The 118,129-nt window shown below is 38.0% G+C and overlaps 2 protein-coding genes and 1 non-coding gene across 10 annotated transcripts; 2 read left to right on the top strand and 1 right to left on the bottom strand.

The window, feature by feature from the left end:
• Window positions 1-8,390: 8,390 nt before the first annotated feature.
• DDX46 (DEAD-box helicase 46) lies at window positions 8,391-85,591 on the top strand. 6 transcript variants are annotated; one of them, XR_011646584.1, is made up of 23 exons: window positions 8,391-8,600; window positions 16,048-16,236; window positions 17,622-17,765; window positions 26,280-26,376; window positions 28,631-28,796; window positions 29,685-29,836; window positions 31,893-32,006; window positions 33,006-33,171; window positions 34,068-34,188; window positions 34,925-35,100; window positions 36,031-36,152; window positions 37,663-37,741; window positions 39,484-39,566; window positions 58,950-59,114; window positions 59,594-59,756; window positions 67,409-67,602; window positions 69,178-69,315; window positions 69,818-69,967; window positions 74,150-74,330; window positions 78,213-78,431; window positions 78,764-78,908; window positions 81,985-82,058; window positions 83,639-85,591. XR_011646584.1 is itself a non-coding variant. In XM_058279032.1 (23 exons), exons 1-23 carry the CDS (start codon window positions 8,584-8,586, stop codon window positions 83,684-83,686), a joined length of 3,099 nt encoding a protein of 1,032 aa, XP_058135015.1. In that variant the 5' UTR covers window positions 8,412-8,583; the 3' UTR covers window positions 83,687-85,591. The 6 variants fall into 6 exon arrangements, 4 of the variants coding, with proteins under 4 accessions (XP_058135015.1, XP_023439685.2, XP_058135026.1 ...); XR_011646585.1 differs by having other exon boundaries at window positions 26,280-26,370; XM_058279032.1 differs by having other exon boundaries at window positions 8,412-8,600; window positions 74,150-74,326.
• On the bottom strand, window positions 81,109-81,212 carry LOC111759820 (small nucleolar RNA U13). Its single transcript, XR_002793695.2, has one exon. It is a non-coding gene; the product is annotated as a small nucleolar RNA U13 (small nucleolar RNA).
• Window positions 85,592-93,453: 7,862 nt separating the features above from the next.
• Window positions 93,454-104,351, top strand: C2H5orf24 (chromosome 2 C5orf24 homolog). 3 transcript variants are annotated; one of them, XM_023583912.3, is made up of 3 exons: window positions 93,454-93,801; window positions 99,953-100,382; window positions 102,019-104,351. In XM_023583912.3, exons 1-3 carry the CDS (start codon window positions 93,712-93,714, stop codon window positions 102,057-102,059), a joined length of 561 nt encoding a protein of 186 aa, XP_023439680.2. In that variant the 5' UTR covers window positions 93,454-93,711; the 3' UTR covers window positions 102,060-104,351. The 3 variants fall into 3 exon arrangements, with proteins under 3 accessions (XP_023439680.2, XP_071066130.1, XP_023439679.2); XM_071210029.1 differs by lacking the exon at window positions 102,019-104,351 and having other exon boundaries at window positions 93,457-93,695; window positions 99,953-100,651; XM_023583911.3 differs by lacking the exon at window positions 102,019-104,351 and having other exon boundaries at window positions 93,704-93,801; window positions 99,953-100,651.
• The last annotated feature ends 13,778 nt before the right edge of the window (window positions 104,352-118,129 follow it).

Here is a 118,129-nt window from a genome sequence, read left to right on the forward strand (position 1 = left end):
AGTTAGACTAACAAAGAAAAAAGAGAGAAGATGCAAATAAATTACAATCAGAAATGAAAGGGGGAAGTTACAACTGGTGCCACAGGAAAAAAATAATCATAAAAGAATATTATGAGACACTGTATGCCAACAAACTAGACAACCTATGAAATGGACAAATTCCTAGAAACACACAACCCACACTGATGCTACAAGAAATACAAGAACATAACAAACCAATCACATTTAAAGAGATTGACTCTGTCATCAAAAATCTCCCAACAAAGAGTCCAGGACCAGATGGTTTCACAGGTGAATTCTACCAAGCATTTCTAAAAGAATTAACACCAATCCTGCTTTAATTCTCCCTAAAAATTGAAGAGAAAATTACCCAACACATTTTATGAAGCCAACATCACCCTAATACCAAAGCCAGATAAAGATACCACAAGAAAATAAAATTACAGACCAATCTCTTAATGAACATAGACGCAACAATTCTCAAAAAACCCCACAAACTTGCAAATCAAATCCAACAGCATATCAAAAGACCTATATATATATCACAACCAAGTGGGTTTTATTCCTGGTATGCAAGACTGGTTCAGCATGAGAAAATCAATCAGTATAATATACCACATTAATAAATTGAAGGAGAAAACCCCATGATCATTTCAATCAATGCAGAAAAGGCATTTGACCAAATCCAGCATCCTTTTATGATACAAACACTTCAAAAGATAGGAATAGAAGGAAAATTCCTTAATATAATAAAGGCATATATGAAAAACTCACAGTCAACATTGTACTCAATGGGTAAATGTAGAAAGCTTTCCCTCTAATATTTGGAACAAGGCAAGAATTCCCACTGTCACTATTGTTATTCAGTGTTGTACTAGAAGTTCTAGCTAGGGATATTAGACAAGAAAAAAAATTAAGGGAAGTGGATGTGACGCAACAGATAGAGGATCCACCTACCATATAGGAGGTCCAAGGGTTCGATACCCAGGACCTCCTGGCTCATGTGGTGAACTGGCCCACATGTACTGCTGCTGTGTACAAGGAGTGCTGGCCCACGCAGGGATGCCCCCGTGTAAGGGTGCCCCCCGAGCAAGGAGTTGCCCCGGTGCAAGGAGAGCCACCCCGTGCAAAACTGTGCCCAGGAGTGGTGCCACACAAAAGTAGAGCTGATAACAGCAAGATTGTGGGAGGAGGGGCACCCGGCTTGCCTCAGTGGCAAACAGTGCAGCAAGAGGTGACACCGCCTCTGCCCACTGGGCCTAGACAAGGTGACCACGCCTGACTAGGCCTTTGCTGCTAACGGCTAGCTGGCACGGCCCTCCCCCTTCCTATCTCCCGCCTAGCCCAGCTCTCACTTCCCCTCCCCCCTCCCTTAAACCTAATCTCTTAGTACGCTGTTTGCCCAGCAACAGCTTACAACCACCTATCAGCTTAGTAACAGTGTCAGCCTATCAAGAGTTAGCACATACGCTACTGGCCAATCACTAGCTCAATGCCAGAACATTGCCTTATATGGAAACAGCATTTGCCCTAACCAATCAGAACCCGCCACACCACTCCCCAATCCTATAAATCTGCATCCCCTTCCGCAATAAACCAGACTTGTGCCATCAGCCTGTCTCCGCGACTCCTTCCTGGGTCGTGTGCCCTCCACGCCTTCGGAGCCCCCGAGGGAAGCCTCAGCAGCCATACGAGGCTTTCTTCCCCATGCCAGGGACCCCTCTCGTCCCACAACGGGACCCCACTCGTCCCTTAACAGGGACCCCGCTCATCCCACAACGGGACCCCACTCGTCCCGCAACAGGGACCCCGCTCGTCCCGCAACAGGGACCCCGTTTCGTCCCTCACAAGATGACACAACAAAAAGAGACACAGATCCCCAGTACCACCTGATGAGAATACAAGCAGACACAGAAGAACACACAGCGAATGGACACAGAGAAGAGACAATGGGCGGGGGGGGGGGGGTGCGTGTAAGGGAGGAGAGAGAAAAAATAAATAAATCTTAAAAAAATATATTAAAGGCATCCCAAAAGGAAAAGAGGAAATAAAACTCTCACTCTTTGTTTATGACATGATCCTGTACTTAGAAAATTCTGAAATATCCACAACAAAGCTACTTGAGTTAACAAAGTAGTTCAGCAAAGTGGCAGGATATAAGATCAAAATGGAAAAATCAGTAATGTTTTTGTACACTAGTACTGAGCAATCTGAGGAGAAAATCAGGGGAAAAATTCCATTTACAATAGCAACAAAAAGACTCAACTACCTAGGTATTAACTTAATGAAAGAAGTACAAGACCTATACACAGAAAACTACAAAACAATGCTAAAAGAAAATTTAAAAGACCTAAGCAAATGGAAAACATTCCATGTTCATGGATTGGAAGAATAAATATAGTGAAGATGTCAATCTTAACCAAACTGATTAATAAATTTAATGCAATAACAATAAAAATTCCAACAGCCTCCTTTACAGAATTAGAAAATGCAATTAACAAATTCATTTGGAAGGGAAAGTGCACCTAAATAGCCAAAACATTCTAAAAAAGAAGAGCGATATGGGAGGAATTTCACTGCCTGAACTTGAAACACAATACAAAGGTACAGTGGTCAAAACAGCATGGTACTGGCATAAAGATAGACACACCAATCAGTGGAACAGAATTGAGAATCCAGGGAAACGGACTTGGCCCAGTGGTTAGGGCGTCCGTCTACCACATGGGAGGTCCGTGGTTCAAACCCCGGGCTTCCTTGACCCATGTGGAGCTGGCCCATGCCCAGTGCTGATGCGTGCAAGGAGTGCCCTGCCACGCAGGGGTGTCCCCCACGTAGGGGAGCCCCACGAGCAAGGAGTGCGCCCCGTAAGGAGAGCTGCCCAGTGCGAAAGAAAGTGCAGCCTGCCCAGGAATGACGCCGCCCACACTTCCTGTGCCGCTGACGACAGCAGAAGCGGACAAAGAAACAAGACGCAGCAAATGGACACAGAGAACAGACAACCGGGGGGTAGGGGGGATTAAATAAATAAATAAATCTTTAAAAAAAAAAAAGAAAAAGGCTTGAGAATCCAGAAATAAACTCTCATCTATACAGTCAATTGTTATTTTTTTTTAAAGATTTTCTTTTTTATTTATTTCTCTCCCCTTCCCCCGCCCAAGTTGTCTGCTCTCTGTGTCCATTTGCTGGGTGTTCTTCTGTGTCTGCTTGCATTCTTGTCAACGGCACTGGGAATCTCTGTCTCTTTTTGTTGTGTCACCTTGGTGTGTTAGCTCTCCATGTGTGCAGCGCCATTCCTGGTGGGCTGCACTTTTTTTGTGCGGGGCGGCTTCCCTTAGGGGGCGCATTCCTTGCATGTGGGGCTCCCCTACGCGGGGGGCACCCATGCATGGCACAGCACTCCTTGCGCGCATTAGCCCTGCACATGGGCCAGCTCACCACATGGGTCAGGAGGTCCTGGGTTTGAACTCTGGGCCTCCCATATGGTAGGTGAATGCTCTATCAGTTGAGCCAAATATGCTTTCCCTCAATTGGTTTCTGACAAACCTAGGAAGTCCATGTTAACAGGACAAAACTGTCTCTTCTACAAATGGTGCTGGGAGAACTGGATATCTATAACCCAAAGAATGAAAGAGGACCCCTATCTCATTCTCTATACAAGAATCAATTCAAAAAGGATCAAAGACCTAAATATAAAAGCCAAGACCATAAAACCACTAGAAGAAAATATACAGAAACATCTTTAAGACCTTGTAGTGGGTGGTGGTTTCTTGGAGCTTATACTCAAAGCACACACAACAAAAGAAAAAATAGATAAATGGGACCTTTTTAAAATTAAACATCTTTGCACCTCACAGGACTTTCATAAAAAGATGAAAAGGTAGATGTCTCAATGGGAGAAAATTTTTAGGAATCACATGTCTGATAAGTGTTTAATATCCAGGATATATAAAGAGATGTTGTACCTCAACAATAAAAAGACAAGGAAGCGGACTTGGCCCAGGGGTTAGGGCATCCGTCTAACATATGGGAGGTCCGCGGTTCAAACCCTGGGCCTCCTTGACCCGTGTGGAGCTGGCCCACACGCAGTGCTGATGCACGCAAGGAGTGCCGTGCCACGCAGGGGTGTCCCCGCATAGGGGGGCCCCATGCGCAAGGAGTGCATCCCGTAAGGAGAGCCGCCCAGTGCGAAAGAAAGTGCAGCCTGCCCAGGAATGGTGCTGCACACACGGAGAGCTGACAGCAACAAGATGACGCAACAAAAAGAAACAAAGATTCCCGTGCCGCTGATGACAACAGAAGCGGACAAAGAAGAACACGCAGCAAATAGACACAGAGAATAGACAACTGGAGTGGGGGGGTGGGGAGAGGAGAGAAATAAAAATAAATAAATTAATTTTAAAAAAAAGAAAAGAAAAAAAACAATAAAAAGACAGAAAAAGACAAATGACCCTATTAAAAAATGAGGAAAAGACTTGAACAGACTTTTGTCCAAAGAAGAAATATAAATAGCAAAAAACAAAACAAAACAAAAAACACATGAAGACATGCTCAACATCTCTACTAATTAGGGAAATGCAAATCAAAACTACGAGATGTCATTTCACACTTATTGGAATGGCCACTATTAAAAAGATACAGAACTACAAGTGTTGGAGAGGATGTGGAGAGATAGAAACACTTATTCACTGTCAGTGGGAATGCAGTATGATACTGTTCGGCAGTTCCTAAAGAAGCTTGACATAGACTTGCCACGTGACCCTGAAATACCACTTCTGGGTATATACCCAGAAGAACTGAGAGCAGTGACACGAACAGACATCTGCACACTGATGTTCATAGTGGCATTATTCACAATTGCCAGAAACTGGAAACAACCTAGGTATCCATCAACCAATGAATGTATAAACAAATTGTGGTGTATTCACATAATGGAATATTATGTAGCTGTAAGAAGAAATGAAGTTGTGAAGCATATGACAACATGGATGAACCTGGAGGATATTACGTTAAGCAAAGCAAGCCAGACACAAAAGGACAAATACTATATGATTGCGTTACTGTGAACCAAATACATTTTGTAACATATTGTATGATTAAAAAAATATATATATGTATCCAGTACATTTAATTAAGAAATGTATGTTTTTATTCAACTGTATTTTCTTTTTCTTTTTAATTATTGTTTATACTTTCAATTATTAAATGTACAAAATAAAGTTTAAAAAAAAAGATAATCAAGGACTAAATATGTTTCCTGAATCTCAGTGTTTTTACTTTTAAAAAATTTTGTTATTTTATTTTTTGGAGGTACCAGGGATTGAACCTTGGACCTTGTATGTGCAAAGCAGGCATTCAACCACTGAGCTACACTTGCTCTGCTATGTTCTCACTTTTAAAATAATCAGGTTCCAGTTGTAACCTTAATTCTGTGATTCTAAGCCATATTCTAACAATAATCAAATTGTGTTAAATTCAAAAATTAAAGACCTTATTTCCATTTACTCTCCATGGTCCCATCCAGTTTCATAACTATAAATAACTACGTATTATCCATCCTATAACATGCCTATGATCCTTTATTTCTCCTGAGAACCTCAGATTCATATTCCTTTATGTAGCCATTATCTTCTTGATATCTAAAAGGCATCTCAAATGCCTCATGGACTGAAACAGAACCACAAGTTTTCTTTCCTTACTCCCTCAGATCTGCTCCCATACCTTTCAGCTCCATAAATTTAACCACAGTCCACATTATCTCAGCTCAAAACCTGGAAAACACTTTTTCCCTTTATTTCTCTCACAGCTCACATCAAATTTATCAGCTTGTTTTGAGAACTGCCTCTATAATATATTCAAATCTGATCACTTCTTACTGTCTCCACTGTATATAAACTATTGTTGGTTTCCTATTTCTCTTAGACTAAAATTCACCCTTCTTACCTTCAGCCCATATTCAAGCAATTGTCAATTGCTTTCACTTTACAGTGGCTCTGATACCTGACCCTCTTTAGTGTCTGTCCTTTCACACATTAGTTCAGGCCTTCCTTACTCTTGGCATGGACTATCAGACCCACTAGTCTCTACCCCTCTTTAGTACTATTGACTACTGCCAGAGGTGGGCAGTATGCCACAGAGAAATGGTGGAGGGTAGTCTTGGAGTCTCACTTGTTTCATTTCTTTTTTAAATCAACTTTATGAAAGTAAAATGTACATAAAAATGAGTTGCATCAATTTAAAGTGCAGTTTAATAAATTTTAAAAAATCATGTGTACATGATTTCCTATTTTAATCTTCCTATTTTAATCCCTTTCAAGAGTTCAGTGGAATTTGACAAATGCATACTTTCATGCAACTGTTAGCAGAAAGCTCTGGGCTGTAGGCTTCTAGGTTCTTGGCTTATGTAGCAGAAAAGAATTTAAGGACACACCATAGGGTAGGCACGGGAGTAAAGTTTATTAAGAAACAAGAAAATAAGAAAATTTTATAGTAAGAGGCATAGACTGCAGTGATGTTGCAGAGTAAACATGAGCCTGTGCCCCCGGTCAGGCCTTTTTAGTCTTTTTTATTACCCTTCATAATGTTGGGGGAGGGGCCCCAGCTATTTGCTGTTCTGATCGGTAGCCCCACCTGTCAGTTTTCAGGGGGCAATGATGAGGCCTTTTGAGGGATCTGGGGCTTTACTTTGACCCCAAATGGGACTTTTGTTTTAAACGAGATTCTCCTGGTGAGAGTCTCAAGGCCATGTTGTCTGCTGGGCCTGAGCTGCTTTCCCCCTTTCACTATAGTAACCTATCTCATAACTAATCCAATTAAGATATGGAATGTTTATATCACCCTTAGGTGTAAGAAAGTAAAATAGTACAGAGGAATGTAAAGTAAAAGTGAGAACCTCCCTGCAACTCCATTACAGTATTCTGCAAAATAACTGTTAATTTGTTGTGTGCTTGACTAGGCTGGTCGTTCCCAACCTTGATTGTACTTTATTTATTTTTATTTTTATTATTTTTATATTTTTTTTAAGATTTATTTATTTATTTAATTCCCCCCCCCCCCCCTGGTTGTCTGTTCTTGGTGTCTATTTGCTGCGTCTTGTTTCTTTGTCCGCTTCTGTTGTCGTCAGCGGCACGGGAAGTGTGGGCGGCGCCATTCCTGGGCAGGCTGCTCTTTCTTTTCACGCTGAGCGGCTCTCCTCACGGGCGCACTCCTTGCGCGTGGGGCTGCCCCACGCGGGGGACACCCTTGCCTGGCACGACACTCCTTGCGTGCATCAGCGCTGCGCATGGCCAGCTCCACATGGGTCCGGGAGGCCCGGGGCTTGAACCGCGGACCTCCCATGTGGTAGACGGACGCCCTAACCACTGGGCCAAAGTCCGTTTCCCTATTTATTTTTAAAGATTAAAAAAAAAAATTATTCCCCCCCTTTCCCCTTTGTCTGGTCTCTGTGTCCATTGTATTTTCACCAGCTGGCTGTGGGACCCCATCCTGGAACCTTCCGGAGTGGGAAGCGACCACTCTCTTGCACCACCTCAGCAACCCCTGCTACTTCTTCTTATTTTCCCTCCTCTGTGTCTCCCTCTGCATCATCCTGCTGCGCCAGCTCTCTGCATCAGTTGGCACTCCCTGAGGGCCAGCATGCCCTCCTACATGGTAGACGGGAGCCCAATTGGTTGAGCCACATCTGCTTCCCCTTTGATTGTACTTTAGAACACTAAAGGTTAGACATTCCCATTGCTGAAGAAGCACTCTAGACCGATTAAATCAGAATATCTGGACAGAACCCAAATGACTACACATTTTTAAAAAAAGCCTCCCAGTGCCAGCCAATGTTGAAAACTACTACAATTTTTTGCTAGTGTAGTTTTAGCTCTTCCTTCTCTTCTCCACAAAGGCAACTCTTAGTCTTCAAATCTCACCTCAGAGATCACTTCCTCTGGGAACCTTTTTTTTTCCTGAACGCTTCTCTTATGGCTGGCCTCTGCTTGCGGTATTACACCCATTTGTATTTTCATTAATGTCTATTTCCCCCACTAGACCATAAGTTCCCCAGCATCTTACAAAGCCTGACACATAATTACATGTAAATCAATGAATGAATGGATAAATTAATGAGTAAAGTGAATGGAGATGTTTGGTAGAGTTATTTAGTGCCAAATAGGATGTATATTCTGTGCAGGTCCTGGCACAGCACTGGGCGGCTTACGGTACGGCTGCCATCCTTGGAGGAAGGAGTCTTCCAGATCAGGCAAGCCGGAGACACCACATAGCGTCGCCCGCAAGAGTCCTGGGTTTCTTCGGTGAGAACCCAGTCACTGACTTTTCTTTAGGCAAGGCCGGCGCTACCCGGCCTCCAGCCGAGGGGCGGCGCTGTGGGGAGGCATCAGTTTCCGGCCGGCTTTTCCCTTCCGTCTGCCGTCGGCGCAGGCTCTTCCTGTTTTCGTTGGCCGCCCTGGGATGGCTGCTGCTGCTGTAGCTGCTGCTATCCCTTAGTGCGGGTCCTCACCTCGCACACCAAGGGCAACAGAGCTTTGTCCCGTTTTTCTGCGCGGCGTCCCGAAGGGCGCCGGCTTTCCTGCGACCCGCAGCATGGGCCGGGAGTCACGGTGAGGCAGCGCGCCGAGCTGGGGAGAGGCTTCTATTCGGGTCGGGGAAGAGGCGGGAGTTGAGGTGGCGCAGGCCCCACGTGCGGCCAGCGCCGTCCTGCGGCTTGTGGAAGGGGTTCGGGGGCCTAGGCTGAAGGAATGGTTGTACTTGGGCCGGCGACGGTTACAGGGGTTTTCTGCCTTACTGTCGGATGACTCGAGCCCCTGGAGTCGGAACAACCCTCCCGGAACATCAGTGATTGGCCACCACATCCCGCCACTTCCAGACATCTTACTTTGATCACCACAGTCAGTAGTGATCCCAGTAGAATTTATTTTTGCCTCCCGTTTGCAACATTTCCTTGGCGCCGTCATTTTAGATCTGTGTGGTATTTTCCCACATCAGTTGAAAAGGAATCTGCGACAGACATTTTTACATCACCTACAACACTGTACGTGACAAGGCCCTTATTGGGCTGCGATAAATTCTTATTGCATGGTCACTTATTTTGTAAATAGATTTTAAATTTATTTTTACCAGCTTTCTGTCTTTTTGAAATTGGATTGAGAGAGCTTATTAAAACCGTGAGATCGCTTAAAAACTTTAGATTGCTGATAAATCATTGGGGACCTTGCAGTTTTTATATTTAGATGACTATTTGCAGTGTATTTAGCAGTGACTGAAAGAATCTTTGTATCTATGATAAGTGAGGGCTTTTTCTTTAATGCTTACAGTACAATACTGAGGTATAATTAATATTCAGGGAAATGTACGAAGCTTAAGGGTATAGGGTGATGAAATTTAGCAACATATAAACCAGGAACCATCACCTGGATAAAGATAAAGAGTATTTCCATAACCACATAAAATTGCTGTAAAGGTCTTTCAAATCTCAGTGAAGGAATAACCATTCTTTTGACCACCCAGACCAGAAACTTGGAACTGATATTTGACTCATCTTTCACACGACATATATCCATTTAATTCTGTACCCTTTCTCCATTCCTCCTGACCCTGATTTAATTCAGACCCTAGTCATTTATTGCTGGGACTACTACACCTGGTTCAAATGATTTCTATAGCTTTCTACCTAGTTTCCCTGCTTTTGCCTTGCTTCTCTTAGGTTTATTTTCAGCTCAGCAACCAGAATAATACTTTAAAAACATTAATGCAGTTATGTCACTCCTCTACTTAAAATCGTCCAATTAATTCTTATCTCAGGTTTCTCCCTGAATTGATTATATTCTCTGATTTTTTTGTAGCTTTTTAAAAATTTTTTCTTTTTAAAAACTTGTTGAAGTGAAATTCACATAAGATAAAATTAACCATTTTAAATTGAACAATCCAGTGGCATTTAGTATATTCACAGTATTGTGCAACCACATCTGTCTAATTCCAAAACATTTCCATCACTCCAAAATAAAACCCTATACCCATTAAGCAGTTTCTCCCCATTCCCTCTTCCCTTCCCCCAGCCCCTAGCAACTATCAATCTTTGTTTTGTCTCTCGATTTACCTATTGTGGATATTTCATATAGATGGAATTATGTGGAAGCGGACTTGGCCCAATGGATAGGGTGTCCGCCTACCACATGGGAGGTCCGCGGTTCAAACCCCAGGCCTCCTTGACCCATGTGGAGCTGGCCTGCACACAGCGCTGATGTGCACAAGGAGTGCCGTGTCATGCTGGGGTGTCCCCGGCGTAGGGGAGCCCCACGTGCAAGGAGTGTACCCTGTAAGGAGAGTTGCCCAGCCAGAAAGAAAGTGCAGCCTACCCAAGAATGGCACCACACACGCGGAGAACTGTCGCAGCAAGATGACTCAACAAAAAGAAACAGATTCCCGTGCCGCTGATAACAGCAGAAGCGGACAAAGAGCACACAGCAAAATGGACACAGGAAACAGACAACTGGGGGAGGGTGAAGGGGAGAGAAATAAATTTTAAAAAATTAATCTTTAAATGGAATTATACAGTATATGAACTTCTTTGTCTTTGGCCTCTTTCAGTTAACATAATGTTTTGGAGGATCATTTACCTCATAGTATGTATCAATACTCCATTCTTTTTTGTGACTGAGTAATTCATTGTATATATGTACATTGTATATTACATGGTTTGCCCATTGTGTTTGTGGATAGACATTGGGCTGTTTCCACCTTTGTTTGAGTATCTGTTTTAATTTCTTTGGGGTATATTCAAAGGAGTGGAATTGCTGGGTCATATGTTAATTCTGTTTAATATTTTAAACAGATGTAGGTTTCATGAAGGGTTGAAGAGAAGTAGTAGGAGATAGGTCCTATATGGGATTTGGGCCCAGACTATGGATAATGTGGTTAGATTGCAGGTTTAGTTTTTTTTTTTTTTAAATATATTTTTATTATAGAAGTTGTGAACTTACTAAACAATCATGCACATGTGTAGAATTCCCATATAACATCCTTTCACCAACACACCACACCATTTTGGAACATTTGTTACAGATTGTAAGATAGTGTTAACAGACTATTACCACTAACTATGGTCCATAGCATATATGTGGCATATTTTTTCCATATCCCCTCTTATTAACATAGCATCTTTGGCTTTGATGCAAGAATATTGTACTATTGCTAACTATTGTTAGCTACAGCCCATAGGTTACATTAATTTTATTTTCCCCATGCTTCTCCACATTCCCACCACTCTGCAATAGCGACCAACATGTGTTCTATTACATAGAAGGACATTTTTACATTTGTACCATTTTTAAAAAAATTTTATTTTATTTATTTATTTCTTTCCCCTTTCCCTCTTCCCTCTCCCGCCCTGGTTGTCTGTTCTCTGAGTCTATTGCTGAATTGTCACCTTCTGTTGTTGTCAGCACAGGAATCTGTGTTTCTTTTTTTCTTGTGTCATCTTGCTGTGTCAGCTCTCCATGTGGGCGGCGCCACTCTTAGGCAGGCTGCACTTTCTGTCACGCTAGGCGGCTCTCCTTATGGGGCGCACTCCTTGCCCCACGCGGGTGATATCCCTGCGCAGCACGGCATTCCTTGCGCGCATCAACACTGTGCATGGGCCAGCTCCACACGGGTCATTGAGGCCTGGGGTTTGAACTGCGGGCCTCCCATGTGGTAGACGGACGCCCTAACCACTGGGCCCAGTCCGCTTCCCATACATTTGTACCATTAACTAAAATCTTATCCACCTCCGAGTTCACTGTGTTATTCAGTCCCTAGATTATTCTCTAGCTTTCTTTCGTTTGACATTTACATCTGTAGACTACTCTTTTCAACCACAATCCCATTTATAAACCAGTTGCTACTCACTATAATGTGTTACCATCAACTCTATCCATTTCCACACTGGTACAGTCAAGTTAATTAAAACTTCTACATACATAAAGCATCAGTATGCCTTTGCGGCCCTCCTCTTGTCTCCTGATAACCTATACTCTAGGTTTTAATTCCATGCGTTTATTCTTCCTATTAAGTTCAAATTAGTGAGACTGCAATATTTGTCCTTTTGTATCTGGCCTATTTCACTTAACATAATGCCTTCAGGACTCATCCATGTTATCAAATGTGTTCCAATTTCATTTCTTCTTACTGCAGCATATACCACATTTTGTTTATCCATTCATTGGTTGCTGGACACCTGGAGTATTTCCATCTTTTTGCAGTCATTAATAATGTCGCTAAGAATATTGGTATGCAAATGTCTGTTTGCCTCACAGTTTTCAGTCCTTCTGGGTATATTTCTAGTAGAGGGATTGCTGGATCATATGGCAGTTCTATATTTAGCTTCCTGAGAAACTGCCAAACTGTCTTCCACAGAGGCTGCACCATTTTACAGTCCCACCAACAGTGAAGGAGTGTTCCTATTTCTCCACATCCTCTCCAGCACTTATTGTTTTCTTTTTTTAAAATAATGGTCATTCTATGTGTTGAGATGATATCTCATTGTTGTTTTGATTTGCATTTCCGTAAGAGCTGGTAATGAACATTTTTTCATGTGCTTTTTAGCCCTTTGTGTTTATTTTTTAGAGAAATGTTTAAGTCTTTTGCCCACTTTTAAATTGGATTGCTTGCTCTTCTATTGTTGAGTTGTATGAACTCTTTTATAGAGAATGGAGATCAAATCTGTATTGGATATGTGGTTTCCAAGTATTTTCTCCCATTTAAATGGGCTGCCTTTTCACCTGCTTGATGAAGTCCTTTGAATCACAGAAGTGTTAAGTTTGCAGAGTTCCCATTTATTCAGGTTTTCTTTCATTGCTTGTGCTTTTCATGTAATGTTTAAGAATCCATCACCTACCACCAGGTCTTTTTTTTTTTTTTAAGATTTATTTTTTATTTTGTTTCTCTCCCCTTCCCTCTCCCCCCCCCCCCGCCCCGACCTCCCACCATTGTCTGCTCTCTATGTCCATCCGTTGCGTGTTCTTCCCTGTCCTCTTCTGTTGTTGTCAGCGGCACGGGAATCTGTGTTTCTTTCTGTTGCGTCATCTTGTGTGTCAGCTCTGCGTGTGTGCGGTGCTACTCGTGGGCAGGCTGAGCCTTTTTTCGCTCTGGGCGGCTCTCCTTACAGGGAGCACTTCCTACGTGGGGGGCTCCCCTACGTGGGGACACCCCTGCGTGGCAGGGCACTCCCTGTGCTGCGCGTGGGCCAGCTCCACACGGGTCAAGGAGGCCTGGGGTTTGAACCGCGGACCTCCTATGTGGTAGGCAGATGCCCTATCCACTGGGCTAAGTCCGCTTCCCTACCACCAGGTCTTAAAGATGCTTTCCTACATTTTCTTCTTGGAACTTTATGGTTGTAAGCTTTTATATTTAGGTCTTTGATCCATTTTGAGTTAATTTTTGTATAAAATGTGAGATAGGGGTCCTCATTCTTTCTTTTTATATGGATATCCAGTTTTCCCAGCACCATTTGTTGAACAGACTGTTCTATTCCAGCTTGTATGGTTAGTTTGGAAGGTAAGACTATTTGGGGCCTTTGTTTTTTTTTTTTTTTTAAAGATTTATTTTTATTTTTTATTTAATTCCCCTCCCCTCCCCCGGTTGTCTGTTCTCTGTGTCCATTTGCTGGGTCTTGTTTCTTTGTCCACTTCTGTTGTCGTCAGCGGCACGGGAAGTGTGGGCGGCGCCATTCCTCGGCAGGCTGCTCCCTCCTTCGCGCTGGGCGGCTCTCCTTACGGGTGCACTCCTTGCGCGTGGGGCTCCCCTACGCGGGGGACACCGCTGCGTGGCACGGCACTCCTTGCGCGCATCAGCACTGCGCATGGGCCAGCTCCACACGGGTCAAGGAGGCCCGGGACTTGAACCGGGGACCTCCCATGTGGTAGACGGACGCCCCAACCCTTGGGCCAAAGTCCGTCTCCCCTATTTGGGGCCTTTGAAGATTTTGAATAGGAAGAGAGTGTGTGTGTGTGTGTGTGTGTGTGTGTGTGTGTGTGTGTGTGTGTGTGTGTGTTTGACAAGATCAGAACTCTGCTTTAGGAAGATTACCCTAGCCAACAATGAGTAAGATAGAGTCAAGGAAAAAGGGAATAGAAGCAGAAAGACCAGGAGGCATTTAAAATGTCCAAGTTGACAGGTATGATATGGACTAGTTACAGTGGGAACTCTGAGGAGGTGAAATAATGTGAAAGGAATTGTAGAGGTGAAACTGGTTGTACTTGGCATTTTATTGGTTGTATAAAATGAAAGAAAAATATTGTAGATCTGTTTTGAGCCTATGTGGCTGGAAGTTGGAATGATAAATGATTTGGAGAAGGAAAATTAACAAGTTTGGGTTTCTACACATTGAATTTGAGGTGCTTGGGGGATAATCACATGTGCTTATTCCCTAGTGTTCTTATCTAAGTTTATAGCTTTACAGAGCTTTTGTACTCTGATAACTTCGTGGTTTGTATCTGTAGCTCAAACCTCTTTTCTAAACTCCGGACTCATTTCAGCTACCCACTATACATCTCCACCTGAATGCTTAACATCTTGATTTCCCACCATCCAAATCTACACCTCCCTCACTCTTCCCATCATAGTAAATGGCAGTTTCATCTTTGCGATTGCTCTAGTCAGGTATCTTGGTGACACCCGTGACTTCTCTCTTGCTATCATACTTGACATTTAATTCATCATTAAATTGAATCAGTTCCAACTTCAGAGTATGTAGATTTTGATACTTCTCAACATCCATCTCTACACTTGCCATTCTGATCTAACCTACCATCTCTCTCTTTTTTTTTTTAAAGATTTATTTTTATTTATCCTCCCCCCCGCCCCCACACCCCGGTTTTCTGTTCTCTGTGTCCATTTGCTTCATTGTTATTTGTCGGCTTCTGTTGTTGTCCGCGGCATGGGAATCTGTGTTTCTTTCTGTTGCATCATCTTACTCCGTGTGTGCGGCACCATTCCTGGGCAGGCTGCACTTATCATTCGCGCTGGGTGGCTCTCCCTATGGGGCGCACTCCTGGCGCGTGGGGCTCCCCTACGCGGGGGACACCCCTGTGTAGCAGGGCACTCCTTGTGCACATCAGCACTGCGCATGGGCCAGTTCCACACGGGTTAAGGAGGCCCGGGGTTTGAACCGCGGACCTCCCATGTGGTAAACGGACGCCCTATCCACTGCGCCAAGTCCGCTTCCCAACTGTCTCTTATCTAGAAGATTGCTACAGCATTCTACCTAGTTTCTACTTTTCTGCCCTTGCTTCTCTTAGGTTTATGCTCAGCAGCCAGAATAATACTTTAAAAACATTAGTGAGGTTATGACACTTCTGTGCTTAAAATTTTGCAATTACTTCTCATCTCATACAGAGTAAAAGACAAAGTCCTTGTCATGGCTTATAAAGCCCTCATGCTGTGATTGCCTTGCTAGTCTCTGACCTTGTCTCAAAGCACTCTCTTCACTCTGCTTCGGCTGTCCTTGCTGTTCCTTGAGCACACCAAGCAAGCTTCCTCCTCAGGGACTTTACACTTGTGTGCTTTGCCTGGGAAGTTCTTCCCGTATATATCGGCATGATTCCTTCCTTTACTTCTTCAAGCTTCTGTAACAAACATTACTTTATTAGCGAGACCTTCTGTAATTGCCTAATATATAATAAAATAGCACATCTCCCCCTCCCATTCTCTTTTTTCCTTTACTCTGATCTATTTTTCTCCATTGTACTACTTCACATGTTGTATATCTGTTTCTTCACTTGCCTGTCATCTCTTCTACCAGATTGTCAGCTAGCTGCCTGGGATCCAAAGGCAGGGGATTGGTCTCTTTTATTCACTGTCCTTGCTTCCCTTTCAAGACAGTTTCCCCCCCCATATGTGCTGTAGCAGAAGGATTCATTCTTTCTCTCAATTTTTAAGAAGGTTTACATAAAGAATCCTTTTAGTTTTTAATTTGTCTGCTAAGGTTTTTTTTTTTTGGAAAATGTAATAAAAGAAATAAAATATAATAGGATCTGTGTGCCAAACTTAAGTTTTGAATTAATATTTTAGCCACTATCGGAAGCGATCAGCATCACGGGGACGCTCTGGAAGTCGATCTAGAAGTCGCTCTCCCTCAGACAAAAGAAGTAAACGTGGAGATGACAGACGGTCTAGAAGCAGAGATAGAGATAGAAGGAGAGAGAGATCTCGCAGCAGGGATAAAAGAAGATCTCGGTCAAGAGACAGGAAACGTCTAAGGTAAGACCTAACCCTTCAAAGGAATGCTGATAAATTTGGCCTTGCTAGATGAATCAGGCTTCTTCACAAGTGAGTTTTGGACTAGAATTTAATGACCCTTTTAGAGGCTGTCTGCTTTAACTCCAGTTTGTTTGATTAGATCCAGAAGTGATTTGGCTAGAACAAATTTTCTCAGTTGGTGTTTTAAGTTTGGAAACTTCAGACTATAATTCCTTAGACCCAAAGAATCCTTAAAGCTCCCCCTGAGAAGGTTAAAAAAAAAAAAAAGGACAATGTAAAGTAATTTGATAGACTGTTAAGAGGGTTCTACTCTGATTCTTCTCGAAGAGAGCTGACCACTCTGCTCAGAGAGCTGACCACTCTGCTAAGAGCAGCCGCTAAAGTGAACAAGAGGAGGGAACACACAGCAGAGCTATCTTGAAGCCTGATTTGCGGTTTTAAACTATTTTAAAAGAACTTTCATAGATTTATACCAAAGAATACTCTAGTTTCTATCTTAACTTTTACTTGATTACATATTCCTTGGCACAAGTCAAGTAGCCTTAACTTTTTTGAAACTAAAAAACAGTCTGTAAATAAAAATAGCCTCCCCCAAACCAAAAAGTTGTTTTTTCTAATTAAAATGGGAAAAAAGGACACAATTGTACAGATGTTAAGAACTAATTACATGAAGAACTTTGACTTTCTCTTTTTCAAACATGGAAAAGAGAGATTACAAAGATGTTATGGAGTACTCAGGGAAAATATTTACCATGACAATGCTAAGAATTCAGTTCTATATTATGTAGTCCCAAGAACAGTTTTGTACAATTCATTCAAGTACTTGTTAAGTGAAATTGGTCATTTACAATTTATTTTATGACTTTTTGGTGTGAAGGTAGAATCAGAAGACTTTAAAGGAAGAAGGATTTTGAGATTATCTGTTGAAGTCTCCATATTTTATAGATGTGGAAAGCTGAGACCTAGAGAGTTAAGCATGATCTATCCTGTCACATGTCACTAGTTTAATAGCAGTACCAGGATAGATATTTATGTCTTCTAATCAACAACTACTGATCTTTTTGCAGCCCTGTTCTCTTTCATTTTAATACTTTGATTTAGGCTATCTTAGAAACCTAGATTTTCTCCTATAGGAATAGATTTTAAGTTGTTATTATTACCAAGTTGTTGTGTTTTTCAAAAAGCATCATTATAAAATTAGTATTCTCATTTTTTCATTGACAACTTTAAGAATTGGCTTTATTTGTTCCTTCCTTGACAATTAATTGAAACCTCTGTATTAAATGGTAGTAATTAAGAAGCTTATTTCAACATGGGACAGAATCAAGATCTCAAATAGCAGCTCCATTTGGTGATAGAATAAATGAGAAGTGTCACCATTTCAGGCGTTCCAGAAGTAGAGAGAGAGACAGAAGCCGGGAGCGAAGAAGGTCTCGGAGTCGAGATAGGAGACGCTCAAGGAGCAGAAGCCGTGGCCGGCGATCCCGATCCTCCAGTCCAGGCAATAAAAGCAAGAAAGCAGAGAATAGGTAATGTTATCATTGGGCTGTATCTATCATACAGTAGAGAACTTGTTCTTTTTCTTATAATTTAATTTCCTTATGATCCTTGACATTTCTTTATAAATAATTGGTGAATTTAGTTCCCACCATGACATGTTGGCTGAATTTGATTTTAATAGGTTATGAAGTTTATAATTCTATTGGAATATACTAGATTCTATCAGTTTTAATGCTCGTAATGCATTGTTCCTTTATTTAATACATACTTTTAAAGGTCAGAAATATATTTTATAAACATCTTTATAGCAACTATATTTTTTGCTTTAAAAATTCCTTTCTTTAGTATTTTGGATGGCAGATAATTTTTTTTCCTCATTGCTAAATTGCTAATTGGTGTGGGTACATTTTACTTTGTAAGTTAAATGCATGTTTCCTTAAGATGCCAGTAGCATTCAATTTTGAGATATTATTGTTTCCTAGACATAAATATGTTGACTCTTTATATTTCCCTTGTCAATTTTTTTCATTTTAAAAACAGTTTATTGAAATAACATATATAAACATACATAAACAATAAGTGTATAGTAAATGTTGTGAACTTAAAAAAATAGATCTATTTCTCACTTCCTTAGAAACTGCCAGACTTCCACACTGTCTGTACCATTCTGCATTCCCATCAGCAGTGAATAAATGTTCCTTTCTCTCCACATCCTCTTCAACACTTGTAGTTTTCTTTTGTTTGTTTTTTAATACTGGCGTTTTTAGTAGGTGTGAAATGATACCTCATTGTAACTTTGATTACCTAATAGCCAGTGATGTTGAATGTTTTTTCATGTGTTTCTATGCCATTTGTATTTCTTCTTTAGAAAAATGTATATTCAGGTCTTTTGCCCATTTTTAATTGGGTAAGTTTTTCTTTTTATTATTGAATTGTAGAACTTCTTTATATATCACGGATATTAGACCGTTGTTGGATATGTGATTTCCAAATATTTTTACCCATTGAGTAGGTTGCCTTTTTACCCTCTTCACAAAGTCCTTTGAGGGGCAGAAGTATTTACTTTTGAGGAGGTCCCATTTATCTATTTTTTTCTTTAGTTTGCTTATGCTTTGGATGTAAGGTTAAAGAGAATCCCACCTACTACAGGGTCTTATAGAAGTTTCCCTACATTATCTTCTAGGAGTTTTATGGCCCTGGCTTTTATGTTTAGGTCTTTGATCCATTTTGAGTTGATTTTTGTTTAGGGAGTGAGATAGAGGTCCACTTTCATTCTTTTGATTATGGATATCCTGTTCTCCCAGCACTATGTTGAATAGACTGTTCTGTCCCGGAAAAGTGGACTTATAGGCTTATCAAAAATCAGTTGACTGTAGAGTTGTGAGGGTCTATTTCTGAACGCTCAGTTCAATTCTGTTGATCAATATTTCTGTGTTTAAGCCAATACCATGCTGTTTTGACCACTGTGGCTTTAGAATACATTTCAGAGTCAGGTAGCATGAGTCCTCTGACTCCCCTCTTCTTTTTTAGGATGCTTTTGGCTATTTAGGACCCCTTTCCTTTCCAAATAAATTTGGCAATTGACTTTTCCATTTCTTTCAAGTCGACTATTGGAATTTTGATTGGCATTATGTTGAATCTATAAATCAGTGTATTAGTCAGCCAAAGGAGTGCTGATGCAAAATACCAGAAATTGGTTAGTTTTTATAAAGGGTATTTATTTGGGGTAGGAGCTTAGATACCAGGCCATAAGCATAAGTTACTTCCTTCACCAAAATCTATTTTCATGTGTTGGAGCAAGATGGCTGCTGATATCTGCGCGGGTGCAGGCTTCCTGAGTTCCTCGTCCAGAATCTTATTTCTCTCTGGGTTCAGGGTTCCTCTCTAACTGGGGCTTGCTTCTGTTTCCTCTGTGAGCTTGCTTCCTGGGGTTCCAGCTTAAGGGGTCAGCATCAAACTCCAACACCAAAACCCTCCAACTCTGTCTTTTGCCATGCGAGTCCCCATCCACCAAGGGGTGAGGACACAACACCCTAATGACGTGGCCCAATCACAACCCTAATCATAACTTAATCACGCCCCAGGTACAGACCAGATTACAAACATAATCCAATATCTATTTTTGGAAATCATAGCCATATCAAACTGCTACAATCAGTTTGGGTAGAATTGATATCTTTATGATGATAAACATGAAAACAAATGTCCTTCCATTTGTTTAGGTCTTTGATTTCTTTAAGACAGTGTTTTGTAGTTTGTTGAATATAGATCCTTTACATTCCTGGCTAAATTAATTCCTAGATATTTGAATCTTTTTGTTGCTATAGTAAATAGGAATTTTTTTCTTGATTTCTTCCTCAGTTTTGCTCATTACTAGTGTATAGAAACATTATTGATTTTTAAGAATATATATATATATTTTATTAGAGAAGTTGTGAATTTTAACAATCATGTGCAATGTACAGAGTTCCGTACAGCACATCTTGAACAGAACTTTGCATCTTTGTGGAACATTTATTATAGATTATGAGAGAACATCATTAGACTTTTTTTTTTAAGATCTATTTTTTTATTTCTCTCCCCTTAACCCACAATCCCGCCCCCACTCCCTGTTTTCTGTTCTTCTGTCCATTTGCTGTGTGTTCTTCTGTGTCCGCTTGTATTCTTGTCAGCAGCACCGGGAATCTGTGTCTTTTTGTTGCATCATCTTGCTGCGTCAGCTTTCCGTGAGTACGGTGCCACTCCTGGGCAGGCTGTACTTTTTTTCATGCAGGGTGGCTCTCCTTATAAGGCGCACTCCTTGTGCATTAGGCTCCCCTACATGGGGGACACCCTGCGTGGCATGACACCCTTGCGTGCATCAGCACTGCGCGTAGGCCAGCTTCACCACACGGGTGAAGAGGCCCTGGGTTTGAACCTTGGACCTCCCATGTGGTAGGCGGATGCTCTATCCATTGAGCCAAATCTGCTTCCCTCATTAGACTCTTACCACTAAATATAGTCTACAGCATACATTTGGTGTATTTTTTCCATATACCCCTATTATTAATGCAGTACCTTCTTTGACACTAATACAAGAATATTATAATATTGCTGTTAATTATAGTCCATAAGTTATATTAATTGTGTTTTTCCCATTTATCTCCATATTCTTTGTAATAGTGATATATATTTGTTCTAGTTCATAGACTCTAATCCTCCCTCTTTCAGATAGTCAAGTCATGTATTTTTTTTTTTCAACACTGTTTGAGATTCATCTGTGTTACTGCTTGTAGCAGTAGTTCATTTCATTGTTGAATAGTGTTCTTTGCTACAAATATACCTTTATTTATATATCCTACTGAGGTAGATGTTTGGATTGTTTTAACTTCTGAGCTATTACAAGTATTCTTGTATATATATCCTAGATTACATGTTTGTGAGTTTCTTTAGGTATGTATCTGGGAATGAAATTGTTGAGTCACAGAATAAATACAGCTTTCTTTATACTAAGTAATCCCCAATAGTTTTCCAAAGAGCTTTTACTAATTTATACTCTCAACAGCACTAAATAAAAACTCATTTGCCTTGTACCCTTGCTAATATTTGGTATTGTCAGTTTTGTTTTTTTTTAAATCGGTGAGTGGAATCATACAATATGTAGTACTTTGTGTCTAGTTTCTTTCACTTAGCATAATGTATTTTTTGTGTCAACAGTTCTTTTATTTTTGCCTACGGGTGGATGTGTAATACCAGTATCATTGTGGCTTTAATTTGCATTTCCCTGATTACTAATGAGGTTGAGTACCTTTGTATGATTATTGGCTATTTGGATTTCTTCTTTTTTTACAAATCAATCTTTTTTTTTTTTTTTAAAGATTTATTTATTTAATTTCCCCCCTCCCCTGGTTGTCTGTTCTTGGTGTCTATTTGCTGCGTCTTGTTTCTTTGTCCGCTTCTGTTGTCGTCAGCGGCACGGGAAGTGTGGGCAGCGCCATTCCTGGGCAGGCTGCTCTTTCTTTTCACGCTGGGCGGCTTTCCTCACGGGCGCACTCCTTGCGCGTGGGGCTCCCCCACGCGGGGGACACCCTTGCGTGGCAGGGCACTCCTTGCGCGCATCAGCACTGCGCATGGCCAGCTCCACACGGGTCAAGGAGGCCCGGGGTTTGAACCGCGGACCTCCCATGTGGTAGACGGACGCCCTAACTACTGGGCCAAAGTCCGTTTCCCCAAATCAATCTTATTGATATATATTAATAAAGCATACAGTTCATCTGTGTGATCAGTGGTATTTGGTATAATTACATAATTGTTCATTTATTGCTTCAATAATTATTAGAGCATTTTCATTATTTCAATAATAATAAATGAAAAACAGAATTCTTCACCATGAATTTTCATGAAGTACATGGTCAGGTCTTTTGCTCATGTTTCTCTATCCTTAAAAAATTGATTTATCGGGAAACGGACTTTGGCCCAGTGGTTAGGGCGTCCGTCTACCATATGGGAGGTCCGCGGTTCAAACCCCGGGCCTCCTTGACCCGTGTGGAGCTGGCCATGCGCAGTGCTGATGCGCGCAAGGAGTGCCGTGCCACGCAAGGGTGTCCCCCGCGTGGGGGAGCCCCACGTGCAAGGAGTGCGCCCGTGAGGAAAGCCGCCCAGCGTGAAAAGAAAGAGCAGCCTGCCCAGGAATGGCGCCGCCCACACTTCCCGTGCCGCTGAGGACAACAGAAACGGACAAAGAAACAAGACGCAGCAAACAGACACAGAGAACAGACAACCGGGGGAGGGGGGGAAATTAAATAAATAAATAAATCTTTAAAACAAAAAATTGATTTATAGGAACTTTTAAGAAAATCTTTAATATTCTGTATGTTTATCTTTGTCAGTTATATGTGGCAACTATATTCTACTCTAGTTTGTCTTTTCACTCTCTGTAATCGTCTTTTTTTTTTTTAACGTGAAGTTGTGAATTTATAAAACAATCATGCATGATATACACGACTCTCATATACCACCCCACCATCAACACTTACATTGGTGTGGAATATTTGTTACTATTGATAGCTATTTTTTCATAATTGAATTTTTAAAAAACTAGTTACCTTTATTAAAATTGATGAAAGATTATGAGAATAGTTCTATCTGTTGTCCATTATTTATATTTGGTATATTTTTCCCTGTATACCACTGTATTATCATTACCACCTTGTATTAGTATAGTACATTTGCTATATAATTCATAAAAAACATTATTTTGCTTGTATTATTAACTAAAGTCTATTGGTTACTCTGGGGTTTACTATGTTGTACAGTCCTTTTTAACTTTTAATTCTTATTCTAGTAATGTATACATTCTAAAATTTTCTCTTTTAACCACATTCACCTATACAGTTCAGTGCTGTTGATTACTTTATACTCACAATAATGTGTTACCATCAGCACCATCCATTTCTAAACCTGTACCATTAGCCTAAATAGCAGAGATTTGAACAGATACTTGCAAACTGGTGTTCATAGCAGCGTTTTTCAGAATTGCCAAAAAGTGGAAGCACCCCTAGTGTCCATCAGTTGATGAATGGATAAACAAGATGTGGTATATACATACATTGGAATATTATTCAACCATAAGAAGGAATTAAGTCGTGATGCATGTGACAACAGGGATGAGCACTGAGGACATTATGTTGTGTGAAATAAGCAAGACACAAAAGGACAAATATTTTATTTTACTGTTATAATTAATTATAATAGGCAAACTCATAGAGTTACAATCTAGAATATAGGATACTAGGCAATAAATTGGGGTTAGTAAATGGGGAGTTGATGTTTAACTTTGTAGGGAATTTCTATTTAGGCTATAATATACTTTTGAACAAAAAAAGAATTTAAAAGGAAGGAACATTTTTCAATTCTTTTTATAAATTGAGAATAAAATAGTGAAACTTGACAAGGGCAGTATGAGAGAAGGAAATTATTGCCTGTACTCACCGTGTTATAAAGATAAGCATACAGAATCCAACAATATTTAAAAAAGATAATATACTATGAATAAATTCCATTTGTTCCAGAAATGGAAGGTTGATTTAACATTAGGAATTCATTCAATGTAATACTCCATATTGGTAAGATTCAAGAAGAAAAGTTATATAGTTATCTAAATTGGGTGTTCTTAACAAGGGGTCCACGAACTTGAATTGAAATTCAGAAAAACATTATTCTTGTGGGGACATGTTGGTGCGGATATGATATATTTATTAAATAATATACTATATAGTATAGACTTAGTAAGGAGTCCAAGGTTTTCACCTGACTGGCAAAAAGGGGTACGTGGAACAAAAATGGTTAACCCCTGCAGATAGATTCAGGGAAAGTGTTTTATTAAATTCAGCACACATTCAAGTGCTTAGTAGACATGAATAGAAGGCTATGTGACAAACATTGTAAACTTAAAAATGCTAAAGGACATGAGCAATCTTGAAGAACAAGGTTGGAGGACTTACTGTACCAAATATCAAGACTTGGCATAAAGTTAAGGAATTTAAGACAGTGTGGTATTAATGTGGAGATGGGCAAATACATCAGTGGAACCATATAAAGAGCCCAGAAACAGATACACATATATGGTCCTTTAATAAATAGCAGAGGTGACACTGCAGTCAGTGGGGAAAAGTTTTTTCAATAAATGGTGCTGGGGAAATTTGCTGTCCTAAAATGAAATAAGATCTTCTAACTCATTCTGTATATAAAAAGCAATTCTAGGTGGGTTAAAAACAAAATTAAATGGTAAAACTGTAAAATTCTTAAAAGCGAATATTGCAGAATATCTTCTTTACCTGGGTGTTTTCCTCTTAAATTTATTTATCTCTCTCCTCTTTCCCCGCCTCCTCCCCCTCCCCCAGTCTGCTCTCTGTGTCCATTCCATGTGTGTTCTTCTGCATCCGATTGCATTCTTGTCACCGGTACTGGGAATCTGTGTCTCTTTGTTGTGTCATCTTGCTGTGTCAGTTCTCCATGTGTGTGGCACCACTCTTGAGCAGGCTGCACTTTTTTTGCGTGGGCGGGCTCTTCTTGCGGGGCACACTCCTTGTGTGTGGGGCTCCCCTACGCAGGGGACACCCCTGTGTGGCATGGCATTCCTTGTGTGCATCAGCACTGCACATGAGCCAGCTCACAAGGGTCAGGAGGCCATATGGGAGTTTGAACCCCGGACCTCCCATATGGTAGGCGGATGTTCTATCAGTTGAGCCAAATCTGCTTCCCACCTGGGTATTTTCATTAACTCTGGAAAGATTTCTCTATTGTTCAAAAAACTAGTGACCATAAAAGGGGGAAAAAAGCTTGATTAATTTGATTATGTTGAAATTAGGAAGTTTTATTCCCTATATGAAATAGAGTGAAAATACAAGCCCATTGGGATTTTAAATATTACCTAATATAATTATCTTGTGGAATATAAATATCTTTGTGTATTTCTCTATCTCTTAGCCTATTACCTATCCTATTTAAAATTTGTGATATTTTTATATGGTATGGTCAGTTTTTCTCTTGTGTGCATTTCCAAGTATTTCATAATGTTTGCTGTTAGTGTCATTGGGGTTAATTTTTTCATTATATATTCATGTAGTTGATTTTTTTTAAAGACTTATTTTTTTAATTTTTAACTATTTATTTATTTATTTATTTCTCTCCCCTTCCCTGCCCCAGTTGTCTGCTCTCTTTGTCCATTCACTGTGTGTTCTTCTGTGTCCCCTTATATTCTTGTCAGTGGCACTGGGAATCTGTGTCTCTTTTTTTTTTTGTTGCATCATCTTGCTGTGTCAGCTCTCCATGTGTGCAGTGCCACTCCTGGCAGGCTGCACTTATTTTGTGCTGGGCGGCTCTCCTTACGGGGCTTGTGCGTGGGGCTCCCCTATGCAGGTGGCAGGACACTCCTTGCGCACATCAGCACTATGTGTGGGCTAGCTCACCACAGGGCTCAGGAGGCCCTGATTTGAACCTTGGACCTCCGTCCCATGTGGTAGGCAGATGCTCTGTCCTTTGAGCGAAATCCGCTTCCCTCATGTAGTTGATTTAAAAGAAATTTATTTCTCTCCCATCCTCCCCCGTTGTTTGGGCTCAGTGTCTGCTCTCTGTCTGTTTGTTGTGTGCTTTCTGTGTCTGCTCATCTTCTTTTTAGGAGGTACCGGGAACTGAATCCGGGACTTCCAGTGTGGAAGAGAGGTACACAATCGCTTCAGCCACCTCCGCTCCCTGCTTGTTGCGTCTCATGTTTCCTTGTTGCATCTCCTTGTTACATCATCTTGTGCCAGCTCACCACACCAGCTCTCTGTCTTGCTTGTCTTCTTTAGCAGGCACTGGGAACTGAACCTGGGACCTCCTGTGTGGTAGGCAGGTGGTAGGATGTAGCTGCTTAAGCTACATCCACGTCCCTAGTTGATTCTTAGAGGTTTATTTACCTAAAAAAGTGGAAATACAAGTCTATAAAGTTATTTTTAAATAAATGTTTCCAAATACAAATAGATAATTTCATCTTCTTTCTCTCTCTCTCTCTTTTTTGGTAGATCTAGGTCCAAAGAGAAAATAGATGGTGGGGAAGGTTCTAAAGAGAAGAAAAAAGACAAAGATGACAAGGAGGATGAAAAAGAAAAAGATGTTGGTGTATGTTTACTAACTTTTAAATAATCGTGTGGTATCAGACTTGATTCTAGGATAATTTTTTTAATGTATTTTTACTTTTAAATAAATAACATACAAAATAATGGAAAGATAAACAGTTGACCCCATTGTAAAATTTTTCCTCAAAAAACTTGCTTATTCCTACATATTATCTGGTTTTACTTCCAAAATGCACTATTTTCTATATTGATTCTTGTTCATTTAAAAATTTATGAAGTATTTTATTAATATAGAAGGGCTTAATAATAAGCAGGTAAATACTCACCATCTTGCTTAAGAAGTAGAATACCTTGCTATTTTGTTATATTTTGAACATCTTTCTATAGCTGCAGATGTTTGTATAATGCATGGATTTTAATGCCTGCATAGTGTTCTGTTGAAACAAGGTAGAGAGATCATCTTTGATGGATATTTAGGTTGCTTACATTCAGTAATTATAAATAATGTTGCATTCATCCTTATACATGTAATTTTTGAGTATAGGATAAATAGATGTCAGTGTAATGGCTTTGTCATTGGGTATATGTATTTAACATTTTGATAGATATTATCAGATTGCCCTCCCACAGGATTATACAAAGGTAGACTTGTATGTTTAGACATGTGAGAGTATTCTTATTTCCCCACATCATTGCCAGCATTGTAATTTTAAAGTTTAATTTTACCACTCTAATAGATAAATGATATCTTGTTATTTTGAGTTAATTTCTTTAAATATTAGTGAGTAGTTAAATAATATGAACCTAATATAATATAAATATATAAGATAAATATGTTTTCTTAAGTTTATTGTCTACTCTTCTTTGAGCTACCTCTTTGACCTATCTTATTTATATGCTTTGCTGATGTTAGAATACATTATAGCTTAAGTTTGTTTGTTTGTTTGTTGATTTATTTTTAGTGTTTCCATTTTTTAAAGAAGCCAGCTTCTTGGTCTAAGAAAGGGTACAGCATAGGAATTCTGGAATCTGGTTTCTGATCCATTTTCCTCTATTTAGTGACTGTGTGGGCATGAGAAAAGTACATAAGTTTTCGGAAATAATCTTTAGAGAGGATGGATCTATTATAAAGGATATGGATTGAGGAACACATTTATTTTTAAGCAACAAATTTATTTTTAAAATACAAACATAATATGACCATGTTACAGAACATTTAAATAATTGTGAACCCAGGTGCCCAAAACACTATCACCATTATAATTTTTTATTATTTTCTTTGTCTTTTTAAAATACCTGTATTTCCATACATAGCTTTAATGGTATTATGTGCAAAATTTTGATTCCTATATAATGCTTAATCTTTAAACAGTGCTTTAGTCCATGATTATCGCTGTAATAGTCATTTGCTTCCTCCTCTTAAAGTAGTAATAATATTAATAAAGGTTTTAGAATATAGGAAACCTAGACCTAAATTTAGGCTACAAAAACTAACTTCTAAATCATGTCAATACATAGCATTCATAGATTTAATTTACTCACTAATTTATAAAAGAAAATTGCTTTTCATGGAGGCAGTAATGGAGGAGATTAGAGGATTTAAAATTGAGAATAACTAGGGAATATTGCTTATTAATTCATTCAGTTTCTTCTTTGAAAAAGAAATTAAATTCATGTGTGCATATTGCTTGTAACTAAAGTGAGGTTAATTTATGATGTTTGAAACCTATTAGCTGGCTCAGTTGAAGATACTTTTTATTACTGTGGTTTTGTTTCAATAATATATTTGTGAATGTATTTGCAAGGATGTGTGATCTGAATATATTTTTTTAAGAGAAAAATATGTTATGAATTTATCGTAATCTTTTCAATTTATTTTTAGGTTTACAGAGCTTTTACTTTGTTTCTTTGATGTTATATTTCTTTCTCTCTTACCCTGAAAACCAAGTTCTTAACATTAACTACTTAATTTATAATTCAATAAGTTGAAAATAGTTTCAGAATAAAAATATCAGTATTATCATCAAAACTCCATTACGGAATACTCTTTTAAGATTTCTTACAGGGTTGTTCTTTTGTTTTGTTTGTCCTTAGAATATTTTGAACTAGGGATTAAAACAAAAAACGAAAAGAAAAAAAAAGATGTATGATCTGCTAAATGTGTTCTACATTTAGGAGTTTGTATATATATCTCCTCCTTTTGTAATTTGGAGAATTTAAGTTGGAATGTCATTTGGAATTAAATTGTTAATTCGTGTTTCTGTCTTTCTGTCTGTCTCTCTCTCTCTTTTTTTAAGAACTTTGACCAAAATAAACTGGAAGAAGAAATGAGAAAACGAAAAGAAAGAGTAGAAAAATGGCGAGAAGAACAACGTAAAAAGGCTATGGAAAACATAGGGGAACTAAAAAAGGAGATTGAAGAGATGAAGCAAGGGAAAAAATGGAGTTTAGAAGATGATGATGGTAAATTTATTTATTGGCCTAATAGTTTATATAAAATAATTCATGTAGAAAATTCTAGAATGATCAGTATTTTGTTTTGAGATTTTAAATTCCCCTTCTATTATTTATGTTAAAATATAAATCGTAGGATAATATTCAGTAAGGCTCACTGTTTTAGATGCTTATAGGCAATTGGTAAATACCTCTTTAATATTTTTATTACCAGTACTAATGTGAGTAATGAGGATGAATTTTAAGGGTGTGCTTTCAAGCCCCTCCTGGTTTTTCGTAACTTAGAAGAGAAACATTTCTCTTCCATATCTGAGTTTGACTTTTTAGGGTTTGGTATAGTAGAAGATTATAGAATTTTATTAGAAAATGGAATTTTGCTCTGTTTTCTGTGCAAGTTCCACAGAGTAGTTTGAAAAAATAAATGGATTATATCTATAAATCATCAGAATGTCTCAGTTTTGTAAAAATATTCTCTTGAACTATGAGTGGTGTGCCATTACTTTTTCTTTCTGTGATTGAAGGAAAGGTAGTTGAAAGGAAAATCACTGAAAATGTTATTTAGCAGAGAAAGTTTTTATTTGTCTTCTAGCATTGTAGCTGTAAAATGGAATACTGGAGATCCATTTATTAGGTATAATTTATCTTCCTATTTACCCCATTTCAATTAAATCATTTATAATTTGTTATCATTTATCACTTTTATGTATATTATTTTCAAAAGTAATACATGGATTTTCTAAAAATGTAAACGCTTCCAACTATCAGTCATAACTGCCTTATGACTGAAGTAATTGCCAAGTGGGAGAAAAGGTTGGATTGGAGTAGGGGGCATGGTCTGATTGTGAAAATTTTCCTTTTGAAACACATGTACAATGAAAGTATATTCTAATATTTTAGATGATGAAGATGATTCTGCAGAAGCTGAAAAGGAAGGAAATGAAATGGAGGGTGAAGAGTTAGATCCATTAGATGCTTATATGGAGGAAGTAAAAGAAGAAGTAAAGAAGTTTAACATGAGAAGTGTAAAAGGTGGTGGGGGCAATGAAAAGGTATGGCGGTTTCTCTTTATTTTTAAAATTTTACGTACTCACTTGAATAACTTGAATTCAGTATTTCACTGTCTTATACTGACTTGTATGGCTTTATAAAGTTAACGTTTTTGTTTCCAAGTACAAGAGGTACTGTTGATTTTGGTTGTAAATGTTCTTGTTTCAAGTTACTCCCTCACCACCCTCATCTTTGTTCATTAATGTATGCTTAGATGTTGCTTTCTCAGTATATCTCCAGACCTCTCCAGCATTCTCATCTTTTGAGCGTCTTATTCCCCTCGTCCTATTCTTTCTTTTTTTCTCCATAGCATTTATTACATCTGACATAATATATAATTTTTTAAATTGTGTTTGTTGTCTGTCTCTTCCCCTCTAAAATACAAGCTCCCCAAAGGCAGTGATCTTTACCTGTTTTATTGCTTCATCCTAAACTCCCACAACAGTGCCTGGTGTATTGAATGAGTGAAAAGTATCTTTAGTAGTATTTTAAAAATACATGATGGGGGAGCGTGTGTGGCTGAGGCCTTTGGGAATTCACCTCCCACGTGGGAGGTTCTGGGTTCGGTTCCCAGTGCCTCCTGGAGAAGGCAAGCAAACAATGAACAAAACAGACAGAACTATCTGGGGGAAGGGTGGGGGTTGGGTTGGATAAATTAAAAATAAAGTAAAAAATAAATCTTAAAATACTTTATCCTCCCTGGTATCGAGGGATTACTACCATCACCAGATGGTGATGCAGCTAGAAAAAGACCTTGAATAAAAGGGGGAAATGGTAAAGACAAATGAATTTATATGGCAAGAGACTTCAAAATGAATCAGGAGGTCATCAGAGGGGTCGCGTTTACACACATCACAGCAGGATCCCAGAGACAGCCAAAGTAGATACAACCCAGGTACTGGTGCTCCTGAGGGCTATGGAGACTCACAGGTGTTTTTTGGTCATGGCAGATGGCTCTGGAGTTCATTGCCTTGCCAGCGTGCCCTTCTTTGGATCTAAAGGAGTTGGACTCAAATGTGACCTTTATACACATGCCTCTTCTGTCACTTTTACTGAACCTGTGATTGGCACTGGGGTTTGTATATGGTCAGGAGACTTGAATCTCTGGACTGTCCATGTGCCAGCTGGGCCCTGAGCCTCAGCAGAGTTGCAATACCTACTCCTGTTCGTTGGATGTACCCAGGTCAGCTGATGGGGAAGTGAGAATGGTAACCATCATACCAGGGAACTGAGAGTGTCGACAACTGCAAACAGGAGAATCACATCCATCAGCCATGTGGGATCTAAGCCCCCTCTTGATTTAGAGGGGGAGTAGTCATCGCCTTTCCAGGGTCCACAAGATGGAGGAATATGATACGGATTGGAGTGGACTTAACTGGAATTCTACTATAGAACTGTTGTGACTCTAGCAGTCGAAAAATTGTATTATTGATGTGGAGACAGTGACCACAGGAGTTGCTGAGGGCAGGGAGAGGGAGGAGGAGGTGTGATATGGGACATTTTCAGGACTTGGAGTTGTCCTGAATGATACTGTAGGAAGAGATGCAGGACATTGTTTATCTTGCCATAACCCACTGGATGGACTGGGGGAGAGCATATGTGAACTACAATGTAAACTTCCTGTGTGGCAGTACTCCAGGGTGAATTCACCAAATGCAAGGAATGTGCCTCACTGATGAAAGGGAATGTTGATGTGGGAGGAGCAGGGGTGGGGTTGGGGTGGGGAGTGGGGTATATGGGAACCTCTTTTGTTTTTTAACGTAATGTTTTGAGTGATCTATTTATCTTTTTTTTAAAAAGACAATAAAAAAATTAAAAAATACATTATGTAATCATATTGTATAACAAATTACCTGTATAGTCCCATTATGTTACATTAAAAAATATTTATAAACTGCTAGGGATAAAAGCAGACAAATTTTTTACTTTTTATCATAACTAATAATCAAGTTAATTTATTTAGTTTAGAAATTGCGATTGTTTTCCTTGTGCTTCATTTGGCGTGTAATTTTAATGTTTTGGATTTGCAAAATATTTTATATTTCTTTTTTATTTTAGAAGTCTGGACCAACTGTCACAAAAGTTGTTACTGTTGTGACAACCAAAAAGGCAGTTGTAGATTCAGATAAGAAGAAAGGTGAGCTCATGGAGAATGACCAGGATGCCATGGAGGTGATTCTTCATTAATTTTGAGTCTTTTCATGTTACTGTTCTAGAAGTATGCTTGTCAATTAAGCACAATACTGTTAGAAGGAATGCTTGCTATTCTCAATACTATTGTAGTAGCATATCCAGTTGTAGGGAATTCTGACATCTTTTGCCTCTTGCTGTATGCCCACTTTTTAAAAAAAAGTCTTATTTCTCTTTTTTGAAAAGTTGTGAGTTTATAAAACAATCATACCTACCACACAGGATTCTCATGCATCACTGCATCACCACCACTTTACATTATTGTGACACATTTGTTACGAATCATGAAAGAACATTGTCATAATATTATTATCTGTAGTATAGTCCATAGCTTTTATTTGGTGTATTTTCCCCACTCTGTTATTAATACCATGTATTAGTATTATATATTTGTTATAGTTCATGAGAGAATGTTCTCATATTTGTACTGTTAACCACAGTCCATCATTCACCCGGGGATTTACTGTATTATACAGTCCCTTGCCTTGTACAGTTCATTCTATATGCTAACTTCTTGATCAGCTGATCAGCTCCCCTCAGGCACACATAGGGAGAGAGGTGAGGTGACAAAATGAATTAAATTTCTTTCCAATGACATGTGTTGTGAGGATTTATTTACAAAGAACAAAAGTTTATTAAAGCCATCTTTGAGAATTACTTTATTATTTCGGTTTCATGTTGGTGTTGTAACTTTCTATAAGAGCAAGGAGGAAAGAAACAAAGTTGAATAATTCTTCAGGAGCTGATGTGTTTCTATTAAAAATGATAGACATTTTTTGATTATTTTGAAATGATGGGGTTTAAGTTTGCTAAAGCTTTCTAAAATTTTTTGAATCAAGGAGTTTGTTTTAATAAGTAAAAAGGTAAAAGCAAAAGGATAGTTTCTAGGAGTGGAGAATATTAAAAACTAGGAATATTGCTTGCGACAGCAGGAAAATAGTAATGAACTTAGCTCTTTACTTTTTTTTTTTTTAACTATAGTATTCTTCAGAGGAGGAAGAAGTTGATCTTCAGACAGCCCTTACAGGCTATCAAACAAAGCAGAGAAAGCTTCTAGAGCCAGTTGATCATGGAAAAATTGAATATGAACCATTCAGAAAAAATTTCTATGTTGAAGTTCCAGAACTAGCAAAAATGTCTCAAGAGGGTAAGATTCATTTATCAGTTATTGGTTATAGTGTGAACAGAGGTAGATACACTTAGTTTTTCCTGGTAGGACTGTATTTCCCCTCCCCAGAGTTGTAGGAGTTGAAGGAAGAGTAGAAGGAATTTGTCTGTCTTAACCCGGAGAGGTAAGAGAAAGAACTCAAAGGGTGAAGTCATTCTAGAAAATGGGAATATAATCTGCAAAGATTGAGAACAGTGATGAATCGGTGTTTTGGGAAGGATTAGAAAAAGTAAGCAAAAACAAGTTTGCCTTATATAATTGAGATTTTTAGTGTTGAAAATACTTGTCATGTGAAGGTAGCAAATATTTTTGTCTTAGCAGTGTGAATCTGTGTAATATTGGTAATATTGTGTAATCGAGGCAACTCTTGCTTGGGGAACAGTCAAATTACTTGTTAATTGTACTTTTTCTGCTGTTATATTTTAAGACAAAACCCAAATTGTTATATTGAGGTATTTGTTTTCATCCTTTCTTGATTACAGTAGTAATTACTCTATCAGTCTCTCTGAACTCTTCAGTGCTTTCTGTAGCTTTCCTGTGGAATTATGTTTGGTAACATTATTAAAGAGTTGAAGATTCTTTAACTGAAAAGTAGGAACCAAAAGAATAATACCAGAAAAATGGATGTGACTCAAGTGTCAACGTTGAGCACCTACTTCCCACATCGGGGGTCCCGGGTGTCCCTCGTGCCTCCAATAAAACAAAAACAACAAGCAAACAAACAAACCAACCAACTCAGGGGAGCCCATGTAACTCAGTGGTTGAGTGCCAGCTTCATACATATAAGGTCCTGGGCTCCTTCCCTGGCCCTAAAAAAAAACAAAAACAAGTAAAACCAATACTGAAGAGTTTTAAATCTGGATTCTGTTTTGTAGAGGTCAATGTATTTCGATTGGAAATGGAGGGCATTACAGTCAAGGGAAAAGGTTGCCCCAAACCAATTAAATCTTGGGTCCAGTGTGGAATTTCCATGAAGATCTTAAATTCCCTCAAAAAGTAAGTGGTTACTGGTTGTCCTCATTTTTCAGTGTCTTCCTATTCAAAACAGCCCTTTCACACATAGATTTCCCCAGGTGCTATTTTTATTGTAATAAAACTCATCTTTTTTTAAAAACAGCTTTATTGAGATAATTTACATACCATATTGTTCACCCTTTTTAAGGTTTACAAAAAGTCCATTTTCTTTTTTAAGTATATTTAATGGGGCTTTGCAACCATCACCATACTCCTATTGTGTAACATTTTCATCATTCAGTAGGAGACCTTGGGAGCCTATGTGGCTTGGTGGTTGAAAGCTGGCTTCCCAAATACAAGGTGTGGGGTTCAGTAATTGGCCCTGGTACCTCACACACACACACACACACACACACACACAAAATAAATAAAATAAAATTTTAAAAAGGAAAAAGGAAATCTTTATCCATTAGTCTGTCCCCCACTCCCACCCCACCATGTAACCTCTAATCTATTTGCTTTCTCTCTAGATATACCTTTTCTGGACCTTTCTGATAAATGGAATTGTACAATGTATAGTCTTTTATGATGGGCTTCTTTCACTTAACATAATGTTTTCAAGGTGCATCCATGTTGTAGGATGTCTCAGTAACTTATATCTTATTGCTGAATAATATTTCATTGTATAGATATACCACATTTTGGAAAATCTTATGGGAGTCTGAGGTGCCCAGAGATTGTGATTCTTACTTTGTCCTCCTTTGGTTTTCTTTCTAAGACATGGCTATGAAAAGCCTACACCAATCCAGACCCAAGCGATTCCTGCCATAATGTCTGGACGAGACTTGATTGGCATTGCCAAAACAGGAAGTGGAAAGACCATTGCTTTTCTGTTGCCCATGTTTAGACACATCATGGATCAGAGGTCATTAGAAGAAGGAGAGGGACCAATAGGTACAATTCCTTTCATTAAGCTATTTTTTTTCAGATAACACCCTTGTTGTCAGTTAATCAGAAAAGCCTGATACTTTATAATGTTCTTAAGTATGACAATAAAGATGTCTTTACAAACACTTCCTTTATCAATTTGGCACTTTGGGGCTGATTTCCCCTTACCAGCAGGTGGAGTGAGAATCTTCAGAACTCTGGAGTGACATCTCAGAAGTACAAAAACAGCCTCTCCTGGCAAGCTCAGTTTATAAACTCTGACTCGGCAGGTAGACTACTCATGCATCTATCTGTTTATTTATATTGAGCTTTGTTCTTAGCCTAGTATCAGTGGATCTATAAACCCAACATGGAAGATAGTAGGGAAATGTATTTTCCTAGGTGTTTTTTACCTTAAAAGGCTATAGCGCCAGCATCTTATTCAGGAGTAGGTCTTCAGATTCAGATTTTAAAATTCATTTTGGCAGAGATTTCTTCTGCAAACTTAAGTAGGGTTTTGGAATGTTGTTCAGCTTGCCTTTTGGAAACAGAGGGCACAGTCTGTTTCCCCTCTGTGCCCCTCAGACCAAGAAGTAGTGGTATGGCTTCTGCAGCACAGTGAGTCACTTGATTTTCTTTGCTCTGTGATTTACATTTAAGAGCTATTTGCATTTTATTCAACCAAGTATTTTCCTGAGGGTTACATGAGGCATTTAAGTCTCATTTATTTTCCTGTAGCATATTCTTAAAAGACCAATTAAAATGATCTTCATTGTTAATTTCTTCTATTATAAAACTTTTGAAATATTGTTTTAAGATGTACATAAAATAAATTAAAACAAAAGCAAAATTAGACCAAGAGATCTGAATTTTATTGCAGAGGTTAAAATTTATACTTCAAAGCATAACCTCTCAAGAATTTTCGTGACTTGGCTTTTGACACATTTATCTTTTCAGCTGTCATCATGACTCCCACTCGAGAACTGGCTTTGCAGATTACTAAAGAATGTAAGAAGTTTTCGAAGACCTTGGGACTTAGAGTGGTCTGTGTTTATGGAGGAACAGGAATCAGTGAACAGGTATTTATAAAAGAAACATTCAGTCTCCATTCTTTTTTCAAATTGAATGGTTTAATAATGTAAAAGGGTAATTTTTTATTTTAATGTTTTGATTAGTGGTTCATTCTAAAATCTTAAAAATCACGAGGGGAATGGTTGGGCACCTGCTTCTCATGTATGAGGTCCTGGTTTCGATCCCTAGTACCTCATAAAAACAAACAAACGTTAAAACTAACTTTCATTGGGGAACAGTTGTAGCTCACTGGTTGAGTGTCTACTTCCCATGTACAAGGTTCTGTGTTCAATTCTTGGTACCTCCTTAAAAACAAATCACGAGGTATTTAAAATTTTAAAATCTTTTTTACGTTAGTGCTTCCTCCCCCATCCTGTGCAAAGGATGTAGCTATTTTCTCCATTTTACAGATAAGGAAATATTCAGAAAGATTAAAAAGTTGCCCAAAATCATTGGGTTAATAATTCCTGGAATTTGTCCTAGAACCTAGATCTTTTGACTCTTTGACCAGCATTTATTTTCTCTAATCCATGCTGATATGTGATTAGTGGAGTTCATTGGTATCAGAGTTTCATCTGTATTCTTAAATGATATGGCAAGTGTTATTTAGACAGACTTTGACCATCTTTAGTTTAGCATTTCTCCATGTATCTTCTAAAGCACGATAGTCATGGATGTTTTGCTTTAACTAAGACAAGGAGAAAAAAGTTGTTTTATGGCCAAATAAATTTTAGACATGTTGGATTGTAAAAAGTTAAAATGGGTTTCTTTCCTAGAAGACTTCTCAGTGATGCTATTATAGAAGAGAGGTATAAGATAAATGGCATTTCCTGAAATTATTTAACCACAGAACCCTTTCTTAGGATTAGTATTATAAGAACACACCTTGGAGTGTTTGCTTTTGTTATCTCAATACTATTCTTAAGCACTCAAACTTAGTACATTTTTCGAGTTTATCTATGTCAGTGTTTTTTGACCATAGCCTGAAGTAAGAAATACATTTTATAATATAATCTGGTACACACGTGCATCTTAGATTTGTGTAAAAGTTAAGCAAACATTTTATGATGTGAAGTTCATTTTGGTGTTTTCTATGCCATTTAGTTGAAAAAAATGCTGGTTGTGACTTACTAGATTGGTTTCATAATTCATTAATGGGTGACATTTCAAAATAGTTGAAAAACATTGATCTGTATAATTATACATAAAAGTCTCTTATGTTCCTTTCTTCGTTTTGAAAGATAGTGACAAATTAAAATTGGTAAAAATCTCTAGTGTTCATCGATTTCAGATTTATTGTGTCAGTCACGTTGTTGCCACCTGTTCCTTTAGTAGTAGTCCAGAATTCCAAAGAAGTAAGCAGAAGACTTTGGAGTCTTCTCCAAGGTTTTTAGAGCCATGTCATTGTCTTATCCAAAAGAGCCGAGGGTCTGCATAAAGACCAGATGGAATATTTTTAGATCTGTTAGAATACCCAATAATGTTAAATCGAGTATGAAATTTCATCTTTTTTGTTAGATTGCTGAGCTGAAAAGAGGTGCTGAAATTATTGTTTGCACACCTGGTCGAATGATTGACATGTTAGCAGCTAACAGTGGTAAGTTGGGGGTATTTTTTTGTTCTTTTCTCATATTTTCGAATTGTATACGTTTTTGTTAAATCAAAACAGATGGAAGAAACCACCAAAGGGTTTCTACATTTTTTCTTAAAGCCGTAATATCTTAAAATATATATTGTAATAAGTTTATTATACATGTTCATAATATTTTTGCAATTTAATTTAAATTTTCTTTTAAAAGCTCCATTTAATCTTGTTAGCACTTTTGTCAATTCTTAATCCCTTTTAAGTCTAGCTTTGCTTATAAAAATGTGGAGGACTATCCTTCATTATAAAATTTAGACTTTTTCTCCCCAGGAGCTAGTATTTATTGACAATGCTAGATAAATTAAGATATTGCAGCTTCAAGAAATTTTATCTTTTGTAAATGTTGCATGCTTATAGCTCAAATGTTGTGCTTTGTTAAATTATTCCCTATCAAAACTGTTACTAAACTGTTGACATTATTTAACTTCTGTGGAAAAAGGCCCTTCAAGATATATAGAACTGGGCTTCCGAGACTTAAACCATCCAAGGTAGGTAATTTAATGCTGTTCCCAACCTTGCAAAACTAATTGGGGCTGCAAATGTTAGTGTTGAATACTTAAATATTAGAAAGCATTTATTTTGACTCATTTCCTTTTTTTGAAGAAAATGTTTTCAAAGTTTTCCATTGCTGTATTTAGTATGTACATAAGTGTTAAAAACTGTGAGTAATGCATGTTTCTAATAGCATTCTGCTTGAATTTCTGTATAAACCGAATTCTAATTTTATATGAAGTTGGCAAAGTGACATTGGCATTTTTTGATAAGTCATTGTGCTTATATAGCATATGAGAAGTTTTGGGTTGAATGGTGATTAAATAATCCCTTGTTTTTTCTCAATGCTGCATTGACTAAGTCTTCTCCTGAAATTCATCCTGATTAATTTCGTCTTTTTCCTTTATCTGTCCTTTTGGTTTATCTTTAATAATTATTTTATAGATGCTTTTGCCAGGTGATTGATTCAACAATTGGTAGAAATGTTTACGTTAGTTCTTCAGAAAGAGTTTCCTGTCTATGTAGTTAGTTTTCACTGTTTAAGAAGCCAGTTGCATTTATTTGACCAGTGGAAGCACTTAATAAAATTGGATTTGTAACTGGTATAGAAAAATGTATTTATGTGATGCATTTGGTATTTAATGTTTTTGTTAAATGTTATCACTTAATGATGCTGAATAGTTTCTCATAAATGTTTTGACATGCCCATTAGAAGTTTCTAGCAATATGGAAGTAGGTTATTAAGTAATATAAAAAGAGATTTTTTGCTTCTGAAATAGTTAGCACTGGAACTTGCTTTCCACACATACGCTGTAATCTCTAATATGTTTTTTCCTAGGTGATGCTGTCAGATAATGGCTGATGTGGCTCGATGCTTCATCTCAGTCTTAGTTTTATGATGTGTTTTGGAGAGGGCTGTTTTCTGAATTTTACAGGTTCTTCAGGCCCTATGATGGTATGCAAGAGACGAGTTTGACAAAATAAAGGGCCTCATATACCCATGTCAGAAAGTAATTGCCATTAGATTAAGACATAGTAGACCAAAATTTCTTTTCACTGTTTAAAGATATCTAACCTACCCCTGTGGTTGAGTCAGGCATTTTAGTTCCCTTTCCAGTTTTTTAAAGTTGTTGGTAATTGTAAAATGCATTGGACTGGTTTTTAGTTTTCTTTTTGTCTTTATTTTTTTCTCCTCATCTTAGGTCGGGTCACAAATCTTCGCAGAGTGACTTATGTTGTTCTAGATGAAGCAGACAGAATGTTTGACATGGGTTTTGAACCACAGGTAATTACTAACTTACTAAGTGTTTTGAACTGTAAATATGTGCCTTGCAACTGTTATAAGAACGAAATGTTGTGTGGTTTCTGAAATTCACACATATATTTCTGTCTTATGGTAGAACAGTTGGGGACATAAGGAATTAAAATAGATGTCTTCGTTTCAGGTTCCTCTTGTTCAGGAAGTATTTGTGTAGACTTTGCTTAGTTATCTTTCATCATCGTTGGTAAATCCAGAGTTGAAGTACTAATAGTAGTTTAAGCTTTCAAATTTTGTAGTTTTCATTATGCTTCCAAATATATTTGCTCTATTTCATGCTTTTCATTAGCCCATCATCTAGATAGCACATATTGTTTACATTTTCCAAATATGAAAATCTGAGGCCCAAAGCGTTTGTCTGGCTTAGGTCTTTAAACTTGTCATACATAGTATTTGCTCAAGTACAAAATTTCAGTGATATAAACTTATCAAAACACATTAAATGGTGGTATTGATTTTTCTTTTAACAAAAAGAGCAGTGAGAGTTGTCAGTATGGCATGGATGCCTAAAATCAAGAGTAAATATTATCCTGAACTGCAGTGAGAAAAATAGGGGATAAGATGAATGTCCTGCTCAGCCTTGCCGTTTTATTCATGTATTCTGCAAAGCTGTATTGCCTGTCAGATGACAGTATAGCTTTTGTGTTTAGATGTAGGGACCATATTCTACATGGGGTACAAATAGAATGGGCTCAAAACAGAGTAAACTGGATTATTATAACACTTGAACCATGTGAGAAATAGTTTGAGGAACAAGGAGTATTTAGTTTGGAGTAAAGTACTTGATTCCATCTCTTTGACAGCTGTCATGTGAAAAAGCCATTGAATTTTTCCTTTTGATCCCAAGAACTAGAACATGGACTCAGTGGGAAAGTCATAGGGAGCTTAATCTGAGCTTGGTATTAGGAAGGACTGAATGAGCATTTTTTGGAGGTGAAACATGCTGCTTTGTGTGAGGAGGAGGGACTGGGTATTGAATATTCTTTTCGTCCAGGTGTTTGAGCAGAAGTCAAGGTTCCATTTGTAGAAAGTGGAGGGAATTGAAGAATTAGATAGGAGATGGAACTAAGTGCCCTTTTTAACCTTTTCTCCAGTCATAGGAAATTTTAGATTTAATGATAATGCTTAAGGTAGATATAGTGCTAGTGCTTTGTGTTGCTTAACACAGAGGAAAATATAGCTGTTTAAAAAAGTACTTATATAAATTATAAATATGAAATATGCTGTGGAGCTGCAGGATGCCATGTAGGCTTAAAATAGTCATCCTAATCTTTTTTTTTTTTAGATTTATTTTTATTTATTTCTCTTCCCTTCCCTTCCCTCCCTTCCCCAGTTGTCTGTTCTCTGCGTCCGTTTGCTGCTTGTTCTTTTTGTCCACTTCTGTTGTTTTCAGTGGCGTGGGAATCTGTGTTTCTTTTTGTTCCGTCATCTTGCTGTGTCAGCCCTACGTGTGTGCGGCGCCATTCTTGGGCAGGCTGAACTTTGTTTCGCACTGGGTGGCTTTCCTTACAGGGCGCACTCCTTGTGCATGGGGCTTCCCTACGCAGGGACAGCCCTGCGTGGCATGGCACTCCTTGCGCGCATCAGCGCTGCACGTGGGCCAGCTGCACATGGGTCAAGGAGGCCCAGGGTTTGAACCATGGACCTCCTATGTGGTAGATGGACACCCTAACCCCTGGGCCAAGTCCGCTTCCCAGTCATCCTAATCTAGTGGGGACATTCAGAGTTTCCCTAAGGAAAGAATCTTTGTGATAAACAAGTAGAAATTAGAGAAGCAAAGAGAGGGATTAAGGTGGAAAGAATATTCCAGGCAAGAAAATGCCATGTGTAGGGAGAAAGCATGGTGGTAACAAGTGAATTGTTCTTCGTTAAATACAAAAGTTTTTATCAAAGATTATCCATGAGAAGCACTATATTGAAATCAAGAGGTCAAGAGACAATAAAGCTCCTTTGGGATGGATGTTGGGCAGAAGGCCTGGTTAATGACTTCTTCCCACTGAGGCTTAATTTCAGAGTTTTGCAAACACACAGGCTCTGAGTTCTGCATGGACTTTCTGGGTCACTCACAAATGTTTGCAGTGTCAAATGTCAAGGGCCTGTTGTATTTCTTAAGAAAGTAGTAGTGTAGTGATGGAGGAAAAAAAATGAATAAAAGAGAAATTAAACTAGAATTCTAGATTGAGAGATTAAAAACAATCAAATGTAATATGTTAAAGCTTGTTTATATCTTGGTTTGAAAATACCACTTATAAAACATGCCTCTGGAATAATTTGGAAAATTCGAGTAAAATATGTGTGTTGAATTGTTAGGGAATTATTGTTCATTAGAAATAATTGTTAGTAGTTGGAGTAAATATGGCAAAATGTTAGTAATTTTTTAATTGAAGTAATAGATGTATATTGTTGTATTCTTTGAGCTTTCCTGTATTTCTCAAGTGTGGTTCTTGGCAGTTGGAAGAAAAAGTGAAAAATTTTTTTCTTTATATACATTTTGCAAATTTGAAATGTAAGATTATTGCATATGGTCAGTTACCTACTTCCCCGCCCCCTTTTTTTAAGGAAGTACCAGGTATTGAACCTGGGACCTTGTAAGTGGGAAGCATGTGCTCATCCTCTGAGCTGCATCTTCTCCCCAGTGCCTCAGTGAGAATTGGTTTTTTCATTTGTTTGTTTTTAGGAGATACTGGGGATTGAACCTGGGACCTCGACATGGGAAGCAGGCAGTCAACCACTTGAGCTGCATCTGCTCCCAGTCAATTACTCTTTAATAATATTTAGTTAATAAGAAAATTTTCTCAGCAAATGTATTTTCACATTACTCAAATCTGTACCTTTTACTGTTCTTATGTTTTACTATAACCCCAACTAAAAATGGGAAACTGATTCATTGAGGCATAAACATTATAATAAAGATAGGAATATAAACGATACAACTCAGAATAACATAAATGTAAAAATGTTTAGGCCTTTAGTGCAAATATAATATGATTATGTGCTGAGATAAGTAAATTTGAGAGTGCAGTGACTTTTCCTAAGTTGCCGAAAAGAAAACTTTTAATAGAAAGTATGGTAATGAGTATGTGAATATTGGATTTTATTGGATCAGCCAGCCATTTATCTCTAATCCACAGTGGAATTTCAGTTACAAAATTTCATCAAATGGTGGCATAAAACCTTAGACACATTCTACTCATCTTTGAACTAATCACAGGGACTTTGTAGTAAATCAGTTAAGTTTTTACAGAATGAGTTCAAATCAACATTCTCCGTTGCTGTGCAAAGTGTCATTCTTTGCCTTAAGTAAGGTGCATATATGAGGGAGTAATGCTGAATAATTATTTATTTTATTGATAACTAAAAACCTGTTTGAAGAGGGGAAAATTTAGATTTAGGTAATGTTTTTTTTGACAAGCTGTAATATAGATTAAAACTTGCTGGGAAGCGGATTTGGCTCAACTGATAGAGCATCTGCCTACCATATAGGAGGATCCAGGGTTCAAACCCAGGGCCTCTTGACCCATGTAGTGAGCTGGCCCATGTGCAGTGCTGATGCGCACAATGAGTGCTGTGCCACGCAGGGGCGTCCCCTGTGTAGGGGAGCCCTACATGCAAGGAGTGCACCTTGTAAGGAGAGCCACCCCATGTGAAAAAAGTGCAGCCTGTCCAGGAGTGGCGCTGCACACATGGAGAGCTGATGTAGCAAGGTGATGCAACAAAAAAACAATGCAGTTTTCCAGTGCTGCTGACAAGAATACAAGCTGACACAGAAGAACATACAGTGAATGGCCACAGAGAGCAGACAAACTGCAGAGGGGAGGGGGTGGAGAGGGAGAGAAATTAAATAAAAAAAAAAATTGCTCAGTAGGATATTGGGGATCAGTGCCATGTAGCACTGTTTGGGTGTATAGCAAAAGGCACTGTGAATCAAAGCTGTTGCTACTAAATGCAGAGCTGCACAGTGGCTTAAATCTAGAGAGTAGTTAGGAAGTAGTATGCTTCCAGGCATGATTTAATATTTAAGAAAATAGTGAAAATTGGGAGTTAAATGATGGCCTCTCAGTGTACACCTTTCAAAGTATACATGTACACTGAGTATACCTGTGGTGCAGTGCCATCAGCAGCAAGCACAGGAATCTACTTTCTGAATCAAGTGTGTATAAGGTACTCATGCAAATTTTTGGATTATGTGACAATCATTTTTAAAATTATTATAAAATAAGATTCACACTCTGTGCAATGCATCCAACATGTATAACAATATAAGTGGCACTCAGTTTCATCACAGTAGTGTGTTCATCATAATCAATTTTAGAACATTCTCATTGCTCCAAACGTTAAAAAAAAAAAAAGAAAGAACTCATCCTTTATACCCCCCTATTTTTGACCCCCTTTTTAAAAATATATTTTTTTATATTTTTAAAAGATCCTTAGATTACACAAAAATAAGGGATTCCCATATGCCCCACACCTCCCACCATTCCCCACATTAGCAATTTCATGAAGTTTCTTGCCCCGGGAAGCAATTACTTTCATTGCAATTGATGAACACATTTGGAGCATTACTACTAAGCATGGATTATAGTTTATATTGTAGTTTATCCTCCCACTCAATTCTGTAGGTATGGCAACATATATAATGGCCTGTATCTGTCATTGCAGTGTCATTCAGGACAATTCCAAAGTCCCAAAAATGCTCCATATTATACCTCTTTTTTCCTTCTCCTTTCCTTCAGCACATCCATTACTAGAATCACAGTAAATCTAAAGTAGAATACCAGTAAGTCCACTCCAGTCCGTATTTTATTCCCCAATCCTAAGGATTCTGGGATGATGATGCCCAGTCCACCTCTAATTGAGAGGGGGCCTCGATCCCATATGGCTAATGGATGGGACCCTCTTGCTTACACTTGTAGAATCTCTCAGTTCCTTGGTTTGGTGGTTGTCCATCTTTACCTCCTTGTTAGTTGTCCTGGGTGAAAGTCCAGTGAACTGGAGAGTAGGTGTTGCAACTCTATTGAGGCTCAGGGCCCAGCTGGCACATGGACAGCCTAAAGATTTGAGTCTCTTAGATATACCTCTACTAACCCCAGCACCAACGATAGGTTTAAATAGAAGGGACAGAACAGCACGTGTAGAGAATTCACAACTAAGTCCAACTCTGTCACACTCAGAGCACTCCAAACTCCAAAGTAGGAGTTTGTCCACTGGCAAGGCACCAAACTCCAGAGTTATCTGCTATGACTGAGGGACCTGGGTGTTTCCAGAGTCCTCTGTTATTGACCTTTAACATTAGTGTATTACCTTTGTTACAAACAATGAAAAAATATTGCAGTATTACTATTAACTACAGTCAATAATTTGCATTTCTTGTCTTTTTTCCCATATACCACTCTATTATTAACATCTTTAGTGATATACATTTGTTATAGATCATGAAAGAGCATTTTTATGTTTGTACTTTTGACTATACTCATTGTCCATAACAGGGTTCACTATGTTATACAGTCCCATGAGTCATCCTCTACCTTTCCTTCTAGTGACATACTTGACCTTCCATTTTCAACCACAGTCACATAGCACTGTGACAAAATCATTTTATCATTATACTAATAATCTCAGAAAAGACCATTTCTACGTTTTCATGTGACATATCTCAGTGTTACACTTAGGTGAATTGGCCTAAACTTACCATACTCAGAGCCAGAAGAATAGTTTTTACCATGAAGGATAAGATAACAGAATTTTTTAGGAAGACTAAATTGGTACAGACCAAACTGGTAAAAATGACTTGCTGTTTCCTCTTTATTTAGTTCTAATGATTTTTTTCACTTATTGAAATAAAAAATATAGACTTTCAATGGATAGATTTCTAAGTGTTGCAACAGAATGTGAAGAAATTCTTTCAGAACCAAATGTAACTGAAGAGTGGATTAGGGATTCATCTGTTTCTGTATCTGAAATTAGAATCTTTGTGGGGTTTTGTGTGTATATGTTTTCTGTTTTTTCAAAGATTTATTTATTCCCCCTCCCCACTTGTTGTTTTGTGTTTGCTTTCTGCTCTCTGTATCCATTTTAGCTATGTGTTCTTCTGTGTCTGCTTGTCTTCTCTTTAGGCGGCACTGGGAATTGATCATGGAACCTTCTGGAGTGGGAGAGAGGTGTTCAATCTCTTGCACCACCTCAGCTCCCTGGTCTGCTGCGTCTCTTTTTGTCTTTCCTCTGTGTCTTTTTTTGTTGTGTCATCTTGATGCAACAACATGCCATGCAGCCCAGCTTGCCTTTACATCCTATATGGTAGACAGGAGCCCAGTTGGTTGAGCCACATCTACTTCCCTATGTTTTTTTTTTTTTTTTAAGATTTATTTTATTTAATTTATTTCTCCCCATCCTCTTGTTGTTTATTTGCTATGTCTGTGTGCTGGTTGTCTTTTTTTTTTTTTTTTTTTTTAGGAGGCACCGGGTACCAAACCCTGGACATTGCTATGGGAGGGAGGCACCTAATTGCTTGAGCCATCTCTTTGTTCTGTCTCTCATTATGTTTTCCTCCTTGTGTCTCTTGTCGTGTAATCTTGTTTTGTCAGCTCTCTGCGCCTGCCCGTTGTGTCGGTTCATTGTCTTGCTTGTCTTCTTTAGGAGGCACCGGGAACCAAATCTGGGACCTCCCATGTGGTATGTGTACGCTCATCTACCACATCTGCTTCCCTGAAATTAGAATCTTTGAATGTTAAAAAAATTAGCATCTGGAAGAGTATTAAAATCATTTTCCATGAGAAATTACTCCATGGTTTTTCAGTTCATTTCTTTTTATAAAAAGAAATTTTGTTAGAAACAATAAGAGAAAAAATTGATTGGATATGGAATTTGATTTTTTGGCTCAGCCATCATGGAGTTGAATATACATAGTTTGGTGAAAGTGTATAAGTAATATTCTCATTAGTTACATGAAATAATCATTTGCATGTTCAATTATTAATAAGTCATGAGTTCTTTTCTTCCTTTTTTTAAGATTTTTCTCCCCCCTTTTCTTTTTTACAATTTTATTGTAGTTATCATTCATACATGAACATACATGAACAGTAAATGTATACTAATCGTTGTGAATTTACAAAGCAAACATGCGTATCATCATACAGGGCTCCCTGTCTTTTAATTAAGCTAAAATTTATTGTCCATACTTACAACCTGAAGTGAGCTGAAGATTCTGAAGAAATTTACTTTAGGTTTTCACTTTCTTAAAAATGACAGTCACAAAATAAAGTGAGACCATAAATGGATGTATTAATTTATGCTGCAAAGCACTATTCCCTTATTTAGATTATTAGACACCTCTGTGCATCTCTAATAAATCATCTCTGTTCAGGCTACTTATGAGGAGATTGGTCCGTAGCAGACTATTTAATAAGTTGGTTGCCATTTAAGGAAATTGTAAAAAGAGGGGTTTTGTTTTTACACTTATATTTGAGTCATTTATAACTTTATATTGAAGGAAGGAAGGTTTGGGCAAGTAATGACAATAAGGACTTTTCTCCCCAAATTCAAAGTATGACCTAGTCCAGAATAATTTTTTCAACATATGTATCAACACCACAGGGGTCCTATTTATGATTTAAAAGTTAGGGTGGGAAAACGGACTTTGGCCCAGTGGTTAGGGCGTCCGTCTACCATATGGGAGGTCTGCGGTTCAAACCCCGGGCCTCCTTGACCCGTGTGGAGCTGGCCATGCGCAGTGCTGATGCGCGCAAGGAGTGCCGTGCCACGCAAGGGTGTCCCCCGCGTGGGGGAGCCCCACGCGCAAGGAGTGCGCCTGTGAGGAAAGCCGCCCAGCGTGAAAAGAAAGAGCAGCCTGCCCAGGAATGGCGCCGCCCACACTTCCCGTGCCGCTGACGACAACAGAAGCGGACAAAGAAACAAGACGCAGCAAATAGACACCAAGAACAGACAACCAGGGGAGGGGGGGGGATTAAATAAATAAATAAATCTTTAAAAAAAATAAATAAATAAATAAAAGTTAGGGTGGTGATACCTACACTAATGAGTAAGTAAATAATCATCTGCTAGCAGATTATTTTCTTGAGGATAAAGAAAAACAATGCACGTGGTCTAGAAGAGCATAAGACAAACTGGGATAAACTTTTAGAGCATCTTTAAAAGCAACTTGTACCAATTATCTAGAGTTTGAGTCAGTGAAAAGTAGGAGCTTGAATCGGTGAAGAATGGAATGATTGCCAACTTTGCAACCTTAGAGGCAGATTGGTCTATTTAGTTTTAGACTATGAGAATAAAAGGTGATAGAAGGTAGTGATGTTTTTAGCACAGAAAGTGCTTTATAATTAAATAGTTTATAATTGAGAACATTGAGAACAGTACATGTTCCAAGTGGCTATGAAAGTGTATACACTGCATTTAGGAACACAACATTGAGACTTTCCTGGAATGTTGGCCTGTCATTCAAAGGTCATAACTAATCAGAATTGGCATTTTACGGCAGAAAGAAGTCTTTTCTTTTAATATACCAGTGAGAACATTACTAAAAAACCTCTTTAAATGGAAACACAAGGAAAGAAAGTTATTTTCTTAAAAGGTGTTTTTCAAGTTTTTTTTTTTTATTTGTTTTTAAAATATATTACATTCAAAAAATATAAGGTCCCCATTCACTCCCACCACTCCCACCCCACCACTCCCCCCACAGCCACACTCTCCCCCATCATCATGACACATCCATTGCATTTGGTGAGTACATCTCTGGGTTTTTCAAGTTTCCTGGTTCAAAATTTAGGTTCTAAGGAGTGGCACAAATTAGAGAAAAAGATTAGGGTTGATTCAAGAGGAGTTTCTAAATGGCAATGTGGCAAAGGATTTAATTTGCTTCTTGCTTTCTGCTAAGAATTTAAGAAAATTTTGGAATAATATATTGTTGACAGCTAATGGAGGGGGATTATTTGATGGGAGAAAAATATGATATGCTTTTCTCAGTTGTTTATGAGGTTACTGAACAATATTTAAAAATTATTCATTTGGGGAAATAGAGGGGCTCAAGCCCTTGGGTGCCTGCCTACCACATGGGAAGTCCCAGGTTCGTTTTCTAGTCCTTCCTAAAGAAGACGAGCAAGACAGCTAGTGCAAAGCAATGAGGGGGTGGGGGGTGAAAGAAATTAAACTTTATCTTTTTTTTTTATATTACTCATTTGCTTATTTTTTCTTCATCAGAATCATTTAGAATAATATCTGTTTCAGAACACTTTCTGCTGCTATTTAGAAGAAATAAATAACATAAGGAACAGGTAAAGATTTAATAGAAATAAATGTATAGAGTTAGGATCTAAATTAGACATATTCATATGTACTATGAATTTTATAATGGAAATGTATCATTAAAATGAGACTAGATAGCCTAATCTTATAGTGTTTTTGTTATTATGGCTTAAATAGCTAAAACTTTGTTAGTGCATGACTAGAGGAAGAAATCTAAGTTAGATTCAAATGTGAATGAAAATAGTTTTTTTAGAATACCACAATTAAATATTCTAAAGCATAGATAAGGATTTTGTTTACTGTTTACACTATATTACAAAAATGCATTTTCTGTTAACATCTCATTCTTTTTTTAGACAATCATATAGTTTCTTAGACTGTGTAGATAGGATCTAGAAGGGAGCAGCTAGATTTTCAAGCCACTCAAATGCCGGCATTAATGTCTATGGGTTTGACTCATTTGTCTTCTCAAATCTTGAGACTCTCAAGACAGAATCCCATTAAGATTATGGACTTACTTGGTAGTCTATGTCTGGATATTGTAAATTCAAAAGGGAACATGCTCAAAAGTTTCAAGAATACCTTTTAATTATTAGCCAGCAGCCTGATAGACAAGTGAGGAGGGAAAGAGTGATCAAGGCTCTGACCAGACATAACAAAAGTATTTCATTACTTCAGTGTTATTCTGGTGACACCTTCACAACTTTAAGCAATCCTGGGTGTTCATAAGATAAATCTAAGCTCTTGTGTGTAGCAGACTATTACATGAAGCAGAGGATTTGTAACTTATTTCAGGAAGATTTCTGTCCGTCTTCTTTATTACAAGTGAAGGAATTAACTTTGGTTTCTCCTTAAAATGATTATCCTCTTTGATATTTCCTTTCTGTTCATTTTTTTGTTTTTTGTTTTTGTTTTTAGGTTTGTTTATTTATTTATCATCCTCTACCCCCGCCCCCTGCTGTCTGCTTTCTGTGTCCATTCTCTGTGTGCTCTTCTGTGTCTGCTTGTATTCTCATTAGGTGGCTCTAAGAACTGATCCTGGGACCTTCCGGAGTGGGAGAGAGACAATCATTCTCTTGTGCCACGTCAGCTCCCTGGTCTGCTATGTCTCTTATCATCTCTCCTCTGTGTCTCTTTTTGCTGCATTATCTTGCTGTGCCAGCTCTCAGCGTGGGCCAGCATTCTATACGGGCCAACACTCCATGCCGGCCAGCTCACCACACGGGCCAGCTTGCCTTCCCCAGGAGACCCTGGGCATCGATCCCTGGACCTCCCATATGGTAGGCGGGAGCCCAGTTGCTTGAGCCACATCTGCTTCCCTTGCCTTTTTGTATATGCTGGAAACAAGATAATATGTGAGCATTCTAGGAAGGAAAGATGTGTGTTATTCCTTTCAAGATTAGGCCACAATGTGGGCTTTATTACAAATTATCTCTTTGATCTTTGTTTTCATATCTCTAAAATGAGAAGTTGAGATTAAACGATCAGTTCTTAGACTTGTTAGATGGGATACTTAAAGTCATGATGCTTTTTAGGTAATATCTTTAAAATTGACACATTAAATACTCATGTCAGGCTTATAGCAGGGGTTCTTAACCTTTTTTGTTCTGTGTACCCTTTACTAAGTCCATACTATTCTGTGTATAATTTAATAAATATATCACGCAGAAAGAAGTTTGTATATTTGTGTACATGGTACTAGTGGTGTGGTGAACATCTAAGGCCCTGTACATCTTGGGTAGGAATTTGGATTTTATCGTGAATGAGATTGGATGCTACTGGGGGGTATTGAGCAGTATAATTCCTGATTTAATACTTTTTTACTTTTTAGTTGTGTCACATGGGTTAAACAGTAACTCTTCCCTACTTCACTTTCATCTCTTAGTTGGTTATTTTGATATTTACTTCTGTAGCAGTTTGATATAATTGATGAATTCCAAAAAGAAATCTTGGATTATGCTTATAATCTGATCTGTACCTGGGCATAATTGAATTATGATTAGGGCATTGTGTCCCCACCCCTTATTCAGTGGGGACTCACAGATAAAAGGCATGGCAAGAACAGAGTTGGGGATTTCTGATGTTAGAGTTTGATGCTGAAGACCTGGAAAGTCAGCACTCAGAGGAAAGAGAAACCAGCCCCAGGAAGGAAGGAACCTTGAAGCCAGAGTAAAGCAAGCCCCAGGAACATAAGAACCCAGGAAGCCTGAACCCTTGCAGACATCGGCAGCCATCTTGCTCCAATACATGAAAATAGACTTTGGTGAAAAAGACTTATGCCTTATGGACTGGAATTTGTAAGCTCCTACCCCAAGTAAATACCCTTTATAAAAACCAACCAGTTTCTGGTATTTTGCATCAGCACCCCTTTGGCTGACTAATACAACCTCCATGTCTCTAAATAACATGTTTTTATTTCTACTTTTTGATTTTTTTGTTGTAGGCCTTATTTATTGACTTCTAACTGTGCGACATAATAATTTATGTTTTCTTCCCCTTTACTCATCACTTTCATGCACCATTGCCCTCTCTCATCTTCCCAGTGGAGGTGCATTGCTGTTTTTATTGGATTGCTATTTAGTACTTACAGTGATAAAATCATGTAAATGTTTTTCATAGCTGGGCAATGTAGTAAACTATGATTATTTTTCCTTTCTTTCCTAGCTTTTTGTTTTTCTTAGAGTTAATGATTCTCTTTTTTATTGTTTATTGGTTGAATTTCTTAGGTCTATATATACTTAATATTAATTCAAAACTAAACTCTTGTTATCTAAAAACTCCTATCAGATAGTTGAAAAATATCAAATTTCCTATCCATTTCATCTTCCTTAAGAAGTTTTTTCAGAGCCTCTCAACTGGTTTCATTCAGGATTAATTGTTCTCTATGCTAGATACACAGCTGTTACACTGGTATCTCCATCATTCTGGGGGTCTTTGTCTGGTCTCCTCCACTTAGTATAAAGTTTTGTATTTTTTTTGTCTGATATTAATATTTTGTAGTATTAACTTAGATTTGTTCAGCTTCAAAGAAAAATGGTCTTATATATGCAATTCTACCCATATTCTTATTTCACATAATATATTTAGTTCACAGTAGGGCAGTCATACAGAGTTTGTCCTTTTGTGTCTGACTTGCTTCACTCAACATAATGTCCTCCAGGTTCATCCATATTGGCATATGTTTCACAACTTTATTCCTTCTTAGTGCTACATAATATCCATAATACTCCACAATTTGTTTATCCATTCATCAGTTGATGCACACCAGGATTGTTTCCAACCTTTGGCTATCATGAGTAACACTGCTGTGAACATCACTGTACAGATACCTAGTCATGTCACTACTCTCAGTTCTTCTGAGTAGATACCTAGCAATGGTATTGTTGGGTCCCATGTGGCAAGTCTGTATTCAGCTTCCTGAAGACCTGCCAAACAGTCTTCCCAAGGGGCTGTACCATATATATTCCCACCAACAGTAAATAAGTCTTCCTGTCTCTCCACATCCTCTCCAGTTTTGTTGCTTTTTTGTTTTGTTTTATTGAGATGTGATTCATATACCATAAAACTCATTCTTACAATGTCAAATTTTTTTGAACTTGTACAACTATTACTATTATCTAATTCTGGGACATTTTCATCATCCCAGAGAGATACCCCATGACCACTAGTTACTTTTGTTTTGAATTTCATTCTTCTAGATTTTAAAAAACATTCTTTTTTTGTAATATATTCTGTGTATTTTAGAGGGTACACAAATAGATGTAGTCTGCCATTTTTCCCTGGAAATTGATCTTATGCCTTTTTCTTGGTGTACTACTTTTTGGGGACTGCCTTTTCAGTAGAAAGAGAGCTTAGTGAAGTAAGTTGCCTAAGTACTAGCATGTCTGAAAAGACTTTCTTCTACCCTCACATTTATTTGATACTTAGCTAGATGTAAAATTCTGGGTTTGAAATAATTTTTCTTTAGAAGTTCCTTTAGATTCTATCAGTCTTCTTGGGAAATCTGGTTTCATTCTGATGATTGACTTTTTGCTTTTAATTTATATCTTCTGCCTTCAAACTTTTTGGATCCTTTCTTTATCCCTAATATTCTGAAAATTCACAGTGATGTTTCCTGGTGTAGGTTTTCTTCAGTTGACTTCCTGTTTGGTGGTTCTTTCAAGTCTGGAAACTCATATCCTTCAATTTTGAGAAATTTTCTTGAATTGTTTTCCATAAATCTCTGTTTTCTGTATATCTTATAATTTTGATGGTGGACCTCCTAGACTCATTTTAGTTTTATTTTATTTTTTAAAATATTTCTCATCTCTTTGTCATTTTGCCCTACTAGAGATTTCCTAAATTTTAGTCTTTCAGTCTTTTCTATTTAGTTTTCAAATTCTGCTTTTATAGTTCTTTTAAAAACTTTTGTTTTTAAAGATTTATTTATTTGTCCCCCCCTTTGTCTCTTCTCTGTGTCTATTTGCTGCGTCTTGTTTCTTTGTCCGCTTCTGTTGTTGTCAGTGGCACGGGAATCTGTGTTTCTTTTTGTTGCGTCATCTTGTTGTGTCAGTTCTCCGTGTGTGCAGCACCATTCCTGGGCAGGCTGCACTTTCTTTCCGGCTGGGCGGCTCTCCTTATGGGGTGCACTCTTTGTGCTTGGGGCTCCCCTTACACGGGGGACAGCCCTGCGTGGCACGGCACTCCTTGCGCACATCAGCACTGCGCATGGGCCAGCTCCACACGGGTCAAGGAAGCCTGGGGTTTGAACCACGGACCTCCCATGTGGTAGATGGACGCCCTAACCACTGGGCCAAGTCCGTTTCCCTTAAAAACTTTTTTGTGTTCTGAGTATCCTTTTAAATGACATCTTCTTCTTGTTTCATAGTTGTAAACATTTCTTAAATGTCTGTGAATATTAACAGTTTTTTGAAATTTTCATCTTCCTGCATATTTCTTCCATCTTGCTTTTTTTTCATTTTTGTTTATGCCAGTACATCTAGTAGATGAAATAGACTCAGTGAACAAGAAAACCCAAATAATCTTACCTTCATTAATAAACTGCTCACTTATATTTTCCCCACAAGAAAAATTGGTTATTTTATTAGGAAGTTCTACCAAACATTCAAGGAACAAATAATTATAGCCCCAGTCATACTTTACTTCAATGTAAAAAAAGAGGAAATACTCAACCTATTCATTCTATATAAGACCAGTATAATTTTTTATTTTTAAAGAGCTTTATTAAAGTATAATTTATATACCATAAAATTCACCTGTTTAAGTATACAATTCAATGATTTTTAGTATATTTACAGAGTTGTACAGCCATCACCATAACCCAGTGTTAGAACATTTCCACTACCCAAAAAGATCCCTTGTGCCCATTTGCAGTCACTTGCCATTCTCACTTCAGACCCAGGCAACACTGATCTGCCTTATGTCTTCATATACTTGCCTTTTCTTGATATTTCATATAAATGGATTACATTATTTGGTCTGTTATGTCTGGCTTATTTTACATGGCATAATGTTTTTGACTTCTGTGTCTTAGCATGTGTAAATGCTTTGTTCCTTTTATTGCTGAATAGCATGCCATTGCATGGGTATATACCACATTTTGTTTATTTATTCAACAGTTGATTGACATTTAGATTAACACTTTTTGGCTATTAGAAATAATGCTTCTGTTAAGATTTGCATATAGGTCTTTGTGTGGACTTATATTTTCATTGCTCTTGGGTAGATAGCACGCAATCAAATTGTTGGAGTGTATGGTAAATTTGTGTTTAACATTTTAAGACACCATCAAACTGTGTTTCCATAGTGACTGCACCATTTTATAGGCCAGTATAATCTTGTTATCAAAAGCAGACAAGATATATTACAATCCAATTTAACTCTTGTATGATGATACAGAAACTTTAAAAATATATTAGTGAACCAAATATACCAATACTTAAAATAGATCAATTATATTCAAGTTAGTATTATCTTTAGGATGCAGGGTTGGTTAAACATTAGAAAGTCAAGTGACATAATCCACCCTATTTAACATATCATTATATCAAATGATACAGAAAAATGATTCGATAAAATTTCACACAAAGACAGTGTGGAACCTCTCTTTACCGATAAAGAAAACCTACCAAAAAAGCCTATAGCAGGGAAACGGACTTGGCCCAGTGGTTAGGGTGTCCATCTACCACATGGGAGGTTCGCGGTTCAAACCCCAGGCCTCCTTGACCCCTGTGGAGCTGGCCCATGCGCAGTGCTGATGCGCGCAAGGAGTGCCATGCAACGCAGGGGTGTCCCCCGCATGGGGGAACACCACACACAAGGAGTGCACCCTGTAAGGAGAGCCGCCCGGCGTGAAAGAAAGCGCAGCCTGCCCAGGAATGGCGCCGCCCATACTTCCTGTTCCGTCAGCGACAACAGAAGTGGACAAAGAAACAAGATGCAGCAAAAAGACACAGAGAACAGACAACCGGGGTGGGGGTGGGGGGAGGAATTAAAAATAAATAAATCGTTTTTTTAAAAAAAGCCTATAGCAGGCATCATTGTATTAATGGCGAAACTCTGAAACTATTAATATAAGGAACAAAGTAAAATAATCATTGTATTAATGGCGAAACTCTGAAACTATTAATATAAGGAACAAAGTAAAATAATTTAACTCCTACATGTTACTGGAGGTCGCATCTCGTGCATTGTCTTAGTTTCCCAATTGCTATATCCTACAATGCATTTAGTTAAACAACAGGAATTTATTGACTTATTGTTTTGAGGTTAGAAGTCCAAAATCAAGGCATTAGCAAGATGTGACACATTCTCCCTGAAGACCTTGGTGTTTAAGGCCTGGCTGCCAGGCATCCTTAGGTCCTTGACTTTTCTGTCTGTTCGTCAGGGTTCTCCAGGGAAGCAGACCTGACATATATATTTATATAAAATTTAGTAATATAATATACATATAAGTATTTTGATTATAGGAATTGTCTCATATAATTGGAGATTGGCAAGTCCAAATTCCGTAGGGTAGGCTGCAAGTTGGGAACTTTTTTTTAAGATTTATTTTTTATTTATTTCTCCCCCTTCCCCACATTGTCTGCTTTCTGTGTCCATTCGCTGTGTGTTCTTCCGTCCGCTTGCATTCTTGTCAGCGGCACCAGGAATCTGTGTCTCTCTTTGTTGCATCATCTTGCTGCATCAGCTCTCCGTGTGTGCAGCACCACTCCTGGGCAGGCTGTGCTCTTTTTGTGTGAGGCGGCTCTCCTTGTAGGGTGCACTCCTTGTGCGTTGGCCTCCCCTATGCGGGGAACATCCCTGTGTGGCACGGCACTCCTTGCATGCATTGGTACTGCGCGTGGGCTGGTTCACCACACAGGTTAGGAGGCCCTGGGTTTGAATCCTGGACCTCCCATATGGTAGGCAGATGCTCTATCAGTTGAGCCAAATCCGCTTCAAGTTGGGAACTTTGAAAAAGGTTTCGGTGAATTCCCAGGAGTAGCTGGCTGGTTGAGATAGAGATAGAAATTCTTTGACTGCTGAAATCATCACTTCTTCTTTAAGGTCTTCAATTTCTCTTATTGCTAAAGGCATCTCCTTTGTTGATTATAATTAGCCATAAATGCAATCAAGTGACTAATGATTTAAATCCATGAAATAGGGAAACAGATGTGGCTCAAGCAATTGGGCTCCCATCTACCATATAGGAAGTTCAGGGTTTGATGCCCAGGGTAAGCTGGCCCATGTGGGGTGCTGTCCTGTGTGGAGTGCTTGTCTGTGCAGAGTACTGCCCCGTGCAGGAATGCTGCCCTGTGCAGGAGTACTGGCTCATTTGGAGAACCTAGTGAGAAAGATGATGCAGCAAAAAGAGACAAAGAGGAGAGACAATAAGAGAGACAGCAGATCAGGAAGCTGAGGTGGCGCAAAGAATGTTTGCCTCTCTACCACTCTGGAAGATGCTAGGATCAGTTCCCGGAGCCTCCTAATGGGAATACAAGCAGACACAGAATACACAGTGAATGGACACGGGGAGGAATAAATAAATAAATCTTTAAATAAAAAAAAAATCCATGAAATAGCCTCACAGTAACAATCAGGCCAGTGTTTGCTTAAACAAACAACTGGACACCATAAGTTAGCCAAGTTGACATGTGAACTGAACCATCACACTGAAATATGGCAATATGCAGTATGACAACACCTTCTCATTTCTCTTCTGAGTTACAGTGACTTCCAACTTCTGGTTCTTGTGGCTTTTTCTGACTTTCATTTGCTTATAAAGGACTCCAGATTAAAGCTGAATTGTGATTCATTTATTCACACATTAAAAATATCTTCAGAAGGCCCTGTTTAAGATGGGTTCACATCCACAGGAATGGATTAAAAACATATTTGTTTGTTTTTCCCCCCTGGGGTACATAATTTAGTCTTCTTCACATAGTAAGATAAAGGTTTAATGTTTGGAAAGGAAGAAACAAGTGTGCCTTGCAGATTTATGACTGTTTTTACAGAAAACTCATAGTGGTCTATCTATTATGATTGATAAGGGAAGAGTAACTTTTCTGGATGCAAAGATGGTAAAATCATTTATATTTCTGTTTACTGGCAAGTTAGAAAATGTACTTTAAAAGATAAACCATCTATAACAACATAAAAATTAAACCTGACAAAAAATGTGCAAGATATAGCTGGAGATTATGATACTTTATTGAAGAATATTAAAGAGGACCTAATTTGATTCTCATTTTTATGTTAAGAGTATGGGTGAAGAGTAAGCTTCCTGAAGAAAAGGAACAAGGTAGGATATGAGAGAAGCCACTCCTTGAAAATCTAGTTGCTTCTCAGTTGAGGATTTAGCTGTCTTGGGGCTGCTAAATCAGGTACTACTTGATCCAAATGTTGCTGCTATCATCTTATGTCTTGTTCTCTTTGTCTTTGTTAGTTTGTGAAATTAAAAAAATTAATCCCTATGGTATAACTTTTACAAGAGGTTTTCCAGGGAAGGGAAGTAAATGTCTGTAGTTTGTCAACGGTCTTAACTAAAAGCATTGACATGGTTTAAAAGCATTATAGTAGCCATTGGATGGAGACTAGTTTTGAGATGACGGAGGAGTAAAGGCAGGGAAAACTGTTAGGTAACTATTGAAATAATCCAGGTGAGAGATGGTGGAGATTTGTTCTGGGAACCCAGAAGTTCCAAGTGCTTTGGATAAGACTGTCCCTTACCCAGACTCCACATCATCTTTGGTAGGAGGGAAAATGTAGTTCCAGAACTCTATCTTTCTGTCAAAACCTTCATGCTCTCCAGTTTTCCAGCACTCACCACTATCTGCCTTGAAACCATCATCAATAGTCTTATTCATGATGTCTTTTTTTTTCCCTATTTATACCAGTCAGGACAGGGAGCCCAGATTTCCCTGTCCTCCAGGGTTCTCTTGGCACTGAAGCAATACATGTCCCCAGCCTACCCTCAGTAGTTTCTGTCCAGCTTGTTTTATTTCTTTCTGTAACTCTTACCACTATTTCATACATAATATAGTTTTTTATTTACCCACCCTCATTAGAATGTAAGCTCCATGAAGAGTTTTTTGTTTTCATTGCGTATTCCTATCCCTTAGAATAATGACTGGCATGTAAGAGGTGCTCAATAATAATGTATTGAATAAAAGAAGGGAAACAGTGATAGCCATGGAGAGTGACTACATTTTAGATGTAGTTATTTAGTTTGAAGATAGAGACTACAGAATTATTGAGGAATTGGATATGAGATAAGAAAGAGAGAAAGAAGTCAAATGTAGTTCCTAGATTTTTGGTCTAAGTATTAGGATGACTTGAGTTGCCATTTCTTGAGATAGGGAAACTGTTTAGGGAAGAGCAAGTTAGGGGGGAAATCAACTATGATTTTTTTTTCCTTTTGTATCTGGTTTATTTCACTCAACATGATGTCTTCAAGGTTCATCCATGTTGCATATATAAGAACTATCAACTGTGATGTTTTAAGGTAGAAAGTTAAAAAAAACTGAAATAGGTGTTCTCAAAACTTTCTTCTGTTTAGTTTTAACAGTTTATGATTTTTGTATCCTGTACTCATGTTTATTTGTAATGTTTTCTCAGGTCATGCGCATTGTGGATAATGTCCGTCCTGATCGACAGACGGTTATGTTTTCAGCTACTTTCCCCAGAGCTATGGAGGCTTTGGCTCGCAGAATCCTGAGTAAACCTATTGAAGTTCAGGTTGGAGGCAGAAGTGTGGTTTGCTCGGATGTGGAGCAACAAGTGGTGGGTACTATCCTTAAGAAACCCTCAATTCCCTTGATGTTTAGGCATTGTGTGTGATCCTTTTGGAGATTGTTGTTTGTAATCTAGCCAGATAATTTTTAAAATTAAGTATATATAAAAAGTGCAGCCTTCAACATAAATTCCATAGAGCTGATATTAAAATGCTCTTTTAATTTCTCCCACCAGAATTGGTGAACTGGTAGATAGAAATGTCACCTGTCTTATTCCTTGACAAATAAAATATGAAGTTAAGAGGCAGAGAGATCATTTGCTCACATTTGTAGTTCTCTGATTCTCTGAAAATTAAATTTTTTTTGCCTCAGTTGTTTACTGACTACAGTCAACATTTTCTTAGCCCATCCTAAAGATATACTCTAAGATGTTGTCATTTATTCATTTACCCCCAAAAAATGAATATTCTGTTCAAGGGTGTATTTGAATTTTTATTCCATTAACTTGGTGTAATTTGGTGTTTTCAGATTGTGATTGAAGAAGAAAAGAAATTCTTGAAGTTACTTGAGCTTCTGGGTCATTATCAAGAATCAGGATCTGTCATTATATTTGTGGATAAGCAGGAACATGCTGATGGTCTCCTGAAGGATTTAATGAGAGCATCTTATCCTTGCATGTCTCTTCATGGAGGTAACGTTTAATTTTATACAGCCATGAAATATCTGTTAAGTACTTAACTTGCCAAACATTTTACTATGTTTGGAATGATAATAATTACTTTTTTTTTCTCTATTATTTAGAACTAAATTTTATACAATCTATCCCAGCTCCTCCACATAATGGTTCTGTGGCAAGCAAGCATTATTATTATGAAGAAACTAAGACATTATATGGATTTGAACAAATTCAATAGCCATTAATAAGCTAAGGAGGAATTAAATCTTTTGACTCATGTTATATATACTCTTTTCCACTGTACCATGCTACCAAGAGGTTTTCATGATTATATTATAGCTTTACTGACATTTTAAGTAATGTTTTACTTTCTATGTAATGTCACCATTATTATGTAATGTAGGACTTAGAACACCAAATTTATAGTACAAAGACGGTTTGAGCTACTATTTTTTTTAAAGGTTTATTTTTTTATTTATTTCTCTCCCCTCCCCCCCCAGTTATCTGCTTTCTCTGTCCATTTGCTGTATGTTCTTCTGTGACCACTTCTGTCCTTATCAGCGACACCGAGAATCTATGTTTCTTTTTGTTGCATCATCTTCTGTGTTATCTCTCCGTGTGTGCGGCGCCCTTCCTGGGCAGGCTGCACTTGCTTTCGTGCTGGGCGGGGCTCCTTACGGGGCGCACTCCTTGTGCGTGGGGCTCCCCTACGCGGGGGACACCCCTGCATGGCAGGGCACTCTTTTGCGCGCATCAGCACTGCGCATGGGCCAACTCCACACGGGTCAAGGAAACCCTGGGTTTGAACCGCGGACCTCCCATGTGTAGGCAGACGCCCTATCCATTGGGCCAAGTCTCCTTCCCTGAGCTACTCTTACTAATCAAGTAATCTGATTTATCTATGACTTTGTATTAAACCACTCCAAAATTTAGTGGCTTAAATTATTGACAGTCATTATTTTGCAATTTGAGCAAAGGTCATCAGATGCATCTAGTCTATTTCATGTTGTGTTAGCTGGAATGGCCTGGTGGGGTCAGGAGATCTACCTTCTATTTTGCTGACTTTATGTGGCTGGTAATTTGGTACTGGATGTTAACTGGGAGCTCAGTCAGGCTATTGGCCAGGGGCCCTGGATCCTCCCCTCATGGGCCTCTTCCGTGCAGCTGCTTGACCAAGAACAAGAACAGGCCAGTTAAGAATGAACCCAGGAACTGGCGGACCTTTCATTTCCACCATATTCTGTTAGTCATACTAGTCCCAGAACTCATCCAGATTCAAGTGAATGGAGGTATAGAATTCATTTCTTCATGGGTGACTGTCATCCCACATGCAGAAGAGCATGTTGATAGGACATACTTTTGCTGTCATTTTTGGAAAGGACAATTTGCTACACTAGGGCTTAAGGGGATTGAAAATAAAAGGGCTATGAGGATATATATTTAACTTTTTTTTTTTTAAAGATTTATTTATTTATTTCTCTCCCCTTCTCCCCTCTCCCCCTCCGCCCCAGTTGTCTGTTCTCTGTGTCTACTTGCTGCATCTTCTTTGTCCGCTTCTGTTGTTGTCAGCGGCATGGGAATCTGTGTTTCTTTTTGTTGCGTCATCTTGTTATGTCAGCTCTCTGTGTGTGCAGTGCCATTCCTGGGCAGGCTGCACTTTCTTTCGCGCTGGGCGGCTCTCCTTACGGGGCACACTTCTTGCGCATGGGGCTCCCCTACGCGGGGGACACCCCTGCGTGGCAGGGCACTCCTTGCGCGCATCAGCACTGCGCACGGGCCAGCCGCACACGGGTCAAGGAGGCCCGGGGTTTGAACCGCGGACCTCCCATGTGATAGGTGGACGCCCTATCCACTGGGCCAAGTCCGTTTCCCTATATTTAACTTTAAATGTTTGAAAGTGACTCATTAGGTTATTCCATTTTAATTTTGGCCTTTTTTGTATTTACTTTTAAATTTATGGAAAATTAATCTTAAGTGTGACTAGGATGAATGGCCAGTACTTGTTATATAGATGTTTTGTTTTTGCCATGTTGGTATCATCATCCTGAAAATGTGTTAGTTGCCATTAACTTCCAAGCTTCTAGTCCAGAACTTGAGCTTTACTTCATATTTGAAACAAGGATCTCAACCCTCTCTGCTGATCTTTTCTCTGCATTATATTTGGTTTTCTGGACTTTTAATTTTTCTATCTTTTTATGAAAACAATTGTATCCATCCATGTGCATCTTATGTCTCAAAGTACATTCTTCCATCTAGTGCACATGTGAAAATGGATGCACTGACTTAGACATTTTTTATTAGGTCAGTTTGTAGAGGAACAGAATGTTCTGAATCTCTTTGAAGGAAAACCAGAGAGAAGTTTTGTTTGATTGTGAATCTTGTCATTAATCTCTTTTAGTGTGTAATAAAGGCCTGTTTGCTTTTTTTCATTTTTCTTAAATCAATTTTATTGATACATATTAATAAAGCATACAATTCATCCAAAATGTCCAATCATTGATATTTAGTATAATCACATAGTTGTGCATTCATCACTTCATTCATTATTCCAGCATTTTCATTACTTCAATAATCATAATAATAAAAACAGACAAATGAGAGAATTCTTCACCTCTCAATCTCTGTTTCCCCTGCTGTACATAGCTACTATTTGTGGCTATTGCACAATTATTTATTTATTTATTAAGCAGTTTTATTGAGATATATTCACATACCATATGATCTATCCAAAGTGCATTATCAGTGGCTTTTAGTATAGTCACAATGTTAGGCATTCATCACCACAAAAAATTTTAGAACAATTTCATCACTCAAAAAACAACCCCACAAAACTCCACACCCCTTCTAAGTAAGTAAATGTAGAAATTATTAATAAGCTTTTTGAAAGTGGGGAGAAAAAGATGTAACCATGTAATTCCTAATGTACATATTGTACATAATACTAGTAGCCATACTACTAGTGAGAAGTATGGATGTTGATATGTCTGAAATATGTACTTTTTTTTTTCTATTTCTTCTTTTTTTTTTCCCAAATTCTACTCAATTTATTCATTTTCTAAAAAAGATATTACATTAAAAAAATATGAGGTCCCCATTCGCCCCCACTGCCCCCACCCCACCACTCCCCCCCCAATAACACTCTCCCCCATCATCATGGATGTGTACTTTTTTTTTTACTCCTTCAGAAGAAATACAAACTACAAAATGTACAGTTCATTCTTCAATTTGCAAAATGTTGATAATCCTGCATTATGACCAAATAAGAGAAAATACTAAGCCTGTTAATTTGTAAGGATAGAAATGGTGGCATTTCTGCTCTTTAAAATTTGTTCTCTTTAACAGGGTGGTCATGCTAATTGGCAGAACCTACCATTTAATGGGTTAACAGCTGTTTATTCTTCTAGATAGTGAGAATGAAACTCAGCGACACCATACAGAGTGCTTCCCCTTTACACAGCCACCTATAGTTTCCTCATGGCTAGCTAAGAGTGGGAAAATTGGGAGAGTGGATTATGTGTTCTGTTCACTGCTGGTCCTCTTGCCCTGAGAGAATTTTCTCAGTATAACAATCAGAACATCCCACGGTTGGTTGAATTTTTTGTTAGAGATTTGTCAGATCATCAAAGGCCAGGTAATTGTGGTTTACAAGCAAAACACTCTACACTAGAGAGGATGTTGTTCATAATACTTTCATTTTTGGTTTATTACGTACCAGTGTTCCCTTAAAGTGGGTTAAAAAATAAGAGATCTGGAAGTATTTTAAGTCATGGCTAAGGTTTTTATTTCATCAGTCATCCATTTCTTCTCTTTTGCACTCATTTAAGTATTAAAAAATTTCTTAATATATATCCATGTTATATAACTAATGTTGAAATTAGTATTTTAAAAATATCTTCTTGTCTTTACTGCAAAATACTACAATATTACTGTTAACTATCGTCCAGAAGTTACATAAGTTGTAATTTTCCCTTGTATCATCATATTCTTCGCACTCTGTAAAAGAGGAGCATTCTTATATTTCTACTATTAACTGCAATCTTCATCTACCACTGAAATCACCTTTATAAATACCCTAGATTATTCTCTAGTTTCCTTTCAGTTGACATTTAGTTTCACAGACTGTCCCTTTCAGCCACAATCACATTTATAAACAGCAGTGTTAGGGTTATATTCATTATAATGTGGTACTTTCAACTCTATTCATTCAACATTTGTTTTTTGTGGGGTTTTTTATTTGTTTGTTTAAGTGAAATGTACTTACAGTGAGGTGTGAGGTGTACAATTCTTAAATGTACCATTTGGTGAGTTTTGACAAATGTATATAACTTGCGATACACAAAATAAGATATAAACTCTGAAATTTCCCTCATGTTCTACCTAATCTGTGATCCTACACTGTCCAGACAACACTTTTTACATTTTTTGCAACATAGATTAGTTTTGTCTCTTTTAGAATTTCAGATAAATGGAATCATACATTATGAACTCTTTTGTGTAAGGTTTCTTTCACTCAGCAGATATTTTTGAGTTTCACCCCTGTTGCATATATCAGTCATTTCTCCCTTTTCTCCCTTATCAGTCATACTTCTGTTGATGGACATATGAGCTGTTTCCTGCTTTTTGTCTGCTTTAGCCATCCTTCAGATTTTAATTTTTTATATCAAAAAAATATGTTATGGAAAATTTCAAACATTCATAATTATTTCAGTATATCTCTAAAAGATAACTCACTGTTTAAAATATATTAACAATAACTTATTAATATCTCCAGTTTTCAAATTATTTTTATTTAATATATTTAATATGTATAGTGTATTATATTTTTAATGTATTACTATGTATATTGTAAAATATATAAAAATAATTTTAGCCATTTTTAAATGGACAAGTCTGTAGCCTTAATTGACAGTATTGAATAACTTTGATCACTTTCTATTTCCAGTTTATTTTCATCATCCCAAACTGAAACTCATACCCATTAAGCAATAATTCCCTTTACACTCTTTTTCCCATCCAGCCATTATTTGGCTTTGTATTTCTTTGAATTTATTTATTCTAATTATTTCATAAAAGAGAAACCTTTTGTGTCTGGCTTATTTTATCAATATGGTATCTTCAAGGTTCATGCATGTTGTAGCATGTGTCAGCACTTCATTTCTTTTTATTCCATTGTATGGATAATAATATATTTTGTTTATCCATTCATCTGTTGATGGCCCTCTTTTGGCAATTGTGAATAAAGCTGCTGTGAACATCAGTGTACTAATATCTGAGACTCCGCTTTCACTTCTTTTGGGTATATACCTAGGAGTGGAATTGCTGACTTATGTGGTAATTCTGTGTTTAACTTTCTGAGGAACTGCCAAATTGTTTTTCACAGTGGTTGCATATTTCCACCAACCATGTACAAAGTTTCCTATTTCTCCATATCCTTGTCAATACTTGTTATTTTCTTTTTTTTTTTAATAACAGCCTCACAGCAGGTGTGATGTAGTATCTCATAGATTTATTTTGCATTTCTTTACTTGCTATTGATATTGAGCATCTTCTCATTTTTAATTGGGCTGTCTTTTTGTTGTTGCGTTGTGGGGGTTCTTTTTTTTTTTTTTTTTAAGATTTATGTATTTATTTTTATTTATTTCTCTCCCCTTCCCCACTCCCCCCCCCCCCCCCCCCCCGTTGTCTGCAAGATCTCTGTGTCCATTTGCTGTGTGTTCTTCTGTGTCCGCTTATATTCTTGTCAGCAACACCAGGAATCTGTGTCTCTTTTTGTTGCGTCATCTTGCTACATCAGCTCTCCGTTTGTGTGGTGCCACTCCTGGGCAGGCTGTACCTTTTTCGTGCTGGGCGGCTCTTTTTAAAGGACACACTCCTTGTCCGTGGGGCTCCCCTATGCGAGGGATACCCCTGTGTGGCACGGCACTCTTGGTGCGCATCAGCACAGTGCATGGGCCAGCTCCGCACGGGTAAGGAGGCCCGGGGTTTGAACCGCGGACCTCCCATGTGGTAGGCAGACGCCCTATCCATTGGGCCAAGTCCACTTCCCAGTCTAAGGCTTTTTGAGTTATTAATGTTAAGTGTGTTAAGTGGTCCTGAGCACAGAAAGCTTGGGAAGAGTTGGTTTAAACCAATCATGATTCACCTTGAGACTGATAATTAGGCTCATTTCCCTTTTGACATAACTTGGTTTGGTGGATATGTCAACAAAATTGAGATTATGTTAAAAAGGCAGAGGATTAATAATTGCTTGGCACACATCCATGTGTTTCAGTTAGCATATTCCATTCTAAGGAATAAACTGTGCACTTACTTGGGTTAGGAGTCAGGATTCCTTGGTCTTATTAAGTAAATGTTAAATTATTAACTAAATTTAAGTTTACAGACTTAAATGTAGGTTGATATTGATGGCATTAATTTTTTTTCTGAGATTTTTGGGTGCAGTTTTGGATCCCAATTTCTTTGACATAAGATCCAGATATAGGAAAATGGACTTTGGCCCAGTGGTTAGGGCGTCTGTCTACCACATAGGAGGTCCCGGTTCAAACCCCGGGCCTCCTTGACCCGTGTGGAGTTGGCGCCCATGCGCAGTGCTGATGCACGCAAGGAGTGCCGTGCTACACAGGGGTGTCCCCCGCGTAGGGGAGCCCCACGCGCAAGGAGTGCACCCATAAGGAGAGCCGCCCAGCACGAAGGAGGGAGCAGCCTGCCGAGGAATGGTGCCGCCCACACTTCCCTTGCCGCTGACGACAACAGAAGCGGACAGAGAAACAAGAGGCAGCAAAAAGACACAGAAAAACAGACAACCGGGGGAGGGGAGTGGAATTAAATAAAATAAAATAAAAATAAATAAATAAAAAGATCCAGATATATAAATTTCTGTTGCTAAATAGTCTTAATATGTTAAGCTCAGATTTTATGTGAAATCTTAGTGTATCTCCAGCTGCAAAAATGACTTTTAAGATTAGAGAATTTGGGAAGGGTTGCAGCTTAACTGATAGAGCGTCCTCCTACCATATAGGAGATCCAGGGTTCGATATCCAGGGCCTCCTGACCTGTGTGGTGAGCTGGCCCATGCGCAGTGCTGCCGTGCACAAAGAATGCTGTGCCATGCAGGGTTGTCCCCCACGTAGGGGCGCCCCATGCAGGTTGAGTGTGCCCCGCAAGGAGAGCCATCCCGCACAAGAAAAGTGCAGCCCTCCCAGGAGTGGCACTGCACACATGGAAAGCTGACATGGCAAGATGATGCAACAAAAAAAAGACAGTTTCCCAGTGCCACATGACAAGAAATCAAGCGGACACAGAAGAGCACACAGCAAGTGGACACAGAGCAGAACGGTGGGGAAGGGGAGAGAGAGAAATAAAATCTTTAATTTGCGAATTTATCTCATTCCATTTTCTATTTCCAAAGATTCCTGGGCACCCCATTATGAAATATATTTCTAACCTGTGCATCTTACAATAGAACATTTTTGGTATTTCATACTCTGCTTTTTCATTCATCCTGTGGCTCTTTGGGTCATATATTTAAGTGTGATCCAATTGGGATTCTTTTAAACTGGTACTACCCAAACTTTAATGTGCATATGTAATCACCTAAGGATGTTGGAGAAAATGGAAATTTTAATTTGAACATGGTTTTATAGCTCTTTTCTTTAACTTACTTGCAGGCATAGATCAATATGACAGAGATAGCATCATAAATGACTTTAAAAATGGGACCTGCAAACTTCTTGTGGCCACCTCTGTTGCTGCCCGAGGTCTGGATGTGAAACACCTTATTCTTGTAGTAAATTACAGCTGCCCCAACCATTATGAGGATTATGTGCACAGAGCAGGACGGACTGGAAGAGCAGGCAACAAAGTAAAAAAAAATCTTAATTTATTTCTGTTACATTAAATTATTACTTCTTTAGTATTTTCAGGTGTAGCTAATAGGAGTTATAAGGACTTTTTGAAAATTCCTTATCAGCAGAGTGTGGGTAACATTTAATGTTAATCATTTGTGTACATATATTGGTCAAAGTACTAAAATTATCAGATATCTAGCTACTCTCTGTAGGCAGATACTGTTAACAGTTTGTGTCCTTTTAGGTTATTTTTTTGCTGCATAAAAGATTGTACATATAGACACATACATTTATGTAGTGTATTTTTCATTGCTTTTTAAAAAAAGGAATGATGATAACACACACATATATATAAATTGCTTTTTTTGCCTTGTATTCTGGTAACTATATAGATCTCACTCATTCTTCTTGAAGGCAGCTAGAATATTCTGTTATTTTGGACATTGATCATGATTTTTTGATATTCCAATCTTGGACGTTTATACATACTGAAACAATAATACTGATAGTTGACATTTCTCTAAAATTATAAATGGTATATGTTATTTATAAATAATTACTGACAGTTACGGAGTACTTATATGCCAGGTATTGTTCTTAGAGCTTTACATATATCATCTCCTTTCATCCTCACAACTTCCCTTTGAGGTAGATATACTATTACCTCATTTTATGCTGAAAAAAATTGAGGCATATAGAAGTTAAGCATTTGCCTAAGTTACACAGTTAATACTTGGTGATGCATTTATTCTTTTAATCTGAGGTATTCTGAGGAACCAGAAAACTTTCTGTAAAGAACTAGCTTGTAAATATTTTAGACTTTGTGGGCCATACACAGTCTCTGTTGCATACTGTTGTGTATGTGTATTTATAACCCTGTAAAAATACAAATACCATTCTTAGCTCATGGGCAGTACAGAAGCTGGCCTTGGTTCAAGTCTGGTGAATATTTAGAAATTCCTGGAATAAATTTTAAACCATGCTTTAGAATTAAAAATTCACTGGTAGTTTGTGAAATGGCAACCTGAATGTGATTTGCTACCCCTCTACTTTCATCTCCTTTATTTCGCATGAACCAAAAAGCATTTGGGCTTTAGAGAGTTCCAAAGAGGTGATGCTGATCTCATTTTTGCAAAAATAAATATATTTTATTATCTTTTATTTATTTCAGAAAAGAATATGGAAAGATACCTAATAGCAAGTTATTATGGGTTAGCTGTAGTGGGGTGTTTTTATAGGGAGTAGAGTAAGGAGACAGAAACATAAGAAGGGAAAATAAAACTATTGTATTATAGAAAACTAATATGTATGACAACACAATTGTGCATTTGTATAAAATAATATCTCTTTGTACTTACATATAAAGAAATTAGAGAATTTCCATTTTTCCTTATATTTTTAGATATTAAAATTGGATAGTTCACTTTGAACTATTAAAGGATTTAGAAGGATTTTTTGGTGGCCTTTACAGGTCTTTAAAATAAGAAGACTCATGAGGTGGTTCAGATTTTATCTTACCTGTGATCTAAGCAGAGTTCATCTTGTTAATATCTATTATCTAATAGTTCTACTTTCCAATTTTTCATTAGGGTTATGCCTATACTTTTATCACAGAAGATCAAGCTCGCTATGCTGGTGACATAATTAAAGCCCTTGAATTATCAGGGACCACAGTGCCTCCTGATCTGGAGAAGCTTTGGGGTGATTTCAAAGATCAACAGAAAGCTGTGAGTTGTTTTTTTTTTTTAAGATTTATTTATTTATTTCTCTCCCCTTCGCCCTGCCCTGTCCGAGTTGTTTGTTCTGTGTCTATTTGCTGCGTGTTCTCCTTTTTGTCCACTTCTTTTGTCGTCAGCGGCACAGGACTCTTCTGTTTCTTTTTGCTGCATCATTTTGTTGCGTCAAGCAGTGAGTTTTGTAACCCCTTTTATTTTCATGCAAGTCATGAATGTTTTCTAATCCTTGAATATTTAATAATTGCAATTTTTGATCAGATTATTTTTGTGGATTTCTTTAGAAAGGTAAACAAAGGAGTCAAAACAAACTTCTTTTTTCTTGAATTTAATAGATTGTATTGTCTGCATAGAGCTCTTGTTTTTCCTCACATGCTTGGATGTAGTTTTTATTAAACTGACATACCCCACCTTGAAAAATACTTAATTGCAGTAGATTCCTGAAAATGTAAAAAGTCTTTACTATGAAATTAACTTTTTTGTTTTTCTTTGAAAGGAGGGAAAAATTATTAAAAAGAGTAGTGGTTTTTCCGGTAAGGGATTCAAGTTTGATGAAACAGAACAAGCTTTGGCTAATGAGAGAAAGAAGTTACAAAAAGCGGCTCTTGGTCTGCAAGATTCAGATGATGAGGATGCTGCAGTTGATGTAAGTATTACAGTTCTAAACCTCATTCTTGTCAATTAAAGTGACTATGCTTCGGTACTGGAGGTCTTCCATATACTTGTTAGGATAATCAATTACTGAAAACATTTTTGTGTAAAACTTTTTTCTGTCTTTGCCAACCTTTTTCTGCATGTGCATATATATTCACATATGCTCATATTCATGTATTTTTATAAAAATAGGATCATAGTATGCATACTGCTTTATAACCTTCTTTACAACAGCAGTTTATGATAATTTTTCCATCTTAGTAAATTCACTCATTAACAGCTATGGAATACTTCATTGTAAATTTAATTAACTGAATGCCAACTTTCTAATATATTGGTTACTTCCATATTTTCACTTTTATAAACTGAACTTCATTTTATATTCTTGCACATTCAACTTTGCACACATCAGGTTAAGTGTTGAGGATGAGTTCATAAGTGGAGTTGCTAAGTCAAAGAATATATCTAATTTTGTCTTTAAAACTTTGTCAGATTGTCCTCAGACCTTACCATAGCAGTGTAAGAGAATACCTGATTCCCCATACCTTTAAAAACATTGATCATGATACTGCTTTTTTATCTTTAAAAAGTGGCAGTTATAGAATATCCTTAATAATAATTGCCATCATTTATTGAGTGTTTACCGAGTAACAGGTATTGTGCCAAGTCTTTTACAGGGATTATTTCATTTACTCCTTCACAATAGCCATATGAGGTAGATATTCAGAGCATTGTCATTTTATAATTGAGGACACTGTGGCTTAGAGAAATAATAACTCTTTGAGGGTTACACAGCAAGAATGGGGAAGAACTGGTACTTGTATCCAGTCTGTTCTTATTTCAAATGAATTAAACTTTGTTTGACCTAGAAATTCTCCATAATGTTTGATCATAGAACTTTTTTTTTAACATACACCATTAAATCTTTGCTCAGAACACAATTTTCTAAGTCAGAAGTTCAGTCTTGTCATTTTAAGAAATGGAGGCCCAGAAAAAAATATTTGGTCTAGGACCACAGTGCTAGTTAAACACAGCCAAAACCAGAACCTAGGCCTACTATTAACTCTAGGTCATTTATTTCTATTATTTCTTTCTGTTATACCATATTGACTTAAAAGTCAGTGTTTTTTTATGTATACTGTGTAACTAATCAACCCAAAATTTAACAGGTAAAACAGTAAATGTTTATAATATTGCATGGTTCCTCAGGTTCAGGAAACCAGCAGCAGTTTAGCCAGGTAGTTCTGGTATAGGATTTTGTGGGGTTTCAGCAAAGCTGTTGGCCAGTGCTGCAGTCATCTGAAGGCTTGACTAGGTAGGGCTGGATGATTTGCTTCCAAAAGGGCTCACCCACTTTGATTTTGGTAGCATGCTTCAAGTCTTCACCACTCTGCTTGAGTGTCCTCAAGATGTGGCAAATGGCTTCCCATAGGAGTGACTCAAGTGAGAGAAAGCAAAGAAAAAACCCAGTGCCTATTATGACCTAGTTTCTGAAGTCACACACTGTTACTTCTACTTTATTCTGTGTCTTAGAAGCAAATACTAAATCCATCCCACACCCAAGAGGAGACTTCACATCTTGAAGGAAAGAGTATCAAAGAATTTTGGGCCATATTTTAAAACCACTATAGTCATCTTTTTTACATTACTTTTAACAATACTTTTTTAAAATTTCAATGAAATTTGTTGTTTGTTTCTGTGATTATTAAAGTGTATATGATTTTTGTAAAAAATAGAATAATGCCAGTGTGCATAAAGTCAAAACTTTATTCTAAAGTTACTCCTATGAACTAGTACTGTACATATTCCCCATTCCTGGTTTTATGTATTTGTTTAGATTTTAATACAATACATGCTTGTTTAATTTAAAACACTTTTTACTCAGTTAAATGTTGGGTTAAAACTAGTTTTGATAACTAAAACCCCTTCTTAAAGATACTAAATGTTTTAAAAAGAAGCTTCTGGGAAACGGACTTGGCCCAATGGCTAGGACGTCCGCCTACCACATGGGAGGTCCGTGGTTCAAACCCCGGGCCTCCTTGACCCATGTGGCACTGGCCCATGCACAGTGGTGATGCGCGCAAGGAGTGCCCTGCCACGTAGGGTGTCCCCCACATAGGGGAGCCCCACGTGCAAGGAGCGCGCCCTGTAAGGAGAGCTGCCCAGCGCGAAAGAAAGTTCAGCCTGCCCAGGAATGGCAGGTCACACATGAGAGCTGACACAAAAAGATGACGCAACAAAAAGAAACAGATTCCCTGTACCGCTGATAAGGATAGAAGCAGTCACAGAAGAACACACAGCAAATGGACACAGAGAGCAGACAACTGGGGTGGAGGGAAAGGGAAAGAAATAAATAAAAAATAAATCTTTAAAAAAAAAGACCAGGAATACATAACATTTTACCATTATGTTACTGATCAAAGGGATGAGTTTTCTGTCTTGTGTGCTCAAATGACCAATTCCTGAGACACTGGGATTTCAAAGAGAGAAAGAGCACACAACAAGGAAATCAGATACCTATCAGCCCCTAGTTTAAGGAGTTTAGGGTTTTCTGGATTCAAATGAGGAGAGGTTGAGTTGTTACCATTACAATAACAAGTATGAACAAGGCTAAAATAACCATTACAATAACGAGTATAATGTAGTCAGCAGTTACAATTACTTGTATCAATATATTACCATTGTATACCTACATACACTATTTTGCCATTCCCCTTGAGAGTTACTGACCATATTTTCAGTTGTCCACCAGCCTTGAGTTATTGCCCTTAACCTTTTTTCATTGCAGTATAATTTGACCTCAAGGCCTGCACTGTGGGAGAATTTTCCTGCATCATATTGGCTGTCTTTTTTTTTTTTTTTTTTTTTTAAGATTATGGGGCCTGAGTGTTTTCATAGACAGAAGAGAAGAAACAAGAAGATCTCTTCACACAAGGCAGAAATAGCTGACACTCCATTTCTGCCTCTGTAGCAGCAGGATAGAACTGCCTTGGACAAAATGATGCTGCTTCTGAAATAAAGCAGAAACACTGCAAATAACCCTTCTCAAACTTCCATCATCTGTTGCCTTTAACATCTAACTAGATAGCATATTGCTCTGTAATTATAATATGGAAATATCTATGAACAAAATAGAGTTTTTGGCAGATGCCTAGGAAAGAATGGTGTCAGTCAAGTCATCAAAGGTTTGAAGCCACAGCATCAGCGTGGCAGGGCTGTGTTGTGTTTGGAGGTAAATATCCACAATCCATTCATCCCTTTAATTTAGTGCCTGATTCACCAACTGGATAGTTGTCTCCTCCTTAAATTCTTCTTAGTAGATTTTGATTTCACACATCACCCCATAACCTCCTGAAATGCCAGTGACTTTGATAGTTGTAGCTGGAGGAAACTTTTCTTGGAAAATTTTTGTCACTTGAGCTCCTCATGTCTGAGAGGTAAACATCTGATGCCCAGAGTGGAGAAGAGAAAGGCCTGGGATCCTATGGTGCAGAGGCCCTGCTGGCAGCCTGCCACCTGAGGTCACCGTGGCTGAGCCAGAGAAAGACACACTCTGGCACTGGTGAAGCCACAGGCCCTCATGACCCTATTCATCAGCTGCTTTTTTTTTAATATGTATATTTTTATTAAAATAGTTGTGAGCTTATCAAACAATCACACAATGTGTGGAATTTTCATACATCACTTCTCCACCAACACCTTGCATTGTTGTGGAACGTTTGTTACAGGTTATGAAAGAGCATCATCAGACTATTCCTGCAAACTACAGTCCATAGCTTACATCTGGTATATTTTTTCCATACAACCCCTATTATTACCGTGTATTAGTGTTGTACATTTGTTATATAGTTCATTAGAAAATACTCTCAGTAGTGTTAACCACAGTCCATTATCCACCACATGGTTCATAGTCCTGTGCCTTGTACAGTCTGTCAGTCTGTACAGTTTGTTCTCTGCCCCATTCACCATAGACAACTGGGTTTTTTTATTTTTAAGAAATGTGTAGTCCTCAACGGATAGGTGGTAAATATTCCTGTTTATCTGCATGCTTGCATCAACATAAACATAACTCTTGATTCTAGCCTTTTGGTGGAAATATTTTTTATTAGTTTGTATTGCTATGCCTAAATTGCTATGTCTAATGCAGTTCTTTCTTGCATTTTCCTTGGTCTAGATTGATGAGCAAATTGAAAGCATGTTTAATTCAAAGAAGAGAGTTAAGGATATGGCTGCTCCTGGGACATCCAGTGTTCCTGTTCCAACTGCAGGAAATGCTGAGAAATTAGAAATTGCCAAGAGATTGGCTCTGAGAATAAATGCTCAAAAGAATTTGGGCATCGAGTCTCAGGTATTAAGTAACTTGTTCCAAGTCTTAGTTAATATTTTATAAGTTCCATGTTTTAAATGCTTTTTAGGAATTATGTCATGTACAAGTAAATGAGAAGTTGTCCTAGACATACAGTTTGTGAGAACTTAACATTATTCTGAATACAGAATTCTTTGATTATTGCATTTGCATGGTTTGCTAGTGGGTTGACTGAAGTAAAGTATTAATGCTTATTCTGGAATACCAGTGAATCATTGTGTATCAATCATAATATTCTGGTTGATATTACTAAAATGTGAAAAAAACAACTCTCTTTAATATTTTTATTCTCTTTCTTGTTCTCCTTTTATTGAGTGGATTATTGGGCATACAAACAATTCCCTGGAAGTACAAACATCGTAGTTATATGACTCAATTTACCATGGGTTTAACCAGAAGAGAAATGTGTTTTCTGAACATTTAATATTCTGTCTTTTTCTCAGAAGCCTTTTGTTAACTTAATTTTTAACTATGGGTAAATTTTCGTAGCATTCCCTAGAATACTTTATTAATTTCAGCAGTTTTCTGAAGATTTTAAATGAGTCATTTACTTATAACTTTTTGAATGTTGGGTTGGGACATGGGTAAAGGGGGAACTCAGAGGGTAGTGGTACGAAGATTCTAATTCCAAGAAAACTCCTAGGAGCCACGAAGTATGTAAATGATTTTGGAAATATTGTATATATCTGATATCAAAAGTTAATTATCCAAGGCACATCTCTTATCCAGGAGAATTTTTCTTTTATTAGAGCAGTTGTAGGTTTGTAGAAAAAACATGCAGAAAGTAGAGTTTCTGCATACTCTCCTCTTACCCACACAGTATCCCTATTAATATATCATATTAGTGACACTTTGTTAAAACTGATGAAAAAATGTTATTTTAATTTTGCTATAAATTTAGTCTACTGTTTATATTAAGGTTCACTCTTTGTGCTGTATACTTTTATACATGTGTGTATTTATGTGTGGTAACATATACAACCTAAAATTTCCCTTTTTCATCCCTTTCCAAGTATGCAATTCAGTGGTGTTCATTAGAGTTCCAGAGTTGTGCCTCCATCACTATCATCCATTGCTAAAACATTTCTATTACCCCAAACAAAAACTCCATACCAATTAAACATTAATTCCACATTGTCCTACCGCACCCAAACCCTGCTAACCTGTATTCTAGTTTCTAACTATGAATTTGCATACTCTGCTTATTTCATACAAGTGATATTGTACAGTATTTGTCCTTTCATCTTCAATGTCTATCCATTCTGTAGCATGTGTTAGAACTTTATTCCTTTTTATGGCCGAATAATATTCCATTGTATGTGTATACCACATTTTGTTTATCCATTCTTCTATTGATCGACAATGGGTTACTTCCAACTTTTGGCAGTTGTGAATAATGCCACTATGAACATTGGTATACAAATGTTGTTCAAGTCCCTGCTTTCACTTCTTTTGGTTTTATACCTATAAGTGGGATTGCCAGGTCTTACGGTAACTCTTAACTCTGAAGAATCACCAAACTGTTTTTCATAGTACCTGTGCCATCATTTTACATTCCCTCCAACTCTCTACATCTCTAAAATTTATTTTCCATTTTTTTTCTCCCACCCCCCTTGCCGGTTGCTCACTGTCTGTTCTCTGTGTCCATTCGCTGCACATTCTTCTGTGTCTGCTTGTCTCCCTTCGTTGCGTCATCTTGCTATGCCAGCTCTCCGTGCTCCCCGGCGTGGGATGTCAGTTCTCCTTGGGCCTGGGCTGTCAGCTCTCCATGGTTGCAGGCCAGCCTGCCTTCACAAGGAGGCCCTGGGACGCAAACCCAGGGCGTCCTGTATGGTAGACGGGAGCCCAGTCATTTGAGCCACATCTGCTTCCCTATTTTCCATTTTTTTTTAACAGTAGCCATTCTAGTGGGTGTGAGAGGGTATCTCATTGTGGGTTTTGTTGTTGGTTTTTTGTTTTTGTTTTTCTCTTATTGTGGTTTTAGATTTGCATTTCCCTGATGGCTAATGTCCTTGAGCATCTTTGTATCTTTTCATGTATTTATTGGCGATTTTTTTGAGAAATGGCTGTTCAAGTCTTTTTCCCATTTTCAAATTGGGTTGTTTGTCTTTTGTTGTTGAGTGTAGGAGTTCTTTATATATTCTATATATTAAACTCCTGTCAGATTGATGGTTTCCAAATACTTTCTCCCATTCTACTTTCTTGATAAGTCCTTTAATAAGAAAGTTTTATATTTTTATGAAGTCCCATTTATCTTTTTTTCATTTGTTGCTTGTGCTTTGGTATAAAATCTGTGAAACCACTGTCTAGTATAAGGTCCAGTAGATATTTGTTTCCCTGTGTTTTCTTCTAGAAGCTTTATAGTTTCAGTCTTATATTTATATTTTTGATCAATTTCGAGTTAATTTTTGAATATGGTGTGAGGTAAGAGCCCATCTTCATTCTTTTGCATATGACTGTCCTCTTCTCCCAGCACCATTTGTTGAAGAAACTCCTCTTTCCCCACTAAGAAGACTTGGCACAGATCAATTGACTATAGGTGTAAAGGTTTGTTTCTGAATGCTCAGTTTGATTCCATTGGTCCATGCTTGTCCTTGTTCCAGTACCATGCTGTTTTGATACTGTAGCTTTGTAATAAGTTTTAATATAGGAAATATGAGCCCTCCAACTTTGTTTTTGCTTTTCAAGATGGTTTTGGCTATTAAGGCCCACTTACCCTTCTATATGAGTGTTTTATTTATTTATTTATATATTTGAGTTACCCAGCATCAGTTGGGCATTGAACCCAGGACCTTGTATGTGGGAAACCAGTGCTCAGTCAGTGACCACTTTGGCTTCCCTGAGGTGTTTTTTATCATTTGTTTTGCTGGTTGTTTGTTTTTGTTTTTTTTAGGAGGCACTGGGAACCCAACCAGGGACCTCCCATGTGAAGGCGAGTGCTCAATTGCTTGAGCCCACATCTGCACCCCCTAGATGAGTTTGATGTTTGGCTTTTCCATTTCTGCAAAGAAGTCTGTTGGAATTTTGGAATTGTGTTACATCTGTATATCACTTTGGATAAAAATGGCATCTTAACAATAGTTTGTCTTCCAATCCATGAACACAGAATGTCCTTCCATTTATTTAGGTCTCCTTTAATTTCTTTCAGCAGTGTTTTATAGTTTTCTGTGTTTTCTATATACAGATCCTTTACATCCTTGGTTAAGTTTATTCCTAGATATTTGATTCTTCTTATTGCTATTGTAAATGAAATTTCTTTCTTGATTTTCTCTTTGGGTTGTTCACTGCTAGTGTATTGAAACACCACTGATTTTTGTTGGTTTCCTTTGTACCCTACCACTTTGTTGAGTTTGTTTATTAGCTCTAGTAACTCTGTTGTGTAGTTTTCAGGATTCCTTGTGTATAAGATTGTGTCATCTGCAAATAGGGAAAGTTTTACTTCTTCTTTTCCTATTTGGTGCCGTTTATTTCTTCCAAAGAGTACAATGTTGAATAACCATGGTGACTGTGGGCATCTTTGTCTTGTTCCTAACCTTAAGAGGAAAGCTTACAGACTTTCACCATTGAGTGTGATGTTAGATGTGGGTTTTTCATATATGTCCTTTTTCATGTTGAGTATCCAGTAAAAGCTTTAATAAAGAGTTGTACGTTCTTCAGTTTTATCATCAAGGGTAAGGTAAATACATTATCAAGGTATAAATAAATATTACTAAGTTGCACAAAGGGGTAGGACTCTGCATTAGAAAGATATATTTCGTTGTTATTTTTTATTTTTGTTTTAACAAAGTTAGTGGTATTCCAGGGAATAATTTGCAGTGTTGTCCTTTCTGCCCTCGTTTGAGATTTGACTGTAGGTGTTGTTTAACTGCAGGATGTTATGCAGCAGGCAACCAATGCAATTCTCAGAGGTGGCACTATTCTGGCTCCCACTGTGTCTGCAAAAACCATCGCAGAGCAGCTTGCTGAAAAGATCAACGCCAAGCTTAATTATGTGCCTTTAGAGAAACAAGAAGAGGAGAGACAGGATGGTGGACAGAATGAATCTTTTAAGAGATATGAGGAAGAATTAGAGATCAATGACTTCCCACAGGCAAGTAACAGTTTCAAATCATTATTCTTGTGAAGTAGAAACTCTTGCTTCTTTAGGAGCAAAAATTCCTTCCTTAAAATCCCTAAAGACAAACAAAATCCATAAATATTTTAATAGCTTATGCAATTTCTATCTAAATGAGGGAGACAATAGAAATTTTGTTTTTATGAATGTGTTCTAAGTACATTAGGTCTTAAGTGAACATCAGTGTAGTTACATATTCATTACAATCTTAATATTGACCATAATATGAATTAGCCAAGCTATTCTTTGTCATCACCCTGTTTTTTATCTGGCTATGATGTGATTTTTCTTCACCTTTTCCTTCTTAGACTGCTAGGTGGAAAGTTACCTCTAAGGAAGCTCTGCAGAGAATCAGTGAATATTCTGAAGCTGCCATTACAATCAGAGGAACATACTTCCCTCCTGGCAAAGAACCCAAGGAAGGAGAGCGGAAAATTTACTTGGCAATTGAAAGTATGTATTGTTCTCTTTCAATCTTGAGTTGGATTAAAGTTGATGTTGATGTAATAGATGCAGAGAGAATAAATATGAGGGCAAGTCTAGAGCGGACTGAAAGTAAGGAACATCTGTTAAGAGATTCATATATCATTTGTCTTTAGAGTTCATCTATGTTATCATGTTCTGTTTTATGGCTAAATAAATAATGCTGCTCTGAACGACAGTATGCAATTATCTTTTCATGTCCTTCTCAGGTCTTTTTTGACCATCTGACCAATCTTGGACGTTGTACATCGCTTTCTGCATTCCTAAGAATATGTGGGAGGTTTTCAAAGCCCTGCTTCCACCTAGTTTCTCATTTCCCTGTCTTACCTCTCATGTTTTTTGTTTTGTCTGTTGCTTGACCCAGCTACTATCCCTTGTTCTGGGTGATTGTGGCTACTGTATTTTCCTTTCAGTGTTTTTGACAAACATTCCCCAGGTTGCCTTAGTCCTAAGAGGATTCCAAGTCAGGTGAAATAAAGGTGAACTCTTTGTACTGGTCCTTCAGGGAACCACTTGGCATGTGAAAACAAACAACTGTAGTTCTTTGAATATAAGGTCCATTTTGCTCCCTCTCATACTACAAATGTGTATCAGGAATTTGGGCTGTTGTTTTCTAGGCCATCACTGAACTCAGGAGTTGGGGATGAGATAAGGGTAAGCTAAAATACTGTAAAGCACTTTTCCCAAGATTCAGCTGTTTTGTCCTTAAGTAAGCATTTCAAGTGGTTGTTATAATCTTTTGATGAGTTTCTAGAGTTCTGACAAAGTTGATTGTTGGTTTTTCTCAGTTCATTTGGTGATTTTATGGAAGGGAGGGGTTTTGGACTTCCCTACTCTGCCATTTTCACTGATGTCACTGTCACTACTGGGCTTTTTAAATTAATGATGAATGATTGTAACAAAGGTAAAACTCAGATCCAACCTTTTGTTTTCCATGTTATTGTTAATTTATCACTGTTGTATCAGTAAGAATTATACATATTTAAATGGTGTACAGAGCTGGTAGGTTCAGAATTAGAAGAAGTACATTTTTACATCTATGTTTGTGATTTTGAGAAGCAGACAACTATCTCAGGTTTCAAAATGGCACCCTTTTATGTTTTGTTTTTTTAAATTTATTTTTCTCTCCTTTGCCCCTCCTCCCCATTGTTTGCTCACTGTGTCCTGTGTCCATTGGCTGTGTGTTCTTCTTTGTCCGCTCGCGTTCTTGTCAGGCAGCACCAGGAATCCGTGTCTCTTTTTTGTTGTGTCATCTTGCTGCGTCAGCTCTCCATGTGTGCAGTGCCACTCCTGGGCAGGCTGTGCTTTTTTCACACAGGGCTGCTCTTCTTGTAGGGTGCACTCCTTGTGCATGGGGTACTCCTACGTGGGGGTTCCCCTGCATGGCACGGCACTCTTTGCACACAGCAGCACTGCACATGAGCCAGCTTACCACATGGGTCAGAAGGCCCTGGGGATCGAACCCTAGACCCTCCATGTGGTAGACGGACGCTCTCAGTTGAGCCATAATGCTTCTTTTTTATGTATTTTTAAAAGCTTTTGGTCTGCAATGAATCACTGTGTTTATAAATCATATGATGGTACTCCTTAATACATGGTAAAACGGGGGTTGCTAGCTCTTGGGTCTTGAAGCAAAGATAATTAAATGTAACTTCTGTACTTGGAGAGATCTCCATTACTCCTGTGTCCATTAGGCTGGGGACACAAGGACACCTGGGGGAATCCGAATATAAAAACTTTTGGTATACATGGAGACCACCTTTTTTATCTATGCCTGAACATCATAGATGCCATTAAAGCAAAAGCAATATTTTTAAATAACTTTGCTATAAAAATGTAAATCACACTGATTGTTTGCTTTGACAGTGGATCCTTGAAGTAATTCATTTATTAAAGGTAGTTATGCTTATTTAGTATAATATAATTAAAATCTGATGTGGGCATATCAAAGTTCAGTTTGCATACAATTTTATCAGAAGACATCTACCATACTACAAATTGAAGGTGAAGTGAGTATTTCCATTGTATACAGTCCACAGCTTCTGTTGACTTTTCCTTCCACAGAATAATTCTGTCTTTTCTCTCCACTGTCAAGTTGTTCTTAGGAAGTAACATCTGATTTCTATAATAATAAAAGTAGGGTTTTTTTTGGAAAATAAATTTTTTTTCACATCAGACGGGTAATGTGCCGACATGGTAACAAAGTTGGAGGGAGGCACACCTCACGCAAGCACATGAACACCCATTCATCATACTTATGAACCACCAAAGGATCTGGAAGATAATTCTTAAGAGTATTCTGGAGACATAATGGTGCTGAATAAGAGCTGGAGATGGTTAATTAGAATGATCTAATGCTTTTGAGGCCTATCACAGACTATGAGAGTTTTTTATTTGACCTTTTATTTTTTGAAAGTCCACCAAAACTCAGTTGATGCTGACCTAATGAAGATCGGTGTTGTTATCATGGAAGGACTGTGGTGACCTCTTTTACTAGATCTCTGATTGGAGGGACCGCACTAGCTGGCTTCTTGAGGGGGCTGTATGGCTCAGCATCTGTAGGCCTTCTACCAGGCAGAGGGAAGGAAAACATAAAGGACTTACATTCCTAGTAGCCTGTATAATACTTAAAACCTATCTTGTGATTCTCTGTTTACATGGGGAGAGTTCGTTTAAAGCAGACAGAAGTTGTTTTATGACTAATGAAAGGTAATGCCCCTTTTTATGGCAGCTTAAGAACATATGTAACCGATTGCCTAAAGAAGTTATATAATTTGAAAATGTAAACTGGTCCACATGGTCTGACACTAACTTATTAGGAAAACTACTTTTCCACTTAGATTCAGGTGAGAGTGTCTTTTCCCTTCTTTTTAAAATAGCATAAGAACATTAACAACAATAATAAGCTTCACACAACCTCATTCCAAGCAACATATTTTCCTCCTGAATTTTGTTCTGGTTGTAATTTCTTCACATCCACGCTAATACTTGTTAATACTCCAGTGTAATTCTAATAATATGAATATGTTTTCCACTCATTCTCCAGGTGCCAATGAATTGGCTGTGCAGAAAGCAAAGGCAGAAATCACCAGGCTCATAAAAGAAGAACTGATCCGACTGGTGAGTGAACACCTCAAGGGCTTATTTGTTTTGTTTTAATAAAGGTATTATTGAAGTATAACATATATACATAAAATTGCACATATCATAAACATACAGCACAATGAATTTTCACAAAGTAAGCAGAATGTAATCATTACCTAGATAAATAAACTAGAATATTTCCACTTTTCCAGAAGTCCCACACATGCCCCTCCTTGTCATAGTATGTCTTTCCCAAATGTAACCATATTCTGACTTTTTTTTTTAAACCCCCCCCCCCCCCGCCTTTGTGGCTTTTTGCATGCTGTCTACTCTCTGTGTCCATTCACTGCATGCTCTTCTGTATTTTTTTCTGTTTGTCTCCCTTTTCTGTTGCGTCACCTTGCTGAGTTGGCTCTCTGCAACGTCTGTGGGCAGAGCGGCACTTCACAGGCACTTCGCAGCGTGTAGGTGAGCCTGCCTTCACAAGGAGGCCCCGGGATGTGAACCCAGGGCCTCCCATATGGTAGCCTGGAGCCCAACTGATTGAGCCACAGCCGCTTCCTACCATATTCTGACTTTTAACACCATAGATAAATTTTTCTGTTTTTGAACTTAAATGGAATCAAATGCTGTGTGCTTTTTTTTCCCCTTATATCATTTGTTTCGCTCAATATTATTTTGAGGAGATTAATCCTGGGTTTTGCATGTAACAGTAATTAATTCATTTTCATGGTTGTGTAGTATTTAATTGAATGGTTTACATCACATTTATTTATCATTTAGACTTTAAGGTTATTCTGGCTTTCGGTTTTTGTGAGTAATACTGCTATGAACATTCTTCCATTTCTCTTTGATATAGGTTAGTTTTCTTTTCTCTTGGAAGTATATCTTGGGGTAGAAGCTGGGTATAGGGCATGTATAGTTTAAGTTAGTATTGCTAAACAGTTTTCCAGAGTAGTTATACCAGTTTATACTCCCACCGGCAGTGCATGAAAATTCCAGTTGCTTTACATCTTTGCCCACACATTGTGGTGTCAGTCTTTCTAAACTTAAGTAAGGACTTAATTTGATTTTGGAAAATATGGCCCTATATATAGACCACCTTTCCAAAGGTAAAGATACATCCCTGTGTCTTCAGTGCCTATTGAAGCTTGTAAACTCTGTACAATGTGTACATTAGGATGAAGACCCTTTAAATAGTGTTCATCTTATCTTTTCTCTAAGCATGTGTTTTTGAGGGCTTTTCTAAAATTCCCCTTACAGATCATTCTTTTGGGGGGGATAAAATGTTTAAAGAAAACAGGGTATATAAAACAAGAGGGAAGAGGAAAAACAGTCTATAAATGATGTGCTTAAGACTATTTCAAGAAATGATTAACAACCTTGTGCTTATGTATGTGTTACCACCTTTATGTAGGTTCAAAACATAATCAAGGAGCAACTGAGTGAACAAAGAGAAATAAGTTATTTATTCCTCAATACAATACAGTAGTGTTAGCATTTTTATTTTAAATATCTTAGAAATTTATAAGTTTTTAAAGGAAATAATCTTAAGTAGTGTATCTTTTTTGTTTTTGTTCTTTCTGACTATAACGAATTTTTTTCTTTTATTGCAGCAAAATTCATACCAACCAACAAATAAAGGAAGATACAAAGTCTTATAAACATCTGGAAAAAAACTTTTTATCTGTACTGGTCTATGATACATGTGTCAGTTGTTTGTAGTTTATAATGTATTGTAAATTAAGATTTTTAAAATTCTGTCTTGCTGATTTTTTAAATTCAAGAAACCAGTATTTGCTAAACAAATCTTCATTCAGTAAGTACCCCCACAAAGATCAAAGTATATTTAAAGCAGACCTGTTTTCAGAGTATGTTCTCCTTTAGGGTAAAACATAAATCAGTAAGTATATTTTAAATATCTGGATGATATTCCAGAGGTTAAAAAATTGAAATATTTGGAATTTCCAGTTAAGTTAATAAAGTACACCGTTGCCAAGGGGCTAGTCATCTTATACTCTTTCAATGAGATTATCATTTCCTGGGAAAAGGTAAAAGTCTCTGTTTAATTTTGTGTCCTCTTTTACCCCCTTGACCTTTTATCTTACTTGACTCAGTGGAACCATATGAACTGGATCTAAGAATGCTATAATAGAATTTTTACAACATGGTTTTGAGTTTTTGTTTCACTTTTTATCATCATAAATGGGCAGTAGTTGGAGTACTTTTGTTTTTGTACAATTAAATATTTTTTAGTATAAGAGTTTTTGCATTTTCTTACACTGCAAAGTTTTAGTTTTTATAACTTTTAAGTTTGCCTTGCATTCTCTTAACTCCATTCCTCACTACCAACTCTTTTTTTTTAAATCTTCCTTAAAAGTAAGTGATTTGTGGCCTGCAAGTAGTTAACATGAATCATTTTTCCCCTGAAAGTATTTGTTTTTGCTTTTGTACATATGGTATGTACGAACACCCAACTACTTTAATCTGGTTTTCCTTCAGGATTATTGAATAGGCTTTGAATTTTCTTTCATAAACAAATTTCAAGCATAATGCTATCCAGGTTTTGGACTTAGATTTCAACTTAACAGTTCACAATGAATCATATGTTGTATTTTTGAACCTTCAAAAATATTTCTTAATACTCTAAATTGTTATAATTGGATCACCTAATATTATTTTCCTAGTGTATTAGAACTTCATATTGTTTTCAATTCCTGGAAGGAGATTTTTCAGGAAATAAAATTTTTTCTTAAATTAAGAGACACAGTGATCCTTTGACTATTACTGACTTAGGAGTTTTTTTTAAAAAAAATCAAAGCATAATATAGCTGCTAAATCATTTTCTTAATTGTATGTTAAATGGCTAAAGTAGCAGAGAATATCAGTCAATTCTTCAACAAAAAGTTATCATTACTGAAAAACTAAGACATAACTGGAACTATTTTCAGATCGCTCACACAAACACTTTCTTTGGGGAAGAAAACAGACAAAACACATGTAACAACAGAACCAAATAAACCATTTACTTTAAAATTCCAGGCATCTTGAGCTCCTCTCTTTTTTTTTCACCCCAGTTTATTTATGTCCTTACTTTCATCATTCAGTGGGGTAGGTTTATTTTCCTTTGATAGAATATATGTCAATCCCACCTTTGTGACAATTGGTGCTCCTTTCAGTTAACTGGATCACTTTGAGATTCAGAGTTTTACATCGTTTTAGCATTACCTTTATGTTTGTATATCTAATTGTAATGAGCCACCATTTTGTTCTAAAATGAAGCACATTACTATGTTAGTACAGTTTTTAGTGTCACAGTGACACTTTGGTTTTTAAAATTTGGATGATGTACAGTTGTTGATTTGTTTTTAATGCAATATCAATTATTTACTCATGTTTTCTAAGTTCCTTATAAAATAAATTCAATCTGCATTTTCCTATAATTATCTTTGCTAAAATGTTTTCTCCTCTGCTTGAAAGTTCTCTAATTTTGTTTATATTGGTAGATGTGTGAGAGAAGCATACTCTGTCTTTATTAAAAAAAAAAATATAGCAACTTACTACCAAAACATTGTGGACCAATTCTATTCCAAGAATGTCTTCCTATAGAAGCTTATTAGTTTATTCTTTGGTATTCTTTGTATTTTGCGTAAGGCAAATAGGCTATAGAGAAGGCAATTAATAGGTATGCTCATGTGCCAGTTGGGGTTTTACCACAGTAACACTCTGTCTTACAAAATAGAGATATAAAATGATCAGGTAATAGCTAACTTCTCCCCAATTCCTTTTGGACACTCTATTATTTGACATGTTCATGTCTTACTGGTCTTGTTGGCATATACATTGTGTTCAGCTGGTAGGTCCAGTGTGCTTGTGACTTGGCAGATCCTTCTTTTGAGGCAAGGAACCCCCACTAAGTAAAAGGAGTTAAGTTTGTTAAGGAGAATCAGCCTTTATAATCCCATTAAGCCATCTGTAGGGTCTGCTTCTGAATACCACACCAGCATGTTAAGAATCACAAACTAGAAAACAAAACTCCAAATTTGTAACTTGGTTTTATCTGAACTCTTTTTGCTATGGTGCAGTGCTTTGCCTTGTAAAACTGTCAGCTAAGGTCATTTAGTGACAGTTAATATAGTGCTTATTCAAGATAAGAGCTGGGAGAAATGGGAGTTGAAATGAACTCTATGATAAAAAGGTATACTTTATTTAGTAAAATGTCTTCTTCTTCTTCCTTATAGAATATGTCAAGTTCTTAAAGCTGGCAAGAGGTCTGAGTGTTTCAGCTCAGTGTAGTCTGTGAAAGCCTCTTCTACCTAATTGAGTCTTTTTTTTTTTTTTTAAAGATTTATTTTTATTTATTTAATTCCCCTCCCCTCCCCCGGTTGTCTGTTTTCTGTGTCTTTTTGCTGCGTCTTGTTTCTTTGTCCGCTTCTGTTGTCGTCAGCAGCACGGGAAGTGTGGGCGGCGCCATTCCTCGGCAGGCTGCTCCCTTCTTCGCGCTGGGCGGCTCTCCTTATGGGTGCACTCCTTGCGCGTGGGGCTCCCCTACGCGGGGGACACCCCTGTGTGGCAGGGCACTCCTTGCGCGCATCAGCACTGCGCATGGGCCAGCTCCACACGGGTCAAGGAGGCCCGGGGCTTGAACCGCGGGCCTCCCATGTGGTAGACGGACGCCCTAACCACTGGGCCAAAGTCCGTTTCCTAACAATTAAGCTAACAATTTTTCACATTTCTATCCTAATTTGATTCATATAAGACTTGGAATCTATTGGCATTTTCTCATGCCTTCTGGCATGAAAAGCTGGTTTATCTTTTTAAAAATGTGTACATCTAAAAACATAATATATATATATAGAGAGAGAGATTGAATGAATATAATGTTTTTTTGGTAGAGATGGATCTTAACTTTTTTAGTATAGGTGTAACCATCAGAAAACCTTAATAAAATCTCAGTGGGGTGGGGTATTTAACTTGGAGTATAACAACATCTTCTTACACACTGCTAAACAAAACTTATGCTCTACTTTTGGGCAAGCTCTGTGGAGCTAAATTTGCCTACATTTCCTTCACTAGTTGTGGATTCCCTAATAGATCACCAGTTGTAGATATTTTAAGGTCTTTTTTCTTCTCTCTCAACTTATGATTTTCCTCAGGCAGGGGTTCAAATAGGATTGTGAACAAGAAGTGTAAACACACGTATTGTCTTCAGAAGCCCCCCTAATATCGATATTCTCATCTCTGTAGTGCCTTAGCTGGTATGTATGTGCATGGAAGTGCTTACTGTCAAATCACATGACTGGTGAGGAATTTACTTTTGATTATTTTTCTTGACCTTGTTCTCTTCCAAATATGGCATCAGCTTATAGGAGTTCATGGTTTTGAAACTCAAACCTCCAAGAAGAAATCCTAACTCTTCATTGACCTCATTCTTTTGGGTGAGGGAAAAAAGTGTGAAAGAAAAAAGGAAAGTATAACCATTTTTAAAAATTGGAACTCGGTCTCTTATAATAGGATTACTTTAAAAGCTAGAGTTTTAGAATTAAAAACAAAACACCCTAATCATTTTTCCTGTATGGAAATTCATGGTAGTCCATGTTTTGGATATTAGTTTTTTCACAATTTGTACAGTATAGAATAAGAGAACTGTAAGGATTCAATGGGGAGAAAAGTGTTTTCTCCACAGAAAAAACATTTGAACTTGGCTCTTCGTAATAATTGGATTTTTCAGTCTCTCAATTCCAGGCTATTCTAGCAGCCTTGGATGTTAAGGTATCCTTGGCCTTTATCCCTAAATTCCTAGGACGCCCTTGGGTACCTGGATCCAGGCAGCCCAAGGATCCTTGAAGACATGCATTTGCTTATGGATATCATCTGGGAGTTGAGATTCTCAGGACAATACTGTGGACCTTTGAAAAGTCTTCCCCTTCCCCAGGCCAGCCTAGGGCACCAGCACAAGCCTCTGATTTGAAAAGCTTGGTGGAATGAGCAGGTACATGGATGCCTGGCAGCTTCAGAAAGAGCACAAGTTCCCATGTAATTTTTTATAGCAGTCACTGTTGAAAATATTTCTTAGGTAAAATAATTCTATGATACACATTAATGTTTGAGTACCACTGATAATCTTCACTGCCTCATTTCTTGGATTTTGACTGCCTACAATCCAAAGCAGTGGTCTCCAAAGTAGAGCGTACACACAATAATCCATTGGAAAGCAGGAAGAAAATACTAGAGCTTCTGTTTTTAATCTCATCCTTTAAGAAAAAAATTCTTGTGTAGGTTTTATAATACATTGTTTTATCATATATTTCTATAGTATTCATATAGAAGTCCGTAGACATAATAATAAACATATATTGGAGGGGTACTTGGGCTAGGGCAAATTGTTTAAATGCATATGCTGTGTCTCAGTTTTCTCATGTGAAATGAGGATATGATTACATCTCTCTCAGAGTGGTTGTGAGGATGAGATGAATTAGTACAAATAAAGCATGAAAGCATATAAAGATAGGGCCTGGCATATGGTAGACATTCAAGAACCTTAGCTAATAGTAGTATCATTACAATGGGTGAGAGGAGAGTGAGTTTTCTTATGTTTTCTGTCTTTCCTTTCAGTGTTGCTATAATGCTGTTTACCTAGCAAGGACAGTCGGTTGCTACTTATATCTAAAAATCCAGAAAGTTACATTCATTTTTCCTATTTATATCTTTCAGTTCAAATGAAAGTATGTAAAAACACTGTAGCCTCCAATCTTCAGAGGCAGCCACCTCACAGATCTAAGCAAATATGTCTTTTGTGGCCTTCCTTCCACATGTATACAGTCATCATTTGTCATTCAAAAATCTCATTAATGAGAGTCACTATAATGGGAGCAGCAGTTGTTTTGAGAGGGACACATCACAGAGTGGGGCTTGAAACTTTCATGATTTGGGTCATGATAGTAAGTGGTGTTTTCTTTATAATTTAATTCTAGTGTACATCTATGTTTTGTGAAATCTTCTATGCTATATATAGTTCATAATTTTATTTTTTATTTTTTGCAGTTAATAAAACTACAAATAGAGGATGGCAATGTTTTTAAAAAAATCTTACTGACTAGTGGCTTGTCTTATATAGTCTGGTCTACCCCTGGGCCAGCCTGAATCTGTTGGAAAAGTAATGAAAATCTTGGGATTGAGTCCAAATTGTGTTTCAAGGGCATTTACTTTGGAAGACAATATACTGGGGAATGAATCAGTCATTAGCATTTTTAAAAGTGTGCTCTTGTTGTAAAGGAAATGATGATAAATGGCAGTGCTCTTGAAAATACTTTTACATTCAGCACTAGTTGTATTATACCTGTATCCTGTATACTGATGCACCTTTTTTTTTTTTAACAAGTCAGTATTATTGATACGTATTAATAAAGTATAAAATTCAAAGTGTACAATCAGTGGTATCTGGTATAATCACGTAGTCGTAAAGCACCTCATTAAGACCAACCTGAGATGTATAAGAAAATCTGACGTAAGATTTCAGTCCATATCTCTCTTCACTCCAAAGCCTGCCTGTCCAATATCATTGGATACTATACAGAAAAGTAAAATGTAGTATATGGTTGTTTCTTTGTATTGTTTTTTGAATTTTATCTAGTTTTAGGTACCAGGGCTAGGGATTGAACCTGGGTCTTGGTATATGGGAAGCCAACAGTCCACTGAGCTATACTGGCTTCCCCAAGTTGGTTTTTTCATTTGTTTGCTTGCTTGTTTGTTTTTGTTTTTAGGAGATTCGGGATTGAACCTGGGACCTCATAGATGGGAAGCAGGCACTCAACCATTCGAGCTACATCTGCTCCCCTGTAGTATATGTTTTTTTTTTTTTTTAAAGATTTATTTATTTATTTAATTTCCCCCCCTCCCCCCCGGTTGTCTGTTCTTGGTGTCTATTTGCTGCGTCTTGTTTCTTTGTCCGCTTCTGTTGTCGTCAGCGGCACGGGAAGTGTGGGCGGCGCCATTCCTGGGCAGGCTGCTCTTTCTTTTCACGCTGGGCGGCTTTCCTCACGGGCGCACTCCTTGCGCGTGGGGCTCCCCCACACGGGGGACACCCTTGCGTGGCACGGCACTCCTTGCGCGCATCAGCGCTGTGCATGGCCAGCTCCACATGGGTCAAGGAGGCCTGGGGTTTGAACCGCGGACCTCCCATATGGTAGACGGACGCCCTAACCACTGGGCCAAAGTCCGTTTCCTGTAGTATATGTTTTAATCTTCTCTTTGGCCTGCTCATATCAAACAGCATTACCATTAGAATTTCCCAATACTGCTTTTATTGTTTGCACTGTGCAAGGAGGATGTTACTGTTTTTCAAGTCAGCACCTTTTTTTCCTCACCAAAAAAAAAATTTTTGCTTGTTTAAAAATTTTAGATACTATGGAAAATATTACACGTCAAGAACAGTTTAGGAAAGTGGATTTGGTTCAACGGATAGAGCATCCACCTACCACATGGGAAGTCCAGGGTTCAAACCCAGGGCTTCCTGACCCGTGTGGAGCTGGCCCACGTGCAGTCCTGATATGCGCAAGGAGTGCCCTGCCACACAGGGGTGTCCCCTGCATAGTGGAGCCCCACACGCAAGGAGTGCACCCCAAAGGAGAGCTGCCCAGTGCGAAAAAAGTGCAGCCTGCCTAGGAGTGGTGCTGCACACGGAGAGCTGATCAGCAAGATGATGCAACCAAAAGAGACACAGATTCCCCGTGCGCCTGACAAGAATGCAGGCTGACACAGAAGAACACACAGCGAATGGACAAAGAACAGACAACTGCGGGGAGGGGGCAGGGAAGGGGAGAGAAATAAAACATCTTAAAAAAAATAATAATTTAACCTGAAGAATACATAAGTGATGGTTTCGGCAGCATACCATTTATCTAAATTGCTATTCTTTCTCCAGGATCTGTACCACATTCAATAGGTGTTTCTTTACCAAATCTTCCACAGTGTTTTAAATTAGAAAATATGGGATAGCTTAATAACATGTCTGCCCAATATTTGCACAGTAAGCTGGCCAAATCCTCCTGGTGTTGAGTTTCTAGAATTTACTGGGTTGGCAAGGCACTATTAAAAATTAAAACTTAGATGCTTTGACACTAAAAATACTAAAAGCATTTGCTCAAGTTAATGGTCCCAAGAATTTTAAGCTTTAGGTCTTTGTCTTGTCAGATACTACTTTGAGGGATCCTGAAGCTTGAATGTGAATTTTGAACATTGTTCCTTCTCATTTTAAGGACAGAATAATATTAAAATCTAAATTGGTGAGCCTAGAAAAGATTGAGGGAACTTAATAGCTGTTGTCATGAGGGACTATCACATTCTCATCCTTTTTTTCCAAGTCGTCTCAGCTCCAAAGATTCCTTTTAAACGTGTCAAAATAATCACAGTTACTGTCTAAATTTCTCGTTAGTTTGGAAGTCTAGGGACCTCTTCAAATACTCCTGAAGTTCTCGTGCAATGTTTTCCTTCTCTCAGGTTTCCTGAACTGCCTGCCCATCCCAGCCCTCACCTTTTCACTTCTTTCTGGTCACCTCTAACAGTTTCATTGCTTCTTTCTGAGGCTAACTTACTCTCCTCCAAACTATCAATGTAGGGCGCTCTTGTTCCCTTCCCCAAAGTAATGACAAAACTGTAATGTAACAAACTTTTCTAAAGACTAGAAGATCTCATGAAGAAATTAGAGTGCTAAAACTGAAATTCGATGTCAGAATTCTTCAAGTCCATTTTCCATGATTCTTACAGAGTCTGCTCTCCTGGCACTTTCTCTCATTCCTTAATGCAAATAAAGAGGGATGACAAGCACAGTGTACAAGACATTATTATTATTTTGCTTTACCACCCTCACTTCTTATACCAATTCTAAGTTCAGGAGTCCCCAAGGTCACCCTTAGGTTTGGTATTTTGCTAGGACTCAAAAAACTCACTACAAGCTGTTACACTCAATTACAGCCAAAGGATACAGATTAAAATCAATGAAGGGAAGAAACATGAGGCAAAGTCCAGGAAACTTCCAAACACAGTTTCCAGTTGTTTTCTACTTGTGGATTATGGACAGCATTACTTTCCTGGCAATGGTGTGAGAGTAAACATGGAGTATTGCCAATTATGAAATCTCACCGAGCCATGGTGTCGAGTTTTTCATTGGGGTTCCATCACATAGGCATGGTTGATTGCCGTGGCTGATTTTACCCTGCAGCTTCTCAGGAGGTCCAACTGATACCAAGTAATCCGAAGTCCCCACCCTAAAACACAAATGTTTGACTACCTGGCATGACCCATAGTAAACAAAAACCATCAGTCATGGTATCCTGAGGATTTAGAGATTACTCCCTAGATTCTAGGACCTAAAAGCTTGAATTCAAAGGCCTTGTTTTCTCTTTGGGCAAGTTTAAATTCTTTACCACACCTGTCCTGCCAAGCTACTGGGCATGCCTTCCTCCCAATTTTTTAGATACTCCCAATTTATCCCAATTCTACCCCTAGCTTTTTTTTCCAGATGGTAAAAATCACTTAGCCTTTTCCCCAGGATATGCTAGATTATGGTGCAGTAACAATCCAAAACCCCAAAGTTTATTTTTAAAATTTATACTAAATACCCACCCTGTGCTGGGGAATTTGATTCGCAGTGTCAGTTTCTTTTACTCAGGTCCACGCTGATGGGGAGGCTCCAATATTTAGAATAATTACTAAAGGCAGCGAAGATATCTTGAAGGACTGAGGAAACCAATCCTTTCTGCTCTTGGCCTTGTATGGAAAGGCTGATATGCCAGGATCTCACAATAAATCATTAGAAGTGCTGTGTAAGCAGAGCACTTCTTGTCTCAGCTCTTCCAGTGATGATGGAATGAAAAGACAGGATTTTTAAGGAAGGTATGAGAAAAAGTAATGTTCCACAAAATGAGACCAGAGGACCCAATACCCCATATTATTTGAATATGCCCTATTTTATTTGCAGGCGGAAGTTTTATCCCATCCATCCATAAGCAACTCAAAGGTAGAGGCTGAGTCCCTCAAGTTTTAGGCAGCACCCAGCACAAGCAAGCAACCTTTTTTGCCAGCCGCCCTTAAAAGCACAGACCCTGGAACGAGTCTGCTGGGTTCAAAATTCTAACGCCAACACTTATTTCCTGCAGTCAGAGAAATGATGTCAGTAGTACCTACGTCACAGAATTGTGGTGGAAATGACCTTTTTGGTGGGTCCCTAAAACCCAGCTTCTGCAAAATGCCCCCAGTAGAACCTGAGAGGTTAAGACCTAAGCTCCGCCCCCTGCCCCGTTCTCCAGACGCGCCGAGCGCAGCCCGCCTGCCACAACCAGCCTCTCCAAGCTCGCCGCCTGTCGACATTTGGGGACTGGATCTCGCGATGCGTGTTTGCCGTGCGCGCGTGCGCGGTTCTCGCGAGCTCGCGCACGCCGCCCCTCGCAGTACGGGGCTGTGGTGGCCTCTTCCTCCTGCGTCCGGGGAAGGGTCCTCGGCGGTGGCCGCGGACTGAGCTGGAACCGGCGTCTGCCTTGCTGTCTGCCGCTCTGCCTTGGACTCTTCCCTGCCGTGCAGAAGCGCCGGACTGAGAAGGGAGCTGCGCCAGCGTGAGGTTCCCAGCGGATGGGAAGCCCCTGGACGCGCTGAGGGGCCGGGCTACTAGCGGCTGAGGTAGGTGGGCGAGCGCATGTTAGTCAGCCTGGCCGGGAACGGAGTCGGGGCGGCGGGCGCTTGTGGAGAAGACGAGGAAGCGGCGAGAACGGGGTCTGCCTGGCTGGTGAGGAGAGATCCCCTACTCGTGCCCAAGGAGGGGCTGCGGACGTAGCCTGCTCTTCAGTCAGTGTGGAACCATTACGGGAGGGCGAGGGGGTGGGGTGGAGGGGAAGTGGGGGGTGGGGGTGGGTCACCCTTTCTTTTCTTTGAGAGGTCAAAATCAGCAATCTCCTTTGCCCCCTTTAAATAAAAGCCTGCCGGCTTTGAGATTGGTGTCTAGATGGAGTAACCTGTGGACTTCTGCATCTACAGCTGGCGGAACTCCGAGCGGAAGGACAGCGGTCCATGGATTTTGATTTTTGGAGGATAAATTATCCATTCTCTAGTTTGGGCGTGTATCTTCTACAAACTTGTTAGTGCTGATATATTAATAATTGCTTTCGGGCACAAGGTAATACATTTTTAAACGGCTCATATCAAATCACAAGGATTCTGGCACCGAGGAAACTGCGCCGTGGGGCACAATTAAGGAGTAGAAAGAAGACAAAGAAGGCCGTTATTTATTTTCTGTCCTAATATCAAAACTTTCCGTGGTGGGGCAGGGTGCAGAGCGACTGGCATTTATTTTAGCCTTTGCTGAATAGACTTTGAAAGAGATTAAGGTGGGTCGAAAATGGACATTTCATTTACTAATAGAATTATAAAAACGCATATGATTATATATAATTTTTAATGAAATGGCCTGAAATTGAAATATATCTCTTTGAGAATTATGTGATGTTTGATCTTTGGAAGAAGAGCAGAAGTTGGGTTTCTTGAAAGGAAGGTTTTCTCGATGTTTAGAAAGCTTCATGATTGCTTTGTGAAGTTACTCTAAATAGTTTAAGTACTTTATGTTGACTGTAAAGTACTATAACTTGAATGACTGCCACATTCAGGAGAAGGGAAAGGAATTGTTTTGTAAAGAATGTTCTACCTAAAGTCTTCAGGGGTCAAATACCCAAAGTAAAATAACTTCCGCATTGCAGATTTTAGGTATGCTTTAAAAATTCTAATTTGGTTACAATTAATATACATAAAGTCTCTAAGTTGACTCCTTTACATTCAGTGAATGTAAAGGACCGTCTTTAGCCTTTGGTAGTCTGCGCAGTCTGTTCTATAACTCTTGCCTCCAGTTCAGTCCAGACTTTCTAGAAATATAGTATTCATTCTGATTCTCGAGAAGAGTGGCCTGCCTAATTTCAGTGAAATTCGTTCTATAGTATGGGAAAGGGTCTTTAAGAATATAATTAGCTGGCAAGTCTTTAGTGGGGGGAGGAAGGCATTTTTGGTTGTGTAGGGTTAATGCTTGTGTGTGCAAATACTGCATATAAACTGATATCCAGTGTGTAATGGTTTGCACGCAAGGATCTAATGGTGATGATTCCTTTCTTAATAAGTCTGAAAGTTTTATTTAGTTTTAAAATATATTGTTTAATTAGAAGTAGTAGTGAGCTTACAAAACTATCAGGCATAATGTGCAGAATTCCCATACATCACCCCTCCACCAACACCTTGCATTGTTGTGGAACATTTGTTGTGGATTATGAAAGAAAATCATCAAAATAGTACTACTAACTATGGTCTATAGCTTACATTTGGTATTTTTTTTCCATACATCCCCCTATTATTAGCACCATGTGTTAGTATTGTACATTTGTTATTGTTCATGAGAGAACTCTCACTGGTAGTGTTAACTGTAGTCCATCATCCACATGGTTCACTGTGTTATACAGTTACATGCCTTGTATAACTATCCAAAGTGTACACTCAGTGGCTCATAACTTCATCACAGAGTTGTGCTGTCATCACCTCCGTAAATTTTTTAATGTTTTCCTTACTCCAAGAACAAAGATCTCATAACCCCCATTATTGACCCTTAGCATTGATATAGTACGTTCTTTGACATTGATGCAAGAATATTACAATAATGCTGTTAGCTAAACTATAGTCCGTAAGTTACATTAATTGTATTTTTTTCCATGCATCACCATATTCTTACAATTTTGTAGTAGTGGCATACATTTGTTCTGGTTCATAGAAGAACATTCTTATATTTGTCCTATTAACCACAATCTTCATCCACCACCAGGTTCCCTATGTTATACAGTCTCTAGATTATTTATTCCCTAGCTTTCTTTCCGTTGAACTTTAGACTCTGCCTTTCAGCCACAATCACATTTATAAACCAGTCATGTTAGTTATACTCACTGTGTTACCATCAACTCTGTCGATTTCCATACTTTTACAGTCAAGCTAATTAAAAATTCTACATTAAGCATCTGTACCCCTTCTTGGTCCTCATCCTGTCTCCTAGTAACCTATACTCTAGATTTTAACTCCATTTGTTTATTCTTCATATTTAGTTCACGTTAGTGAGTCCATATAATATTTGTCTTTTTGTGTCTGGCTTATTTCACTCCGCATAAAGTCTTCAAGGTTCATCCATGTTATCGTATTTGTCCCAATTTACAGCAGCATAGTATTCTATTGTATGTATACACTACATTTTGTTTATTCGTTAGTTGGTGGGCACTTGGGTTGTTTCCATTTTTTGGCATTTGTGAATGATGCTACTATGAACATCGGTGTGCAAATGTCTTTTCGCATCACTGTTTTCAGATTTTCTGGAAATATTCCTAGTAGAGGGATTGCTGGATCATATGACAGTTCTGTATTTAGTTTCCTAAGGAACTGCCAAACTTCCACAGAGGCTGCACCATTTTATATTCCCACCAGTAGTGAAGGAGTGTTCCTATTTCTCCACATCCTATCCAGAACTTATAGTTCTCTGTTTTTTTATTAGTGATTCTTTGTGATGTGAGATGATATATCATTGTTGTTTTGATTTGTATTTCCCTAATAGCTAGTGATATTGAACATTTTTTCATGTGCTTTTTCATTTGTATTTCCTCTGGTAAAATGTCTATTTGAATCTTTTGCCCAATTTTTTGCCCTTTTTGAGTTGTATGATCACTTTATATTTTAGCTTTTTTACATTTTTAGTTAACTGTTTACATGGGTATTTGTACACAGTAAATTCCTTGTCCAGTTTGTTAATCATTTATTAAGAAAACAATACTGATTTCTTGACAGAAATCGGGAAAGAAAATATGGAATATATATAAGACCTGCCTTTTAGAAATGTTAAATCATTGTCTCATTGTTTTTTCATTTGAATAAACATCTTTATTCCTCTCTGTTTTGTGTCCCAGTGATTAAAATAATGTTTTGCGTGTTGTTGGTCCTCAATAAATGGGAGCTGTGTCAGAAAAAAAATTAACAGACTACAAACTGAATGCTTGAACTTCTGAAGAAGATGAAAGGAATTGGAGATGGATGCATTTTTTTTTTGTTTAATTAATGGTCTAATTAAAAAAAATTTTTTTTTGCCCGTGTGGGTTGGTATCTGAATAAAGGCTATATGGCAGCATCTTGCCTTTAAAAGTCTAATATAATATAAGATGAGATGCTATGTATCTTGAGTGCTTAGAGATCATGAATGTTCTGATATATTAAGAGAATATGTAGTAAGGGAAAAAAAGTCCAGAGGGAAGATTTTGATAAGGTAGTGATAGGAACTGAAAAGGCATGACCTATAAAGCATTGAAACAGCTGTAGAAAGAAACATTTTCTCCTTTTACTGGCAGTCCTACTTTTTGAAGAGAACTTCTGCCATTCCACCTCTTAATAGTAGAGTCTCCCAGCAGGTTATTCCTGAATAATAAGATTGAAAAAGGAATTACTTTTTCTCTTATAATCTGCTCGCAGGTCTGAGTGTGTTTCTCCTCTATTCGCATGTGTCTCTAGTTCAGCTTTATTGGCAGTAAACTGATACTTTGGTTCCTGTCTTAATTGCTGTGTATATTTCTCAATTTATAACTGGAAGGGGAGAAGGATGTGGCTGGTTTCCTCACAAATCCCAACACTGGCTTTTCTGCAGTGTGGAAATCAGATCTCCCTATTTGTTTTTGTAGACATTACCAACAGAAGGGTTTTCTGGATATTTGGAGAGGTGGGGACTTAAGAGGTGAATAAAAACTCATACAGGGATATTTAAAATTGAAGCTTACGTTTTTATTAGTATAGCTGAGTGAGTCTCATGAGGTGTAAGGAGAGGGAAATGGGAGATTCTCTGCCCAGGGAACATTTGGGAGTATCTGTAGGTATTCTTGGTTTTCACAAACGGCATGCATCTATGCTAATGACATCTAATAGGTGACTGCCAGGGATACTGTTTAACATCCTACAGTGCACAGGAAACTCCCCTTCTCCCTGCCCCTTGCACAGGACATATCTGGCCCAAATAACAATAATGCTGCTATTGAGAATCTTTGAGCTATACTATAATTGTTAGTTCTGAAATCAGATTACCTAAATTCATATTTGGCTTTAGCCATTTCCTAATGTGTGACCATGGCAAGTCACTTAAAGTCTGTGCCTTGGTTTCTGTAAAGTAGCACTAATAATACGTTCTTCATAGGGTTCATAGGATTAAATCAGATAATGTGGAAAGTGCCAAGCTTATTACCTGGAACACAGAAAATGCTAAAAAATAGTTAACGTCTAAAAAACAACAACAAAGAAAAAAAATTTAAACTGTTAACTTCTAGCTAATATTATATTTGGAGCCCATTTTCATGGTATCTCCTTATTTCTTACCTGAAATTAGAATTTGAACTTGCAGAAGTAATAATTAATAACCTAATTTTCCGTATATCCTTGGGGAATTAGTGAAGAATTAACTCCTTTTAACATTTGTATTTAGCTCAGTCTTTTTTATGTTCTTGTCTGTAAGGTTTGCCATAAACAAGTAGCTTCCCATGGTAAATGTTTTTCCTTCAGAGGTAAGGCTTTAAGCCAGTTGGGCAACAGCTTTTTATCTGTTGGTTCTCAGCAAAAATTTAGTAATTTAACAGATTTCTCTGACTTGATTCCCATTTCCTTTTGCCTTTATAAACTGAAATAAGTTTACAGCAGTTTTAGTTCACATTAGTTGTCTGTTCTTGGCCTCTGGGAGTACCTATTTTCATGACTGAGGTCTTAGTGAAATTTCACATATATGAAGAGTACAGGCAAATATTTCTTAATGACTTGGGGCTAGACCTTAATATATATTTGTGGCTCCTTTTCTAAACCTGAATTGGAACCCTTAACTTTCTCTTACCTCATTGCAGTATTATACTGCAGTCTCTCTAAACATTCTTTCCTGTATGTCAAAACTATATGGCTATTTAGGGCTTGCTTGATGGTATGATGGTGGTTTTAATACATTCTTTATAAGGAGGGTGGAAATCACAGGGATTTCTTTAGAGACAAAACAAAGACTTTGGTCTGTTGGTTAAGAAGTCATAGAGCACCAAAAAGGAAAAAGATCTGTAATATATTTATAATCAAGGGAACAGGCAGTGTTAACACATTGAACCTTTTGTCTTGATAACCATACTTTCAAACCAGGAGGCATTTTATTATAGTTGTTATCCATATTTTTGGAGTATAAGTCTCAGCTGTGTGTATAAACATTCATTTATTTTAGCTAATAGAAATCTTTTTACCCTTTGTATTGTTAACTCCTTTCTTTGAAAGGAGTCAGTACCTTGGACCAAGAGATTGTTCTTTGCTTGGCACATGCCATTTTTTGTAAAGTGTGACATACACTCAGTGCCTGTATAAATAATAATGATGAGGAAGTATCAGCCTTGTGGAAACTGGTCAGTTCAGAAGTAGTATACATCTAAGAAATACAATAAAAGGCCAAAGTGAGGCATTCTAAGGATGAGACAAACTGAAAAAAGAATCATATTGGAGTTTTTGTCTTTACTGATATCCTTCTGGGGTTTAGTATTCTTGAAAAAAAAAGCCTACAAAATGTAATATTTATTTCATTCCTGTATACTTTTCCGGTTCCTAGGCAGAATACATTACAGCTACTAAACCAGTATTATAGTTGTGTTATCTTACATGGCTTTTGTCCTTAGACATGATTAAATTGAGAAAAACAAGTATCTTTACTGCAGATGTGTTTGTGTATAAGTGGTCTGGAGTCCTGCTTGTCAGTCCATTTTAGGTAGCCTACCTAGTTGTTGGAAGATAGACTGTTTTCTCACTGAATGCTGTCATATAAATATACATTTGTGTATATATATTTATGTGTATTTGCCTTTTATTTTTGGTAGAAAATGATGCATCCTGTTGCCAGCAGTAATCCAGCTTTTTGTGGGCCTGGCAAGCCTTCATGCCTCAACGAAGATGCCATGAGAGCTGCTGATCAGTTTGACATATATTCCTCCCAGCCAAGCAAATACAGCCACACAGTGAGTCACAAACCAATGGTTTGTCAGAGGCAAGACCCGTTAAATGAAACACACTTGCAGACTACAAGTGGCAGAAGCATAGAGATAAAAGATGAACTAAAGAAAAAGAAGAATCTCAACCGATCTGGTAAGCGTGGCCGGCCTTCGGGAACCACCAAATCAGCAGGATACCGGACCAGCACAGGGAGACCCCTGGGAACCACCAAAGCGGCTGGATTTAAGACAAGTCCAGGCAGACCTTTGGGTACAACTAAAGCTGCAGGATACAAAGTCAGCCCAGGGAGACCTCCAGGTAGCATTAAAGCTATACCCCGTTTTGCTGATCTTGGTTATGGCTGTGGCACTGCTGCATTTCCTTACCCTATAATGCATGGCAGAGCAGTTCACGGGGTAGAGGAAAGCAGCAATGAAGTCAAGCCACCCAGTGAGTGAATGAGGCAGGATAGGAGGGTCAAGTTTAGAAGGAAGATTGTGAATAATTCCAAAGCTACTTGGTTTTATTTTGACATACATGATTTTACAGCCTGGGCTTTCCAAATTTATTTTCCTGTTTGATTTTTTTCCTGCTTTTGCTCAGAAGCTGCCATATACTGACAGATGCACTCAGGACATGAGCAGTGGCATTGTATTTGTACATAGATTCAGTATAACACCTAACTAAATCGGTTTTGCTTTTCCTTTAGAGTTGTGATCATGTCTCATGTTTCATTACTACTGTTGGGCCATTCTAAATAGATGCTTTATGCGCTAAATAATTGAAACTGTTATACCACTTAGTTTGTGAAGTAAGCCTACGTTCTAATAAAGATATTATCTGGAGGTATTTTTAACTGGTACAACAAAGCAAACGAATGATTCAAGATTACTTGAGGTAATGGCTGTGAGGTTCTATAACATTTATTTTCATGAGACAGGACACAGATATTTGTATGCTTTGGCATTTACATAGACTTCAGATTTTAAATTTATTTTTAATATTCTAGGTTTAAGCAGCTTATTTATTGATCTACATGGCATTAATTGATTTAAACATTATTCCTAAGAGTACTCTTTAATGTTTGCCTTTCAGTAGTGATAGGTTGTATATTTTTTAATTGCCTAAAAGCATATATACCAAACACTGAAAATAATTCATATTTACAAAAAATTAAAGTATTTTATGAACATTACATTTTATTGAAGTACAGTGCATTCCAAGAATAGTATATTTACCATAATAGAAAAAGAAACATTCCTAAGGTCTGCATATAGTTATAGTCACTACCTTTTGCCTTTCATATAGTTCATGAAGTTTAAAGCATCATTTATTTGGATTTTTTTTTTCTGGGAATTTGTCCCATTGCATTAGCACTTACTATGTTTTCACATTTATATCTACCAAAGGACACAAATTTAATGGTAGACTGTAAAACTGGTATAAACAGAATGCAGTTTCCTGACTGTCAGAACTCAAATATTAAGAACTATATAGGAATCCATCTATGCATGAAACATGTAAAAATTTGTTGGTTAATTTAATTAAAAATCTATTTGTGGCCTGAGTGAGACCACTTCATGAAAAATAGATAGAAAAGAAAAAAATTAATATATTGGGTAGATATGTATAAGAGGGACAGAGGAAAGTCTCTCCCTCTTTCTGAAAGTAATATTCCTTGTTTAACATTATACTTGATTTATTCTGTTTGTTCTAAATGAATGAACTATTACAAATTTTGGATTTGAAAAAAATTCCACTGAACTTTAAAGTTACAATGTATGTATTTGCAATTTTAAATGCCTTTGAGATTATACTATAGATTTGTGGGACCCAAAAAGTTTTAGAATAATTAAAATATTAAAAGGGTACATATTGTGGTGTTTAGGCTTGCTCTCAGTTAATACAAACTCTGATTGCAAATGGATGTCATATTTCATACCTTTTTTATCAGGAAAAAAGCAGCAAGCCTTCAGGTGTTCCAGTGATGCCTGACACAATGAGCTGGACTTTTTGCTGCTCTTTACAGTAAGAGGTGTTGCATTGTATGTGGGAACTTTGTGTGCACTGGCATCTAAGACAGTGACCTCAACAATTTTAGCATTGCACAAACCATTGGATGACTACATAAACAATTGTAATATTCTGGCAGCTAAATTGCTATAAAAGTTTCTTCTTGCTGAGGCTTACAATATAAAACTTTTAATAATTTACTCAGAACAGTATAACTTCTGACATACATAAATGCTTACATCTTTTTTCATATGCTCATGTATCCACTTTTTATTATGTATCTGTCAATGTAGCTTTTTCTCAAGATGATGTTGGCCGCTTAGAAATTATTTTTTGAACTAGTTCCTCAAGATAGTTGTTTAATTAAACATTCTTAGAATAATATATGCCATTGTCAGTTGGTTGCATGTGGTTTTACAGTAAGTTCATTTGACATTTCCCTTTCAATTTATTTTCATTCCTGATTCTGTTAACATGTACTGCACTCATCTTCCTCACCTTCCTCCCACTCCCAGCACATTTACTCCAGTGGTGCTGTGTTGTATGTCAGAAGATAAAGCAAGTGTATTATTGTATAATGAATTTTGTATACATGTTTATGAGATGGTGAAATCATCTAAAGGAGGTATGTTCATAGCAGTGTTTATTAATATCAGGAGCTATGTCCCAGGAAAAAAAAGGGGGAAGAATGGTTGCATTTTTGATTGAATAACTTGATTTAGATTCCTGAATTTGCTGTTCATATGAGCGATTACCTGGAGTATTAGATCTATACACTGGTGAGCATCTGATTATAGTTACTTTTCTCCTTGTAAACAGTTTACTGGTGCCGTGCTGAAGAGAAAGACATCTAAGTAGTAACATGAATAAAGTCTTAAAATATAGAATATTTTTACTTCTATATAATCTAAAAACTACATTGTGCATCTTTTGTAACACTGTTTCTTGTCATGATAAACACTGAAATAGCATGTTAAACAATTGCCTATTCTTTACAGTCAATTGGGGAAAGCTAATCTTTTCCCCCACTGTATGATTGTTCTTTGAAAGGTAAATTGCTAATTTTATACTATGTAATCCTGTTCTTCACAAAATAGGTTTCATTCTATATTAAAACTTGGTCAGAAAATGATCTGCTATTCAAGTAAGTTTGCTTTACTCCTTTCTTTAAAAAATATTTTAACTTGGCCTTATTTATTACTGTTGTTATATTAACAAATAATGAGTTAATACATATGAAGTTTTCATTTTTTGACAGATATAATCTTGCATAGCTAATCTTTAGTATGGGATGATTTTGATACTGTCTCTGGAGTTTTGCATTGGATATTAAAAAAATACTGGCACAACATTGGAAGAAAACATTAGTATATGGTTAATTTTTAATATTTGAGGACATTTTAAAAAATCAATGTTTACGTTAGATTTTTAGAAATCTTTCTATTTTTAATTTACTTTTTAAAGGAAACATCTGTCAAAGTAATATTCATTCTACACTGATGTTTGTGTGAGTTAACAGGCACATTTTCATGAAATAAGAATAGTTTCTTTGAGTTAAAGCAGAAAAAAAAAATCTGTATTTATTTATTAGGTTAAGGGTGAGCCATCCAGTGTAAGAATAACCACAGTGTATGAACTGAAGGAAAAAAAAATCAGACTTCTCCTTTATAATATATAAAGCTAAGAAGCTTTAAAGAACATCTACAGGATTCTGATGATAACTACTACTCTATAAGTTATTGTCTATATGCAATAAAATTTTATGATCCCTTTATAGTAAAATACTAAGAATTCACAACAGTTCAAAACATTTTTTTCCTTGGACATAAAAAATTTGGACTCTTCTACTTTTGTTTTTCTTATAGTTTAACTATATGCTATTAAACTCTAGGATGTATCTAAATCTTTCCTTTTTTACCCCACCCCAAGTAGATAAATCTGTGCTCTCACATATATGTTTAATTTTTGGAAATTTTAATGCTATAATAAATCAAGTGTGTGATTTCTAGTAATCAGATCACTTTGATTCTTTAAGTTTTCACAGTTTCCTTTTTCCATAGATAATGATGGAGAAAATAATTACCAATTAACTGATATAAGCACGTTGTCCTCTGCTGTAAAAAGTCTGAATAGATACTGTGTATGTTTTTATGTCCATGAACTTGAGCTACTCGTGTGCAATTATGTGTATGGGAATGGAGCAGTGTTCATGATTTGTATCTACATCATCATATGGATGTATATTTATTAATAAAGTCATTACTTTAAAACCAATTATGTTTACTATTTTATTTCTTAGTATTTTTCAAAGAGGGGAAGGGCAAATGGTGAACCTTATTCATGACTGTGGGTCTCGTACTTTTCTTGGGATTTTGCTTTGTGGAATCTGCCACCTTTATTCTATGGATCTAGTTTTCTTTGCATTTTCTTCCCATTATTTAGATACACCAGGCTAATAGTTTCTACTAAAGACATATGTTTAAATTTAAATTTGATTGATCCCTTTGCTCTTAAGAATTCAGATATGGGGAACAGATGTAGCTCAAGTGGTTGAGCTTCTGCTTTCCATGTTTGAGGTCCCAGGTTCGAGCCTTGGTACCTCCCAAACACAAACATATGAACAAATGAAAAAAACTAGCTCTCACTGGGGAGCAGAAATAGCTCAAGTGATTGAACGCCTGCTTCCCATGGTCTGGCTTCAATCCCTGGTACCTCGGAAAAAAAAAAAAATATATATATATATATGCACACACACATACACACACATACATAAATATATGTGTACACACATGCATATATGTATATATACATAAATATATTCAGATGTTAAACTTGTTTTTTATGTGAACCATAGAGATAGCAGAATGTGCATCTTTTTTAACTCAAAATATTTGAGCTATAAAAAGAAAAATACTTTCCCCTCAGTAAATAATTATATATATATTTGAACATATGAATCTTTTTCATTTTCTCCAAAGCCTGCAAATATCTAGAACAGAAGTTAGCAAGCTATGATCCACTGCCTATTTTTGTAAAGTTTTTTTGAAATAGCTATGCCCTTATGTCTATGACTGCTTTCATGATATAGTGGAAAAGTTGAGTATTTGTGACATGTGACCCTAAAACTTAAAATATTTACTGTTCTTTACAGAAAAAAACTTAGCTGACCCTTTATCTTGAAAAATAAATTAGAGTAAGAAAAGCAAATCAAATTTGAAGTTGGATTTCAAAACATGAGCAAAGGATGGCTATTTCTTTTTGCCTTTGGATTAGAAGATAGTAAATATCCTTCAATTGCTAAAATAATTAATTTTATGTGTGCTTTTGCTGAAAAAATTTTTTTAAAGATTTGTTTATCTCCTCTTCACCACCCCCCCCCCACCCCCCACCACCAGTTGTCTGCTCTTTCTGTCCATTCGCTGTGTTTTTTTCTGTGTCTGCTTCTATTCTTGTCAGCAGCACTGGGAATCTGTGTCTCTTTTTGTTGTGTCATCTTGCTGCGTCAGCTCTCCGTGTGTGCGGCGCCACTCCTGGGCAGGCCACACTTTTTTCATGCTGGGCGGCTCTCCTTGCAGGGCGCACTCCTTGCATGTGGGGCTCCCCCATACGGGGGACACCCCTGTGTGGCACAACACCCGTTGAGCACATCAGCATTGCGTGTCGGCCAGCTCATCACATGGGTCAGGATGCCCTGGGTTTGAACCCTGGACCTCCCATGTGGTAGGTGGATGCTCTATCCGTTGAGCCAAATCCACTTCCCTTTGCTGAAATTGTTGATGTCTTTTCACTTACACATGGGCATGTGCTATTGGTTAGGTGTGCTATTTCTAATCAAGGAAAACATAACATGGTATAGTACTGTACCATATGTTATGGATGTAAGGATTACTTATTGTTCACTAAGTATATTTTTACCACATTTTCCTTTAGCTCTTTAAAGACTTATGCTGAAGAATTGTATGTGTTCATTGTAATTATATTTACTAAAATTCTCATCTGGCATATGTCTCAGAGCAGACTGGTTCTGTTGAAAAAGTCATCAAATTAAAGTTTTATAGAGTTGAAAAGAAGGCAGTCTCCTTTACCACCTAGAATTGATACTTTGTATATTAAAGACCAATGTCTTTGTTCCCAGAAGCTGTATGAGAATCATGGACAACCCTTAGAAAATAGTTTTATAACAACAGAAAGCCATACATATTTGGTACAAATATTAAGAATGTTACATACAGTTGTTGCTAAGCATATGAGAAAATGAAGGTAGGTCTGCTGCTGCCATACATTTTCTTTTCTTGGCACCCAAAATACCTTTTTTCTGAGTTTATAAAAATTTCATATTTTAGACAAGAGGAATTAGATGAAGTGCTAGTGTAACTGAGGAAATCTTTAAGCATAGCTTGGTAATTATTGTGGTAGAGATAAGCTCAGGATGCTTATCAAGACCTGGGGCAAGAAAGACAATGTGTTGCAGGTGAAGAAACATTTGTTAAGAACTTTGAACACAGTTACCAGGGAAGAAGAGGTGGGGTGAGAACTGAGGGAAAGATGTTCCGTAGGCAGACTTGTAATTATAAGAAAGAACCTAAACTGTATTTTTAATCATTTGAAAGTTTGTGATACCAGATATCAATGTTTATAGATGTTCATCACAAGTATCTTATGAAGTAGATGGGGATTTTAATGCCAGATTTCTACAAGGATTTAAAGCAGCAAACAGGTGAAGTGACTTAACACAAATGTCTGTGCTGAGTGGTTGGCAAATCTAGAATACACTGTAATGTGACCTTTTGGTGATATCCCTGGAAAAGAGCACCTTAATGGGAACTTAAAGTTGCTTCAAAATGAATACCAACTATCCCTTTTTCTAAACAAACAAACCCCAATAGGGGTGAAAGAATAATAGATTCCACTTAGATGCTGGGTGCAATTCTCCTGTTTGCAGTTGTAGGCACTCTTGGCTCCCTGGTGTGGTGGTTGACCTTCTTCACCTCCCTGTTGGCTGAGTGGGGTAAGTCCAATAAACCAGAGGGTAGGAGTTGCAAGTCTGTTGAGGCTCAGGGCGTGGCTATCACATGGACAGTCCAGAGATTCAGGTCCCCTGAGTTATACACTAAACCCAGCACCAACCACAGGTCTGGTAAAAGTGACAGGAGAGGCTTGTGAACAAAGATCACATCTGAGTCCAACTCCATCACACTCAGGACCACAAACTCCAAAGTAGGGCCAACTGACATGGCACTGAACTCCATCTGCCATGATCATAGAACCTGTGGGTCTCTGTAGCCCTCAGAAGAACCAATACCTGGGGTTGTATCTACTTTAGCTGTCTCTGGGAATCTAAGCACCCTCCTGAATAGAGGTGGAGTGGACATAACCATCCCAGGGTCCAGAGAATGGATGAATAGAGTATGGATTAGAGTGGACTTACTGGATATTCTATTCTGGAACTATTGCGATTAGTAATGGAAGTAAATGTAGCATTGATGTGGAGGAAGTGGCCACAGTAGCTGCTGAGGGTAGGGAGTGGGAAGAAGAGATGTGATGTGGAGGCATTTTCAGGATTTGGAGTTGTCCTGGGTGGTACCGCAGGGACAGTTACTGGACATTGTATGTCCTCTCATGGCCCACTGGGTGGACTGGGGGAGAGTGTAAACTGTCATGTGGACCATTGACCATGTGGTGCAGCAGTGCTCAGAGATGTATTCACCAAGTACAATCAATGTCCCATGATGATGGAGGAGGGGGTTGTTACAGGAGGAGTGGGGTCAGGGGGGTGAGGGGTATATGGGGACCTCATTTTTTAAAAATGTAACATTTTAAAAAATACAAAAAATAAATACACATTGCTCCAAGAATAAAAAATAATAAAAGAGTACAGTAGTAATGGCTTCTTAGTATAGTTGTTGTTTTTTAAGATTTCTCTCCCCTCCCCCCCCAGTTGTCTGCTCTGCGTCCATCTGCTGTGTGTTCTTCTGAGTCTGCTTGTATTCTTGTCAGTGGCACCGGAAATCTGTGTCTCTCTTTTGTTGAGTCATCTTGCTGCATCAGCTCTCTGTATGTGTGGTGCCACTCCTGGGTGGGCTGCACTTTTTTCATGTGGGGCAGTTCTCCTTACGGGGTGCACTCCTTCTGCTTGGGGCTCCCCTATGCGGGGGACACCCCCACATGACACGGCACTCCTTGCACACATCAGTACTGTGCATAGGCCAGCTCACCAAATGGTCAGGAGGCCCTGGGTTTGAACCCGGGACCTCCCATGTGGTAGGTGGATGCTCTATCAGTTGAGCCAAATCCACTTCCCTTTAGTATAGTTTTTGACATACAAAATTTCATTAAATCATTGCAGCTTTATTGATTAGTGTCAAAGAAGGTGGAATACTTTTACTGGTAAGAAGACTTAATCCCATAGTGGTAAACCACTATACTAAGTGATAGAGAAAAAAAATGAGAGGGGGGCGAAGTGGGTGTAGATCAGTGGTTGAGCACCTGCTTTGCATGTATTAGGTCCCCAGGTCAATCTCCTGTACCTCCTAAAAAAAAAAAAAGGTGGGGTTCTTCTGCTTTTAGTTGTAGATATTTTTGTACTGACCTGATACAGATAAATGTGGCAATGGGAAGTAATACATTCATTTAAATTTTTATGCCAGTGGCCGTTCTGTTGTGAGAACCTAAGGTTCTGAAGTTGTTCCTTAGTAAGGAGGGTGACAGAGAAAGTCTTTTTTTTTTTTTTTTTAGTGTTTTCTCATTTATCTCTCATTACTTTCTAAGACATTTAGTCCATTCTGTTAGGTGATTATTTCCAAATGGGCCTGGTGTGCCCATTTGCTCTTTGATGTGCCTGTGTTGGTTTGTAGCTTATTCAACTAGTTTTTGGTATATTTTCCATCATCTGTCTCTTTATCCTCGGGCTCTCTTTTCTTAGGATAGGAAGTTATTTGTAGAGTGACAGTCACTCTATTTGATGCCTTATTTTTTTTTCCTCTCCCCTTCCCACCCCCGCCTCCCCCATTGTCGGCTCTCTGTGTCCATTCGCTGTGTGTTCTGTGTCTGCTTGTATTCTTGTCAGCAGCACCTGGAATCTGTGTCTCTTTGTTGGTCATTTTACTGCATCAGCTCTTCATGAGTGCGGCGCCATTCCTGGGCAGGCTGCACTTTTTTCGCACCGGGCGGCTCTCCTTATGGGGTACACTTCTTGCGTGTGGGGCTCCCGTATGCCGGGGACACCCCTGTGTGGCATGGCACTCCTTGCACGCATCAGCCCTGTGCGTGGGCCAGCTCATTACACTGGTCAGGAGGCCCGGGGTTTGAACCTTGGACCTCCCATTTGGTAGGCGGATGCCCTATCTGTTAGGCCAAATCGGCTTCCCTATTTGATGCCTTATAGCTGCGTGTGACCTACAGTCACCATAGACAAGTTCTTTCTCCTTTTCCTCTTGGTATCTTTTTTTTTTAGGAGGTTAAAAAATGGTTGACTTGCCTCAAATAACATCAATATTTTCTCTTTAAGGAAAATAACTTTTAAACTATTTTGTAAATTTCTACTTTGTAGATTTATGTGACCCTTGGTTCCTGCTAACGTTTTTCATATGGGAAATTTTAAGCTTAATTTTTATTAGATCAATATTTTTGAATATCTGAAGTCTGCCATTTCATCTCTTATCTGTATCCTGCATATCGGGCCTTAGAGTAATGATAGTTATAACAAAGAGACCCCAAAATGCATTAGCTCAGCTAGACATATTTTTCACTTGCATCACTGTCCAGTGCTTTCCTCCATGTGATCTTTCAAGGACCTGTGCTCATACTGACTGCTATTTTCAAAACATGACTTCCAAGATCATCACATTTGTCTTCATTTTAGCCAGTCTGAAGGGAGAAGTTGTAGAAGCCCAGTTTTTTTAAGCAAATAAGGTGAACTTGAATCACTTCTCACATTACTTTGGTAAGAACTTGGTCACGTGACTACATATAGCTGCAAGAGGGGCTGGGAAATGTATCCCTACTTGGACAGCTAGATCCAGTTATTACTGTGAAGGGTGAGAATGGATTTTAGTGGCATTCACTACCACATCTTCATAGATAATGGTTGTGGGCAAAGGTTGGGATAGAATGAAGAAGCAAAAATGATTATATCTAGGGAAGCGGATGTGGCTCAACTGATAGAGTGTCCTTCTACCATATGGAGGGTTCAGGGTTCAATCCCCAGGGCCTCCTGACCTGTGTGGTAAGCTGGCCCACATGCAGTTCTGCTGCATGCAAGGAGTGCTGTACCACATATGGGTGCCCCCACGTAGGGGTGCTCCACACACAAGGAGTGCACCCCTCAAGGATAGCGGCCCCACATGAGAAAAGCGCAGCCCACCCAGGGTGGCACTGCACAAATGGAGAGCTGACACAGCAAGATGATGCAACAAAAAAGAGACGCAGTTTCCCAGTGCCACCGGATAATGCAAGCAGACACAGATGAACATACAGAGAATGGACACAGAAAGCAGACAATGGGGGGAAGGGAAGAAAAATAAATAAAAATAAATCTTTTTAACAAAATGATTACACTTAAGATTACAAGAAACCAAATTGAAGTTCTTGAAGCCAATTTAAATTGTTAGTAATTTTTTAAACAAATTGTTACTTTGCTAAAGACGTGAATACCATCTTTGAGCCAAACTACTCTGGCCACATTTCTATACTAGTTTGTAGTCTAGGGAAAGGCTAGACAACTAAAAAGGCAATTACAATACAATATGATGAGTGCTGTTTTTGGAGTAAATGGAGGACCACAAGAATACCCACAGTGAAATAACATTTAAGCTGTGTATTAATCAGCCAAAGGGGTGCTGATCAAAATACCAGAAATCAGTTGATTTTTATAAAGGGTATTTATTTGGAGTAGTAGCTTACAGTTACCAGGTAATAAAGCATTGTTACTTCCCTCACCAAAGTCTTTTGCCACATGTTGGAGCAAGATGGCTGCCGATGGCTGCCAGGGTTCAGGTTTCCTGGGTTTCTCTTCCCCAGGGGCTCAGTTCTCTCCGGACTCAGCTCCTTTGTTTTCTCCACAAGGTCAACTGTAGTCTATGAGGCTCTCTAGTCTTTGCCTCTCTCCACAAGGCCAGCTTTAGACTATTAGGCTACTGGCTTGTCTCTCTCCCCAGGGCTCAATTCTCTTCGGGCTCAGCTGCTCTGCTTCTCTGTGTACTTACTTCCCAGGCTCCAGCTCAGAACTCCCAACTCTGTCTTTTGCCATGTCTTTTATTTGTGAGTCCCCGCCCACCAAGGGACTCAATACTCTACTGACATGGCCCAGTCAAATCCCTAATCATAATTAAGTAAAGGTGAAATTTCAGACAGACCACTTTACAAACATAATCCAATATCTAATTTTTGAATTAATAAACAATATCGAACTGCTGCAAGTTGAGAGCTGAAGGATGAATATGAATTTGTGTGGGAAGGACGGTAGAGTGTTAGAAATAAACAAAAAAGGCCTGGAAAGCATGGCATTCTTTTAACAAGAAACAATTGTGTATTGTGGTGGTAGTAGTGAACAAGGTTTGGGAAGGGGAGATAAAGCAGACTATATCATAAAAGAGTCTTGAAAATCCATCTAAGTTTCTGTGTTCTTCCAAGGACAATAATGTGCCATTGGAGAATTTTAAATAAGGAAATGACTTTCTCAGATTTGTAGTTTGAGTAGATAGTTTGACTTAGAGGTGGGCACATTGGTGAAGCTTTATTTGGGTGAGGTGACAGCAGTTCAAATTAGGGTTGGGGTAGTGAAGATGGACAGAAGTGAACAGATTGAGATCTGAGACATGATATGGAACTAATAAAACTTGGTTTTGGAAATTAGAGAAAGGACTTGATGCCCAGCTGTCTTGAGTGGTGATATGGTATCAAACACTAGGCTTGGGAGCATGTAGTGTGTGTGCATGCACATGCACATGCAGGGGAGTGGGGGTTAGAAGGAGTGTCACCCAAGCCAGGTAGGATGGATTAAGATGGCTTCTGGGATGGCAAGCTGATATGGCTCAGTGGTTCAGCACTGGCGTCCCACATACAAGGTTCTGGGTTCAGTCCCTGGCCCCCAGTACTTCATCCCAAGGTATGTCATGGGGTTATACATTTTTTTAGTGTAGCCCAAGATCTACCCTTTGTAGGTGAAAATGAACATTGTTTTCAGCTATGTTTTCATAGCTGATGGAGGGTATGGAGGCAAAAAGGAACTATACTTGAACATAAAGAATCTGTTATATTTTAAAAAACCATTTCAATCTGTAATTTTTCCAATATTTCATCTGACCTAATTCAATAAGTCTTGGTTAATATTGAGCCTTACAATGTGGCACCTCACATATAATACTGAATAAGACATAGTTACTACCCTCAAGGAACTTACAGTAGCAAACAAATGACTTAGTATGTACTGAAACAATGTAATATCAATTGTTATTCACTCTGAACTGATATTTAACATGCTTTCTCTCTCAAGATTGCTAATTAATTTTAGTCCAGAGCAACAGAACTATAACCCATCTGCCTATTCCTAAGCTTTAGGCTGATTTTTAGATGCATTTTTCAGAACTGTGCTAATTCTCTGTAAGCTCAGAAGTATCAGCTAAGAGACCATCCATAAATTATGATGATGCTGGGAGCTATAATACTTACATGACTGCTGTGCTCCCTCTGCCACATAAAGAAATGAATAATAGAACTACAAAGCATTGTGGATCTTTAGTAACCAGGTGCATAATGGCTGATGACCAAAGTTGATTATGATTTATTCCAAGTAAGTGAATGTAGGACTCATAAAATCATCCCCCAAAAGACGTCGTATAAAAATTTATGTTTTAAAATATTTTTATTCTGGAAATTTCAAATATATACAAAAAGAAAAATATAACATAATGACCCACCACATGCCCATCACCAAGTTTTAGTAATGAATAATTCATGACCTATCTTGTTTTATCTATATTCTCCTACCCTCCTATCCCCTCAACTATTTTGAAGCAAATTCTCCAAATCACATTATTTCATCCTAAAATAGTTCAGAACATATCAGTATATCTATCTAAAAACTAAGCACCTTTTTAAAAGGCATAAGCATGATACCATTATTGCACTTCAAATATTTAAAAGACAGAAACAGAATAGCAGCTATATAAAGTGGAGGAAGCATAGAGAGATTGAGAGGTGATTATTAAGGGGTAGAGCTGTTTTTAAATTATTATTGGAATAATGAAAATCCTCTAATAATGCCTGAAGTGATGAATGCACAACTATGTGATTATACCAAGTACCACTGATTTTACACTTTTTTTTTTTTAATTTTTTTTTATTTATTTTTTTAAAATTACATTATGAAAAATATGAGGGCCCATTCAACCCCACCGCCCCCGCCCCCCACTCCCCCCACAGCAACACTCTCTCCCATCATCATGACACATCCATTGCACCTGGTAAGTTCATCTCTGAGCCTCACTGCACCCCATAGTCAATGGTCCACATCATAGCCCAGACTTTCTCACGTTCCATCCAGTGGGCCCTGGGGGGATCTATAATGTCCCGTAATTGTCCGTGAAGCACTATCCAGGACAACTCCACGTCCCGAAAACGCCTCCACATCTCATCTCTTCCTCCCGTTCCCCACACCCAGCAGCCACCATGGCTACCGTTCCCACACCCATTCCACATTTTCTCTGTGGACATTGGATTGGTTGTGTCCATTGCACATCTATGTCAAGTGAGGGCTTAGATTCCACATGGGTACTGGATACACTCCTCCCGCTTCCAGTTGTAGACACTCTAGGCTCCATGTTGTGGTGGTTGACCTTCTTCAACTCCATGTTAGCTGAGTGGAGTAAGTCCAATAAATCAAAGTGTAGGAGCTGAAGTCTGTTGAGGCTCTGGGCCTGGGTGTCATATTATCAGTCCAGAGATTCAAATCCCCTACATATATCTTAAACCCAGCACCAACTACAATTCCAATAAAGTAGCATGCAAGTCTTGTGAAAAGAGATCCCCTCTGAGTCCAATTCCATCACGCAGAAACATGATTTTACACTTTGATGGATTGAATGCTTTATTAATATATATCAATAAAATTGATTAAAAATTTTTAACAGTAATTTCTCAATATTGTCAACTATCCAATATTAAAATTTTCCTGATTGTTCCATAATTTTTTAAAATATTCAGTTATATCTCTTTATTGAAGTATAATTTACACATCATAATTTTCACCCATTCTAAGTATATACTTCATTGGTTTTTGTATGATTGTTCAAATAACCCAGCACCATTTGTTGAAAGGACTAGCCTCTCCCCATTGATTGCCATGGCAGGTTTATAAAAAAACAATTAGGGAGTGGATGTGGCTCAAGCAGTTGGGCACAGGAGGTCCTGAGTTCAGTTCCCAGTGCTGCCTAAAGATGATGAGCAGACAACAAGCAGACTCAAAGAGCAGAGACAATGAGCAGACAGATGAGGGAGTCATCTCAGGGAGGGGGGCGGAATAAATAAATATTTTAAAAGAAAATAAAATCTTGTTTTAAAAATTATCAATTAACCATAAATGTATAGGATTATATCTGGACTTTCTTGTTATAACGCTCATCTATATGTCAATACTTACACCAACACCAATTTTGAATTTTGTAATAAATTTTTTTTTAAAGATTTATTTATTTTATTCCCTCCCCCCGCCAAGTTGTCTGTTCTCTGTGTCTATTTCCTGCGTGTTCTTCTTTGTCCGCTTCTGTTGTTGTCAGCGGCACGGGAATCTGTGTTTATTTTTGTTACATCATCTTGTTATATCAGGTATTTTAGTTACATCATCTTGTTATATCAGGTCTCCATGTGTGCGGTGCCATTCCTGGGCAGGCTGAACTTTCTTTCGCACTGGGCAGCTGTCCTTATGGGGCACATTCCTTGCGCATGGGGCTCCCCTACGTGGGGGACACCCCTGTGTGGCACAGCACTCTTTGCCTGCATCAGCACTGCGCATGGGTCAGCTCCACACAGGTCAAGGAGGCCCGGGGTTTGAACTGCGGACCTCCCATGTGGTAGACGGATGCCCTAACCACTGGGCCAAGTCCGCTTTCCTGTAATAAATTTTGACATTAGGTAGTGTAAGTCTTCCTACTTTGTTTTTATTTTTTTAAATTATTTTGGCAATTATACATCTTTACATTTCCATATAGATTGTAGGAACAGTTCATCAATTTCTACAAATCCCTAGGATTTTGTTAGGGTTTGCATTGCATTTGTAGATCAATTTGGAGAGAATTGTTTTCACAATATTTAGTCTACTAATCCATGAACAAGTTATATCTCTCCATCTATTTTTTTACATAACATTTTAAAAAAAGATTTAGTTATTTATTTCTCTCCCCTTCCCACCCCCCACCCCGGTTGTCTGCCCTTTGTGTCTACCCGCTGCATCTTCTTTGTCTGCTTCTGTTGTTGTCAGCGGCACGGGAACCCGTGTTTCTTCCTGTTGTGTCATCTTGTGCCAGCTCTCCGTGTGGGAGGCGCGATTCTTGGACAGGCTGCACTTTCTTTTGCGCTGGGCGGCTCTCCTTACAGGGCACACTCCTTGCACACCTGGCGCTCCCCTACACAGGGGACACCCTTGCGTGGCAAGGCACTCCTTGCGCACATCAGCACTGTGCATGGGCCAGCTCCACATGGGTCAAGGAGGCCCGGGTTTGAACTGCGGACCTCCCATGTGGTAGACGGATGCCCTAACCACTGAGCCAAGTCCGCTGCCTCCATCTATTTAGATCTTCCTTTCTCTCAGCAATGTTTTGCAGTTTTCAATGAAAACTTGCACTTCTCTTGTTAAATCTACTCCTGAGTATTTTATTCTTTTTGATGCTATTGTAAATGGAATTTTTTTTCTTTATTTAATTTTAGGATCATTTATTGCTAATATGTAAAAATACAGTAGATTTTGTATATTGATCTTGTATCTGGAAACACTGCTAAATTCATTTATTAGTTCTAGTAATTTTTTGATAGATTACCTAAGATCATGCCATCTATGAATAAAGACAGTTTTACTTCTTCTATTCCAAACTAAATGACTTTAATTTGCTTTTATCGCATAACTGTGCTGGCAATCTTGAATAGAAGTGTTGGGAAGGGACATCATTAACTTGTTCTGGATCTTAGGGGGAAAACATTCAGAATTTAATCATTAAGTAGGATGTTAGCTATAGGTTCATGATAGATGCTTTTATATTTTAATGTTTTTTAATCAAGCTTTTTAAATCATTTTTTAAAAATCATGAATTGATGTTGAATTTTATAAAATACTTTTTCTATATCATGGTCATGTTTTTGTACTTTAGAAATATAGTGTAGTACATTAATTGATTTTTGCATATTAAACTAATCTTGCACTCCAGGGATAAATCCCACTTGGTAATATATCATTTTTCATATTTCTGGATTTGGTTTGCTAATATTTTCTTAATGATTTTTCCCTATAAATGTTTGAATCAGGATCCAAACAAGGTTCCCAATTGCATTCAATTGATGTGTCTCTTAAGACTCCTTTTTTGATTCCATTAAACATTTTACCCCTGGTAATTTATTTATTGAAGAAAATAGGTCATCCCACCCACAGTATGGATTTTGCTGACTCCATTTCTGTAAGATTGTTATAATCTCTAACTCCTGTATTTTCTGTAAACTTGTAGTGAAATCTATAGGTGTGATGAGATTCCAATTTGATTTTTTGGGTAAGAATACTTTTTAGGTGGTGGTGTACACTTCCTATTGCATTATTTTAGGTATATAAAACTGGTTGCCTCTTATTGGGCTATCAAAGCTGATCTGTAGGCTTTTGTGTTCTTATCCTGATCCATTCATTTAAAAAGTCTCAAATAGCTTTTCACCTAATGGTTTTAGCAGTCATTGATGAGTTTGGTCTTGCTCTGTTATTTTAATAAGGGATGCAAAGGGGCAATTTTTAATTCTTTAGTTTCTCATCAATTAGCTCAAATACTTGTATACAAAAAAGCATCCCCTCATCAAATACTTTTTACCCTGGAAAACACTTTATGTAGGAACAGCAGGATAAATGCGTGATTCTTTCCCTTTATCAAATTCAGAATAATAAGGTAGTTGTTCAGCATCTTCTGTTTTAGTCTGCTAGGCTACCAAAATGCAATATACCAAATATGGGTTGGCTATTACAATGGGCATTTATTAGGTTGCAATCTTACAGTTTTGAGGCTGAGAAAAAGGTCCAAATCCAGGTATCATCAGGTAATTCCTTCTCCCCAAAGACCCGCAGCCAGCAATCCTGGACTCCTCTGTCACGTGACAAGGCACATGGTGGCATCTGCTGGCCTCTCCCTTCTCTGGGTCTCATCACTTTCAGCTTCCCGGTTTTTGCGGCTTCCTCTCTCACCTTCTGTGGGTTTCTCTTTGTCTCTGTCTCTGTAGTTATCCCCTTTATAAAGGACTCCAGTACAAGGACAAAGACCATACTCAGGCATGCCTTACCTGAAGTAACCTAATCAAAAAGTCCTACTCACAACAGGTTCACACCCACAGGAATGGGATTAGTTCTAAGGACATGATTTTTCTGGGGTCCATAAAAGCCTCAAACTATCACATTTTCCAAACCTGATCAATAGTTTTAAAAATTTTAGTATCAGAATGGATTCTAACATATGTGATGTGTTTCAGTCTATTGAAATTATTCATTTTATATGCTCAAATCCTCCCAGCTTTGGCTAGTAGAAGCCAGTTTGTCTCCTTAACGTACTTTAAATTTTTATTGTTGCAACGTATCGATAAAATGTTATTTCCCAGTTTAACCACTTTCAAGTATAAAATTCTGTCGCCTTGATTACATTCACAATCTTTTTTTTTAGATTTATTTATTTATTTAATTCCCCCTTTTGTGTCTATTTGCTGCGTCTTGTTTCTTTGTCCGCTTCTGTTGTCGTCAGCGGCACAGGAAGTGTGGGCGGCGCCATTCCTGGGCAGGCTGCACTTTCTTTGGCGCTGGGCGGCTCTCCTCACGGGCGCAC

The sequence above is a fragment of the Dasypus novemcinctus genome, chromosome 2 (assembly GCF_030445035.2).
Source record: "Dasypus novemcinctus isolate mDasNov1 chromosome 2, mDasNov1.1.hap2, whole genome shotgun sequence".
NCBI classification, from domain to species: Eukaryota; Metazoa; Chordata; class Mammalia; order Cingulata; family Dasypodidae; genus Dasypus; species Dasypus novemcinctus.

Excerpts from the sequence above, each read along its gene's own strand:
- DDX46 (XM_058279032.1), top strand. Across the intron at positions 26,377-28,630 it reads AAAAAGAAAAAGATGTTGGT|AACTTTGACCAAAATAAACT; the intron begins GTATGTTTACTA and ends TCTTTTTTTAAG. Across the intron at positions 37,742-39,483 it reads CATGTTAGCAGCTAACAGTG|GTCGGGTCACAAATCTTCGC; the intron begins GTAAGTTGGGGG and ends TCCTCATCTTAG.
- C2H5orf24 (XM_023583911.3), top strand. The coding sequence starts at position 93,712 with ATGTTAGTCAGCCTGGCCGGGAACGGAGTCGGGGCGGCGGGCGCTTGT. Across the intron at positions 93,802-99,952 it reads GAACGGGGTCTGCCTGGCTG|AAAATGATGCATCCTGTTGC; the intron begins GTGAGGAGAGAT and ends TATTTTTGGTAG.